Here is a 141,352-nt window from a genome sequence, read left to right as displayed (position 1 = left end):
GCAAGAGTTTGGCACCATTTCTGAGAAAATTACAGAATATCAGATTTTTGATGAAAATGTGACTGCGCGGCTTAGTGATTTTTTCAAAAAAAGTTTTTCCGCAAGTTCAGTTATCGAGTGGTAACTCTTTTCCCCATGATAAAAACCCTTCTGTTTCTACCGAAAAACCTCTCAGGGGAGCATTTGCAAGAGTTTTGCACCATTTCTGAGTAAATTGCAGAAGGTCAGCTTTTTGCTAAAATTGTGACCGCGCGGTTTAGGGATTTTTTCAAAAAAAGGTTTTTCCACAAGTTCAGTCGTCGAGGGCTAATTCTTTTTCCGATGATAAAAAGCCTTCTGTTTCCACCGAAAAACCTCTCAGGGGAGCATTTGCAACAGTTTGGCACCATTTCTGATAGAATTGCAGAATGTTAGATTTTTGCTGAAATTGTGACCGCGCGGCTTAGGGATTTTTTCAAAAAAAGGTTTTTCCGAATGTTCAGTCTTCGGGGGCTAATTCTTTTTCCGATGATAAAAAGCCTTCTGTTTCCACCGAAAAACCTCTCAGAGGAGAATTTGCAACAGTTTGGAACCATTTCTGAGAGAATTGCAGAATGTCAGATTTTTGCTGAAATTGTGACCGCGCGGCTTAGGGTTTCTTTTTAAAAAAAGATTTTTCCGCAAATTCAGTCGTCAAGAGCTAACTCTATTTCAGATGATAAAAACCCTTCTGTTTCCACCGAAAAACCTCTCAGGGGAGCATTTGCAAGAGTTTGGCACCATTTCTGAGAAAATTACAGAATATCAGATTTTTGATGAAAATGTGACTGCGCGGCTTAGTGATTTTTTCAAAAAAAGTTTTTCCGCAAGTTCAGTTATCGAGTGGTAACTCTTTTCCCCATGATAAAAACCCTTCTGTTTCTACCGAAAAACCTCTCAGGGGAGCATTTGCAAGAGTTTTGCACCATTTCTGAGTAAATTGCAGAAGGTCAGCTTTTTGCTAAAATTGTGACCGCGCGGTTTAGGGATTTTTTCAAAAAAAGGTTTTTCCACAAGTTCAGTCGTCGAGGGCTAATTCTTTTTCCGATGATAAAAAGCCTTCTGTTCCCACTGAAAAACCTCTCAGGGGAGCATTTGCAACAGTTTGGCACCATTTCTGAGAGAATTGCAGAACGTCAGATTTTTGCTGAAATTGTGACCGCGCGGCTTAGGGATTTTTTCAAAAAAAGGTTTTTCCGCAAGTTCAGTCGTCGAGGGCTAATTCTTTTTCCGATGATAAAAAGCCTTCTGTTTCCACCGAAAAACCTCTCAGGAGAGCATTTGCAACAGTTTGGCACCATTTCTGAGAGAATTGCAGAATGTCAGATTTTTGCTAAAATTGTGACCGCGTGGCTTAGGGATTTTTTTTAAAAAAAGATTTTTCCGTAAGTTCAGTCGTCGAGGGCTAATTCTTTTTACGATGATAAAAACCCTTCTGTTTCCACCGAAAAACCTCTCAGGGGAGCATTTGCAACAGTTTGGCACCATTTCTGATAGAATTGCAGAATGTTAGATTTTTGCTGAAATTGTGACCCCGCGGCTTAGGGATTTTTTTCAAAAAAAGGTTTTTCCGCAAGTTCAGTTGTCGAGGGCTAATTCTTTTTCCGATGATAAAAAGCCTTCTGTTTCCACCGAAAAACCTCTCAGGGGAGCATTTGCAAGAGTTTGGCACCATTTCTGCGAAGCGAAAATTACAGAATGTCAGATTTTTGCTGAAAATGTGACTGCGCGGCTTAGTGATTTTTTCAAAAAAAGTTTTTCCGCAAGTTCAGTTGTCGAGTGCTAACTCTTTTCCCCATGATAAATACTCTTCTGTTTCCACCGAAAAACCTCTCAGGGGAGCATTTGCAACAGTTTGTCACCATTTCTGAGAGAATTGCAGAATGTCAGATTTTTGCTGAAATTGTGACCGCGTGGCTTAGGATTTTTTTTAAAAAAAGATTTTTCGGCACGTTCAGTCGTCGAGGGCTAATTCTTTTTACGATGATAAAAGCCTTCTGTTTCCACCGAAAAACCTCTCAGAGGAGAATTTGCAACAGTTTGGAACCATTCTGAGAGAATTGCAGAATGTCAGATTTTTGCTGAAATTGTGACCGCGCGGCTTAGGGATTTTTTTTTAAAAAAGATTTTTCCGCAAGTTCAGTCGTCAAGAGCTAACTCTTTTTCAGATGATAAAAACCCTTCTGTTTCCACCGAAAAACCTCTCAGGGGAGCATTTGCAAGAGTTTGGCACCATTTCTGAGAAAATTACAGAATGTCAGATTTTTGCTGAAAATGTGACTGCGCGGCTTAGTGATTTTTTCAAAAAAGTTTTTCCGCAAGTTCAGTTGTCGAGTGCTAACTCTTTTCCCCATGATAAAAACCCTTCTGTTTCTACCGAAAAAACCTCTCAGGGGAGCATTGCAAGAGTTTTGCACCATTCTGAGTAAATTGCAGAAGGTCAGATTTTTGCTGAAATTGTGACCGCGCGGCTTAGGGATTTTTTTCAAAAAAAGGTTTTTCCCCAAGTTCAGTTGTCGAGGGCTAATTCTTTTTCCGATGATAAAAAGCCTTCTGTTTCCACCGAAAAACCTCTCAGGGGAGCATTTGCAATAGTTTGGCACCATTTCTGAGAGAATTGCAGAATGTCAGATTTTTGCTGAAATCGTGACCGCGCGGCTTAGGGATTTTTTCAAAAAAGGTTTTTCCCCAAGTTCAGTTGTCGAGGGCTAATTCTTTTTCCGATGATAAAAAGCCTTCTGTTTCCACCGAAAAACCTCTCAGGGGAGCATTTGCAATAGTTTGGCACCATTTCTGAGAGAATTGCAGGATGTCAGATTTTTGCTGAAATCGTGACCGCGCGGCTTAGGGATTTTTTCAAAAAAAGGTTTTTCCGCATGTTCAGTCTTCGGGGGCTAATTCTTTTTCCGATGATAAAAACCCTTCTGTTTCCACCGAAAAACCTCTCAGAGGAGCATTTGCAACAGTTTGGCACCATTTCTGATAGAATTGCAGAATGTTAGATTTTTGCTGAAATTGTGACCGCGCGGCTTAGGGATTTTTTCAAAAAAAGGTTTTTCCGCATGTTCAGTCTTCGGGGGCTAATTCTTTTTCCGATGATAAAAACCCTTCTGTTTCCACCGAAAAACCTCTCAGAGGAGAATTTGCAACAGTTTGGAACCATTTCTGAGAGAATTACAGAATGTCAGATTTTTGCTGAAATTGTGACCGCGCGGCTTAGGGTTTCTTTTTAAAAAAAGATTTTTCCGCAAATTCAGTCGTCAAGAGCTAACTCTATTTCAGATGATAAAAACCCTTCTGTTTCCACCGAAAAACCTCTCAGGGGAGCATTTGCAAGAGTTTGGCACCATTTCTGAGAAAATTACAGAATATCAGATTTTTGCTGAAAATGTGACTGCGCGGCTTAGTGATTTTTTCAAAAAAAGTTTTTCCGCAAGTTCAGTTATCGAGTGGTAACTCTTTTCCCCATGATAAAAACCCTTCTGTTTCTACCGAAAAACCTCTCAGGGGAGCATTTGCAAGAGTTTTGCACCATTTCTGAGTAAATTGCAGAAGGTCAGCTTTTTGCTAAAATTGTGACCGCGCGGTTTAGGGATTTTTTCAAAAAAAGGTTTTTCCGCAAGTTCAGTCGTCGAGGGCTAATTCTTTTTCCGATGATAAAAAGCCTTCTGTTTCCACCGAAAAACCTCTCAGGGGAGCATTTGCAACAGTTTGGCACCATTTCTGAGAGAATTGCAGAACGTCAGATTTTTGCTGAAATTGTGACCGCCGCGGCTTAGGGATTTTTTCAAAAAAAGGTTTTTCCGCAAGTTCAGTCGTCGAGGGCTAATTCTTTTTCCGATGATAAAAAGCCTTCTGTTTCCACCGAAAAACCTCTCAGGAGAGCATTTGCAACAGTTTGGCACCATTTCTGAGAGAATTGCAGAATGTCAGATTTTTGCTAAAATTGTGACCGCGTGGCTTAGGGATTTTTTTTAAAAAAAGATTTTTCGTAAGTTCAGTCGTCGAGGGCTAATTCTTTTTACGACGATAAAAACCCTTCTGTTTCCACCGAAAAACCTCTCAGGGGAGCATTTGCAACAGTTTGGCACCATTTCTGATAGAATTGCAGAATGTTAGATTTTTGCTGAAATTGTGACCCCGCGGCTTAGGGATTTTTTCAAAAAAAGGTTTTTCCGCAAGTTCAGTTGTCGAGGGCTAATTCTTTTTCCGATGATAAAAAGCCTTCTGTTTCCACCGAAAAACCTCTCAGGGGAGCATTTGCAAGAGTTTGGCACCATTTCTGAGAAAATTACAGAATGTCAGATTTTTCCTGAAAATGTGACTGCGCGGCTTAGTGATTTTTTCAAAAAAAGTTTTTCCGCAAGTTCAGTTGTCGAGTGCTAACTCTTTTCCCCATGACAAAAACTCTTCTGTTTCCACCGAAAAACCTCTCAGGGGAGCATTTGCAACAGTTTGTCACCATTTCTGAGAGAATTGCAGAATGTCAGATTTTTGCTGAAATTGTGACCGCGCGGTTTAGGGATTTTTTCAAAAAAAGGTTTTTCCGCAAGTTCAGTCGTCGAGGGCTAATTCTTTTTCCGATGATAAAAAGCCTTCAGTTTCCACCGAAAAACCTCTCGGGAGCATTTGCAACAGTTTGGCACCATTTCTGAGAGAATTGCAGAATGTCAGATTTTTGCTGAAAATGTGACCGCGCGGCTTAGGGATTTTTTCAAAAAAAGGTTTTTCCCCAAGTTCAGTTGTCGAGGGCTAATTCTTTTTCCGATGATAAAAAGCCTTCTGTTTCCACCGAAAAACCTCTCAGGGGAGCATTTGCAATAGTTTGGCACCATTTCTGAGAGAATTGCAGAATGTCAGATTTTTGCTGAAATCGTGACCGCGCGGCTTAGGGATTTTTTCAAAAAAAGGTTTTTCCGCATGTTCAGTCTTCGGGGGCTAATTCTTTTTCCGATGATAAAAACCCTTCTGTTTCCACCGAAAAACCTCTCAGAGGAGCATTTGCAACAGTTTGGCACCATTTCTGATAGAATTGCAGAACGTCAGATTTTTGCTGAAATTGTGACCGCCGCGGCTTAGGGATTTTTTCAAAAAAGGTTTTTCCGCAAGTTCAGTCGTCGAGGGCTAATTCTTTTTCCGATGATAAAAAGCCTTCTGTTTCCACCGAAAAACCTCTCAGGAGAGCATTTGCAACAGTTTGGCACCATTTCTGAGAGAATTGCAGAATGTCAGATTTTTGCTAAAATTGTGACCGCGTGGCTTAGGGATTTTTTTTAAAAAAAGATTTTTCCGTAAGTTCAGTCGTCGAGGGCTAATTCTTTTTACGACGATAAAAACCCTTCTGTTTCCACCGAAAAACCTCTCAGGGGAGCATTTGCAACAGTTTGGCACCATTTCTGATAGAATTGCAGAATGTTAGATTTTTGCTGAAATTGTGACCCCGCGGCTTAGGGATTTTTTCAAAAAAAGGTTTTTCCGCAAGTTCAGTTGTCGAGGGCTAATTCTTTTTCCGATGATAAAAAGCCTTCTGTTTCCACCGAAAAACCTCTCAGGGGAGCATTTGCAAGAGTTTGGCACCATTTCTGAGAAAATTACAGAATGTCAGATTTTTCCTGAAAATGTGACTGCGCGGCTTAGTGATTTTTTCAAAAAAAGTTTTTCCGCAAGTTCAGTTGTCGAGTGCTAACTCTTTTCCCCATGACAAAAACTCTTCTGTTTCCACCGAAAAACCTCTCAGGGGAGCATTTGCAACAGTTTGTCACCATTTCTGAGAGAATTGCAGAATGTCAGATTTTTGCTGAAATTGTGACCGCGCGGTTTAGGGATTTTTTCAAAAAAAGGTTTTTCCGCAAGTTCAGTCGTCGAGGGCTAATTCTTTTTCCGATGATAAAAAGCCTTCAGTTTCCACCGAAAAACCTCTCGGGAGCATTTGCAACAGTTTGGCACCATTTCTGAGAGAATTGCAGAATGTCAGATTTTTGCTGAAAATGTGACCGCGCGGCTTAGGGATTTTTTCAAAAAAAGGTTTTTCCCCAAGTTCAGTTGTCGAGGGCTAATTCTTTTTCCGATGATAAAAAGCCTTCTGTTTCCACCGAAAAACCTCTCAGGGGAGCATTTGCAATAGTTTGGCACCATTTCTGAGAGAATTGCAGAATGTCAGATTTTTGCTGAAATCGTGACCGCGCGGCTTAGGGATTTTTTCAAAAAAAGGTTTTTCCGCATGTTCAGTCTTCGGGGGCTAATTCTTTTTCCGATGATAAAAACCCTTCTGTTTCCACCGAAAAACCTCTCAGAGGAGCATTTGCAACAGTTTGGCACCATTTCTGATAGAATTGCAGAATGTTAGATTTTTGCTGAAATTGTGACCGCGCGGCTTAGGGATTTTTTCAAAAAAAGGTTTTTCCGCAAGTTCAGTTGTCGAGGGCTAATTCTTTTTCCGATGATAAAAAGCCTTCTGTTTCCACCGAAAAACCTCTCAGGAGAGCATTTGCAACAGTTTGGCACCATTTCTGAGAGAATTGCAGAATGTCAGATTTTTGCTAAAATTGTGACCGCGTGGCTTAGGGATTTTTTTAAAAAAAAGATTTTTCGGCAAGTTCAGTCGTCGAGGGCTAATTCTTTTTACGATGATAAAAACCCTTCTGTTTCCACCGAAAAACCTCTCAGGGGAGCATTTGCAAGAGTTTGGCACCATTCCTGAGAAAATTACAGAATGTCAGATTTTTGCTGAAAATGTGACCGCGCGGCTTAGGGATTTTTTCAAAAAAAGGTTTTTCCCCAAGTTCAGTTGTCGAGGGCTAATTCTTTTTCCGATGATAAAAAGCCTTCTGTTTCCACCGAAAAACCTCTCAGAGGAGAATTTGCAACAGTTTGGAACCATTTCTGAGAGAATTGCAGAATGTCAGATTTTTGCTGAAATTGTGACCGCGCGGCTTAGGGATTTTTTTAAAAAAAAGATTTTTCCGCAAGTTCAGTCGTCAAGAGCTAACTCTTTTTCAGATGATAAAAACCCTTCTGTTTCCACCGAAAAACCTCTCAGGGGAGCATTTGCAAGAGTTTGGCACCATTTCTGAGAAAATTACAGAATGTCAGATTTTTGCTGAAATTGTGACCGCGCGGCTTAGGGATTTTTTCAAAAAAAGGTTTTTCCCCAAGTTCAATTGTCGAGGGCTAATTCTTTTTCCGATGATAAAAAGCCTTCTGTTTCCACCGAAAAACCTCTCAGGGGAGCATTTGCAATAGTTTGGCACCATTTCTGAGAGAATTGCAGAATGTCAGATTTTTGCTGAAATTGTGACCGCGCGGCTTAGGGATTTTTTCAAAAAAATGTTTTTCAGCATGTTCAGTCTCCGGGGGCTAATTTTTTCCCGATGATAAAAACCCTTCTGCTTCCACCGAAAAACCTCTCAGAGGAGAATTTGCAATAGTTTGGAACCATTTCTGAGAGAATTGCAGAATGTCAGATTTTTGCTGAAATTGTGACCGCGCGGCTTAGGGATTTTTTCAAAAAAAGGTTTTTCCAGCATGTTCAGTCTTCGGGGGCTAATTCTTTTTCCGATGATAAAAAGCCTTCTGTTTCCACCGAAAAACCTCTCAGGGGAGCATTTGCAACAGTTTGGCACCATTTCTGAGAGAATTGCAGAACGTCAGATTTTTGCTGAAATTGTGACCGCCGCGGCTTAGGGATTTTTTCAAAAAAAGGTTTTTCCGCAAGTTCAGTCGTCGAGGGCTAATTCTTTTTCCGATGATAAAAAGCCTTCTGTTTCCACCGAAAAACCTCTCAGGAGAGCATTTGCAACAGTTTGGCACCATTTCTGAGAGAATTGCAGAATGTCAGATTTTTGCTAAAATTGTGACCGCGTGGCTTAGGGATTTTTTTTAAAAAAAGATTTTTCCGTAAGTTCAGTCGTCGAGGGCTAATTCTTTTTACGATGATAAAAACCCTTCTGTTTCCACCGAAAAACCTCTCAGGGGAGCATTTGCAACAGTTTGGCACCATTTCTGATAGAATTGCAGAATGTTAGATTTTTGCTGAAATTGTGACCCCGCGGCTTAGGATTTTTTCAAAAAAAGGTTTTTCCGCAAGTTCAGTTGTCGAGGGCTAATTCTTTTTCCGATGATAAAAAGCCTTCTGTTTCCACCGAAAAACCTCTCAGGGAGCATTTGCAAGAGTTTGGCACCATTTCTGAGAAAATTACAGAATGTCAGATTTTTCCTGAAAATGTGACTGCGCGGCTTAGTGATTTTTCAAAAAAAGTTTTTCCGCAAGTTCAGTTGTCGAGTGCTATAAAAACTCTTCTGTTTCCACCGAAAAACCTCTCAGGGGAGCATTTGCAACAGTTTGTCACCATTTCTGAGAGAATTGCAGAATGTCAGATTTTTGCTGAAATTGTGACCGCGCGGTTTAGGGATTTTTTCAAAAAAGGTTTTTCCGCAAGTTCAGTCGTCGAGGGCTAATTCTTTTCCGATGATAAAAAGCCTTCAGTTTCCACCGAAAAACCTCTCGGGAGCATTTGCAACAGTTTGGCACCATTTCTGAGAGAATTGCAGAATGTCAGATTTTTGCTGAAATTGTGACCGCGCGGCTTAGGGATTTTTTCAAAAAAGGTTTTTCCCCAAGTTCAGTTGTCGAGGGCTAATTCTTTTTCCGATGATAAAAAGCCTTCTGTTTCCACCGAAAACCTCTCAGGGGAGCATTTGCAATAGTTTGGCACCATTTCTGAGAGAATTGCAGAATGTCAGATTTTTGCTGAAATCGTGACCGCGCGGCTTAGGGATTTTTTCAAAAAAAGGTTTTTCCGCATGTTCAGTCTTCGGGGGCTAATTCTTTTTCCGATGATAAAAACCCTTCTGTTTCCACCGAAAAACCTCTCAGAGGAGCATTTGCAACAGTTTGGCACCATTTCTGATAGAATTGCAGAATGTTAGATTTTTGCTGAAAATGTGACCGCGCGGCTTAGGGATTTTTTCAAAAAAAGGTTTTTCCGCAAGTTCAGTTGTCGAGGGCTAATTCTTTTTCCGATGATAAAAGCCTTCTGTTTCCACCGAAAAACCTCTCAGGAGAGCATTTGCAACAGTTTGGCACCATTTCTGAGAGAATTGCAGAATGTCAGATTTTTGCTAAAATTGTGACCGCGTGGCTTAGGGATTTTTTTTAAAAAAGATTTTTCGGCAAGTTCAGTCGTCGAGGGCTAATTCTTTTTACGATGATAAAAACCCTTCTGTTTCCACCGAAAAACCTCTCAGGGGAGCATTTGCAAGAGTTTGGCACCATTCCTGAGAAAATTACAGAATGTCAGATTTTTGCTGAAAATGTGACCGCGCGGCTTAGGGATTTTTTCAAAAAAAGGTTTTTCCCCAAGTTCAGTTGTCGAGGGCTAATTCTTTTTCCGATGATAAAAAGCCTTCTGTTCCACCGAAAAACCTCTCAGAGGAGAATTTGCAACAGTTTGGAACCATTTCTGAGAGAATTGCAGAATGTCAGATTTTTGCTGAAATTGTGACCGCGCGGCTTAGGGATTTTTTTTAAAAAAGATTTTTCCGCAAGTTCAGTCGTCAAGAGCTAACTCTTTTTCAGATGATAAAAAACCCTTCTGTTTCCACCGAAAAACCTCTCAGGGGAGCATTTGCAAGAGTTTGGCACCATTTCTGAGAAAATTACAGAATGTCAGATTTTTGCTGAAATTGTGACCGCGCGGCTTAGGGATTTTTTCAAAAAAAGGTTTTTCCCAAGTTCAATTGTCGAGGGCTAATTCTTTTTCCGATGATAAAAAGCCTTCTGTTTCCACCGAAAAACCTCTCAGGGGAGCATTTGCAATAGTTTGGCACCATTTCTGAGAGAATTGCAGAATGTCAGATTTTTGCTGAAATTGTGACCGCGCGGCTTAGGGATTTTTTCAAAAAAATGTTTTTCAGCATGTTCAGTCTCCGGGGGCTAATTTTTTACCCGATGATAAAAACCCTTCTGCTTCCACCGAAAAACCTCTCAGAGGAGAATTTGCAACAGTTTGGAACCATTTCTGAGAGAATTGCAGAATGTCAGATTTTTGCTGAAATTGTGACCGCGCGGCTTAGGGATTTTTTCAAAAAAAGGTTTTTCAGCATGTTCAGTCTTCGGGGGCTAATTCTTTTTCCGATGATAAAAACCCTTCTGTTTCCACCGAAAAACCTCTCAGAGGGAGAATTTGCAACAGTTTGGAACCATTTCTGAGAAAATTACAGAATGTCAGATTTTTGCTGAAAATGTGACTGCGCGGCTTAGTGATTTTTTCAAAAAAGTTTTTCCGCAAGTTCAGTTGTCGAGTGCTAACTCTTTTCCCCATGATAAAAACCCTTCTGTTTCTACCGAAAAACCTCTCAGGGGAGCATTTGCAAGAGTTTTGCACCATTTCTGAGTAAATTGCAGAAGGTCAGTTTTTTGCTAAAATTGTGACCGCGCGGCTTAGGAATTTTTTCAAAAAAAAGTTTTTCCGCAAGTTCAGTCGTCGAGGGCTAATTATTTTTCTGATTATAAAAACTCTTCTGTTTCCACCGAAAAACCTCTCAGGGGAGCATTTGCATCAGTTTGTCACCATTTCTGAGAGAATTGCAGAATGTCAGATTTTTGCTGAAATTGTGACCGCGCGGTTTAGGGATTTTTTCAAAAAAAGGTTTTTCCGCAAGTTCAGTCGTCGAGGGCTAATTCTTTTTCCGATGATAAAAAGCCTTCTGTTTCCACCGAAAAACCTCTCAGGGGAGCATTTGCAACAGTTTGGCACCATTTCTGAGAGAATTGCAGAACGTCAGATTTTTCCTGAAATTGTGACCGCGCGGCTTAGGGATTTTTACAAAAAAAGGTTTTTCCGCAAGTTCAGTTGTCGAGGGCTAATTCTTTTTCCGATGATAAAAAGCCTTCTGTTTCCACCGAAAAACCTCTCAGAGGAGCATTTGCAACAGTTTGGCAACATTTCTGAGAGAATTGCAGAATGTCAGATTTTTGCTGAAATTGTGACCGCGCGGCTTAGGGATTTTTTGAAAAAAAAGTTTTCCCGCAAGTTCAGTCGTGGATGCCTAATTCTTTTCCCGATGATAAAAAGCCTTCTGTTTCCACCGAAAAACCTCTCAGGAGAGCATTTGCAACAGTTTGGCACCATTTCTGAGAGAATTGCAGAATGTCAGATTTTTGCTGAAATTGTGACCGCGCGGCTTAGGGATTTTTTCAAAAAAAGGTTTTTCCGCAAGTTCAGTCGTCGAGGGCTAATTCTTTTTCCGATGATAAAAAGCCTTCTGTTTCCACCGAAACACCTCTCAGGAGAGCATTTGCAACAGTTTGGCACCATTTCTGAGAGAATTGCAGAATGTCAGATTTTTGCTGAAATTGTGACCGCACGGCTTAGGGATTTTTTCAAAAAAAGGTTTTCCGCAAGTTCAGTCGTCGAGGGCTAATTCTTTTTCCGATGATAAAAACCCTTCAGTTTCCACCGAAAAACCTCTCAGGGGAGCATTTGCAACAGTTTGGCACCATTTCTGAGAGAATTGAGGAATGTCAGGTTTTTGCTGAAATTGTGACTGCGCGGCTTAGGTATTTTTTCAAAAAAAGGTTTTTCCGCAAGTTCAGTTGTCGAGGGCTAATTCTTTTTCCGATGTTAAAAGCCTTCTGTTTCCACCGAAAAACCTCTCAGGAGAGCATTTGCAACAGTTTGGCACCATTTCTGAGAGAATTGCAGAACGTCAGATTTTTGCTGAAATTGTGACCGCGCGGCTTAGGGATTTTTTCAAAAAAAGGTTTTTCCGCAAGTTCAGTCATTGAGGGCTAATTCTTTTTCCGATGATAAAAAGCCTTCTGTTTCCACCGAAAAACCTCTCAGGGGAGCATTTGTAACAGTTTGGCACCATTTCTGAGAGAATTGCAGAACGTCAGATTTTTGCTGAAATTGTGACCGCGCGGCTTAGGGATTTTTTCAAAAAGAGGTTTTTCCGCAAGTTCAGTCGTCGAGGGCTAATTCTTTTTCCGATGATAAAAAGCCTTCTGTTTCCACCGAAAAACCTCTCAGGAGAGCATTTGCAACAGTTTGGCAACATTTCTGAGAGAATTGCAGAATGTCAGATTTTTGCTGAAATTGTGACCGCGCGGCTTAGGGATTTTTTGAAAAAAAAGTTTTTCCGCAAGTTCAGTCGTGGATGCCTAATTCTTTTCCCGATGATAAAAAGCCTTCTGTTTCCACCGAAAAACCTCTCAGGAGAGCATTTGCAACAGTTTGGCACCATTTCTGAGAGAATTGCAGAATGTCAGATTTTTGCTGAAATTGTGACCGCGCGGCTTAGGGATTTTTTCAAAAAAAGGTTTTTCCGCAAGTTCAGTCGTCGAGGGCTAATTCTTTTTCCGATGATAAAAAGCCTTCTGTTTCCACCGAAAAACCTCTCAGGAGAGCATTTGCAACAGTTTGGCACCATTTCTGAGAGAATTGCAGAATGTCAGATTTTTGCTGAAATTGTGACCGCGCGGCTTAGGGATTTTTTCAAAAAAGGTTTTTCTGCAAGTTCAGTCGTCGAGGGCTAATTCTTTTTCCGATGATAAAAACCCTTCAGTTTTCACCGAAAAACCTCTCAGGGGAGCATTTGCAACAGTTTGGCACCATTTCTGAGAGAATTGCAGAATGTCAGATTTTTGCTGAAATTGTGACCGCACGGTTTAGGGATTTTTTCAAAAAAAGGTTTTTCCCCAAGTTCAGTCGTCGAGGGCTAATTCTTTTTCCGATGATAAAAACCCTTCAGTTTCCACCGAAAAACCTCTCAGGGGAGCATTTGCAACAGTTTGGCACCATTTCTGAGAGAATTGCAGAATGTCAGATTTTTGCTGAAATTGTGACCGCACGGCTTAGGGATTTTTTTAAAAAAAGGTTTTTCCGCAAGTTCAGTCATCGAGGGCTAATTCTTTTTCCGATGATAAAAAGCCTTCTGTTTCCACCGAAAAACCAATCAGGGGAGCATTTGCAACAGTTTGGAACCATTTCTGAGAGAATTGCAGAATGTCAGATTTTTGCTGAAATTGTGACCGCGCGGCTTAGGGATTTTTTCAAAAAAAGGTTTTTCCGCAAGTTCAGTCGTCGAGGGCTAATTCTTTTTCCGATGATAAAAACCCTTCAGTTTCCACCGAAAAACCTCTCAGGGGAGCATTTGCAACAGTTTGGCACCATTTCTGAGAGAATTGAGGAATGTCAGGTTTTTGCTGAAATTGTGACTGCGCGGCTTAGGGATTTTTTCAAAAAAAGGTTTTTCCGCAAGTTCAGTTGTCGAGGGCTAATTCTTTTTCCGATGATAAAAGCCTTCTGTTTCCACCGAAAAACCTCTCAGGAGAGCATTTGCAACAGTTTGGCACCATTTCTGAGAGAATTGCAGAATGTCAGATTTTGGCTGAAATTGTGACCGCGCGGCTTAGGGATTTTTTCAAAAAAAGGTTTTTCCGCAAGTTCAGTTGTTGAGGGCTAATTCTTTTTCCGATGATAAAAACCCTTCAGTTTCCACCGAAAAACCTCTCAGGGGAGCATTTGCAACAGTTTGGCACCATTTCTGAGAGAATTGCAGAATGTCAGATTTTTGCTGAAATTGTGACCGCGCGGCTTAGGGATTTTTTCAAAAAAAGGTTTTCCTCCAAGTTCAGTTGTCGAGGGCTAATTCTTTTTCCGATGATAAAAAGCCTTCTGTTTCCACCGAAAAACCTCTCAGGGGAGCATTTGCAATAGTTTGGCACCATTTCTGAGAGAAGTGCAGAATGTCAGATTTTTGCTGAAATTGTGACCGCGCGGCTTAGGGATTTTTTCAAAAAAAGGCTTTTCCGCATGTTCAGTCTTCGGGGGCTAATTCTTTTTCCGATGATAAAAACCCTTCTGTTTCCACCGAAAAACCTCTCAGAGGAGCATTTGCAACAGTTTGGCACCATTTCTGATAGAATTGCAGAATGTTAGATTTTTGCTGAAATTGTGACCGCGCGGCTTAGGGATTTTTTCAAAAAAAGGTTTTTCCGCAAGTTCAGTTGTTGAGGGCTAATTCTTTTTCCGATGATAAAAAGCCTTCTGTTTCCACCGAAAAACCTCTCAGGAGAGCATTTGCAACAGTTTGGCACCATTTCTGAGAGAATTGCAGAATGTCAGATTTTTGCTGAAATTGTGACCGCGCGGCTTAGGGATTTTTTCAAAAAAAGGTTTTTCCGCAAGTTCAGTCGTTGAGGGCTAATTCTTTTTCCGATGATAAAAAGCCTTCTGTTTCCACCGAAAAACCTCTCAGGGGAGCATTTGCAACAGTTTGGCACCATTTCTGAGAGAATTGCAGAACGTCAGATTTTTGCTGAAATTGTGACCGCGCGTGTCAGGGATTTAGGAGCAGAGGCAAGGCCAAGGGAGGAAACAGAGAGCGAAGGGGAGGAGGCAGAAGAAAAGATGAGTGATGACGACGACCCGAGATCTCCTAGTCTTTCCAGTGAATCAGAGGATTCACAGAAAGGAGCACCAGTGGCCAGGGCAAGGGGGGAGTCTAGGGGGGCACCCCAGGAAGATAGAGCCAGAGGGGACTCAGGGGAGAGCAGTTGGAAATCGGGACCAGCGTCACCGCCAGGGAGCAGGGAAGAAGAAGGGAGCCAGGGGGCAAGCGCTGGCAGCTCACCACAGGAGGGAGGGCATGAGTCAGGAGTGGCCACACCTCCATCGGGGAGCGAAGAAACGGTTAAGAGGAAAGTGGAAGGTTGGGCGCGCGCGCCAAGTTCAAATGCAGAGGAAGGCGGCGCAGTAAGCAGCCCGGAAAGGGAACCAGGTCCTAAAGCCCGGCGCAAGGAGGCAGGAGGGTCCGGGTCAGCGTCAGAAGAATCCAGGAAGGAAGAAACCCCGGGGGGTAGAGGGACCCAGAGGAGGACAGTCAGGCGGAAAAGGTGGAGCAGGGCTAGGATATTAAGTTGGTGCACAAGGGGCGGAGACTCAGACGGAGCTTCGCCGATCTAGCTACTAGACGTAGAGTTGCGCGCAGCAGCGTGAGAAGGGAAACTGCAATTCAATAAAGACTTTTACTTAATGATCGCTGGCTAGCGTGATCCTCTGTGAGCTAGGATCTTCAAGCAGCTCTGACAGTAAGCTCCGTCTCTCTCAATTGTGGGCATCTACAACCTCGAGGAGGGGAGAGAAGCAGGTGCCCACTAGCGAGCTCACGAACGGCAGACGACATGACGGCTGAGCAGCAGATAGAGGAACTCAGAAAAGCAGTGGCACAACTGAATGCCGAGGCTCTCGCATCCAGGAAGAGAGAGGAGGAGGCAGCTGCCGCCTGCAGGGATCTCCAGGTCAGGTTAGATGTGCTGACAAAGCAGACACCCCGGCAGGAGGGAATTGGGTTGGCCAGACGCACAGGCGGGCTGGTCTCTCACTTCGATGGGAACCTGCAACAGTATCCCAACTTTAGAGCAGACGTACTGTGCGCACTGCAACTGCTGCATAAAGACTTTAGAGATGAGCAAGAGAGAGTGGGATTCATCATGTCTCATTTGCATGGGGATGCTAAAGCATGGCTACGCAATTTATGGAGAGATAAGGATCCGGCGCTCCAGAATGCAGATGCCTTTATTAAAGCGATGGATGGGTGTTTTTTATCAAGCATTGACGTGGATCTTGCCCGGAAGGAGGTGCATGGGCTAAGACAAGGGAGGGCCAGCGTCAGGCAGTACCATGCCCGCTTTTTCGCCTTGGTCAGTGCCCTGGAATGGGACAGAGATTCGGCCCCTGTAAGAGACCTCTTTTGGGAGGGGTTGCACAGCTCGATTAAAGATGAGATCGCGAGGGGGGAGAGACCCCGAACCACCCAGGAGGTCGTTCAGAGGGCACTGGCAGTGGGGGTGAGGCTGGAAGAACGCCCGTGGAGCAGGGACGAAGGGCGTGGAGGGCGCGAACCAGCCAGGGGCCCCTCCTTCCTTCCCAGAGAAGCAGCGCGGGCGCAATCCACGCCTCCGCCAGGAGGAGGAGCCGAACCTATGGAGGTTGGAGGTGCAAGGGCTCAGTCAGCAACCAGAGCCCTAGCACCGGCAGCAGTGAAAGCGAAGCCTCCTAGAGGGAACAGGAAGTGTTACGTCTGTGAGGAGCCAGGGCATATGGCGAAAGAGTGTCCCCAGAGGCTCCACAAGCTCACTGCAGCCTCGGCAATGGTGACTGCAGCAACGCAGCAAGGAGGAACACAGCAGGGAAACGAAGCAGTCTGGCTGGAGGAAGAGGCCCTGGGGCCCAGCCAGACGTGTTAGTGCCGCAGTCCCCAGAGATTTTACAGCCCGTGAACCCCCTCCCGCCCAAACCAGTGGTGAGGCTCACCGCATCTCTCCAGCTGCCCAATGGAATCACCATGGACGTGCCCATCACAGTGGACTCGGGCAGCAACGCGGACTTTATAGGGCAGGACTTTGTCGACAAGCACGCTATACAGTTGCTGCCGGCCACACTGCCCCTGCAGGTTGTCACGGTGGATGGCAGGGAGTTGCTAGGGGGGCAAGTGGTGAAGCAGACGCCGCCAATGGCGATGCGACTTGGGAATCACAAAGAAATCATCAGCTTCAATGTCACTCAACTATCGGATACGCCCATTGTATTGGGAATGAGTTGGCTGGACAAGCACAGCCCAACGCTGGCTTGGTACCAGAGGCAGCTGGTCTTCGGCTCTTCCTTTTGTGCTGAACACTGCATCGTGCACCGGCAGGAAGGAGAGGAAGAGGAGTCACAGCTGCTGCTAGGCACGCTGCAAGCGATTCCCCACAAGTACGCAGAATTTTTGGAAGTTTTCTGCGAGAAGGAGGCGGACAGGCTACCCCCTCACAGACCATATGACTGCAAAATTGACCTGCTGCCGGGGGCGGCGCTGCCTAAAGGGAAACTGTATTCCATGTCGGAGGACGAGCTGCAGGAACTCAAAGAGTTCATCGATCATAATTTGGAGCGCGGTTTCATCCGAGAGTCCAAGGCAGCGGGGGGCAGTCCTGTATTCTTTGTTAAAAAGCGAGACACGCCCCAAAAAAGACTGGTCGTGGACTATCGCATTTTAAACAGTGTGACCAAGCCGTCGGACTTCCCCATGCCCCGAATCGACGACCTCCTGGCGAAGGTGCGGAAGGGAAAAGTGTTCACCAAATTAGACCTGCGAGGGGCGTACAACCTCATTCGCATGCGGGAGGGGGATGAGTGGAAGACGGCCATGTTCACGCCACTGGGTACCTACGAATACAGAGTTATGCCTTTTGGACTGCAAAATGGCTCCCACGTTTTTCAAGCTTTCATGCATCACGTGTTGGCGGGACTTCTCTACAAGACGTGCGTCTGTTTCTTAGATGACATCCTGATCTTTTCGGAATCGCAGCAGGAGCATGACAGGCACGTCAAGGAAGTGCTGACCAGACTAAAGCAACATAGGCTCTACGCCAAGCTGGAGAAGTGCCAATTCGACGTGACGGAGGTGGATTTTCTGGGCTACAAGTTGTCTGACAAGGGGCTCGCCATGGACAGCGCCAAGGTTCGAGCGGTATTGGACTGGAAGAGCCCACGCAACCGGAAAGAGGTCCAAAGGTTTGTCGGCTTTGCGAACTTCTATCACAAGTTTATCAAGGGCTTCGCTATGCAGACAGCGGCCATCACAGACACGCTTAGCTCCAAGAAAAAGAAGTTCGTTTGGACGGAGGAGGCGGAGCAGTCCTTTCAGGCACTCAAGCGTCTCTTCGCGTCGGAAGAGCAGCTGCTTCACGTCAACCCCAGCAGGCCGATGAGGGTGGAGACAGACGCATCGGACAGAGCCGTGGGGGCGGTCCTGCTGCAAAAGGACCAGCAGGGGGTGTGGCGACCGGGAGCGTTTTACTCCAGGAAGCTCAGCAAGTCCGAGCAGAACTACACCATCTGGGACAGGGAGTTGCTGGCCATTCATGCAGCGTTCAAAGCGTGGCGGCACTTCCTGATCGGCGCCAAGCACACGGTGCAGGTTTGCACGGACCACAAGAATCTGGAGCACTGGCGCACGGCACAGTTCCTAAACCAGAGGCAGATACGCTGGGCTGAGTTTTTTGCGAACTTCGACTTCCGCATAGAGTATGTCCCGGGGGACACTAACATCATGGCGGACGCCCTCTCCCGTAAGCCACAGTATCTGGAGGACGCAACGCCAGCGGCAGCCATGCACATCTTCGCACCAACAGTATGGGCGTGCGCCGCGGCCACCGTGGACCTGGAGGCGGTGCGACGAGCGTTGCAGGATGACTCCTTCGCGCAAGCAAAGATGGCAGAGGTGCAAAGGGGCAAGGCTGTGGCCGACGGTTTCCAGCTACGAGATGGATTGCTCATCCGTAAAGGGGCCATCTACGTGCCGGGAGACGACCTTCGCGCCAAGGTGCTGCAGCAGCTGCACGACGCGCCCACGGCCGGGCACTTTGGCAAGGAGAAGACGGTGGAATTAGTAGCCAGGGATTTCTGGTGGCCTGGAATGAGAGGGGAGGTCGCAGACTACGTGGCGAGGTGTGACACCTGCCAGAGGGCCAAACCAGTGCACAGACCGCCGGCCGGACTGTTGGAACCGCTGCAAACTCCGGTCGAACCTTGGGAAAGGGTGGCTCTGGACTTTGTCACAGATCTGCCCAGCTCGAGGGGCAAGACGGCAGTGCTGGTGGTGGTGGACCTGTTTTCCAAGATGGCCCATTTCATTCCGTGTGCTAAGGTGGCCACGGCGGAGCAAACCGCCAAACTGTTCATGGACCACGTGTTCAAGGTTCACGGTCTGCCACGGTCTATTCTGTCCGACCGCGGGCGGCAGTTCATCTCGAATTTCTGGCAGAAGCTGATGGGCTTCCTGAACGTCAAGATCAACCTGGCGTCGGCGAGACATCCGCAGACCAACGGGCAAGCGGAGCGGGTCAATGCCATCATGCAGCAGTACCTGAGATGCTATGCGAATCAACAGCCTGCGACGTGGGTGGATTACCTGCCGCTTGCCGAGTTCGCCTACAACAACACGAAGCACGTGTCCACGGGGGTCACGCCGTTCTTCGCCAACAACGGGAGGCACCCCAGAACCTTCCCGGGACTGGAAAGAATGGGGGAGGGGGAGCCGCAGACGGCAGATGCGTTCGCGTCGGAGCTGCAGGAAGTCCACGATCAGCTGAGGCGCCACCTGGAGCTGGCCAAACACGCATACAAGGTACAAGCGGACAGACACAGAAGGGTTGGCGAAGGGCTCCACGTGGGAGACTGGGTCTGGTTAGCAGCCCACGCAGTGCCGGCCAGGTCGTTGGCCAAGAAGAAACTAGGGCATAAACAACTGGGGCCCTACCAAGTCGAAGAGCAGGTCAACCCGGTAGCTTTCAGACTGGCACTTCCGGAGGGTTCCAGAATGCATCCGGTGTTCCACAGATCGGTGCTCACTCCCTACAAGGCACCGCACAGGTTCCAGGAACCCGGAACGGCGCCGAGTCCGGTCAGAGACAGAACAGGGCACGCGGGAGTGGCACAGAAGGAGCGCATCAACGAAGTCACGGAGATTTTGGACTCCAGATGGGGGGAAGAGGGGGTAGAATACTTTCTCGCCAAGGAGGGCACCCCGGCCAGTGCGAACAGCTGGGTGCCGGGCTACGCCTTGGACGAACCTCTACTCAAAGACGAGTTTCATGCCCTCTTCCCACATAGACCTATGCCAGCAGACTTTTTCGACGACTGGCTTTTCACGCCCACGCTTTCGGCCAGCACTTTCCGGGGGTTCGACTCGGAAGAGGACCCGACACAAGACGTCCGTTCCCCGGAGGGGTCACCCTCGGGATCTGCATCAGAACCCTCGTATTGGTGGGACGATAGACCAGAGGAGCAGTTCCGCAGAAGGTGGCTGGAAGGCCCAGGACGAGCAACGCCGCCAGGAGGAAGTGAGGGAGAAACGGACATGGACGTTTTCGGGGACGACCCTGGTTTCGAGCACGGCGGCACAGAGATGGAAGCGGAGGTGACCGTCGTCGACGAGAGCAGGGAGGGAGACCCGCGAGACTTCAGATGGAGGCCCGCCACGGGAAGCGAACGATATCCGACGTTCGTCCCTTTGCAACAGCAGCACCCAGCTCCAGCACCGGAAGGAGGGGAGGGGGGAATGGGGGGCTTCGAGGGGGGGATGGATGTCAGGGATTTAGGAGCAGAGGCAAGGCCAAGGGAGGAAACAGAGAGCGAAGGGGAGGAGGCAGAAGAAAAGATGAGTGATGACGACGACCCGAGATCTCCTAGTCTTTCCAGTGAATCAGAGGATTCACAGAAAGGAGCACCAGTGGCCAGGGCAAGGGGGGAGTCTAGGGGGGCACCCCAGGAAGATAGAGCCAGAGGGGACTCAGGGGAGAGCAGTTGGAAATCGGGACCAGCGTCACCGCCAGGGAGCAGGGAAGAAGAAGGGAGCCAGGGGGCAAGCGCTGGCAGCTCACCACAGGAGGGAGGGCATGAGTCAGGAGTGGCCACACCTCCATCGGGGAGCGAAGAAACGGTTAAGAGGAAAGTGGAAGGTTGGGCGCGCGCGCCAAGTTCAAATGCAGAGGAAGGCGGCGCAGTAAGCAGCCCGGAAAGGGAACCAGGTCCTAAAGCCCGGCGCAAGGAGGCAGGAGGGTCCGGGTCAGCGTCAGAAGAATCCAGGAAGGAAGAAACCCCGGGGGGGAAGAGGGACCCAGAGGAGGACAGTCAGGCGAAAAAGGTGGAGCAGGGCTAGGATATTAAGTTGGTGCACAAGGGGCGGAGACTCAGACGGAGCTTCGCCGATCTAGCTACCAGACGTAGAGTTGCGCGCAGCAGCGTGAGAAGGGAAACTGCAATTCAATAAAGACTTTTACTTAATGATCGCTGGCTAGCGTGATCCTCTGTGAGCTAGGATCTTCAAGCAGCTCTGACAGCGCGGCTTAGGGATTTTTTCAAAAAAAGGTTTTTCCGCAAGTTCAGTCATTGAGGGCTAATTCTTTTTCCGATGATAAAAAGCCTTCTGTTTCCACCGAAAAACCTCTCAGGGGAGCATTTGTAACAGTTTGGCACCATTTCTGAGAGAATTGCAGAACGTCAGATTTTTGCTGAAATTGTGACCGCGCGGCTTAGGGATTTTTTCAAAAAGAGGTTTTTCCGCAAGTTCAGTCGTCGAGGGCTAATTCTTTTTCCGATGATAAAAAGCCTTCTGTTTCCACCGAAAAACCTCTCAGGAGAGCATTTGCAACAGTTTGGCAACATTTCTGAGAGAATTGCAGAATGTCAGATTTTTGCTGAAATTGTGACCGCGCGGCTTAGGGATTTTTTGAAAAAAAAGTTTTTCCGCAAGTTCAGTCGTGGATGCCTAATTCTTTTCCCGATGATAAAAAGCCTTCTGTTTCCACCGAAAAACCTCTCAGGAGAGCAGTTGCAACAGTTTGGCACCATTTCTGAGAGAATTGCAGAATGTCAGATTTTTGCTGAAATTGTGACCGCGCGGCTTAGGGATTTTTTCAAAAAAAGGTTTTTCCGCAAGTTCAGTCGTCGAGGGCTAATTCTTTTTCCGATGATAAAAAGCCTTCTGTTTCCACCGAAAAACCTCTCAGGAGAGCATTTGCAACAGTTTGGCACCATTTCTGAGAGAATTGCAGAATGTCAGATTTTTGCTGAAATTGTGACCGCGCGGCTTAGGGATTTTTTCAAAAAAAGGTTTTTCTGCAAGTTCAGTCGTCGAGGGCTAATTCTTTTTCCGATGATAAAAACCCTTCAGTTTTCACCGAAAAACCTCTCAGGGGAGCATTTGCAACAGTTTGGCACCATTTCTGAGAGAATTGCAGAATGTCAGATTTTTGCTGAAATTGTGACCGCACGGTTTAGGGATTTTTTCAAAAAAAGGTTTTTCCCCAAGTTCAGTCGTCGAGGGCTAATTCTTTTTCCGATGATAAAAACCCTTCAGTTTCCACCGAAAAACCTCTCAGGGGAGCATTTGCAACAGTTTGGCACCATTTCTGAGAGAATTGCAGAATGTCAGATTTTTGCTGAAATTGTGACCGCACGGCTTAGGGATTTTTTTAAAAAAAGGTTTTTCCGCAAGTTCAGTCATCGAGGGCTAATTCTTTTTCCGATGATAAAAAGCCTTCTGTTTCCACCGAAAAACCAATCAGGGGAGCATTTGCAACAGTTTGGAACCATTTCTGAGAGAATTGCAGAATGTCAGATTTTTGCTGAAATTGTGACCGCGCGGCTTAGGGATTTTTTCAAAAAAAGGTTTTTCCGCAAGTTCAGTCGTCGAGGGCTAATTCTTTTTCCGATGATAAAAAGCCTTCTGTTTCCACCGAAAAACCTCTCAGGAGAGCATTTGCAACAGTTTGGCAACATTTCTGAGAGAATTGCAGAATGTCAGATTTTTGCTGAAATTGTGACCGCGCGGCTTAGGGATTTTTTGAAAAAAAAGTTTTTCCGCAAGTTCAGTCGTGGATGCCTAATTCTTTTCCCGATGATAAAAAGCCTTCTGTTTCCACCGAAAAACCTCTCAGGAGAGCAGTTGCAACAGTTTGGCACCATTTCTGAGAGAATTGCAGAATGTCAGATTTTTGCTGAAATTGTGACCGCGCGGCTTAGGGATTTTTTCAAAAAAAGGTTTTTCCGCAAGTTCAGTCGTCGAGGGCTAATTCTTTTTCCGATGATAAAAAGCCTTCTGTTTCCACCGAAAAACCTCTCAGGAGAGCATTTGCAACAGTTTGGCACCATTTCTGAGAGAATTGCAGAATGTCAGATTTTTGGCTGAAATTGTGACCGCGCGGCTTAGGGATTTTTTCAAAAAAAGGTTTTTCTGCAAGTTCAGTCGTCGAGGGCTAATTCTTTTTCCGATGATAAAAACCCTTCAGTTTTCACCGAAAAACCTCTCAGGGGAGCATTTGCAACAGTTTGGCACCATTTCTGAGAGAATTGCAGAATGTCAGATTTTTGCTGAAATTGTGACCGCACGGTTTAGGGATTTTTTCAAAAAAAGGTTTTTCCCCAAGTTCAGTCGTCGAGGGCTAATTCTTTTTCCGATGATAAAAACCCTTCAGTTTCCACCGAAAAACCTCTCAGGGGAGCATTTGCAACAGTTTGGCACCATTTCTGAGAGAATTGCAGAATGTCAGATTTTTGCTGAAATTGTGACCGCACGGCTTAGGGATTTTTTTAAAAAAAGGTTTTTCCGCAAGTTCAGTCATCGAGGGCTAATTCTTTTTCCCGATGATAAAAAGCCTTCTGTTTCCACCGAAAAACCAATCAGGGGAGCATTTGCAACAGTTTGGAACCATTTCTGAGAGATTGCAGAATGTCAGATTTTTGCTGAAATTGTGACCGCGCGGCTTAGGGGATTTTTTCAAAAAAAGGTTTTTCCGCAAGTTCAGTTGTTGAGGGCTAATTCTTTTTCCGATGATAAAAACCCTTCAGTTTCCACCGAAAACCTCTCAGGGAGCATTTGCAACAGTTTGGCACCATTTCTGAGAGAATTGCAGAATGTCAGATTTTTGCTGAAATTGTGACCGCGCGGCTTAGGGATTTTTTCAAAAAAAGGTTTTTCCGCAAGTTCAGTTGTTGAGGGCTAATTCTTTTTCGATGATAAAAACCCTTCAGTTTCCACCGAAAAACCTCTCAGGGGAGCATTTGCAACAGTTTGGCACCATTTCTGAGAGAATTGCAGAATGTCAGATTTTTGCTGAAATTGTGACCGCGCGGCTTAGGGATTTTTTCAAAAAAGGTTTTCCCCCAAGTTCAGTTGTCGAGGGCTAATTCTTTTTCCGATGATAAAAAGCCTTCTGTTTCCACCGAAAAACCTCTCAGGGGAGCATTTGCAATAGTTTGGCACCATTTCTGAGAGAAGTGCAGAATGTCAGATTTTTGCTGAAATTGTGACCGCGCGGCTTAGGGATTTTTTCAAAAAAAGGCTTTTCCGCATGTTCAGTCTTCGGGGGCTAATTCTTTTTCCGATGATAAAAACCCTTCTGTTTCCACCGAAAAACCTCTCAGAGGAGCATTTGCAACAGTTTGGCACCATTTCTGATAGAATTGCAGAATGTTAGATTTTTGCTGAAATTGTGACCGCGCGGCTTAGGGATTTTTTCAAAAAAAGGTTTTTCCGCAAGTTCAGTTGTTGAGGGCTAATTCTTTTTCCGATGATAAAAAGCCTTCTGTTTCCACCGAAAAACCTCTCAGGAGAGCATTTGCAACAGTTTGGCACCATTTCTGAGAGAATTGCAGAATGTCAGATTTTTGCTGAAATTGTGACCGCGCGGCTTAGGGATTTTTTCAAAAAAAGGTTTTTCCGCAAGTTCAGTTGTTGAGGGCTAATTCTTTTTCCGATGATAAAAAGCCTTCTGTTTCCACCGAAAAGCCTCTCAGGGGAGCATTTGCAACAGTTTGGCACCATTTCTGAGAGAATTGCAGAATGTCAGATTTTTGCTGAAATTGTGACCGCGCGGCTTAGGGATTTTTTCAAAAAAAGGTTTTTCCGCAAGTTCAGTCGTTGAGGGCTAATTCTTTTTCCGATGATAAAAAGCCTTCTGTTTCCACCGAAAAACCTCTCAGGGGAGCATTTGCAACAGTTTGGCACCATTTCTGAGAGAATTGCAGAACGTCAGATTTTTGCTGAAATTGTGACCGCGCGGCTTAGGGATTTTTTCAAAAAAGGTTTTTCCGCAAGTTCAGTCATCGAGGGCTAATTCTTTTTCCGATGATAAAAAGCCTTCTGTTTCCACCGAAAAACCTCTCAGGGGAGCATTTGCAACAGTTTGGCACCATTTCTGAGAGAATTGCAGAATGTCAGATTTTTGCTGAAATTGTGACCGCACGGTTTAGGGATTTTTTCAAAAAAAGGTTTTTCCCAAGTTCAGTCGTCGAGGGCTAATTCTTTTTCCGATGATAAAAACCCTTCAGTTTCCACCGAAAAACCTCTCAGGGGAGCATTTGCAACAGTTTGGCACCATTTCTGAGAGAATTGCAGAATGTCAGATTTTTGCTGAAATTGTGACCGCACGGCTTAGGGATTTTTTTAAAAAAAGGTTTTTCCGCAAGTTCAGTCATCGAGGGCTAATTCTTTTTCCGATGATAAAAAGCCTTCTGTTTCCACCGAAAAACCAATCAGGGGAGCATTTGCAACAGTTTGGAACCATTTCTGAGAGAATTGCAGAATGTCAGATTTTTGCTGAAATTGTGACCGCGCGGCTTAGGGATTTTTTCAAAAAAAGGTTTTTCCGCAAGTTCAGTTGTTGAGGGCTAATTCTTTTTCCGATGATAAAAACCCTTCAGTTTCCACCGAAAAACCTCTCAGGGGAGCATTTGCAACAGTTTGGCACCATTTCTGAGAGAATTGCAGAATGTCAGATTTTTGCTGAAATTGTGACCGCGCGGCTTAGGGATTTTTTCAAAAAAAGGTTTTTCCGCAAGTTCAGTTGTTGAGGGCTAATTCTTTTTCCGATGATAAAAACCCTTCAGTTTCCACCGAAAAACCTCTCAGGGGAGCATTTGCAACAGTTTGGCACCATTTCTGAGAGAATTGCAGAATGTCAGATTTTTGCTGAAATTGTGACCGCGCGGCTTAGGGATTTTTTCAAAAAAAGGTTTTCCCCCAAGTTCAGTTGTCGAGGGCTAATTCTTTTTCCGATGATAAAAAGCCTTCTGTTTCCACCGAAAAACCTCTCAGGGGAGCATTTGCAATAGTTTGGCACCATTTCTGAGAGAAGTGCAGAATGTCAGATTTTTGCTGAAATTGTGACCGCGCGGCTTAGGGATTTTTTCAAAAAAAGGCTTTTCCGCATGTTCAGTCTTCGGGGGCTAATTCTTTTTCCGATGATAAAAACCCTTCTGTTTCCACCGAAAAACCTCTCAGAGGAGCATTTGCAACAGTTTGGCACCATTTCTGATAGAATTGCAGAATGTTAGATTTTTGCTGAAATTGTGACCGCGCGGCTTAGGGATTTTTTCAAAAAAAGGTTTTTCCGCAAGTTCAGTTGTTGAGGGCTAATTCTTTTTCCGATGATAAAAAGCCTTCTGTTTCCACCGAAAAACCTCTCAGGAGAGCATTTGCAACAGTTTGGCACCATTTCTGAGAGAATTGCAGAATGTCAGATTTTTGCTGAAATTGTGACCGCGCGGCTTAGGGATTTTTTCAAAAAAAGGTTTTTCCGCAAGTTCAGTTGTTGAGGGCTAATTCTTTTTCCGATGATAAAAAGCCTTCTGTTTCCACCGAAAAGCCTCTCAGGGGAGCATTTGCAACAGTTTGGCACCATTTCTGAGAGAATTGCAGAATGTCAGATTTTTGCTGAAATTGTGACCGCGCGGCTTAGGGATTTTTTCAAAAAAAGGTTTTTCCGCAAGTTCAGTCGTTGAGGGCTAATTCTTTTTCCGATGATAAAAAGCCTTCTGTTTCCACCGAAAAACCTCTCAGGGGAGCATTTGCAACAGTTTGGCACCATTTCTGAGAGAATTGCAGAACGTCAGATTTTTGCTGAAATTGTGACCGCGCGGCTTAGGGATTTTTTCAAAAAAAGGTTTTTCCGCAAGTTCAGTCATTGAGGGCTAATTCTTTTTCCGATGATAAAAAGCCTTCTGTTTCCACCGAAAAACCTCTCAGGGGAGCATTTGTAACAGTTTGGCACCATTTCTGAGAGAATTGCAGAACGTCAGATTTTTGCTGAAATTGTGACCGCGCGGCTTAGGGATTTTTTCAAAAAGAGGTTTTTCCGCAAGTTCAGTCGTCGAGGGCTAATTCTTTTTCCGATGATAAAAAGCCTTCTGTTTCCACCGAAAAACCTCTCAGGAGAGCATTTGCAACAGTTTGGCAACATTTCTGAGAGAATTGCAGAATGTCAGATTTTTGCTGAAATTGTGACCGCGCGGCTTAGGGATTTTTTCAAAAAAAGGTTTTTCTGCAAGTTCAGTCGTCGAGGGCTAATTCTTTTTCCGATGATAAAAACCCTTCAGTTTTCACCGAAAAACCTCTCAGGGGAGCATTTGCAACAGTTTGGCACCATTTCTGAGAGAATTGCAGAATGTCAGATTTTTGCTGAAATTGTGACCGCACGGTTTAGGGATTTTTTCAAAAAAAGGTTTTTCCCCAAGTTCAGTCGTCGAGGGCTAATTCTTTTTCCGATGATAAAAACCCTTCAGTTTCCACCGAAAAACCTCTCAGGGGAGCATTTGCAACAGTTTGGCACCATTTCTGAGAGAATTGCAGAATGTCAGATTTTTGCTGAAATTGTGACCGCACGGCTTAGGGATTTTTTTAAAAAAAGGTTTTTCCGCAAGTTCAGTCATCGAGGGCTAATTCTTTTTCCGATGATAAAAAGCCTTCTGTTTCCACCGAAAAACCAATCAGGGGAGCATTTGCAACAGTTTGGAACCATTTCTGAGAGAATTGCAGAATGTCAGATTTTTGCTGAAATTGTGACCGCGCGGCTTAGGGATTTTTTCAAAAAAAGGTTTTTCCGCAAGTTCAGTCGTCGAGGGCTAATTCTTTTTCCGATGATAAAAACCCTTCAGTTTTCACCGAAAAACCTCTCAGGGGAGCATTTGCAACAGTTTGGCACCATTTCTGAGAGAATTGCAGAATGTCAGATTTTTGCTGAAATTGTGACCGCACGGTTTAGGGATTTTTTCAAAAAAAGGTTTTTCCCCAAGTTCAGTCGTCGAGGGCTAATTCTTTTTCCGATGATAAAAACCCTTCAGTTTCCACCGAAAAACCTCTCAGGGGAGCATTTGCAACAGTTTGGCACCATTTCTGAGAGAATTGCAGAATGTCAGATTTTTGCTGAAATTGTGACCGCACGGCTTAGGGATTTTTTTAAAAAAAGGTTTTTCCGCAAGTTCAGTCATCGAGGGCTAATTCTTTTTCCGATGATAAAAAGCCTTCTGTTTCCACCGAAAAACCAATCAGGGGAGCATTTGCAACAGTTTGGAACCATTTCTGAGAGAATTGCAGAATGTCAGATTTTTGCTGAAATTGTGACCGCGCGGCTTAGGGATTTTTTCAAAAAAAGGTTTTTCCGCAAGTTCAGTCGTCGAGGGCTAATTCTTTTTCCGATGATAAAAACCCTTCAGTTTCCACCGAAAAACCTCTCAGGGGAGCATTTGCAACAGTTTGGCACCATTTCTGAGAGAATTGAGGAATGTCAGGTTTTTGCTGAAATTGTGACCGCGCGGCTTAGGGATTTTTTCAAAAAAAGGTTATTCCCCAAGTTCAGTCGTCGAGGGCTAATTCTTTTTCCGATGATAAAAAGCCTTCTGTTTCCACCGAAAAACCTCTCAGAGGAGCATTTGCAACAGTTTGGCACCATTTCTGAGAGAATTGCAGAATGTCAGATTTTTGCTGAAATTGTGACCGCACGGTTTAGGGATTTTTTCAAAAAAAGGTTTTTCCCCAAGTTCAGTCGTCGAGGGCTAATTCTTTTTCCGATGATAAAAACCCTTCAGTTTCCACCGAAAAACCTCTCAGGGGAGCATTTGCAACAGTTTGGCACCATTTCTGAGAGAATTGCAGAATGTCAGATTTTTGCTGAAATTGTGACCGCACGGCTTAGGGATTTTTTTAAAAAAAGGTTTTTCCGCAAGTTCAGTCATCGAGGGCTAATTCTTTTTCCGATGATAAAAAGCCTTCTGTTTCCACCGAAAAACCAATCAGGGGAGCATTTGCAACAGTTTGGAACCATTTCTGAGAGAATTGCAGAATGTCAGATTTTTGCTGAAATTGTGACCGCGCGGCTTAGGGATTTTTTCAAAAAAAGGTTTTTCCGCAAGTTCAGTCGTCGAGGGCTAATTCTTTTTCCGATGATAAAAAGCCTTCTGTTTCCACCGAAAAACCTCTCAGGAGAGCATTTGCAACAGTTTGGCAACATTTCTGAGAGAATTGCAGAATGTCAGATTTTTGCTGAAATTGTGACCGCGCGGCTTAGGGATTTTTTGAAAAAAAAGTTTTTCCGCAAGTTCAGTCGTGGATGCCTAATTCTTTTCCCGATGATAAAAAGCCTTCTGTTTCCACCGAAAAACCTCTCAGGAGAGCAGTTGCAACAGTTTGGCACCATTTCTGAGAGAATTGCAGAATGTCAGATTTTTGCTGAAATTGTGACCGCGCGGCTTAGGGATTTTTTCAAAAAAAGGTTTTTCCGCAAGTTCAGTCGTCGAGGGCTAATTCTTTTTCCGATGATAAAAAGCCTTCTGTTTCCACCGAAAAACCTCTCAGGAGAGCATTTGCAACAGTTTGGCACCATTTCTGAGAGAATTGCAGAATGTCAGATTTTTGCTGAAATTGTGACCGCGCGGCTTAGGGATTTTTTCAAAAAAAGGTTTTTCTGCAAGTTCAGTCGTCGAGGGCTAATTCTTTTTCCGATGATAAAAACCCTTCAGTTTTCACCGAAAAACCTCTCAGGGGAGCATTTGCAACAGTTTGGCACCATTTCTGAGAGAATTGCAGAATGTCAGATTTTTGCTGAAATTGTGACCGCACGGTTTAGGGATTTTTTCAAAAAAAGGTTTTTCCCCAAGTTCAGTCGTCGAGGGCTAATTCTTTTTCCGATGATAAAAACCCTTCAGTTTCCACCGAAAAACCTCTCAGGGGAGCATTTGCAACAGTTTGGCACCATTTCTGAGAGAATTGCAGAATGTCAGATTTTTGCTGAAATTGTGACCGCACGGCTTAGGGATTTTTTTAAAAAAAGGTTTTTCCGCAAGTTCAGTCATCGAGGGCTAATTCTTTTTCCGATGATAAAAAGCCTTCTGTTTCCACCGAAAAACCAATCAGGGGAGCATTTGCAACAGTTTGGAACCATTTCTGAGAGAATTGCAGAATGTCAGATTTTTGCTGAAATTGTGACCGCGCGGCTTAGGGATTTTTTCAAAAAAAGGTTTTTCCGCAAGTTCAGTTGTTGAGGGCTAATTCTTTTTCCGATGATAAAAACCCTTCAGTTTCCACCGAAAAACCTCTCAGGGGAGCATTTGCAACAGTTTGGCACCATTTCTGAGAGAATTGCAGAATGTCAGATTTTTGCTGAAATTGTGACCGCGCGGCTTAGGGATTTTTTCAAAAAAAGGTTTTTCCGCAAGTTCAGTTGTTGAGGGCTAATTCTTTTTCCGATGATAAAAACCCTTCAGTTTCCACCGAAAAACCTCTCAGGGGAGCATTTGCAACAGTTTGGCACCATTTCTGAGAGAATTGCAGAATGTCAGATTTTTGCTGAAATTGTGACCGCGCGGCTTAGGGATTTTTTCAAAAAAAGGTTTTCCCCCAAGTTCAGTTGTCGAGGGCTAATTCTTTTTCCGATGATAAAAAGCCTTCTGTTTCCACCGAAAAACCTCTCAGGGGAGCATTTGCAATAGTTTGGCACCATTTCTGAGAGAAGTGCAGAATGTCAGATTTTTGCTGAAATTGTGACCGCGCGGCTTAGGGATTTTTTCAAAAAAAGGCTTTTCCGCATGTTCAGTCTTCGGGGGCTAATTCTTTTTCCGATGATAAAAACCCTTCTGTTTCCACCGAAAAACCTCTCAGAGGAGCATTTGCAACAGTTTGGCACCATTTCTGATAGAATTGCAGAATGTTAGATTTTTGCTGAAATTGTGACCGCGCGGCTTAGGGATTTTTTCAAAAAAAGGTTTTTCCGCAAGTTCAGTTGTTGAGGGCTAATTCTTTTTCCGATGATAAAAAGCCTTCTGTTTCCACCGAAAAACCTCTCAGGAGAGCATTTGCAACAGTTTGGCACCATTTCTGAGAGAATTGCAGAATGTCAGATTTTTGCTGAAATTGTGACCGCGCGGCTTAGGGATTTTTTCAAAAAAAGGTTTTTCCGCAAGTTCAGTTGTTGAGGGCTAATTCTTTTTCCGATGATAAAAAGCCTTCTGTTTCCACCGAAAAGCCTCTCAGGGGAGCATTTGCAACAGTTTGGCACCATTTCTGAGAGAATTGCAGAATGTCAGATTTTTGCTGAAATTGTGACCGCGCGGCTTAGGGATTTTTTCAAAAAAAGGTTTTTCCGCAAGTTCAGTCATTGAGGGCTAATTCTTTTTCCGATGATAAAAAGCCTTCTGTTTCCACCGAAAAACCTCTCAGGGGAGCATTTGCAACAGTTTGGCACCATTTCTGAGAGAATTGCAGAACGTCAGATTTTTGCTGAAATTGTGACCGCGCGGCTTAGGGATTTTTTCAAAAAGAGGTTTTTCCGCAAGTTCAGTCGTCGAGGGCTAATTCTTTTTCCGATGATAAAAAGCCTTCTGTTTCCACCGAAAAACCTCTCAGGAGAGCATTTGCAACAGTTTGGCAACATTTCTGAGAGAATTGCAGAATGTCAGATTTTTGCTGAAATTGTGACCGCGCGGCTTAGGGATTTTTTGAAAAAAAAGTTTTTCCGCAAGTTCAGTCGTGGATGCCTAATTCTTTTCCCGATGATAAAAAGCCTTCTGTTTCCACCGAAAAACCTCTCAGGAGAGCATTTGCAACAGTTTGGCACCATTTCTGAGAGAATTGCAGAATGTCAGATTTTTGCTGAAATTGTGACCGCGCGGCTTAGGGATTTTTTCAAAAAAAGGTTTTTCCGCAAGTTCAGTCGTCGAGGGCTAATTCTTTTTCCGATGATAAAAAGCCTTCTGTTTCCACCGAAAAACCTCTCAGGAGAGCATTTGCAACAGTTTGGCACCATTTCTGAGAGAATTGCAGAATGTCAGATTTTTGCTGAAATTGTGACCGCGCGGCTTAGGGATTTTTTCAAAAAAAGGTTTTTCTGCAAGTTCAGTCGTCGAGGGCTAATTCTTTTTCCGATGATAAAAACCCTTCAGTTTTCACCGAAAAACCTCTCAGGGGAGCATTTGCAACAGTTTGGCACCATTTCTGAGAGAATTGCAGAATGTCAGATTTTTGCTGAAATTGTGACCGCACGGTTTAGGGATTTTTTCAAAAAAAGGTTTTTCCCCAAGTTCAGTCGTCGAGGGCTAATTCTTTTTCCGATGATAAAAACCCTTCAGTTTCCACCGAAAAACCTCTCAGGGGAGCATTTGCAACAGTTTGGCACCATTTCTGAGAGAATTGCAGAATGTCAGATTTTTGCTGAAATTGTGACCGCACGGCTTAGGGATTTTTTTAAAAAAAGGTTTTTCCGCAAGTTCAGTCATCGAGGGCTAATTCTTTTTCCGATGATAAAAAGCCTTCTGTTTCCACCGAAAAACCAATCAGGGGAGCATTTGCAACAGTTTGGAACCATTTCTGAGAGAATTGCAGAATGTCAGATTTTTGCTGAAATTGTGACCGCGCGGCTTAGGGATTTTTTCAAAAAAAGGTTTTTCCGCAAGTTCAGTCGTCGAGGGCTAATTCTTTTTCCGATGATAAAAACCCTTCAGTTTCCACCGAAAAACCTCTCAGGGGAGCATTTGCAACAGTTTGGCACCATTTCTGAGAGAATTGAGGAATGTCAGGTTTTTGCTGAAATTGTGACCGCGCGGCTTAGGGATTTTTTCAAAAAAAGGTTATTCCCCAAGTTCAGTCGTCGAGGGCTAATTCTTTTTCCGATGATAAAAAGCCTTCTGTTTCCACCGAAAAACCTCTCAGAGGAGCATTTGCAACAGTTTGGCACCATTTCTGAGAGAATTGCAGAATGTCAGATTTTTGCTGAAATTGTGACCGCGCGGCTTAGGGATTTTTTCAAAAAAAGGTTTTTCTGCAAGTACAGTCATCGAGGGCTAATTCTTTTTCCGATGATAAAAAGCCTTCTGTTTCCACCGAAAAACCTCTCAGGGGAGCATTTGCAACAGTTTGGAACCATTTCTGATAGAATTGCAGAATGTCAGATTTTTGCTGAAATTGTGACCGCGCGGCTTAGGGATTTTTTCAAAATAAGGTTTTTCCGCAAGTTCAGTCGTCGAGGGCTAATTCTTTTTCCGATGATAAAAAGCCTTCAGTTTCCACTGAAAAACCTCTCAGAAGAGCATTTGCAACAGTTTGGCACCATTTCTGAGAGAATTGCAGAATGTCAGATTTTTGCTGAAATTGTGACCGCGCGGCTTAGGGATTTTTTTTTAAAAAAGGTTTTTCCCCAAGTTCAGTCGTCGAGGGCTAATTCTTTTTCCGATGATAAAAAGCCTTCTGTTTCCACCGAAAAACCTCTCAGAGGAGCATTTGCAACAGTTTGGCACCATTTCTGATAGAATTGCAGAATGTTAGATTTTTGCTGAAATTGTGACCGCGCGGCTTAGGGATTTTTTCAAAAAAAGGTTTTTCCCCAAGTTCAGTTGCCGAGGGCTAATTCTTTTTCCGATGATAAAAAGCCTTCTGTTTCCACCGAAAAACCTCTCAGGGGAGCATTTGCAACAGTTTGGCACCATTTCTGAGAGAATTGCAGAATGTCAGATTTTTGCTGAGATTGTGACCGCGCGGCTTAGGGATTTTTTCAAAAAAAGGTTTTTCCGCAAGTTCAGTCGTCGAGGGCTAATTCTTTTTCCGATGATAAAAACCCTTCAGTTTCCACCGAAAAACCTCTCAGGGGAGCATTTGCAACAGTTTGGCACCATTTCTGAGAGAATTGCAGAATGTCAGATTTTTTCTGAAATTGTGACCGCGCGGCTTAGAGATTTATTTTTTAAAAAGTTTTTCCGCAGGTTCAGTCTAAAGGCAGTGATGGCCACAAAACTGGATGGCTTTATAAGAGGTCTAGACAAATTCATGGACGACAAGGCTATCAGTGCCTACTAGCCAAGATGGTTGTACTGTCCTTCCATAGTTGGAGGCTGTGATGCCACAGAAGGGTGCTCTTGCGCCCGGGTCCTACTTTCCGGTTTCTCAAAGGAATTTTGGGGAACAGGATGCTGAACTAGAGGGGCCACTGGCCTGATCTAGCAAGTTGCTGTTAGCAAGGTAAAAAGGTAAAGGACCCCGGGACGGTTAATCCCAGTCAAAGGCGACTATGGGGTTGCGGCGCTCATCTCACTTTCAGGGCAAGGGAGCGGGCCTTTGTCCACAGACAGCTCTCCGGGTCATGTGGCCAGCATGACTAAACCGCTTCTGGCGCAACATAACACCGTGACGGAAACCAGAGCACATGGAAACGCCGTTTACCATCCCACCACAGCGATGCCTATTTATCTACTTGCACTGGTGTGCTTTCGAACTGCTAGGTTGGCAGGAGCTGGGACAGAGCAACAGGAGCTCACTCTGTTGCGGGGATTCGAACTGCCAACCTTCTGAACGGCAAGCTCACTGACAACCCACCGGAACCTTCCCCAGAATCCAGCTCCTGAGCCTTTTGGTCCCTGGTCACTTCCGCAAGCTCCAACATTCCCTGACGCCCCAATTCCGCCTCCCTCACCTCACACAGGCCTTCTCCTGGGGACCATCCCCCAGCCTAACCTACTTCACAGGGTTGTCGTGAGGGCAAAATAGAGGAGAGAACCATGGATGCTGCCTTCAGCTCCTTGGAGAAACAGGCAGGATTGTAATTTTGTGGTTGTTAGAGCCTGGATAGCTCACTTGGTTAGAGCGTGGTGCTGATAATGCTGAGGCTGCAGGTTCAATACCCGTATGGGACAGCTGCATAGTCCTGCTTTGCAGGGGCTTGGACGAGATAATCCTCAGGGTCCCTTCCAACTCTACAATTCTATGATTCTATGAAAAGAAACACACAGACTTCCTGGAAACAGGGATATACATCACACGTGGATTTATTATTATTATACTTCAGTTTATACAGCATGTGTATATCAACAAAAATGTAATAATGATAATGAAGGCTGAGCAATAAGCACCAATAGAAAAACAGCCTGTTAGACAGTTTTTTCTTTTGAAAAAAGATATTGAGGAAGCCAAGTTCATTAGTTTCAACGGGTCTACTCTGAGTAGGATGGCCATTGGGCATAACTCTAGATCTGTTAGAGGAGGGATGGGGAACTCGTGATGTTGTGGGAGGGATGGGGGACTCCTGATGTGGGAGTCCAACCCCCATAAGCCCCAGCCACCATGGCCAGTAGTGATGGGAGTCACAGTTCAGCAACATCTGGAGACATCTGGTCCTCCATATGTGGATTATAGGTGCCTGAGAGCTGGACGCATCATCCAGAAATGAAGTTCCCTGCTGTGTCTCTGCATGAGTGGCTGATCCAGCTTTTATTAAGGCTGATTAAAGCACGGATGGGTAGCCTATGACCCTTCAGGTAGGTACATAAGCCAATAGTGAGAGGTGGTGGCAGTCGGAGTCCAGTGTAGGAAAAAGAAGGAATAAAGTCCAGGCTGTTCAGTCAGACCAGAAGGAAAACTGCTGTGATCACCAATGGGCCAACCGAACAGAATATCTCCAAATCGCTGCATGGACTGTCTCCCAAGTTTCTAGTCCTCTGAGATTTGCATGAGCAGGAGGGTCCTGGTCATTCGGATTGCCTCGGTCCTCCTGATATCCAGGAAGTTCTGGCCGCTGGTTTCCGGGATCTGCTTGAAGGCATAAATTAAGATGGCTACGCAGAGAGGCCAAAAGAGGAGAAAGCTGTAAGGCTCAATGTGTATCTGGAGAGAGAAAAGGATAGAGAGAAAGAGCACGAAATGGAATGTGTGTAAGAGAATGTCATCAAGCTACAGATAGTAGCAGCCACACCAACTCCAGCATAATGGCAGGCAAGCGAGCAAGCAAGCAGGCAGCCCATGCAAGCTGTTTAACGGGGCAGAGATCGGAGGCCCTTCTCAGAGCGGTTTGGCAAACCGCTCTCTGAAGCACCCTTTGTTATGTACTGAAGTTCTCACCCTGGGCCAGCAGGGGGATACTGTAGATAGTTTTCACTCAGGTCCACATATGCAAATAAGGGATTGAAAGTGACGTTCAGTGATTGGATAGTTACAGAAAATGGTTACTGTTGAATTCTAGTGGAGCTCTATATAAACAGGCTGGCTGAACCCTTCAGCCCAGTTCTGTTCTGGCCTGTGAATAAACAAGAGCTGTTTAAAGAATCGCTGTGTCGTCTGATATGGCTCATCCACAACTTAACACCCTTGTTCAACACAGCTAAAGCAAGGTTAAATGGAGGGGGCAGGTGCTTCAGAAAACCAGTCTCTGAAGGAGGAATGGCTTCTGAAAGTAACAGACTATGCAGAAATGGCAAAGCTGACAGCTAAACCAAGAGATCGAAATGACAAACTTTTTAATAGATGAGTGAAGGCCTTTTTGGGACTATTTGAAAAAGCATTATAGCCAAATGAAATTGCAGGCAGGATTTGAGATATGAGCAGTGGACGAAAAACAATAAAATAATTGTACTAGAAGGATTATTTTTTTTGTAATAGAGAAGAGTTTGTTATATAACGCAGCAGAAAAGGGTTTGAATAAAAACATAGGGAGGGGTGGGTGGGTAGGTGGGAGGGAGGGAAGCCAATCTATGAAACATAGTCGTTATGTAATTATCTAATTTGAGAAATTTTGGAAATCTTTATCTTAATTGCAAAGGAGGCCAGCTACAGAATGCACATTTAACGCAGCAAAGTCAACACACAAAAAACCATTATCTTAAACATTTCAAAAGAAAACATTGCTAAAGGAAGTCAAGTATCAAATGCACATTTAAAACAGCACAATTAGAAGGAGAATAAAATGTTATCATAAGCATAGAACATTGCTGCTGCTGCTGCCAATAGCGCCTCATGGCAGGTGGAGTCTGTGGAAGCTCAGGTTTGATGACCTGGGACTCCTCTAAGAGAACCTTGGATGTATTAGCCAAAGCCACTTACCTCCATCTGAAGGAACACGACTCCGATAACGAATTTGCAGAACCAGTGAACACAGCCCCCAGCCATGAAGGCAGTGGACCGGGATGACTGAAGGAACAGCTCTGCTACAATCACCACTGGAATCGGATCTGGGCCAGGAGAGAGAGAATGCCCCATTTTCATTTTCGCTAATAATAATATAATACTTTTTTATTTATACCCCGCCCATCTGGCTGGGTTTCCCCAGCCGCTCTGGTCGGCTTCTAACAAAATATTAAAAGTACCGGTACATTAAAACATCAGTCATTAAAAAACTTCCCTAAACAGGGAAGTTTATCTATGCTACTCATCTCTTGTGCTTCCTCAAGGAGCCCTGAACATCCTGGCCATATATTTAAAATGCTACGATGCCACTTTGAACGGTCGTGGCTTCCTCCAGAGAATTATGGGAGCTGCCATTTGTTAGAGGTGCAGAGAGTGGCTAGGAGGCCCCTATTCCGTCCCCCTCCCCAAGAACTTAAATTCTTAGACTGGTTTAACAACCAACTCTTCTTCTCAGAGAACTCTGTGAGGGGAGTAGAGCAGGCATAGGCAAACTCGCCCCTCCAGATGTTTTGGGACTACACTTCCCATCATCCCTGACCACTGGTCCTGTTAGCTAGGGATCATGGGAGTTGTAGTCCCAAAACATATGGAGGGCCGAGTTTGCCTATGCCTGGAGTAGAGGATTCTCCCAATAACTCTCAGCACCCATAACAAATTACAGCTCCCAGAATTCCTTGGGGGAAGCCATGACTGCTTGACGTGCCATGATGCTGCTTTAAATGTATGGTTGGGAATGTGGCCCAGGTAAAGACTTAGGGTTGTAGCCAGTGAAATTCTACTCAGAAAAGACCTACTGAAATTAGCGAACTGAAGTTAGCCACGTTCGCTAGCTTCAATGGATCTACTCTGAGCAGCACGAATGTTGGATTCCCCTTCAGACTTATGATGATGTTTGGCAGCACACTTACACAGCTGTTTGGGGTGTGTCTGTGTGGCATTGCATATATTTTTACGGACTGAGTGTTTCTTTGTCCAACTATGTCAATACAGTGGTACCTTGATTTAAGAACAGCTTAGTTTATGAACAATTTGGATTAAGAATGCTGCAAACCCGGAAGTAGGTGTTTTGGTTTGTGAACTTTGCCTTGGAAGCAGAACATGTTCCGCTTCCTGTTGAGTGTAAATTGTGTCCCCTGGTGCTATGGGAAAGCACGCCTTGGTTTAAGAAACTTTGGTTTAAGAATGGACTTCCGGAACAGATTAAGTTCGTAAACCAAGGTACTGAGGCATCAGGCATAAGCCTGCATTTTTATTAATGTTTGATCAGGGCTTGTATATTAAAGAGAGAGCTTAAAGATTTTCAAAAGTTTCATGCCAGGCAGAAGACAGCTGCTTAGAGAACCTTGGCAATGTTTTCCTCCTAGACAAGGGGCCCCTTGATTTATAGCAGAAAACAATTCTCAAAGTCGTAAAAGCTGGAATTACAGACTGAGAGTGAGGACACTGACCCTACATGTTACAGAAGATAAAAAAGGCAGAGATAAACATAATTAGGAATGAGTAAATAGTAAAATAATACCAATGTGCCTCCCAGTAAAATGAGCCAGATCTTCTTTCTAAGGTTAAAAGGCCAAGACCAAATGGAGAAGCATCTAGCTGGCAGAAAGAGAGCATTTTTGGGAGAGCATTTTTGGGAAGTCTTTTTAAAGCTGTTTCTTTCTTAAACTGAGAGAGTTAGAGGGCAATAAATGTTGGGAAGAGCTAATGGGAAAAGCAGCTGGCTGAAGGGGGGGGTGTAAACTGAAGAGGCTTCTTTTGAAGCGGTTTTTTACTGAGTTCCTTTTTTACTTTACAAAGGCCTTATTCCTTTTAAAAGGCTACCTATGTTATGTATTAAATATATTTGCTTAAATGTAATTATGCAAAGGATTTAAGAAATGCTAGATTCTTATTTCATATAGTTGTAAGAGTTGTATTTATCCTGAAATTAAGTCAGCCACCAGCCTAGCCCCCCTGCCAGACAGGAAGACGCCATCCAAGCAGTCCTGATATATAGCTGTCAGGCATTTGTTTAGAAACCTTCAAATGAAGGAGATCTTTCAATGTTGATGTGAAACTCAAGATCCTTGACATATGTTTAAAATAAAAATTTAAGATTAACCATTTGTTTTAGAAGGCAATAGGGCAAGGAGGGCAAGAGGTGAGCTGGTAATTAAGATTCCTTGTTGAGACACATGTAAGATATATTACTACTTATTTGTCATTTATAGATGTAACAATATATAGCTCTTTGTGTTCCATATAAGGACAGGAGGATATGGGTGTATCTTTTAGGATTGGTTATAGCAATCAGCCAATAGGAAATCCAACCAGGCTGATTGGACAGAGGCAGCCAAAGGAGGAGCAAAGGGGGCTGGATTAAGGGAATATAAGTGCTGGCCATAATGGCAGGAGGCCAGGCCAGAGCTTGGTAACCATATACCACTGTGCCTCTCATTTATTTGTCTGACAAATAAATTATTATTTTAATTTCTCTATTGCTGCGTTGAATATTTCATTCCAGCTAAGCGTTAACCACAAGCAGGGTGCTACAGTACCACTGTACTGGAGAGCTCAGTGTAACAAGAGATGGACAAGTCTCATAAATCATCTTCATCAGAGAGCTTACCTGGCCCGATGGACTGTCCAATGAGGAAGAGGGTAACGAAAGATGAGCTGACATATGACATCCACCAGATGGTCTTCTGTTGGAGAAAGGGACTCACAGTTCAGGCAGAGACAGTGCTGTGGTTGCAAATGACATAGATACTCCACTACTGCAATCATTATCACCAGAAAACCCTATTTAATAGGACCGTGACTGTGTTCCTATGCTGGGGCATAAGCTCCATTGAACTCAGTGGTGCTTTCTTCTCCCTAGTATCAACCATCTCAGACCCTACGATCAGCAGGTGATCAGCACCCTGTTGGTGGTGGTGCCACTGGGGACTGCCCAGCTGGCGTTGACACATAACAGGGCCTTTTCAGTGGTGGCTCCTTCCCTGTGGAATGTCCTCCCTGGTGTGGTGCATCTCTCACCCTCTCCCTTCATTACTTACTTTCAGGAATTTAATAACACTCTTGTTTAACCTAGGCATTTAATGGCTGAAAGACACTGCTCCTGGCAACCCTATGATCACCAGCTAAGAGTGTTTTTAACTGTTTTTTTATACATAAAAAGGTTTTAAACTAGTTTTAGAGTGTTTTAAAATTGCTTTGAGTTGTGTGTTTTTTTTAAAAAAAATTATCATTGCTGCATGTGCTACCCTGGGCTCCTTTGGGAGGAAGGAAATCCAAACAACAATAAAACAACAACATGGTTTAATTAACAGCCTATCTGCTCTGTCCTGCAAAATTTCTCAGTTTATACCAGTTCAATTGTCATCACCTCCTGCAAGCAATTCTTGGAACTGCAGTTTGGTGCCAGAAATTCCTGAGCTTCCCCCATAGAGCTACCATTTTGTCAATGTGTAAATGTTCATGTTCCGTGACTGTAGAAATAAATGAACAAATAAATAAAATTATAGGGTTTTATCCAATGCCAGTCCAACTCAAAGCAGACTCGCTGAAGTTAATGGACTTTAGCTCATCTCGGCTGGTATGCAGCACTGAAGTTAATGGATTTCTTCATTTATTATTTAATTATCTATTGCATTTCTATCCCCCCTTTTCCTCTGAGGATGCCCAGGTGGCACACACATGATTCTCCCTCTCCCACAATAACCCTGTGAGGTAGGTTAGGCGGAGAGGCTGGCCTCAAGGTCACACCCAGTGAGCTTTGTGACCCAAGTGGGGATTCGAACCCAGTTCTCCTCACACCCCAATCCAACAATCTAATCCATGGGTAGGCAAACTAAGGCCCAGGGGCCAGATCCGGCCCAATCACCTTCTAAATCCAGCCCGCGGATGGTCCAGGAATCAGCGTGTTTTTACATGAGTAGAATGTGTCCTTTTATTTTAAATGCATCTCTGGGTTATTTGTGGGGCCTGCCTGGTGTTTTTACATGAGTAGAATGTGTGCTTTTATTTAAAATGCATCTCTGGGTTATTTGTGGGGCATGGGAATTTGTTCATTTCCCCCCCAAAAAATATAGTCCGGTCCCCCACAAGGTCTGAGGAACAGTGGACCAGCCCCCTGCTGAAAAAGTTTGCTGACCCCTGATCTAATCACTGCACCACACCAGCTGACCACCACACCCCATAATTATAATAGGTTCCCTCTGAGTAGGATTCAGTTGACTGCAACCCATAATTTCCATTAAAGCAGCATCCACTACACAAAATCAGCATCATTCATCATTTGATGCTCTTCTCCATGTGCCATCTCTATAGAGTGGCAACAGGAGAACGGTCTTTTCAGTGGTGGCACCTGCTTATGAAATGCTCTCTTCCCAGGGAGGTTCACCATCACTAACTACTTGGGGGCACAAGGCAAAAATGTTTCTTTTCAGCCAGGCTCGGGGAGTTTGGGATATTGTGGCCTTTGTTTCATGCATAAGAATGCTTTTAGCTTTTATTTTATTTCAGTTTTGGTTTTCATTCTTGTCTTACATTGCAGGTCCCTTGGGGACTTTACTTTCTGCAAACAAAAAACACTAAGAAATGCAACAGATAAATTATTATTACCATTATCCCAAGAACTGAGGGCACCGCGCTGGTGGGTGCTTAGCGTCAGACATCAAGAGTTTGCGGACTTGCAATACAGACCTGTAATTCAATCGCCATGGCTAAGAGGACGCAGGTGATGCTACAGATCCCCAAGCCACTGAGTAGGAGATTTCTGTGCCCCGAAGAATCAGCAAAACGGATCTAACAGATACAAAAAACAGGGAAGTTAGAAGGAGAGAGGAAGGCTGCTTCAAGATGGCCTGCCTATTGAGCATACATTCTGATTTATTTGCAGGGAGATGTCAGCTATTTAATGGGTGGTCATATTCATTACCTTACAGGGAGATTAGATAATTCCAGTGCATTTCCTTGTTGCTTCCCGCATTTTTGGGAAGAGGGTTTGTTGCGCTAAACCTCCCAATCAGCTCTCGCCGCTCATTGGCTAGTATGTGATTAGGAACCTAAGAAGCTCCCTTGTGCCAAGTCAGACCATTGCATCCCTCTAGCTCAGCAATGTCTACACTGACTGGCAGTAGTTCTGCAGGGTTTCAGCCAGGGTGTCTTCCCTAGCCTTGAGATACTGGGGATTGAACCTAGGACCTTCTGCCTGCAAAGCAGATGCTCTACCATTGAACTATAGCCCTACAGACGTAGGAATATAAAAAACTATCTTATATTGAGTGAAGCCCATTAGCCAATCGAACTCAGTATTGACTACACTGGCTGGCAGCAGCTCTCCAGAGTTTCTGGCAGAGTACATTCCCATCCCTACCTGGAGATGCAACTGGGGATTGAGCCCATCTGAATCCCACCCGAAATTAGCAACAGCCTGGATGGGCCCAGAGGTGGAAGCTCTGTTTTTACTTAACCCTAAGCCAAACCAGGCACTCAGCTATACAGCTGCAAATAAAACGTTTAAACTGGGTTGTAAAGTGCATTATACAAATGTGACACTAGATGGCGATGGTGAGCTATGGCAAATCCAATGATTTTTTCAAAACTTTGTTCAAAAGCATTTCCACCGCGTTTTTTATGTGTCTAGATTCCACCCAGATCTCTGGAGAGGCGATGGCAGCCATTTTGCCCCTCCTCTGTGAGCTAAGCCATGGTTTGTCTTTGCATGCCATCTGAACCTGGACTTGTAGTTTGTCTGTAGGAAACTGGAACAACTCAGCCAGCTTAACACAGACACACACTATAAAAGTGCTGGCCTTTGGAGTAGGCCGAGGGTAGAAGCATTACAAGGAGGAGCTAAACATTCATATCAGGGGAGACGAACGTGATGCCTTCTAGACATTTTTGGACTACAATTCCCATCAGCCCCAGCCTGTGTGACCAATGATTAGGGATTATGGAGTTGTAGGCCACAACATCTGGAGCTCGTCACATCGGCGTTGATGTAGAAATGAGAGAGAATCTTACCACCAGGAGAGTTATGAACATAAGCAAAATGTATATCGTTATGCTGATATACCCGACAATTTTCTTTTCTAACCCCATAGCCATGTAGAGTATCTCCATATAATAGCTGGCCTGAAAGGAAAAACAGACATTCTTAGCTGAATGATGACCCCCTATCAGGATACAGACAAATCTGTCCATTTCAGTTTCTATCATTTTTTCAGTCTTAATTTCGGTTCTCCACAGAGAGCCAGTGAGGAGGGGGATTTTTCACTGCTCAATATCCCACCCACTCACTATAGGAGGCCACAATATCTACAGTTCTCCAAGCTAAAGGCCAAACGCCTGGCTGAAAACATTTTTGCCTGGCACCTCAAATCTGCCAGCGCGGGCACCAGGCAGGCTTCCCTGCGGAAAGCATCCCACACGCAGGAGCCACCACCGAAAAGGCCCGTTCTCCTCGGGGAGATTGCCCTACCGCGTTAATGCCAGTGAGCTGCTGCCCGCCCATCAAGACGACGGCAGAGACGAGGTGGTTCCATATGTCATCGAAGTGATACATCGTAAAGATGTCCATATCCTTTTCCAATTCCTCAGAGAGGTCCTCCTCGTGGAGCTCTTCGATTTCATCCTCCACGTTGTCGCAGCCCCTTAGCTTCACCAAGGCTGTGTGGAAGGAGATGACTGGCTTACTAGTGCCACAGACCACCCATGTCGGCTCAGCAGCATTTGGAAGGTCCTTAGCGCCCCCCCACCCCCAGTCTGTACACACTGCCTCATCCAGCAGTGGAGGCTGGTGCCCGCCGGAACTGATATGGCAGAGGTCAGGGAGGCCAACAGTAGGGGGCGCCAGAGCGAACGGCTGGAGGCACTAGAGCCAATGGTGAGTAAAACCAATGAGTTCTAGCTTTGTCCCCATCTTCCTCCTCCCCCCTGCTGAGTTCAACAATGAGCCTAAAGAGAACATAGCCAGTTTATGCAGAGATTAGACTACAGCATACAATCAGTCTATATTTAACATTCTTTCAGATATCTTTACGGGGTGGTTATATGATAAGGGGGACGTGGGTGGCGCTGTGGGTTAAACCACAGAGCCTAGGACTTGCCGATCAGAAGGTTGGCAGTTCGAATCCCCTCAACGGGCTGAGCTCCCGTTGCTCGGTCCCTGCTCCTGCCAACCTAGCAGTTCAAAAGCACACCAAACTGCAAGTAGATAAATAGGTACCACTCCGGCAGGAAGGTAAACGGCGTTTCCATGCGCTGCTCTGGTTTACCAGAAGCGGCTTAGTCATGCTGGCCACATGACCCAGAAGCTGTACACCGGCTCCCTCGGCCAATAAAGCGAGATGAGCGCTGCAACCCCAGAGTCGGTCACGACTGGAAGTAATGGTCAGGGGTCCCTTTACTTTTGTTATATGACAAGGAGCATTCTCTGGTTTGCTTTTGGGTTGTTTTTACAATTTCCCTTTAACCATTCATTCTTTCCATGCTTTCCTCCATCACTTTCCAAACTACCAAAAGTCGATATATTTTTTTAAAAAAAAAAGGAGGAGGAGATTTGTTGTCCTAGGGCAAAAGAGCATTTTAAAATCACTTTCAATGTGCAAAACTGTTCAAGGATGCACAGGAATCCCTCTTGCAAAGTAGCAGGAGTCCGAAAGGCACCCTGCAAATTCCCTTGTGCTACAACTACGTGTGGCATGGAGAAAGTGGATGGAGAGAAGCTTCTCCCCCCCCCCCCCTAGAATTCACCGACATCCTAGGAAGCTTAATGTTGAAAGATTCAGAACAGACAAAAGAAACGACTTCAGTGCACTACCAAAGTCTCTCCTGCAGGAGGCAGCGACGGCCACCAACTTGGATGGCTTTAAAAGAGAATTGGGCAAATTGATGGAGAGGAAGGCTATAGTATCAACTGCTACTAGTTTTGATGGTTGTGTTCTGCCTCCACGGTTGGAGGCAGGAATGCTTCTGAATCTCAGTTGCGGGAAACCACAGGAGGGTAAGGGGCTCATGCTCAGGTCCGGAATTGAAACTGAAATTGATATGGTTTTGCAAGTATCCTTTAAACACCTTCCAGTGCCTTTCTATCTTCTCCTTTGAGACCATATTGAAAAATCAGAACTCCTATTAGAATAAACAAGTTCTGTTTTAAATACTGAAATACTAAATAAGATGGATAATAGAAAAAGGAGCATGAAATTAGGTTAAAGGTGTGTGAAAGAAAGTAATAGAAGTGGAAAGAAATTGCAATTGAGTAGATTGGAAGTCTAACACAAAGGTGGGATGAGGGGTGGTGGATGGTGATGGGAAAAGGAATTGTCTCTGGGATTCAGTGTAGGTACGTTTGAACATTTTTAAGGATTGTATGAAATGTATGTTTGTATGCTTGTATATTCGCAATATGTGTGTATTAATGTTGAATTATTTTAAAAATATTTTTTTAAAAAAAAAGAAATTGAAATACTTTATCGTCACTTGTACAACTTGTATACAGTGAGATTACACGAGCACCCCCCACTCAGCTCTCTTAGTCTTAATTTCCCTCGTTTACTGACGCACACCCACCAAACCCGAAAGTCAGTTGCCCTGTTGTTATCTTTTCATTCAGCAGCCTAACAGCCCATGGATAGAAGCTGTTCTTTACCCTGTTGGCACGACTAATCATGCTTCTATATCTTCTGCTTGTTCCTTCTCATTGGCCACTGTGAGAACAGGATGGTGAACTAGATGGGTCATGGGCCTGATCCAGCAGGCTCTTATTAGGCCACCTCGCACAGAAAGTGAAAACAGCAGCGCTTTTGGTGCTCACTCACTTCGGTGGGTCTACTCTAATTAGTGGCGTACAACCCTGGGCTTAAAGGTTTGGGGCATGAAGACTGATGATAATAACCACATCCACATTTCCCCATTCAGTTCTACCTTCTCTGGCTGCTTTTTCGTCATGCCTCTGGATCAGGAGGTAGCGAGGACTTTCGGGGAAGAAGGGCAGGAAGATGAGTTGAAATAATGCCGGAACCCCAGTGAGGCTCAGCAGGAACGGCCAACCTGCACACAGATGGGAAGAGACATGAAATGGGATAGCACAACTAGGTGGCTAATCCATAGAGCAGAATAAAAAAAATTCTTCCAGTAGCACCTTAAAGACCAACTAAGTTAGTTCTTGGTATGAGCTTTCGTGTGCATGCACACTTCTTCAGATTCTTCAGATATGTGTATCTGAAGAAGTGTGCATGCACACGAAAGCTCATACCAAGAACTAACTTAGTTGGTCTTTAAGGTGCTACTGGAAGAATTTTTTTTATTTTGACTATGGCAGACCAACACGGCTACCTATCTACCCATAGAGCAGAGACAGTATCTGGCCCCCGCCAAGGTGTGTGTTGTCGCGCGTGTTGTCACCCCCACCCCGTTCTGCCACCTCAATGTGAATTTCTTTTTTAAAAAAATATTTTTGTGTGTGTTTTAGTTACAAACAATAACAAAGAAAAAGCAAACAATGACTAGATAGGAATAACCAAACAATATAAACCAAGCATTATAGGAGCAAGGCATAAACCTGAAGACCATTGTTATAAGAATTTTAAGGTCTCAAATACAGTGGTACCTCGGGTTAAGTACTTCATTCGTTCTGGAGGTCCGTTCTTAACCTGAAACTGTTCTTAACCTGAAGCACCACTTTAGCTAATGGGGCCTCCTGCTGCTGCCGCGCCGTCGGAGCACGATTTCTGTTCTGATCCTGAAGCAAAGTTCTTAACCCGAGGTAATATTTCTGAGTTAGCGGAGTCTGTAACCTGAAGCGTATGTAACCTGAAGCGTATGTAACTCAAGGTACCACTGTATAGAATAAATATTCATAAATACACAGATATCTAAATATATGGACCATGTGTCTGAAATAGTATGGGAGAGCAATCCTGAAGCCATTTTGACTCTCCCAATGACCTTAAATATTCCTCTGCAGTCAGGGAGGCAAATGGGGAAAGCCTTCCCATTGTCTTTTGCTTACCAATCCTGTCTTAAGGACATACTGTATTTGTGTATGAATAGGGTGAGCCTGTGACCTGGATTGAGGAACTAAGGTATTAACCACCACAAAAGAATTCCCAGGCTGCCGAGGTAATGCAATCAGTGACCATTATCAGGTATCCTGGCAGACAGGATTCCTGCTGTAGACCGGCTCCTTCTGTGATGTATGTATGATGTTTTAGGGGGGTGGTCTTGGGCTACAGGGTGGGCAATTTCAAAAGTCTACAGAAGGGCTTGCGCACCATTGTTCAGGGTTCTCCTCCCTCCTGCGTGTGGTGAGTGGGGACCTTGTTGCAACAGTTCCTTGAATAAAGATCAGGCTTACTAGGCCCTTTGCTTCTCAATATACTCTGGTTGGCTTCTGTTACTTTCTCCTACCAATAGGGAACCCACTTAAGGACTCTATATGGGAATGCCACATAAGGAAAAAGGAGCAGTTTTTTCATATAACACCATGTTGCACACAGGATCCAAATTCACACCATACATTTAAAGTGCTATCTATGATTCCACTTTAAACCCTCATGGCTTCTCCCCCAAAGACTTCTGGGAGCTGTAGTTTGCAAAAGGGGCTGAGAGTTGCCCCTATTCCCCCTCACAGAGCTACTTTTCCCAGAGTTCCCTATGGAGACGGATTGGTTGTTAAACCACATGTCAATAACTACATGTCTGGACAGGATGCCAAGTGTGCGTGAGTGGGTGGGTTTAAAAATTAAATGGGCTGGCCACGCTCACATTCAAACTTTGTGGGCGTGGCCAGAGTGTAGAAGTGGGTGTGGCTAGAGGGTTGACCCTTGAAGCAATGTGAGCCACCTCTGTGTCAAGAGGCCAAAGGGGGCATCTCTCAGACTCACCTTCTTGGGTCCCTAGGAGTTTGTCAAGCCCAAATATGCGAGCCATCAGGCTACCAAAGATGATAAAGAAATGGCCAGTGATGGCTATGGCTCCTCGCAGGTTTTCGGGGGCAATCTCTGTGAGGTACATGGGAACCACGCTGAAGGAGATCCCTGTTGACAAGGTCAACAAAAAAAGACAATTGAATGTGCATAGGTTACGCGCAGAAGCATCTGAACATATTTCTGGGCTGGCAGACTGTTATGTACTGAGTTGAATAGGATCCAAAAGGCAGCAGTCTGATTGGTCCTAGAACAACAGGATCCAAAAGGCAGCAGTCTGATTGGTCCTAGAACAATAGGATTCAGAATGCAGCAGTCTGATTGGTCCTAGAACAATGCAGCAGTATGATTGGTCCGCAGGAGCCACCCAATCCAGCTCCAGGTGGCCCACGGGAGAATCCCAGAATTAGCCAATCACGTGCGACCCATTGTGTAAATAATGTATATAAAGCAGATATTTTGGGGGAACATTCATTCCTCACTACTATGAGCTGAATAAAGAGCATGAAATCCACACTCGACTCCGAGTATATTTCACAGACAATGCAAAGTCGTACTCAGAGCAGATTGTTTAAAAAGCTGGGTGCCTGCCCCTCCCTCTGCCAAGCGGTGGCAAGAGCCCATGGGGTCCCAGGCACACATGCAGGGTCTGTATCCTATGGAGAATAGAAGACACGGCGGAGACTGTCTGTTTCAAGAAATATGGTTCATTCACCTATTTACACCTTCTGTCTGCATGGAGGAAGTCCAGATCTTGCAACATGGCCCACAGGGAACTTTTCACCTCCCTCTCCAAGATAGATCTCAGCTTTTTTTTGCCCCTTCTTCCTCCCAGAAAGGGACGCGGGTGGCGCTGTGGGTTAAACCACAGAGCCTAGGGCTTGCCGATCAGAAGGTCGGCGGTTCGAATCCCCGTGATGGGGTGAGCTCCTGTTGCTCGGTCCCTGCTCCTGCCAACCTAGCAGTTTGAAAGCACGTCAAAGTGCAAGTAGATAAATAGGTACCGCTCCGGCAGGAAGGTAAATGGTGTTTCCGTGCGCTACTCTGGTTCGCCAGAAGCAGCTTAGTCATGCTGGCCACATGACTCGGAAGATGTACACAGGCTCCCTCGGCCAATAAAGCGAGATGAGTGCCGCAACCCCAGAGTCGGTCACGACTGGACCTAATGGTCAGGGGTCCCTTTACCTTTACCTCCCAGAAAACCCCTTGCCCTCCCCCAAAGCATCAATTCTTCGGCGATCAGCCTTCTTTATGGTCCAGCTCTCACTTCCATTAAAAAACATTAATTCATAACAAGACAAAAAGAGGACTGATCAGCAATAAATGATGATAATGATAATATTGCTCACCCTTCACCAGTAGGTCCCAGGGCAGGCTACAACAATTTAAAATTAGATTTTTATCATTAGATTTGTGGACATCCAGTGATGATGAATGTTGGAAGATGGGCAGGGTATAAACAATAAATTATTATTATTATTATTATTATTATTATTATTATTAAGGGACAGATAAAAAAGGGACTTCTTCATGCAGCACATAGTTAAACTCCTGCAGTGATGGCCACCAACTTGGATGACTTTAATCTTCAAATTCATGGTGCAGAAGGCTATCGATGGCTAACAGCCACCATGTCTGTGCTCTGTAATGTCATGTTTCTGAGCACCAGTTGCTGGAAGCTGTAGGAGGGCAGAGTTTTCTTGTGCGTGAATTTCCCACAAGCATCTGCTTCCCCCCAGTGAGAACAGGATGCGGGACTTAAATCGACCATTGGACTGATCCACTCCCCACCCCACCCCACCCCGTTTCTCTCCTACTATAGACAGTGTTTGCCAAAAGCAATGGATAACTGGACTTTTCATTCTGAAATCCAGGCTTAATTATGTGGGTTGTGAACTGGATTATACGCTTGATTAAGGTTTGCCAGCTTAGACGGCTTTTGAAAACAATCCATGGAGAATAAGTCTTATCAGTGTGTATGTGTTCGGATATTTCCGTTCCACCTTAAAAGGGAGCAGGATGTTTGTGTCACAGCCTGCGTATTTCCTGTTCACAGGATGTTTATGTTTGCTATTGCTTTCGTTTTTCTCTCTCTGTCGGAGACACTGACGCAGGCAGTCATGTCTTTCTCTGTTCTGATCAACGCTGAATAAAGCTTGTAAATAATGCTCTCCTGAGTGCGACTTCTGCTGTCAATTATCTGCTGATAAGAGTGTGCATGAGCTCTGGAATGTGGCAAGATATTTTCTAGAAACTCGTGTCGCTAATCGATGATACTGCGTGCCTACGGGAGGTCGATGGATCGTCCGGCACATGGCTTGGGCCATGATGGACTTTATCTCCCTGTCAGTATCCGAACAGTATGAGCCATATAGAAAGACAAAATAACCCAATAGCACTAAAGGCTGTTGGCGACAGAGAGGGGGAAAAGTTAGTCACCATGCTGTGTTTGTGGGGGTTCGGAGGCTGTCTACTACCGGAGAGAGACTGTGAAATGAGATGGCTGGGTGAATTTCCCCAATGTATAAATGCCTTTTCATATGCTACCTTCTACAATAGGTACATTTTAATGCACACTTTATATGCATTTTTGCACAATGCACAACTGCATTGCGGAAATCGCCAATATCAAAGGATGGCTGTGCTCCGTTTGTGAATTGTTTCTGAAAGTTGGGCATTTTGTCTTTAAATGTGAACGGAATCAAATTTCTCCCCTTCGTCCCTAGCCTTGGGACAAGTTATTCTGTTCTTATTTGACTCCTGCATTGTGGTTCGCACTTTGCAAACCACTTCAACGAGCAACGCTTTAACGTGACCTTTTTTTGGATAATGTTTGCCGAGACACTTTGAAAGACGGGCGCTCAGGGTAATAACAAACAGGCCCCACGCTTAACTGTGAACCTACAAAGAAGTTGCTGCTCAGAGGCCACAGCTCACGGGTAGAGCTCATAGTTCTCATGGGGACAATCTGTGGGTGGAAGAGGAATCTGCAGAACTCAGCTTCCTGAGCAGTCTCATGGGATCTACCGTATTTTTTGCTCTATAAGACTTACTTTTTCCCTCCTAAAAAGTAAGGGGAAACATGTGTGCGTCTTATGGAGAGAATGCAGGCTGTGCAGCTATCCCAGAAGCCAGAACAGCAAGAGGGATTGCTGCTTTCACTGTGCAGCGAACCCTCTTGCTGTTCTGGCTTCTGAGATTCAGAATATTTTTCTTCTTGTTTTCCTCCTCCAAAAACTAGGTGCGTCTTGTGGTCTGGTGCGTCTTATAGAGTGAAAAATACGGTAATCTGGAGCCACTTCAAGGCACTCAAGTGAATGTTTAAAGCCCTAAATGACTTTGGCCTCAAATATCTGAAAGACCACCTCCATCCTCTTAGTGGTTTCTCTGCCCTCAGATGCTCACGTACAGGGCCGTCTTTACCAGGGGGTGCAAGGGGTGCAGGGCACCCGGGCGCCAATTTCTGGGGGGCGCCAGGTGCCCGCTGCTGAAGCTGCCTAAGTTCTTAACCATCTACCTGTTATGAAATAATAAATAATTTTGATCAAGTAAGAAAAACAAAATACATACAGTGGTACCTCAGGTTAAGTACTTAATTCGTTCCAGAGGTCCGTACTTAACCTGAAACTGTTCTTAACCTGAAGCACCACTTTAGCTAATGGGGCCTCCCGCTGCTGCCACGCTGCCGGAGCCCAATTTCTGTTCTCTCGATTTCTGCCATGCACATGAAATTAACTCTTACATCAAAATATTATGTTACGTATTGTATTGAGCTGCTATGCGGCAGTGGGGTCAGCAGCACTTTGACACGACTGATGTTTCTCCTAAGTACGTGCCTAAACAATACTTATAAGTTTAAGTGTGGTGGTATTGTATACTGAAGTATAAGCGTATTGTAAATAAATGAGCACATAAAAAAGTTTGTTTCTTTTTCCTCCTTTCTAATCAAAGTTAATTTGGGGGCTAAACTAGATTTGGGGGCTCTGGCCAGATCTTTGCACCCTGGCGGCGCATATGCTAAAGACTTGGCTGCTCATGTAAGGTAGGGCGACAGCCTTCTTTGTGTCCAGTGGCGTACCATGGGTTGATGGTGCCCAGGTGTGTGTAGGCAGGCCGAGGTGCGTAGGAGCATGAGGGGGGCATGCCAGGGTGAGGCACGGAGGCTAGGGTGGTTCATAAAAAACTTTTTTTAAAAAAATGCCTGCTTCAAAGGTCTTTCCTTACTACACTAGGGATTATATAGCTATATGTGAAATTTCATGCATGTCAGTTAATATCTTGACCCTGCTCCCCTGAATTGAAATTTCAGCCTTCATGACATAGGAAAACGGCCAAGTAAACAGCTGTTTTCATGGAGGAGGGTCAAGATATTAACTGATATGCATGAAATTTCGGATATAGCTATATACCGCATTTTTCGCTCCATAAGACGCACCTGACCATTAGATGCACCTAGTTTTTAGAAGGGGAATGCAAGAAAAAAAATATTTTAAAAGGGAGCGCTGAGCAGAGCCTGTATCCCATCCCACTGACGGGCTGCCCTTCTCCCTCCTCAGGGGGAAAAGCCCCCAAGAGCCGCACACACGCTCCTAAAAAAGCCAGCAGCTCCTAAAAAAACCCCACCTCCTAAAAAAGCCAGCAGAAGCCGGCACACCCTTTAAAGAGCGCGCGGCTCCTGTGGGCTTTTCTACGAGGAGGGAGAAGGGACTGACGCGGCTCTTGGGGGCTTTTCTCCCTGCCTCCCGCTTGCACACACATTTCTTACTTTTCAGGAGGGAAAGAGTGTGTCTTATGGAGCAAAAAAATACGGTAATCCCTAGTGTAGTAAGATAAGACCTTTGGAGCAGGCATTTAAAAAAATAAAATTAATGAACCGCCCTAATGGAGGCTGAACAGAGCCTGCTGTACCATCCCAGCCCTCACCGCCAACGCCACTGGAGCGACCGAGCCGCAATGGTCTGACTGGAGAACATGACTGCTCCTCTTTCCCCGCCTGCCTCTCCACCTCCCCATCCAGGTGGAGCCTCTCACCTCTTTTCAGTGGGCGGCAGCAGCAGCAGGGCCCACACTCCCTTCCTCTCAGCCAGCCCAGGGGTCTCAGGAGGTACGCGGGCGTTCCTTCGCTGGTCACAAGAAGAAAGAGGCGCCGCTACCACCCCCGGGCGCACCTTGCCTTGTCCCCCAATGGCTCAGGTCTTGATGAAGGAGCCTGTTGTGGACGCACCTGGCTGCCCCACCTCACGTCCCCCCAGAAATCTGTGCCCGGAGCCATGGCCTCCCACCCACCCCACACTACCCCCCTTTTTTGTGTCATTCGCTAAGATGTCGAATTCCCTCCCCACAGCGATGTGCCTGGCATTATGCAGTTTCTATCAAATGTGGAAGACGCACCTCTCTACTTGGGCTTTTGACCCTTGAGGTGTGTTATTTCTCGGACCCCACCTAAGTTTGGAGCCCACACTTTAGGGTGGAGGGTGGGCAATGAATTAACCGAGGCAAAACCTCAATACTGGCGTGTCAACGGTGCTGAGACAGCTGATGGACAACCGTAGAGATTCCCTTGGGATCATGGCTCAACTATAAATGTTTATAATCAAATTCTACACGGGGTTTTGCCCCTCCCCCAACGCCCGCCTGGTGTTTCTCCTTGGCATTCGCTCCATCTTGTTGATCTGCCTTTGGGCCACGTAGATGGGCAGTTGCTTCCTGATTTCCAGAAAAGTCTGGTGCGTGGTTTCTGGGATCATCTTTAAGATGAAAAAGAAGGTGGCAGCACATATCGGACAGCAGATGAGGAAGCTGAAGAATCCGATGTATTTCTGGAAAGGAACAGGAGCAGCAACACACACAGAGAGAGAAACAGGGCTCAGCAACATGAGTCAAAAAACTGAGTTTTAAATGTATTATAAACATGCAACACCAGATGGCGCTGTAGAGCAGGAAACTTTTCTATGTGATTTTACATAGAGGTTTTTTTTTCTTTTGTTATAAAGATTTAATTTTTATGACTTATCTATAGTGGGGGTTTTCCCCCCTGTGTGTAGATCCACCCACAGAAAGGCATAAGCTTATTAATTTAGCACATTATATTTCCCCAGTGCTTTTTTCCTTCAAGGAACTCAAGGCCGGGTTATCTCATAGAATCATAGAATTGAAGGTTTGGAAGGGACCCCCTGGCAAGGGTATTCTGGTCCCACCCCCTGCTACAATGCAGAATTTACAGCCAGAGAATCCTCTGACATAGTTGGTTCCACTGTCGACAGTTCTGCCTGATGTTTACCTGGGATATTCTTTCTTGCCATTTGAATACATTAGTTTGGGCCCTGGCCTCTGGAGCAATGGGGGGGGGGGGGGAGAGCTTGCTCTGTATTCTATGTGGCAGCCCTTCAGATATTTGAAGATAGCTACCAGATGACACTTGAGTCCAACTCTACAATTCTCTATCAGTGCTCTGTCTTCTCTTATCCAGGCTAAACATACCCAACTCCTTCAACTGTTCCTCATAAGGCTTGGTTTCCATCTCTCTCTCTAGTAACACCCCAGAAGGGAAGTTTTGGGACCAGGTGAGGGTAGGCGTGGAATGTGCTTTCTCCATCCTACCTAAGGTGGGAAAGGTCTATGGCCATAGGCATAGCCAGGATTTAGGGGGCAGGGAGAACACCTACCTGTCATCATCCTCTGTCTGGCTCTGTCTAGCAGATTTAGAATGAAATGTCTCAGCAGCAGTTGTTTTAAATTCCTTTCTTTTGACCCCAAGTGCTCGGGGAAAAAAATCTGCCAATATCTTTCTACAATTTATACTTTTACTTAAGTATTTTTATTTAATTACTTGATTTTGAGGGGAGGGGAGGAGAGCTCCCCCCCCCGGCTATGCCCATGGCTGGGGCAAATTCAATCCCTGGCAAGTCCAGGGGAAACTGGGAGCGGCCCCTTCTCTGAAACCTTGGAGAGCCACTGCCAGTCCGTGTAGACACTACTGGCTTGATATAAGGCAGCTTCTTATGTTTGTATTCAACCCTTTACCTAGAATTAGGAGGACTAGAATCTTATGTTTTGTTTTGTTTTTTTACAGGAAATACCATAGCTCAGTGTCAGAGCATCTGCCTTGCATGTAGAAGGTGCTCAGTTCAACCCCCGACGACTCCAAGTAGGACTGAGAAAGACTCCCTGTCTGAAACCCTAGAGAGCCTCTGGTAGTCAGTGTAGACAGTGCTTAGCTAGATGGACTAGTGAGGGACAAGGCAGCTTCCTAGGTCCTCAACATCCTTCTGCATGCCAAGCAGATGCTCTACTGCTGAGCTACAGCCCTTCGCTGTAGAAGGTTCAGAACACCCACGGACCACCAGAATCACTCACCTGGATATTGAGGAAGGTCACAATGCTGAAGAAGTTTAGGAACCAATGCACAAAACCCCCGACCACATAGGCTGAGGACCGCGAGGACTGAAGGAAAATCTCTGCTATTATCAGGTTGGGAAGAGCACCTGTGTAGAGAAAAGAGTTCACTGCTCGTTGGGAGGAGATTTTTTTATTTTTATTTTTTAAAAAGAGAACTATTTTTAAAGTGGTTTAATCTTGCCTCTGTTTAGTAACTGCTTAACTGTTTATATATTTTATTTTCTCGTTGTTGTCGTTATTTATTGGCTTTATATACTGCCCTTCATGACAAGACCTCAGGGCGTTCACAGGATAAAATACAAGGTGAAAACGCAAGGAAAGAGTTAAAACAAAAACAACAAAATCACACACACACACACACATCTCATGCATTGAGGTATTTTGTTGGGGCCATTTGTTGTTATATATATTTTTAACCACAAAGAAGATTTTTAAAAAGTTTTAAAGTTGGGCCATAAAGGTAAAGGGACCCCTGACCATTAGGTCCAGTCGTGACCGACTCTGGGGTTGCAGCGCTCATCTCGCTTTATTGGCCGAGGGAGCCGATGTTTATCCACAGACAGTTTTTCTGGGTCATGTGGCCAACATGACTAAGCCGCTTCTGGTGAACCAGAGCAGCGCACGGAAACACCATTTACCTTCCCGTCGGAGCGGTATCTATTTATCTACTTGCACTTTGAGGTGCTTTCGAACTGCTAGGTTGGCAGGAGCAGGGACTGAGCAACGGGAGCTCACCCCATTGCGGGGATTTGAACCGCCAACCTTCTGATTGGCAAGTCCTAGGCTCTGTGGTTTAACGCACAGCGCCACCCGCGTCCCTTGTAAAGTTGGGCCATACTTTGGTGCTTATTTTCTACACCACTTTGTGAAGTCTCCCCCCTTGAAAAGCAGATTAGAAACCTTTCAAACAGTCTTTAATACTATAAAACCATTGGCCTCAAAATGGCATTCCATTTTTTAAATGGTTTTTTCATGTAAAGTGCTACAAACTACTTTTATTCGGAGATTTTCTGAACATACCATTAACAAACATCAACAGAAAACAGGATCGTGGGACTTCTGCGGTTCACTACGAAGCCCAGTAGATCAGTGTTCTTCAGTCTTAGAAACCCACCTACTATTATTTTCATTATTCTTTTGTACCCTGCTCTTTCCACAGAACCTGGGACTCAAGGGATCTTACAAAACTGTAATCTCATATTTAATCCCATTACGTTAAACCATGGGTAGGCAAACTAAGGCTCGGGGGCTGGATCCGGCCCAATCGCCTTCTAAATCTGGCCCGCGGACGGTCCGGGAATCAGCATGTTTTTACATGAGTAGAATGTGTGCTTTTATTTAAAATGCATCTCTGGGTTATTTGTGGGGCATAGGAATTAGTGCATACATATTTTTCAAAATATAGTCCGGCCCCCCACTAGGTCTGAGGGAGAGTGGATCGGCCCCCTGCTGAAAAAGTTTGCTGACTTCTGCATTAAACTGTAACGGGATTAAAACAATGAAAAAACAAACAAGCCCCAAATCTGTTAAAATGCAGATAATAAAAACACTATAAACACTACGACCCTTTCCTTAAAAACAACAAAACAGTCAGTTCCCAAAGGCCTGCCAGAATAAAACAGTCTTCACCTGCCAGTGGAAGGACAAGGAGAGAGTCGGCCTAACCTCACTGGAAAGGGAAGAGTTGCTGGGATCATTAGGGCTGCGCTGTTTTGTCAGAGTTTTTGCTGGCACTGTGTTTTTTCTATTGCTGATCTACACCTGACTCTGGCTCCTGACACCCTGTAGTGGAAGGGGCTGAGGATCAATAAAGGCCTGACCACCCTCGATCCTTGGGAACCTTTTGCTCTTCACATCCTGCGCCTCCTCCAAGGAACTCTGCGTATCACCTGAGCACTTACTAGGTCCGACGGCATGTCCCATGAGGAAAATATTGATGAGGAGCGCATTGACGTAAGACATCCACAAGGCATCTCCCTGTTGGAGAGAGTTGTGAGAGCGTGTCAAGCTTGCTAGGTTTGGGCAAAGCGCTTTGGATGTAATCGCTGATGTTATTGGTCAATCAGACGCTGTTTACTCATGAGAGATCGCTTCCCATTGGGAAGAATCCAGAGGACAGCGGCACTGAGTTGTGCCCAAAATGAGTTGCGCCCACCACATGTGCATGATGTCACACGCACGACACCCCTCCCAACCTGGCCAGGTTGACTTGGCCTGCGAACATGCTTCACCCTGCCACATCCCTGGCGATTCTCAAAAGGACGCGGTACAGCCAAGCATCTTCGTCCTGGTGCGTCCTCTTGAGGATTGCCGCAGGGTTTGGGGGAGGCCTGGCCCCCTTCTTGAAAATGTGCCAGTGCCAGAGGAGCATCTCTGATGGGATAGCAAGGGAAAGATCTGGTCCTTTTTTAAGCACCTTGTGCTGCACAGAAGGGTTGTTAGAATCTTCGGTCCTGTATACCTGATGGTCCTGTATACCTGAAGGAGCGTCTCCACCCCATTGTTCAGCCCGGACACTGAGATCCAGCGCTGAGGGCCTTCTGGCAGTTCCCTCATTGCGAAAAGTGAGGTTACAGGGAACCAGACAGAGGGCCTTCTTGGTAGTGGCGCCCACCCTATGGAACACCCTCCCTTCAGAGGTGAAGGAAAGAAGCAGCTATCCTATCTTTAAAAGACATCTGAAGGCAGCCCTGTTCAGGGAAGTTTTTAATATTTAATGCTGTACTGTTTTTAACACTTGATTGGGAGCCGCCCAGAGTGGCTGGGGAAACTCAGCCAGATGGGTGGGGTATAAATAAATTATTATTATTATTATTATTATTATTATTATTATTATTATTATTATTATTATTATTATTATCCAAACCAAATATGACATTTTGATAAAGGTATGGTCCCCACGTATCAACTGTGTAAATAGGAGCGATGTTAATGCGAGGCCTCGATCACTCACACTCATTTATAGAGAGCTGCTACCTATTCCCAAGGCCATATCAGCCTTGCTCCACACACCCTCCTTCAGTGTGTTTTTGCCCAGCTGGAAATGTGCTCTTTGAACTTTGATCATGCCTCTTGCATGCCTGGACGGAGGCGAGAGAGGAGTTGGGGAAGGTGTGTGCAGAAACCAGCCTATTCTGCAAAGGCAAATGATGTGAGTTCATTGCTCAGCCTACTTTTGCTTCTAGCCCCACCCACCACTGGCATGCAGTTTTTGGTCTGCAAAAGGTCCCAGACTTAGCTCAACAGTTTAGGTGACATGTAGAATGCCAGCACATGTTTTAATTTTTTTAATAAAGGTTTCAAGATACGGTTGTACCTTGGAAGTCGAAAACCAAATTGCAGCTTCTGATTTGCTGCAGGAATCTCCTGCAGTCAATCAGAAGCCGTGGAAGCCCCATCAGACGTTCAGGTTCCAAAAGAATGTTCGCAAACCGGAACACTCACTTCCAGGTTTGTGGCATTCAGGAGCCAAAACGTTCAAGTTCCAGGATTCAAGGTACGACTGTAGTGGTTATAAACTGTTGAAATAATTTCATTGTTTTATTCCTATTGTGAAACTCTGAGGGCTTTTTTAATTTAATGAACAAGTGGTATATAAATTTTGTGAAAGAAATATGCAGTTGACAGCTTCATCTGTCTGGGGGCAGGTGGATTGCAGAGGTGGGGAAACCCAACATGCAATATGCACCAGGTGCCTCCTCTCTGGTGTGCACAGCAATGTGAAAACACAACTTGAAACGCAGCAGAAGAGAAGCGACGTTGCTGCATTTCAAAGTATTAATGCGTACACAGCGAAAGAGCCATCAAAAGGAGTGATGCTCTTTCAGTTGCTAGTGTGCACATAGCCAAGGAGCAATCGACGGAGTAACGCTTGGCTTTCGAGGACATCGGTGCTTGAAGAGTTCGGAAAAAACCAACCAACCTGAAGTTCAAGGTTCATGGTTAATACGATGCAGAGGATGGTGCACATGCCAAAACCAAGGAGCAGCAGGAACTTTCGCCCCATTGAGTCAATGTAAAGTATCTAGAGAATGTAACAGCAAGGGAAAGAAAGCATGTGAAAAAGGAAGGACGCAGCACTCAGTCTCAGCTTAACCAACCTTGCAGGGTTCTTAGTAAGTTTAAAATGGGGGTGAGAGAGAGGGCTCAGAAACAAACGGGTGGGTCTTTTACCACCTCACCTTGATAGAGAACAGGGAGCCAAGTGGGGCTGTGTGTAGTGAGAGTATGTATGAACTTTGGCTGGTGCTGGAAGCTGGACATACAGAAGAACATACTGCTCTATACTAGCCTTGGTGATCTCCCCGGGAACCTCACGAGGAGGCAAGATCTCTTGGAGTGTCAATGCTGTGAGCCCCTCCCTCCAAGGCTCAGGCCAGGTAGGCCAGGAAAGGCTGAAAGCCTGGAGAGCTGCTGCCAGTCAGTGTGGACAATACAGAGTTAGATGCACAAAGTACCGGTATCTGACTTGGTATAAGGTGCCTTCCTGTGCAGTGGTACCTCGGGTTAAGTACTTAATTCGTTCCTGAAGCACCACTTTAGCTAATGGAGCCTCCTGCTGCTGCTGTGCCACCGGAGCACAATTTCTGTTCTCATCCTGAAGCAAAGTAATAATAATAATAATAATAATAATTTATTATTTATACCCCGCCCATCTGGCTGGGCCTCCCCAGCCACTCTGGGCGGCTTCCATAAAAACCAAAAATACAGTAAAATGTCACACGTTAAAAACTTCCCTGAACAGGGCTGCCTTAAGATGTCTCCTGAATGTTCATCGCTTTGACATCTGCTGGAAGGGCGTTCCACAGGGCGGGCGCCACTACCGAGAAGGCCCTCTGCCTGGTTCCCTGTAGCTTTGCTTCTCGCAGTGAGGGAACCGCCAGAAGGCCCTCGGCGCTGGACCTCAGCGTCCGGGCAGACTGATGGGGGTGGAGACGCTCCTTCAGGTATACTGGACCGAGGCCGTTTAGGGCTTTAAAGGTCAGCACCAACACTTTGAATTGTGCTCGGAAACGTACTGGGAGCCAATGCAGGTCTTTCAAGACCGGTGTTATATGGTCTCGGCGGCCGCTCCCAGTCACCAGTCTAGCTGCCGCATTCTGGATTAGTTGTAGTTTCCGCGTCACCTTCAAAGGTAGCCCCACGTAGAGCGCATTGCAGTAGTCCAAGCGGGAGATAACCAGAGCATGCACCACTCTGGCGAGACAGTCTGCAGGCAGATAGGGTCTCAGCCTACGTACCAGATGGAGCTGGTAAACAGCTGCCCTGGACACAGATTTGACCTGTGCCTCCATGGACAGCTGTGAGTCCAAAATGACTCCCAGGCTACGCACCTGGTCCTTCAGGGGCACAGTTACCCCATTCAGGACCAGGGAATCCTCCACACCTGCCCGCCTCCTGTCCCCCAAAAACAGTACTTCTGTCTTGTCAGGATTCAACCTCAATCTGTTAGCCGCCATCCATCCTCCAACCGCCTCCAGACACTCACACAGGACCTTCACCGCCTTCACTGGTTCTGATTTAAAAGAGAGGTAGAGCTGGGTGTCATCCGCATACTGATGCTCCACATCCGCACCCAGATGCTCCACACCCAGCCCAAACCTCCTGATGATCTCTCCCAGCGGCTTCATATAGATGTTAAAAAGCATGGGGGAGAGGACAGAACCCTGAGGCACCCCACAAGTGAGAGCCCAGGGGTCTGAACACTCATCCCCCACCACCACTTTCTGAACACGGCCCAGGAGGAAGGAGCGGAACCACTGTATGACAGTGCCCCCAGCTCCCAGCCCCTCAAGACGGTCCAGAAGGATGCTATGGTCGATGGTATCAAACGCCGCTGAGAGATCCAGCAGAACTAGGAAACAGCTCTCACCTTTGTCCCTAGCCCGCCGGAGATCATCAACCAGTGCGACCAAGGCAGTTTCAGTCCCATGATGAGGCCTGAATCCCGACTGGAAGGGATCCAAATGGTCCGCTTCTTCCAGGCGTGCCTGGAGTTGTTCAGCAACCACTCGCTCAATCACCTTGCCCAGGAATGGAAGATTTGAGACTGGGCGATAGTTGGCCATCGTGGCCGCATCTAAAGATGGTTTTTTAAGAAGCGGTTTAATAACCGCCTCTTTCAGCGGGTCTGGGAAGGCTCCCTCACGGAGGGAAGCATTCACCACCCCACGAAGCCCATCGCCCAGTCCTTCCCGGCTAGCTTTTATAAGCCAGGATGGGCAAGGATCCAGGAGACAGGTGGTTGGTTTCACTCGTCCAAGCAGCCTGTCCACATCCTCGGAGGTAACAGATTGAAATTGATCCCACTCAACTTGACTAGACAGAACTCTAGCACTCTCCCGCCCCGGCCCTGCTCCCACGGTGGAGTCTACTTCTTCCCGAATCTGGGCGATTTTATCTGCAAAAAACTTTGCAAAATCATTGCAGGAGAACATGTGGCCCGTACTGGGCCCGAGTTCTTAACCTGAAGCACTATTTCTGGGTTAGCGGAGTCTGTAACCTGAAGCGTATGTACACTGTATTCCTAAGTGCTGGCACAAAACTGCTGCTAAAGTTTGCAGCGCAGGAACATCCTTTGGAGCAGACTGAGCTTTGAGACTTTAAGGGGCAGAAAAAAAGGCGAAAGTAAGGCAGGCTTACCCCGACAAAGACTGAAATGATGATGGCAACGCTTGATGCTAAACGGATGTATGGGATATTATTTAGGTCAGTTCCTGTAGACAGGTAGATTCTCTCTGTATAAAAGTATACCTGAAATGAGACCAAAACAACTGAGACTTTTAGCTTACTGGGCGATGGTCCTGTGGCTGACTCAGGGTTTGAGGCACTGTCTACAAAATGAAGCCTAAGATCCTTTCTCTCCAACTCCAAACTAGGGATGGGAAAATTTGTTTCTTTTCCAGCCTTAAATCCAGCTCTTCACATTTCTTCTGCACAGACAAGAACTGTTTGCAGTTGCCAACAAACATAGGCAGGCAATCCTCTGAATCTCTGGCTATATGGGAATCAAAGGTCACTGCAGTCGTGCCCGCAAGGGGTGGGTGTACCTACCAGTACCCCTTGTGGTGCCTGTGAACGCTCTTGGTAAATATCTTCTCAGAAATCTACAATCTGCTTGAGATTGTTTGCTCTTTGTGCTCATAAAAACACCCCTGTTCCCACAGTGGCCACCCAGATGCCTACAGGAAACCCACAAGCCAAGCACAAGCATCAAAGAGCTTCTGTCTCAGAGAGAGTTGCTGATGTAGGTGCCTTCCTCCCCACCTCCGTTGGTGGGGCAGCTGTTGTAACAGCATCCGCACACCATCTGGGGGTGATGCCCCCTTTTCTGCTCTTTTGGATGTGGCAGCCATTTTGTTTCATGTCTCCTCCCTGCCCAGCAGCCATTTTGTGACTGGTGCCCACGGCACTCCCCTCAACATTCCAAACATGGCCACTGGGCCCCAGTGGCGTAGCGTGGGGGGTGCAGGGGGGGCCGGCTGCACCGGGCGCAACATCTGGGGGTTAGGGTTAGGGGGCGCAAATCCACGGGTTAGGGGGCGCAAATCCACGGGTTAGGGGGCGCAAATTACTTGCCTTGCCCCGGGTGCTGACAACCCACACTACGCCACTGCTGGGCCCCCAAAAGGCTGACGGAGCTTGGATGCAATACAAGCTCCGCCCATACTGCTTGTGACCCTAAATGTGGTGCTGCCTGTGCCACGAATTTGCCCAATCCTCCTTTAAAGCCGCCCGAGCTGGTGGCCATCGCGGCCTCCTGTGTGGGGCCATAGTTCCATAGTTTAACTATGAAGAAGTCCTTCCTTTCCTCCGTCCTGAATCTTCCAACACTCAGCTTCCTTGGAAGTGCCCTGGAATGCCAACTCTCAACACCCGCAGCCATTGGCCGTCCTTGCTGGGGTTGATGGGAGCTGTAGTCCAGCCACACCTGGATGACCCAAGGTCCCACTTCCCCTCCCTTGTTCTAACCGCTTGTGGATATTGCCTTCCTTACTGCGTTGACTCCAGAGAGCTGTTGGCCACACATCAAGATAATGACTGAGATGACTTGCCACCGCAGGCTTGGGAAGCACAGCAGCATAAGTGAGTTCATGCTCTTCTCCGTCTTCTCAGCCATCTTCTCCTGCTGCAGTTCTTCTATCTCCTCCTGCACGTCCTCATTGTGCCTCAGCTTCTGCAAGGCTGGAAAGAAGCAGCAAGGGAAAAGCCTTTGAAAAGCAGGGGACGGAGGCTGGTGGGGAGAGTTTCTTGCAGTACCAAACACAAGAGGTGTAGTGGAGGGAGGAAAAGACCAGTTCCAATTTTTGCAGTGGGTTTCCGGTCTCCAGCATCCCAGAGACACCCAGCCAGCTTTTTGGCCATTGAGAAGATGTTCCGCCTCACCCGTTGTGATGCTTGGAGCCAATCTAAGTGAAGACAGGTGAGTCGGCCACTGAGGACTGGCTCCTAGGGTCACTCTGGAGAAAGACACCAAGGAGGAGCTGTTCTGCATGCGCCAAAGCTCAGTGTTTGGGAGCACTGCAAACATAAGCTGCTTCCGTTTCAAGAGAATGGTGTTCTAGTTCTGTTACCTGTCAATCAATCAATCAATCAATCAATCAATTGATGGGTGTTCTGCTACATTCAATGGAGCTTCACATAAAACACTGTAGGAATGTTAAAGATAGTAGGAAAGGATATATTGAGTAAGTATTATCCTTCCTTCACTCAGGCTAGTGAAGTGGTTTGGAGAGCAAATTCCCCTCAATATAGCTGAAAGCTAGTTTGCAGATTCTTTTGAATCTCTTAGTTAAGTTTATTCCCGCTTAAAAGAATAAAGACACAAGAGTCTTTCTGAGTAAAGTAACAAAAAGTTTACTCACATTTCAGTTCACAATTTGATCCCAGAAAGGCGGTTACCCAACAAACTGTGAGTTCATCTCATATGAAGACTGAACTCATGTGCTGCTGGCTGAGAGCTTACTTTTGAGTGATAGCTGATCCATGGCCATTTGATGTACCTTTGGGGATTATTAATTTGCTGGTGAAGATCCATCATTGAAACAGTTCATTATCCTCAAAGAACTGTTGTCTGCTGCACCCTATTGTGACATTTGGCGCACCCATCACCTCACGTTTGTAGTGTTGTGCCCGTAGCACCACCATGCTCCAACTCACTTCCAACTATATTTTGGATAGGATATTGACTGTGGAAAGGCATTCTGTCTCTATTTCAGTGATCCTTGACAGTGACTTACCAATCCTACCATTCCTGGTTATGGAAAATTTATCCGATTCTTATTAGTTTGTGACTCCATGCACATATTATATGTCTTCTGTTTATAGTGTTATTAAAAATATTGTCAGTATATTATTAGCCAACATGTTGCTTCTTGTTGTTCAGAGCTGGCTGAGTGACAGTAGAGAGCAAAAATTACCATATTTTTCCGTGTATAAGACTAGGTTTCTTCCCTAAAAAATAATGTCCAAAATTTGGGGGCGTCTTATACACGGATAGATCTTTCCCATATTCTTAAATCAGAGTCCCCCAAAATAGGGGGCGTCTTATACATGGGGGCGTCTTCTAGACGGAAAAATACGGTGCATTAATAAGAGAACAAAATGGCTGCAGGAGAGCAGCAAGCAAGAGAGCAAGTGAAGCAAGTAATTAAGACTGAGAAAAGAGCTGCATGACTCGGCTCTTTGATGGAGTCAGCCAGAGCCACGCCCATCTCCCAGGTCACATGGAGGGGGAGGATGCTCCAGACCAGGGGAACAGGAAGTTACCCTGGATGTCTCCTGCCTGTGCCCACTCTAGGGAAACAAGGAATGTTGCATTTGACTGCACCAATGGATTACATCCCACAAACACAACTGAGGTCGCCTCGAAAGAAGAAACTGGAGCCCTCCACAAGAGGGGAGCCACCACTGAAAAGGCTCGCCGGGAAGGGTTAGGTGAGATCCCTGCCTGAAACCCCAGAGAGCTGCTGCCAGTCCGTGTAAGCAATACTGAGCTAGATGGACCAATGGTATGATTCAGTATAATGATTTCAGCTGTTCTCTCTCTGAGAACCAAGAATGACAGATTTGGGGTGTTGCCTCAGAGGCCATCCAGACTCACCCCACCAAACATACAACACCATGTTTCATCCAGAAAAAGCACTAGGCGCTATCAGTTGTATTCTCAGATTGTCTCCTCAGGTAAACACTAATAAGACTTTGAATGTTATTATCCCTCACCCTCCAATATGTAAGTGGTTCATGTAGGTGGTTACCTAGCATGGCCTTTTCTTCATCATTTTTCTGAATCAGTAGATACCTGGGGCTTTCGGGGAAGGAAGGAACGACAATGGTCTGAAATAATGCCAGTATTCCAGGGACACTTGTCAGTATTGGCCAATCTGCGCAAGAAGGAGCAATTAATTTTATTTATTACATTTACACCCCACCTTTCCTCGAAGGAGTTCAAGGTGGCGAACGTGGTTCTCTTCCTCCCCATCTTATCCTCACAACAACCCTGTGAGGGAGGTTAGGCTGAGAGACTGGGAATGGCCCAATGTCTGAGCCAGGATTTGAACCCTGGCCTCCCAGGTCCTAGCCCGGCACTCGAACTACCATGCCACCCTGGCTCTTGAAAAGTATCAGCTCAGATGGCACAACAGAATTGCCCAACGCTAAGGGAGGGAATCAATGGCCTTCCTGGGTCAGTGGGCACCTTTGGGGAAGTGCCGTCGGTGCTAGCCATTGGCTGCCATGAGGGAAAGTGTGGCATGACACAAAATGGCTGCCATGGGGGTATAATACAAAATGGCTGCCGTGGGGATGTGGGGAAATGGCTGCTGTGGAAGCATGGCGTTATGGTGGCCACGTTTAAAAGGGGAAAAAAGCAAAGCAAAGAGACATAACCATGGGTGTGCCCCACATCAACAGGCAGGGGGAGGCACCTATATCAGCCATCGCTATGCTTGCTCACAGAGAGAAGGTCTCTGTACAGTGGTACCTTGGTTCTCAAACGCCTTGGTACTCAAAACAACTTAGAACCCAAACACTGCAAACCCGGAAGTAAGTGTTCCAGTTTGCGAACTTTTTTCGGAAGCCGAATGTCCTCTGTTTTAAGTGTTACACTGGTTTGAGTGCCACACTTCCGTTTTGAGTGGTACGCTGAGGTCTGTTTGTTTTTGCTATTTATTTTGCGTTTTTGTGGCTCTTTTTTTGTTTTTGTGACTGTGTGGAACCCAGTTCAGCTACTGATTGATTGTGTGCCTGCAGTACATTGTTTATTGCTTTCATTTTATGGATCAATGGTCTCGTTAGTAAAATTCATGTTGAATTGCTGTTTTAGGAGTTGTCTTTAAAAGTCTGGAACGGATCAATTCGTTTTGCATTACTTTCTATGGGAAAGCACGCCTTGGTTTTGGAATGCTTTGGTTTTGGAACGCACTTCCAGAATAGATTAAGTTTGAGAACCAAGCTACCACTGTACTTCTCCTCTGTTCAGAACTGATGGGTCGCTGGCTGTCCGATCCTGGGATCCAAGTGGGCACATGTAAGACTTTTTGTGGGCACCATAGGTGGCACTGGTGGGGGTTCACTGGTGCTTGTGAGCACTACATGGAACTGGAGGGGTCGTGGAACTGTCTCCCTCAGAAGGTGCCGAGCTGTTCTTCATTGGGAGTTGAGTCATCTGTTGGGGACTCTTTCCAGCATTGCAGCATGTTGGACTAAATGACCCCTGGCAATACATTCCATCTCTACAATTCTACCATGACCTTTGGGCTAAGAGGTGCTCCTCTCTGATTTACCTTCTTCGTTCCCCAGCATTTCAGGAAAAGAGAGTATCTGAGCCAGGAGGACACCTACAGCTAGAAAGAAATGCGGCAGCATGCCAATGGCTCCCCTCATGTTCGGTGGGGAGATCTCTATGAGGTACAATGGGACCACGATGTAGAAGATGCCTGGTTAGGGGATAAATCAAGGCATTATTCACAGTAGGCATGTGACAGCCATAGAAGCATACAAACATCTCCCACTTACCCAACTAGTCATTGTGTTCTGCAAGAGAGGGCATCCTGCAGATGCCATCCTACCAGGAGGTCCATTCCACATGATGGCCAGAATCAGGCCTTTAGTTTGGCGGCACGTAGCCTCTGGAACTCCCTCCCACTGCGTATCAGGCAGGCGCCTTCTCTATTGCCTTTTTGGCACCTGCTATTTCAGCAGCTGGTATCTGTCTTGGATCCAAATCTGGCCGATGTGTGTGCTGTTGCTCTTTCTAAACGGTCTTTTAAAAAATATTTATAATTGCTATCATTATTGTCAGCTACATCCCTGCTGGTGGGCCAGGTTTGGCCCATGGGCTGGAGGCTCCCCAAAGCAGTATATGGAGGTGGTGGTGGTGGGGAGGTTCTTCTTTTGATATGTCTTTGAATTGCAAGCACTGGTTCCTTCCCAACTCAGATTTCAGAACAGGGAATTTTCTCTTAACCCCACACCCTCACTAAATCCAGGAAGTAGCCCAACTCACCTATGGTTATTCCAACGATGAAGCGTGAAAGCATCGTAAACAGGAAGGCTTGCACCACAGTGGCGCAAACCATAAACATAGAGGACACCATGGAGCAGAAGCAATTGATCAGCAAGGCCCCTTTCCTGGAAAGAGTGGGGAAAGGAAGGGAATGACTGGGCCAATGAACATGTGGAATGATTGGAAGAGTTCCCCGCATCCTTTGGGGGAAGCAAGATCTGCCAGGAGGAGCAGTTTGGGAGGTCATGCGTCTCAGCGGGCTGATTTCTGGCTTTGCCAGCGTTAAATCTCTAATCCCGGCTCAGTCAAAGATACACCTGCGTCACTTGTTCATCCCAGAAGAATCCTCCAAGGACATGGTGGGTGCAGGACCAGAGAGGGAAGGGGAATGACCGTAGTTGGGATCATAAAGCCGTATAACCTGGCAACCCGGCTACTTATTTTCAAGACTTATTTAATTCTGGTCATATGTTTAGCTTAATTTTATACCAAAAGGGATCCCAGGGAGGCTTAGTAAAACCAAAGCAAGGCAGCCAGTCCCTATCTGCAGGCTTACAATCTAAAAAGACCCCTCCCACAACAACAACAAAAGTCACGGAAGGAAAAGGGATATGGAGGGAATAGGAAAATCAAAATAAAAACTTGGGCACTTTCTAAACAGTGGTTCCTGTAATCCAAAGAATCCTGGGAATGGGAGCTTGTTAAGGGTGCCAGGAAGTGTAGCACTGTGAAAGGTACACTGCAGTCTTTGGGTTTCTTTGGGGAAAGCCTTGTGCTTCGAATACATGGTATGTACGCAGCCCTATGAGCATGGAGAAAGTCCACAGAACAAGGGAAACCATTAAGCAGAGGCTGGATACTTCTTTCCTTTTTTTTTTTTTTATAAAATTTTTATTGGTTTTACGAAATTTTTAGAAAACAAACAAACACTTAAGAAAACAAACATACACGTATAATTTCATAACATATTTTCATAAACCTCTTTTCTAAGACTTCCCCATACCCCCCCTTTCTGCATCCCAATGTCCATAATTTTATAGCAACTCCCAATTGTTACTTTCCAACCTTAATCATCTTAGTCATCTCTATATTCTAACCTTATGTCACTGTATCCCTTTGTTCCTAAGAACCAAAACACTCTAACATTCATTAAGTTTATAATAGTCCTTAAGATATCTTTTGAATTTTCTCCATTCTTCTTCCGCTGTCTCTTTTCCTTGATCACGGATTCTGCCTGTCATCTCTGCCAATGTCATATAGTCCATCACTTTCATCTGCCATTCTTCCAGAGTGGGTAGATCTTGTGTCTTCCAATACTTTGCGATGAGTATTCTTGCTGCTGTTGTAGCGTACATGAAAAAAGCTCTGTCCTTCTTTAGCACCAATTGGCCGACAATGCCCAAGAGAAAGGCCTCTGGTTTTTTAGGAAAAGTACATTTAAGTACCTTTTTCATTTCATTATAGATCATTTCCCAGAAAGCCTTAATCTTCGGGCATGTCCACCAAAGGTGGTAGAAGGTACCTTCAGTCTCTTTGCATTTCCAACATTTGTTATCGGGCAAATGATAAATTTTTGCCAGCTTGACTGGGGTCATGTACCACCTGTATACCATTTTCATAATGTTTTCCTTTAAGGCATTACATGCCGTAAATTTGATACCGGTGTTCCATAACCATTCCCAGTCATCTGACATAATGTTATGACCAACATCCTGTGCCCACTTAATCATGGCTGATTTGACTGTTTCCTCCTCTGTATTCCACTTCAGCAACAAGTTATACATTCTAGATAAATTCTTAGTGGTAGGTTCTAACAATTCGGTTTCTAATTTTGATTTTTCCACCTGGAAGCCGACTTTCCTGTCCTGTTTAAAAAATTCCATTATTTGACGGTATTGAAACCAATTTTCCACTTTATGTTTCAATTTCTCCTGGCTTTGTAATTTAAACTTATCTCCATCCTGTTCTAAGATTTCCCAATACTTCGGCCATCCGACCTCCATATTGAGTTTTTTCACAGCATTAGCCTCCACTGGTGACACCCATCTAGGGGTTTTATTTTCCAATAGATCTTTATATCTTATCCAAACATTAAACAATGCTTTTCTAACAATGTGATTTTTGAAGGCACTGTTAACTTTATCATACCAAAGATATGCATGCCAACCAAAAGCGTTATTGAAACCTTCCAGATCCAAGATGTCTGTATTCTCGAGGAGCATCCATTCTTTGAGCCAGCAAAAAGCTGCTGCCTCATAATACAATTTTAGGTCCGGCAGGGCAAAACCCCCTCTTTCTTTAGCATCTGTCAGTATTTTAAATTTAATTCGGGGCTTTTTGCCCTGCCAGACAAATTTCGAAATATCTTTATGCCACCTCTTAAAACATTCCATCTTGTCAATAATCTGCAAGGTCTGAAACAAAAATAGCATTCTAGGCAATACATTCATTTTAATTACTGCAATTCGGCCTAACATTGACAGTTTCAAATTTGACCATATTTCTAAGTCTTTTTTAATTTCTGACCAACATTTCTCATAGTTGTCCTTATACAAATTCTGATTCTTGGATGTTAGATAAACCCCTAGATATTTGACCTTTTTGACCACAGTCAAACCTGTTTCCTCTTGAAATTTCTCCTTTTCCATATCTGTTAGGTTTTTCCCTAAAACTTTGGTTTTTAGCTTGTTCAACTTAAATCCAGCTACCTGGCCAAACTGTTGTATTATTTCTAATACCTTTTTCGTACTAGTGTTTGGCTCTTGCAAAGTCAATACTAAGTCATCTGCGAACGCTCTTAACTTGTAATGTTTAGCTCCGACCTGCACACCTTTAACCTGCTGGTCATTTCTTATCATATTCAGCAAGACCTCCAGAACTGTAATAAAGAGTAATGGGGAAATCGGGCACCCCTGTCGTGTTCCTTTTTCTATCTTAAGCTCCTCAGTCACCACATTATTTACAATCAGTTTGGCCTTTTGTTCAGAGTATATTGCAGCCATACCATTCTCAAAACCCTGACCTACCCCCATCCTATGCAGATTCTTCTTCATAAAACTCCAAGAAATATTGTCAAAGGCTTTCTCCGCGTCCACAAATATCAATACTGCTTTAGTGTTTATATTCACCTCTAGCTTTTCCAGAATGTCTATAACATTCCTTACATTGTCCGCCAGGTGTCTTTTAGGGAGAAAGCCTGCTTGGTCCTTATGAATCATCTCCATCAAAACTCTTTTGAGTCTTTTTGCCAAAATGTCTGCAAAAATTTTGTAATCCACGTTGAGCAATGATATTGGGCGGTAGTTCTTGAGTTGGGTCTTTTCAGTCTCTGACTTTGGTATGAGTGAAATGTATGCCTCTTTCCACGATTCAGGTGCCCTTTTTCCTTCAAGGATCTCATTACAAACTTCTCTTAATGGTTGAATCAACCATTCCTTCAGCGATTTGTAGTATCTAGAAGTCAATCCATCTGGTCCCGGAGATTTGCCCAGTTGCATATTCTGAATGGCAGCCTCTATCTCTTGTTCTGAGATTCTCTGGTTCAAGTCCATCTTACTTTGCTGAGAGATGTTTTGTAATCCATATCTTCCAAGGAATTTGTCTATATCTTCTTCATTTTGCGGGCCTTGAGTATAGAGTTTTTTGAAATAACTTAAAAAGCAATTTCTAATTTCATTGGGTTTAGATATGTTCTTTCCATCCACCTCTAGACTTGTAACTGTATTTAGTTTCTGCCTTTTCTTCAATTGCCATGCCAAAAGTTTACCACATTTATTTGCTGATTCAAAAGTTTTTTGCTTCATTTGCTTTATCTTCCATTCAATCTCTTGGTTCATCAATTCCATATATTGGGTTTGATATAACTTGATCTCTCTTAAAATGTCCTGAGACTTTGGTTTTGTTCTTAATTTCCTCTCTCCTTCCTTTATCATTTCCAAGATCTTCTCTTTTTTCTCATTTTGTTTTTTCCTCTTTATTGAGTTTTGTTGAATCAAAAATCCTCTCATAACCGCTTTACTTGCATCCCAGATCACTCTTTTCTCGACGTCGGTCCTCAAATTTATTTCAAAGTAGTCTTTTAGGGTCTTTTGGGCCTTCGTGAGAATCTCCTTATCTCGAAAGAGGGTGTCATTCATTCTCCATCTAAATTGACCAGTTATTGTGGGTTTCATCTCCATCTTCACGGCGTTATGGTCGGAGCAAGTTTTTGGGCAGATTTCCACTTTCTTAATCTTTGGAGCCAGTCCACTAGTAACCCAGATTTGGTCAATTCTGGTCCAGGTCATCATTGCTTGGGAGAAAAAGGTTCCCTCTCTCTCCAGAGGGTTCCTTGTTCTCCAAATGTCTATCAAGTCCATATTTTCTGTCATTTCGAAAAAAGTCTTAGGGAGTCTCCCTTCTTTAGTGACTGTTAGTCTTTGTGCCTTGTCCATATTAGTGGAGACCACGCCATTCATGTCTCCCATAATTATCATATTGTAATCCAAATAGTCCGTCAAGGTTTCATGAAGTCTCTTAAAGAAGTCAGATTTGCCTTCATTTGGTGCATAAATTCCAACAACTAAGAATTTTTCTCCATGTACTTGTATCTCCACAGCCAGATATCTCCCTTGTTCATCTTTGAATATCATTTTTGGAGCCCATTTCTCCTTCACATATATTACAACTCCTCTCTTCTTAACTTTATCTGATGAAATAAATTCTTGTCCTAGCCTTTTATTTGAAAGTAATCTCCTATGGGCTCTGGTTATGTGAGTTTCTTGTAAGCATATCAAGTCCAATTGTTCTTTATTCAATATATGAAATACTTGTCTTCTCTTCAAAGGCCCATTGAGCCCATTACAATTCCAACTAAGGAATTGCAGAGCCATCTTGTTATTTTCTTAAGACTCCTCCAACAGCTCCAAGTTGTTGCTCTTCTTCTGATGGTAATGATTTTTGTCCAGGCAAGAGATTCAAGATGTCCAATGCTCTCCTCTGTTCTGCAAGTACGTCCACAGTCCCCTTCTGTAAATCCTCCTGGTATCTTGCCAAAAATTTGTCTTTGTCTTGAATTGTCTTTATTTTCACTTTCTTTGCCTTGTAGTCAAATGACAGTCCTTGTGGGAACTCCCACCTAAAGCGAATAGTGTTCTTCTTTAGCAAGAGAACCAAGTCCTTGTAAAAGTTTCTTAAGTCCAAAATGTATTTTGGGATGTCTTTAAAGATCTGTACAGCTGAATTTCCAATTTGCAGGGCCTTTTCGAAGTGTAATCCTAATATTTTGTCTCTTTCCTCCTTGGATCTGAGTGTAATCAAACAGTCTCTCGGTGTCTTTCTATCTTGCTTTTTACCCAATCTGAAGGCAGTCGTGATTTTAAATTCGTCTTCCTCAAGGTCCCAACAATCCACAAACTCCCGTGTCAAGTATTCCACAAGGCTGTCTCTTTCGTTCTCCGGAATCAGTCTTAATTTTAAATTTCTCTCTTTCCTCTGTAACTCCCACAAGGCCAATGTTGCATCATGCTCATAGACCTTCTTGGCAAGGGGCTCTAGCTTCTCCTGTGTCTCTCCGGCAGTGGCTTTGGCCTCCTCGGCAATTTGGCGCGTGGTGGCGTTCTCCTCTACCAATCTATTTATAGATTCTGTATTCTGATTTAATCTTGCTGATATTTCTGTTAATTTTTGTGTGTTCTCTGAAGTCTGTTTTGTCAAAGACTCCAGGGTTTGGTTTATCTTGAGCAAGGCCTCTGTCACAGCTTCCATAGAGACGGCTGCTCCTTTGTCTTGACCTGTTGTTCCTGCTGATCCGGCTGTTGCGCCTGAAATTGAACCTCTTTTCTTTGCCTGTTGCAGCTGCAGCTGTTGTTGTTGCTGTTGTTGCTTGATCTTGGCTCTTGTGACTATCTCTTCTTGTGGGCCACTCATGTCAAGGTCAATTCCCACGGGATTTGTTCTCCCTTGGAAAATTCCACTGTCTTAAGCCGTGCCGAACTTTACTTTATCCTCTAGAGGGAGCAAATCAAAATGGCCATAGAACAAAATTTCCAAGTATCAAAACAAGGAGACAGTCCAAAAAGTAAGAAAAAGGGAAATTAACACAGTCCAAGCCAATGTTACTAAATACTTATAACTTCAAATTGCCACAGTTGCCCAATTTATACTGTTTCTTCTTGTGATATACAATAGTCAGGCAGTGTAGAAACTTTGTATCAAAGTATCACTTCACAGGGAAAAGTCAGTTCAGTGTACTAAGAAGGCAGACCGTTTCGTACAATCAAACAGATGAGACAGCAGATGTTTTTTTTCCTCCAAATAAGTCATGCAGTTAATGGTCAGATTCGCCTCCCCTCTGCCCTGCTTGCTAGAGGGGAGATCAAAGGTTTAAATGTCCGGTTTAGCTGATCAAAGGACAGATTTAAACGGATGCAGGTTTAAAGTTCCGTTGCTTTCGCTTTCATGCAGTCGGGGGGAGGCAGACTTCCTTTGATTAAATCTCCCCCGTTTTTAGCCCAATTTTTAAAAATAAAAGAGTCCCGGTTATTTTTCAGTTCTTACTCACGGGGAATCAGTCCGAATTTCTTTTCAGGAAGGAATCGGCGCTCTCCGCTTATGGCGACGCGGCTTCACTTCGCAGGCTGGGTAGCGACTCTCAGCACCGCGCTCACTCCCGATGTCGATCCGTAGCCTTTAAAAAGGCTCTTTCACGGTACCGGGGGGCGCAAAGGTGCCCACCGAGTCTCCTTGTTCTCAGGCTTCAGCGCCTGGGATTTTAGGGGTCCCCCGCTTGCCGTAGCGGGTAAGACCCGAACTTGCGAAGCAGTCCTTCTCCGGAGCTCGGAGCTAGGACCGCCATTAAGCGCTGGCACCGACCGGAAGTCTGGATACTTCTTTCCTTTCCTTTGATGCGGTGTCTGATCCACACCAGCCATCTCAATGGCAATATGTCTTTTGCAAGATTCCTTGCATTTCTGATTAAAATCTAAGGGCAGTCATTGGCTGAGTTTTGCTCAGAGATGACCCAGTGAAATCAGGGGGGGCTCGCTCAGGCTGGCTCATTCATTTGAATGGGTCTGCTTTGTCGAATGCCACCCAAACGATAGCATTACTTCGGCTGGCTGAATATCTTTTGTTAAAATGTGGGATGCCTTTTTACAGGGTGAACCTCCTCAGCCAGAAGTTAAATCAAGCCTCAGCTGGGGAGACAGGGCTCAGCAGAAGCCCCACTCCCCTGCCCACCTGCCCCACGTCCAAAGTTAGGACTGGAAGTTCACTAATCACCAGGTCATCTATATATACCTTCCATATTCATCCACCATGACTCCTGCGATGAGTGCTCCAGTAAGGCCTCCAATAGGGAACAAACTGATGGCAAGGCCTAGCATGAAGTGCAGATAATGCTGCTCTCCTGGATTCTTCGCAGCATGACCCATGTCTTCCATGAGCTAAGAGAGGAAATCATATCATGGGCAAGGTTAGTGTATCCACAACACATCCTAATCAGAAGGAACTGGCACCCCTGCAGGTGCCACATAATACTCATATGTAGAACTTCTCTCTATTAGAGTGGCAGCATTTGCACTTTGGAACTCCCTGCCTCTTGATATCAAGCAGGCGCCTTCACTGTATTCTTTTCGGCGACTGCTAAAAACGTTTTCTTTTGAGAAAGCCTATACAGACACATAGAGCGTTGGTGTCTGTTTGAATCCGGTTTTCGGCTTACCGTTGATTTTAATTTTTTAAAAAGGTTTTAAATAGTTGATTTCAACTTTGCAAAATAAAACCCTAAGCATTTCATTGTTTTCTTCTTTCTGTAAACGGTTCTTCCTCCAGCCTTTTCCACCAACGGCATCTACTAATGGTTGCTCAGAAGGGAATGTGAGCCTTGGCTGAAGAAAGATCTTCCACACCTGTTTTAAAGTCCCACTAGACTCTTTTGAGTTTTGGCTGCAAGAGACCAAGGCTCCATCGTCACCAAATGATTTATTTGTTAAGGATGCTGAGAGTTGTTAGGAGACCCCTATGGCTCTACGCTGAGTAAAACTTGGTGAGAAGCCTATCTTATTTTAACTAATACATATGCATTTATCTGCACTAATATACACATTTTATTTTTTGTACACAGTGGTACCTCAGGTTAAGAACTTAATTCGTTCTGGAGGTCCGTTCTTAACCTGAAACTGTTCTTAACCTGAAGCACCACTTTAGCTAATGGGGCCTCCTCCTGCTGCTGCTGTGCCACCACCGCACGATTTCTGTTCTCATCCTGAAGCAAAGTTCTTAACCCGAGGTACTACTGTATTTATGGGTTAGCAGAGCCTGTAACCTGAAGCGTATGTAACCCGAGGTACCACTGTACACTAGCTGAAGCATTGCACCACAAAATTCTGAGAAGAATTTTGACAGGTGTTCCAGTTGGCAACTTGTTTTGGAATGTGTGTTCTATGTAGATGTGCCCTTAAAACACAAACTATTTCAGATTTCTCTCCACCCCTAGATACAACCTGAAAATATCTCTGATGACTTTAGCTGTGATTCCTGGATTGCAGGGGGCTCAACTAGATGACTGTTGGGGGTCTCTTCCTACTCTACTGTTCCATGACTCGCTGACTCCCAGAAGCTTAGTCAGAAGCCCCTGTTGTAAGAAACCGCCTGTACTGCAGGGTCATCTTACCAGCACTGGGGAATAGACCATCCAGAGGTTGTAACCATATTGGATAGATCCCAAGCTGGTGACCAGCACTGTTCGGAGAAGCGAATTTGTCACCTCCTGCAGGAAATCAAAGCAGCAGATAAGAGCATCTGTCAGGCAAAGCGTTCATCAATGCATAAGGTAAAAGGACCCCTGACCGTTAGGTCCAGTTGTGACCGACTCTGGGGTTGCGGCGCTCATCTCGCTTTATTGGCCGAGGGAGCCGGCGTACAGCTTCCGGGTCATGTGGCCAGCATGACTAAGCCGCTTCTGGCGAACCAGAGCAGCGCATGGAAACACAGTTTACCTTCCCGCCAGAGTGGTACCTATTTATCTACTTGCACTTTGATGTGCTTTCGAACTGCTAGGTTGGCAGGAGCAGGGACCGAGCAACGGGAGCTCACCCCGTCACGGGGATTCGAACCGCCAACCTTCTGATCGGCAAGCCCTAGGCTCTGTGGTTTAACCCACAGCGCCACCCGTGTCCCCATCAATGCATAGGACATAGTTAATGAAAGACAAATGGCTTGGATCTTAAGGCAGTGTGGGCAGAGTTCTGCTCATAGGAGGAGTGTTTATGGTGCAAGGTGATATAACCTGTGGCCCTCCAGGTATTGCTGGACTCCATTTCCCATCAGCCCCAAGCCAGCATGGTCAGTAGTCAGGGCTAGTGGGAGCTGCAGTCCAGCAGTATCTAGAAGGCCCACAGATCCCCCTATTGCTGGACTAAAGGCTTCTGGGAGCTGGCAGCACCATTTATAAAAGAACGTAGCAGGACCTGAGTGCAAAAGCAGAACGCTCCTCAGTATTCTGGTTGTGTGATGTCACTTGTTTGATGTGGGAGGGTTGAATTTTTTAAATGGCCTCTTAGGTCAAATTGGACGGTTAGAGCATGGTGGGGATAATGCCAAGGTTGCAAGTTCAATCCCCATGTGGGACAGCTGCATATTCCTGCATTGCAGGGGGTTGGCCATGTCCAAACTCACCCATTTGCGGACTATGGGCTTTGGTTCTGGCACTGCCTTGCTATCAGTGCTTCTTCCGGTAGTTTCCATAATTGAGTCTCAGCTGTGGGGGGAAGAAGAGGGACATTTTGTCAGGCGGTTATTATCTCTTGCAACTTCTTTAAGAACATAAGAATAGCTAAACCTGGCATAGGCAAACTCCGGCCCTCCAGATGTTTTGAGACTACAGTTCCCATCATCCCTGACCACTGGTCCTGTTAGCTAGGGATGATGGGAATTGTAGTTCCAAAACATCTGGAGGGCCGGAGTTTGCCCATGCCTGACTAAATGGTCCATGGACAGCTCCTCCTGACAGCCTGTTTATTGGGCATCCCTCCTGATTTGTTTTTGCAGAGGTTTGATTATGGCTATGTACACACCACACATTTAAACCCTATGGCTTACGCCAAAGGATAATGGGAACTATAGTTTGCCCCTTATGGACCTACAGTCCCCTTTAAATGTATCACCAGTCTTTGCTGAGAGTTCACTTTGATTTATCGATTTTTTAAATTGCATTTATATACCACCTTTCTCCTATATATATTTGTGTGTGCGCGCGCGTGTATCATTTTGCAGTTTCCATCAAACAAAAAAGATATAGTTTTACATCAAATTTCAAAACCCAATTTCTGCCTCCCTCCTCCCTTTCTGCGATTTCTTATATTTATAGTATCTTTATTGCAACTCCCAGTTTAAGCCTAATTATTAGTTTACCCATATATTCGAAATTAGTTTTATCACGCTGCACGTCTTTACGTTAAACCTGCTAATGAGTGTATCTGTTTGCAATAGTTTATAAAATATTCAATAAACGTTTTCCACTCTAAATCAAAGACACTGTCGTATTGATTTCTTATTCTTCCGGTGAGTTTCGCCATTTCTACATATTCCAATACTGTAGTTTTTTGCTGCCATTCTTCTTTGGTTGGGACGTTGTCTTCTTTCCATCTTTGGACAAATATCATACGAGCAGCTGTGGTCACATATATAAACAAGTTTTTATATTGTTTAGGTATCTCTAATCTCTAAAAGAAAAGCCTCTGGTTTCTTATAAAAAGTTACCTTGAACATTTTTTTCAGCTCATTGTATATCATTTCCCACTACATATGGAAAAAGGTACCTTCTTTTTCTTTGCACTTCCAGCAAATATTCGATTCAGATTTATACATTTTCGCTATCCATTGCCCAGTGTATCATAGAAGATTTCACTTGCTCATCTTTTGTTTGCATATCTTATACGTTTCTGAAATTACCTTAATATTACTAATATCTAGCAGGTCTCTCTCCAACTGGAATGATTGGTTCCCAAAACCTAACTTTTTATCTGTTTTAAACAATTCATTTAGATGATAATATTGCAACCAGTTTATTAACATACTTGACAGTTCTTCAAACTTTTTAAACTTAATTCCACCACCCTCCTCACTTATTATTTTTTAAATAAGTTATCCAGTCTACATCCCACCTTTATCTCCAAGAAGCTCAAAGTGACATATATGTGTCTCCACCTCCCCATGACAGCCCTGGGAGGCAGGTTAGGCTGAGAGGACAGTGACCAGCCCAAGGTCACCTAGTGAGCTTCACAGCCGAGTAGGCATTTGAATCCTGGCCATCTGGGTCTTAGTCCGACACTCTAACCACTATACCACATTGTTCGCAGGGTGATGGTGATATGATGGTGAGCTCAGCACTCAGCCTGATTTGCTTGTCAGGCATTCCTTCCTTCTATACATTTCTAGGCATTTCCACGTCATTTTCCAAACTGCAAAAAGTATTTTCTTTTCAAAAATGTGTTTATTGCTCCGGGGTGATATTGCCTTTTAATCCACTTCAATTGCACAAACCTAAATTTCTGCTATGTGCTGGAAACCCTCCTGCAAAATGTATTTACTTACTTACTTAATAGTGGTGTTTATATCTCACTTTTCACTGAATATTTTTAGTCCCAGGGAAACAAAAAAGGTCTAAAAAGCTAGGGGCTATATCTTGTGGTAGTGAATGCTCATGGCAGGGACATACTGAAAGCCTGTGACTTGTCTCCTGAATGTTTAAAGAAATCACGAACACAGAGAGGCAGACTCCTGGGAGCACCACCCAGACAAGGAGGCTTCCTGCTCAGTCTCTGCATGAGTGCCTGTTCTGGCTTTTTATTACAACTGATTAAGGCAGGGATAGGGAGCCTATGGGCTCCATCTGTTCTTGGACTTCAACTCCCATCAGGCCCAGCCAGCATGGCCAACAGGAAGCAGGGGTAGGAGTCGTGGTCCAACCACACCTGGGGGGGGGGGGCGCAAGAAGTTTCCTACTCCCAGATTTAAACCAAGTCAGAAACGATGGAGGGAAAACTGAAGCAGTTGTCTTCCAAGGTAATCCATTGGGTCAACAGTCCCAGAAGTGGGTAGCGGTGAAGTCTGTCTGTAGGGAGCCAACCCACCCCCTCAAGGCACCATAGCTGTCAACTTTCAATTTTGAAAAGGGATCAGCAGCCTCACTTATCCCGGGGACAGTCTATGGGATATCTAACAATCCAAGATAGCAGCAGGAAGCAGCGGGAAACGGCGCTGGAATAAGGGAATTTCCCGCCCCAAAAGGGAAGGCTGACAGCTATGCAAGGCACAGAAACTTACCGCAGCTTTCTGTTCTTGGAAGTAGAGGGGTGAAATCAGCCCCGCCCTGTTTTCTCTTGAAAGACATCAACGGGCAGGCAGTATTGCAAGAGCCAATCAGAGGAAGGATGCTGAAAGATTCCATTTGGGGGAGCTGTTGGCAGTTGGAAGGCTAGGTGATTGAACGTACAAGCGGATTTTGTGGTCTGTTTGAGATTCCAGACGATATGCATTTATTATTATTATTATTATTTTGGAGTTCAGGTGTGTCTGGCTCTCGCTTTCTACATTGTATACCGATGTCTGGGCTCGTTGTGAGCTCACAAATATATATATATAAATATAAATAAATAAATATATATATATGTATAGCAGAATAAAAGTTTAATTTACTTCAAAAAAAAAAAAAAAAAAAGAATTAGGTATACCAGGATCCCATCGTGGCTGAGCAGCTGAGCAGTGAGCATGCCAGGCGGCCTTAACTCAGCCACATGCAATATTGTTATTATTGGGTTGTCGCTAGCCGAGCCCTACTCAGAGTAGACCCACTGAAAGAGCCAGCATGGCGTAGTGGTTGGGAAGTTGGACTAGGACAGGGGTCTGCAACCTTTAAGACAAAAAGAGCCACTTGGACCCATTTCTGAAGAAAAAAAAAACTGGGAGCTGCAAGACTCGTCATTATAAAAATAACTTTTTTGTCCCTTTTTTATTATTTCTTTGTTTGACCCCTCAGAATTGCTCCTCCTCATAGAAATAAACGTTAAATTAACAAGTTACCTTTTTGTGTGTGTGTGTTCTTCACTCCCCTTCAAAACAGTGACCAGCATACATGCCCCCTTTCAATGCAGTGACCAGCGTACATGCCCCTTACAATGTAGCGGGCGAACGAGCGGGTGGGAAGGTGACGTCGGTACGGTGCATGACTAGCACACGCACCGTCCCCATGCGACGCCACAGCCAGCACAGCGCCCGCCACAGTGGGGAGTGTCGGGGCGCACAATGCGCCTCCTCCCCTCGCTAGTATCCGCCCCGGAGCCGCAGCAAAGGTGTAAAAGAGCCACATGCGGCTCCGGAGCCGCGGGTTGCAGACCCCTGGACTAGGACATAGGTGACCTGGGTTCGGATCCCCTGCTCTTGACCTTGGACCAGCCTAACCTACCTCACAGGGTTGTTGTGGGGATTAAACCGGTTTCTGATTTTTAAAGTCCTCACAAAGATTCATCAGGGGTTTGGGGCAAATTTCCCCCGACAGACACGTTTTTTTTAGGCAGTTCTCCCGGATGCAGTCACAGGAAATCTCAAAACATTGCAAACAAGAAGCTAAGAGCCCCTAATACAGAAATGCTCAGTTGTGTGCTGATTGGGGCAAGATACTGATGATGCAAGGCCCAATTCTGGAAAAACAAAAATCTTCCAACTACAGTAGATTGGGTGGGTGGGAACTGGGAAATTGTGTAAATGACAAAGCTTACTGTTGTGGGCCCCTCAGTCCTGTAAGGATTTGGCAAGGCCGGCCCAACCATGAGGCAAGTTGAGGCAACCGCCTTAGGAGGCAGCATTCATAGGGACAGCAGATTCGGCCTCCAGCGAATGCATTGGCTGCTGCCCCTGCCATGGTGAGAGCAACAGCCCCAGCATGCTCCTTGGAAGCCAGCAACCCCCCAATGCCACCTCTCTTTACGGGACCACCTCTCCTGGTATGGCCCACAGAGGACCTAAGGTCCATGAATAACCATAGTTTAGAGGTCCCGGGCCCTAAGGAAGTCAGGCTATCCTCCACCAGGGCCAGGGCCTTTTCAGTGATGGCTCCGACCTGGTGGAATGCTCTGTCCCATGAGACTAGGGCCCTTCAGGATTTAACCTCCTTCCATTGGGCCTGTAAGACAGAGCTATTCCGCCTGGCCTTTAATTTGAATTCAGCCTGATCTTTTATTTCCCTTCTCTTCCCTCCCCCTCCCCTTTTATGAAGATCAGCCGCTCTGAGACCCCACAGCTAATTCTCCCCTGGCCTCCTCGCTGGCCCAAGTAGGACCAATTCAGCCAGCTAGACTTGGGGATTATCTAATGCTTATTTCCCCTAAATTGATTTCTGAATTTTGAATTTTATTGTTATTCATGTTTTTATGCTGTATTTTATGCTGCTTTTACAATTAAGTGTTTTAAATTTGTTGTTAGCTGCCCTGAGCCCAGTTTTTGAACCGGGAAGGGCGGGGTATAAATAAATTATTATTATTATTACTATTACAGAGGCATCCTGGCAAATAGGAGGCACTGCTCGTCTCTTCCCACCCTTGCTTTTGATACAGATTGTCATTTCTTCCTTGTTCCTGATATTAGATCTTCCCTCACCCCTTTTGCCCTTTGGGAGGTGCCCCCCACCATTTTGTGGTTTGCCTCAGGTGTCAAAATATCCTTGGCAGGCCCTGGAATCTGGCCTGGCTTGGCAGCCCAAGATGGGAGGAAGGAGGAGCAGGTGACGGGCTGTAAGATTGGCACCTAGGGACGGCAGAGGAAGGTCCCTGTGTCAGGTACAAGGGGGGGGGGCAGAACTGCTGACTCTCTCCCCTGCCCCTCTTGACCAGCAAGGGGAAGGGGCTGAACAGGTAGGGGTGGAGGCAGAGTTGGAGACTGATGACCAGAGAGCCAGGGTGGTGTAATGGTTAGAGTGCTGGACTAGAACTTGGGAGATGTGGGTTCAAACCCCCAACTGACCATGAAGCTTGCTAGCTGACCTTGGGTCAGTCACCATCTCTCAGCCTGACCTACCTCATGGGGTTGTTGTGAAGAGAGGTAGAATTGTGTGCACCACCTTGGGCTCATTGGAGGAAAGGTGGGCTATAAAGGTAATAATAGGTAAAGGGTAAAGGGACCCCTGACCATTAGGTCCAGTCGTGACCGACTCTGGGGTTGTGCGCTCATCTCGCTCTATAGGCCAAGGGAGCCGGCGTTTGTCCGCAGACAGCTTCCGGGTCATGTGGCCAGCATGACTAAGCTGCTTCTGGAGAGCCAGAGCAGCGCACGGAAACGCCCTTTACCCTCCCACCAGAGTGGTACTTATTTATCTACTTGCACTTTGACGTGCTTTCGAACTGCTAGGTTGGCAGTAGTAGGGACCAAGCAACGGGAGCTCACCCCGCCGCAGGGATTTGAACCACCGACCTTCTGATCGGCAAATCCTAGGCTCTGTGGTTTAACCCACAGCGCCACCCGTGTCCCACAGGTAATAATAATGATTGTCTAATCTTCAAGAGCCTGGGGACACCTTTGTAGGTGGGATCAGACTCACCCGCCCGGAGCATTGGGCAAGAGCGTCTTGTGCATGAGCTCACTCTGCGTTGTCTTGAAGAGCTTGGCAGGAAGAGCACATCAACTGTAGGGACATCTTTGTAGTGTCTGTGTGGTTATGAACCTCTTGCCATGCCCACTCACCTTGGGATCTTGACTACCTCAGAATCCTGACTTCCAGACCCAGTGCTTGGCTGCTGAGTCAATACTGCTGTTATCCTATATAAAGATCTCCCCTTTACTCTCAAGTAAGAGACGTCGTGTTTTGGGATGGGAACCTGACACTGACTTAGAACAAAAAGGCAATGAGCAATACTCGGTGTGCGATAATATACCTTATAATTGTTCTTTAATACCTTTTAATCCTTGAATGAGATAGAACAATAGAACTGTAGGAGAAGTAGATATGGAAAAGAGTAACTGCTCATTTTGCATGTGAGTTCAATCCTGGGAGGCTGAAATTGCACAAGTCAAGTCCCAAGCAGGGTGAAGAGTTTAAAAGCTCTGTTTGTGCCAGGTTGGTTGGGGGCCACCCGGTGTGAAAAGTGCTTTTAAGCTTGCTGGTCAAGACCCACTGGGCACACCGACTCTGGAAAGCTCTGGGATGTTCTCATGAGATCTTGAGGAGCAATGCAAGTTCCCCGCGTGGTCTCATGCGAGCATTCGTAGCCTTCCAGAGCCAGCGTACTGAGAGGGCCTTACCCCGCAAGGAAGTCAGAGAGCTTAAAAGCTCATTTTGTGCCAGGTAATCCTGAGTGGACCTGGTGCAAAATGACCTTTTAAGCTCTCTGCCTTGCTGGAGGAGTGGCGCAGCTCCAAGGATTTGCTTTGATTTTCATGTGTACGTGAAACCCTTGGAACCAAACTGTAGTAAAGTTATAACTGTTAGAAAAATCATTCCTTGGTCAAATAAAAGAATGTGGCCTTGTGGGTATTTTATCAGCCGCAAGGACCCTGGGAAAGGGAGCTGTGTATCTTTAAACCCCAGACTTTTCGGCTCCTGGCTGTGAGAGGTTTATGGGAGGAAAGGAGTCTTTGATTTAATGAAAGGTTTGACACCTGGGTTGGGGGTGTGAACCTCTTCCCCCTCCCGGAGGTTGTTTGTTTTCAAACTGCTGAGAATTGGGGATCTGGTTAATTTCCACAGGTGGGAGGAAGATTCTTTGATTAGGGTTCAAACCTAAAATTGACCCAGCTGCATATAGTGAGGGACTGCTGTATAAAGTATTGCACTGTGGTGTTTGAGAATGATTGTCTTTTCTTTGTTACCTGTTTCTAATATGATTTTATATATAGATATATAATTGACTCTCCAATTAGGTGTGTATTTGGTAGTATAATAATAGCAGTAATTCATGGTAGGAGAGTAGAAAAGTCTGAACAGAAAAAGAGTAGGCTTTGGATAGGAAGAGAAGCAACCGTCATTCGTATACCAGCGAAGGGCAGGTAGCATTAAGAAACGACGGACGGTCTTTGTTTTCTTTTGAGGCTTTCTTTGTGTTTCATGCTATCCCGTTTGGCGCTGCTATCCCGTTTGGCGCTGCTACCCCGTTTGGAGCCACTATCCCGTTTGGCGCTGCTATCCCGTCTGCCGCTTTCCCGTCTGCCGCTATCGGGTCTGATGCTATCCTCCCTCCTGACGCTGTCGCTTCTGACGCTGTGGCGTGTTGACCGCCTTCTGTCCTTGTCCTGTAGTAGTAGTAATAATAATAATAATAATAATAATAATAATAATTTATACCTCATCCATCTGGCTGGGTTTCCTCAACCACTCTGAAGCTTGGAGAGCGAGAGGGGTCAGTGCGCACCGACCCCTCTCGCTCTCCAGGCTTCAGGAACACATCCACAGCCTAGGCAGCCCTGAAAGTAGAGCGCCCGGCGCTTCGGGAACACATCCGCAGCGTGGTGAGCCCTGCAGGAGTTCCCCACAGGGCTCCCCACGCTGCGGACAGCAGCCTGCCGCCCGGCGGGCGGGCAGGGCATCCTGAAGCAGAGCACCCCTCGCGCCGGGCAGACATCGGCCAGCCCCACAAGCTCGGGGGACAGCAGGGAGGTGCAGCACCGCCATCCCGCTGTTCCTCGACCTGGTTTGGTTTCCCCGACCTGCTTTTGGGGGGTAAATAAAGGGGAAAAAATTCCCTTTATTTCCCCCCCCCCAAAAAAAACTAGGTGCGTCCTATGGGACGGAGCGTCCTATGGGACGAAAAATACGGTACCTGTGACGTCCGCCGGACCTGCACCTGGACCTTCACCTTCTTGGCCATTGATGACATGAACTTCTTGTTTTCCAGAAAGGTCTTGCCGTTGGTTTCTGGGATCACCTTGAAGATGTAAATGAAGCTGAACATGCAGAGAGGCCAGAAGAGGAGGAAGGTGTAGGAACCAATCCGTGTCTAGAAAGGAATGTTGAAGTAAGAAAATGAGAGGGGTGGGGGTGGGAAGGGAGATGGGCATAGCCACAATATATAACAGGCATCTGGTTGGCCACTGTGAGATGAGGGTGCGAGACTAGATGGGCCATTGGCCTGATCCAACAGAGGTCTTCTTATAATCTTATGTTTACGTGGTGATGATGATGATGATGATGATGATAATCAGGGGAACCAACTTGGGCTCCTGATTATGGGTGCCCAGCGTGCATGAAGTCATGATGTCTTTTTTTTATATATAAAATTTTTTATTAGTTTTACAGTTTTTTATAAACAATACAAACAAATAAAAAGACAAACAAACATGTATAATTTCATATCCTTTTTTTCATAAACCTCACTTCTCGGACTTCCCCAAACCTCCCCTTTCTGCATCCCAAATTTAAAATTATTTCAGCAAATCCTAAATTTAATCTTATAAAATATATTCCTTCATTATTCTTTTCTTTAACTTAATCTTTTATCGCTGTAATCTCCTTATCTTTCTAAAAAACCTCAACATTTTAGCATTCATCAATTTTGTAATATTTCTTAAGATAGATTTTATATTTCCTCCAATCTTCTTCCGCCGTCTCTTTCCCCTGATCACGGATTCTGCCTGTCATTTCAGCCAATGTCATATAGTCCATCACCTTCATCTGCCATTCTTCCAGAGTGGGTAAATCTTGTGTCTTCCAATACTTTGTGATGAGTATTCTTGCTGCTGTTGTAGCATACATAAAGAATGTTCTATCTTTCTTTGGCACCAATTGGCCGGCAATGCCCAAGAGAAAGGCCTCTGGTTTCTTAGGGAAAGTACATTTAAGTACCTTTTTCATTTCATTATATATCATTTCCCAGAAAGCCTTAATCTTCGGGCACGTCCACCAAAGGTGATAAAAGGTACCTTCAGTTTCTTTACATTTCCAACACTTATTGTCAGGCAAATGGTAAATTTTTGCTAGCTTGACTGGGGTCATGTACCACCTATAGATCATTTTCATAATATTTTCCTTTAAGGCATTACATGCCGTAAATTTTATACCGGTGTTCCACAACCATTCCCAGTCAGCAAACATAATGTTGTGACCAATGTCCTGTGCCCACTTAATCATAGCTGATTTAACTGTTTCATCTTGTGTATTCCATTTCAGCAGCAAGTTATACATTCTTGACAAATTCTTAGTATTGGGTTCTAACAGTTCAGTTTCTAATTTTGATTTCTCCACCTGGAAGCCAATTTTCCTGTCTTGTTTATAAACCTCCATTATTTGATAATAATGGAGCCAGTCTCGTACTTTGGATTTCAATTTCTCATGACTCTGTAACTTCAATTCATTTCCATCTTGTTCCAAAATTTCCCAATACTTTGGCCATTCGGCTTCCATATTAAGTTTTTTCAACGCTTTAGCCTCCAAAGGTGACAACCATCTAGGGGTTTTGTTTTCCAACAGATCTTTATATCTTATCCAAACATTATATAATGCTTTTCTAACAATATGATTTTTAAAGGCCCTATGCACCTTAACTTTGTCATACCATAGATATGCATGCCAACCAAATGCATTATTAAAACCTTCTAAATCCAAGATATCTGTATTCTCGAGGAGCATCCACTCTTTCAACCAGCAAAACGCTGCTGATTCATAGTACAATTTTAAGTCCGGCAGGGCAAATCCCCCTCTTTCCTTTGCATCCGTTAGTATTTTAAATTTTATTCTGGGCTTTTTGCCCTGCCAGACAAATTTCGAAATGTCCTTCTGCCACCTCTTGAAACAGTCCATCTTGTCAAGAATTTGCAATGTTTGGAACAAAAATAACATTCTAGGCAATACATTCATCTTAATAACTGCAATTCGACCTAACATTGACAGTTTCAAATTTGACCATATTTCTAGATCTTTTTTAACTTCTAACCAACATTTCTCATAGTTGTCTTTATACAAGTTCAAATGAACCCCTAGGTATTTCACCTTCTTAACCACTGTCAAACCTGTTTCATTCTGGAACTTCTCCCTCTCCGTGACTGTTAATTTCCCCCCCAAAACCTTAGTCTTTTGTTTATTCAGTTTAAATCCGGCCACTTGACCAAATTCTTGAATTAATTCCAACACCCTTTTTGTACTAGTGTCTGGCTCTTGTAAAGTAAGTACTAAGTCATCTGCAAAGGCCCTTAACTTATAATGTTTAGCTCCGACCTGTACCCCTTTAACCTGCTGGTCATCTCTAATCATGTTTAGCAACACCTCCAGAACAGAAATAAAGAGTAATGGGGAAATTGGGCACCCCTGTCGTGTTCCCTTTTCTATTTTGAATTCTTCAGTTATCACATTATTTACAATCAACTTAGCTTTTTGTTCAGAATATATAGCACCCATACCATTCTCAAATCCTTGGCCTACCCCCATCCCATGAAGATTCTTTTTCATAAAACTCCAAGAAATATTGTCAAAGTCATGATGTCAGGTCGTAACGTGACCTCATGACGTCATGCAGCCTCGCTCCCCGGCCTCGGAAACTGATTTGCGGTGGTAATCAGGTTCCGAGACCTTGGAAAGCCCCCTGAGTCCAACTTCCGGTGAGGAGCGGATAGGACTCATCAACCTGGGAAGGCAACCCATCTAGGAGAAGGAAAACTGTTATCCTAAACCAGGGGTAGGCAACCTAAGGCCCGGGGGCCAGATCCAGCCCAATCGCCTTCTCAATCCGGCCCACGGGCGGTTCAGGAATCAGCACGTTTTTACATGAGTAGAATGTGTCCTTTTATTTAAAATGCATCTCTGGTTTATATGTGGGGCCCGCCTGGTGTTTTTACATGAGTAGAATGTGTCCTTTTATTTAAAATGCATCTCTGGTTTATATGTGCGGCCCGCCTGGTGTTTTTACATGAGTAGAATGTGTGCTTTTATTTAAAATGCATCTCTGGGTTATTTGTGGGGCATAGGAATTCGTTCATCCCCCCCCCCAAAAAAAATATAGTCCGGCCCCTCACAAGGTCTGAGGGATGGTGGACCAACCCACAGCTGAAAAAGGTTGCTGACCCCTGTCCTAAACCTCTGCAGCCTTGTGGGATATCTTCAGGAGAAGAAAAGGCTAAGGAGAAAACCCTACACAAATCTAGAGTGGAGTCCCTAAGATGGTTGGGTGGTGCCTTGTATGCCTTCTTATGGCAACTCCTGCAGCCAAGCTGGTGCCCGGCGTATTACTTTGCTTTCCTTTGGACTACATCATCGAGGCTGATGATGTCAAGTGTCTTGACTTCTTGGCAGCTCAGGAGCTCCATACACTCTACCCAGGCTTACACCCCAGAGAGGTCACTTTGGTGCTACTAATGCAGCGGTTTGACTTCACCCCCACTCCATTTGTCTCCCGAGATGCCAGCAACAAAAAAATATACAGATAGTCCTACTCAAAGTAGACCCATTGAGGTGAATGGACATGGCTAACTACTAAAGTCCATTAATTTCGGCAGCTCTCCCTGGAGTAGGACTTATTTCAGCAACATCTTGCGGGCCAGTATTTCCCCACCCCTGATACACAGCCAGTGGGGTGGAGTGGTTATAGTGTCGAACCAGGAGCTGGGAGAGACCAGGGTTTAAATCTCCACTGCTCCATGGGGCTCACTGGGCGACTTTAGGCCAGTCATGAACCCTCAGCCTAAGTATCTTGCAGGGTTTTTGTGAGGATGAAATGGAAAGGTGCAGGGGAGACCCAGGCAAGCCGCCTGGAGCTTCTGGGAGGATAGGTGGGATATAAATGCAATATATAGGTAAGAAATATTATGTCCACCTCCAGGTAGTTTCATTAAAAAAATTCGACATCATTTGTAGTTTCTGGAAGATGTGCAGACTCTGGTTTGACGAGCCTACAAGGGAAGAGCTTCAGCAACACCTGGAAGGCCAAAAGCTCCTCACCTGGGTGAGTTAGATGGACCAATGGTCTGACTCAGTGGAAGGCGTCTTCCTGTGCTCCCGAACCAGTTCAGACCACCCCCTCTTCTCTTCCAAACAACTCACCTCTATCTGAATGAATATCATCCCCATAATGAAGTGCAGGAACCAGTGCACAAAGCCCCCGAGCATGAAGGCTATGGAGCGGGATGGCTGGAGGAACAGCTCCAGTATGATCACGTTGGGTATGGGACCTGGGCGGGGAAGAAAGGATTCGAGGCTGTTTTTCATGGACTTGCTCATTCATCCATAGCGATTCGAACGGAACTGGTGCAGTTAAAGAGCTCTTGCGTGCCTAGTTCAAAACTTGGCTGGATCTACACTGACCTTTTAAGCATTATTAGAACGATATATAGTTCTAAAACGTCACAGGGCATACTGGTAATATATAAAATTATTATTATTATTATTATTATTATTATTATTATTATTATTAGTTTTGTTTTCTACATGGGTACCATTTTTTCTTCTTTTTATGACTAATCTTACTCTGTGCACTTGTAATTATGTACTCTTTGTTTTTCAATAAATATTTTTTTTTAAAAAAAACACTTAAACAGAAATAAAACAAGCGGCCCACCCTTTTTGCCTCTTTGAAGGAACTCTCTAGGTCACCTGAGTCCTTACCTGGCCCAAGGATGTGCCCAAAGATCAAGATGAGGAAAAAGACTGAAGTGACGTATGTCATCCATGGCATGGTTTCCTGTGGGAGAAAGTTGAGCGTTCTTCAGACATGTATGAATGAGAGTACCTGGCACACCTTAAATTAAAGCAGGAGGGAGGAGCACTTCTCAGACTGAGGGCCTTCCGTACCACAATTCAGTGGCGGGTGGGACAGAGGCAAAAGTGGGTGGACAAGGGCTTCTAGAGTTGGACGGGTCCTCCCCAGGTCATCTAGTTCAACCCCTTGCAATGCAGGAATCACAATTAAAGAAGCCTTGACTGGTGGCCATCCAACATTTAAAAGCCTCCCCAAAAGGAGAGCCCACCAACTTCCGAGAGAAAATCTGTTCTCCTGTCGAGCAGCTCTTAGTGTCAGAAAGTACCGGTACTTCCAAATGTTTCATTGGAATATCCCTTTCCCGGTAAGCTGGTTTCGCTCACATTCACACGTCTCTCTAAACTCCATCGAGACAAGCAAGAGGCACGATCAGGGTTCAAGGATACGTTCCGGACAGGCAAAAACCCCTCCTGGTTAAAGCACAGCCAGAGAGTGGTGTGGCCTGGTGAGAGCGGGTGTGGCCTAGCGAGTGTTCTGAGGGCCAGGCAAAGAGACCCAGAGGGCCACATTTGCGCCCCTTCCCCAGCCTGAGTGACCCCACCCCTGGATTAAGATACAGGCAACTCGGCATTTATGTGGGGGTTACGTTCCAAGGCACTTGCAGCAGAGCATCGAGGGCTGGGAATGCAAGAGGCAGATACATTTTTGCAGGAAAGACCCGCCAACATCATTCCTTCCCGCTCTTCCACCTGACACCAAATCTGAGTGGATTTTCAGCTGCCTTATCCTGAAGGAGACCAATGCTCCATCTGGCTCAGTTTGGTCCACACCAGGTTTTTGCCAAACTTGGGTTGGGTCTCCAGCTCTTTTTGGACTACAACTCCCATCACCCCTAGCTAGCAGGACCAGTGGTCAAGGGATGATGGGAACTGTAGACCAAAAACAGCTGGAGATCCAAGTTTGGGAAACCCTGGTCTACACTGGAGTGGGATATCCCGCTTTATCACTACCCTAAGGAGTCTCAAAGCGGCTAACATTCTCCTTTCCCTTCCTCCCCCACAACAAACACTCTGTGAGGTGAGTGAGGCTGAGAGACTTCAGAGAAGTGTGACTGGCCCAAGGTCACCCAGCAGCTGCATGTGGAGGAGCGGGGAATCGAACCCGATTCACCAGATTACGAGTCTACCGCTCTTAACCACTGCATCACACTGGCTATCACGGTTCTTCAGGGTTTCAGAGGCTGCGGTGGACTGAACCTGGGACCTTCTGCATGCCAAGCAGGTGCTCTGCGATGGAGCTACAGCCCTTCGCTTGCTGGGTGACACTCTCTAAATCACACCAGGTTTTGAGCAGCAAACCTGAAGTTCGAGGGTCATGGTTAACAGAATGCAGAGGATGCTGCATATCGCTAATCCAGTGAGGAGGAGTATCCTTCGCCCCACAAAGTCTACTGTATAAACCTAGAGGGTATAAGAACAGAGAAGAAAGAGAGAGTTTGTGTGCAGAAATGAGAAAGAGAATAAAAGGAGGCCACCAGGAATCAACAGAGGTAACTTCCATACACAGGGCTGCCTTTAGATGGCGCAGGGGTCCCATAATTCCATATACCCTCCAACGCGGGTGGCACTGTGGTCTAAACCACTGAGCCTCTTGGGCTTGTTGATCAGAAGATTGGCGGTTCGAATCCGCACGACGGGGTGAGCTCCTGTTGCTGTGTCCCAGCTCTTGTCAACCTAGCAACTTGAAAGCACTCCAGTGCAAGTAGATAAATAGGTAGTGCTGCGACGGGAAGGTAAAGGGCGTTTCTGTGCACTCTGGTTTGCGTCACGGTGTCCCGTTGCGCCAGAAGCGGTTTAGTCATGCTGACCACATGACCCGGGGACAAACGCTGGCTCCCTGGGCCTGAAAAGCGAGATGAGCTCCGCACCCCATAGTTACCTTTGATGGGGCTTAACTGTCCAGAGGTTCGTTAACTTTACTTTACCCTCCAATATTTCTCTGATGAAAATAGGGACGTCCTAAGGAAAACCAGGACAGCTTCTGTAAATCTAGGACTGTCCCTGGAAAATAGGGACACTTGGAGCATCTTCACATGTCCTATGTGGCCATGTGCAGAAGGTTCCCCCAGGGATTCTTTCAAGTGACAACAGCGCAATTTTAACACCCTTTGAAACAGATTGGAACTTTGAGGAAGGGAGAGAGAGAGAGAGAGAGAGGCTTACCACGATCATCAGCGAGATTGCGATGAAAATACTTGACAACACAGTGATATACCGGGCTTCCTGCTTCTTGAACCTCAAAGTTGCATAGATTCTCTCTGAGTAATAGAATACCTGGAAGCAAACCACAACTATGGAATGCCCTCCAACCGGAGGCACTGATGGCAGAAGATTGGACAAAATCAGGGCTTTCAATGGCTGCTTGCCATGAGGGCTACCAGGTCCTGCAGACTACAAGAAAACCATAAGAAAAGAGAGGGCTCTTGGGCATGGGATCTGCTTGTGGGTTTCCCAGAGGGATCTGCTTGGCCGCTGTGAGAACAGGATGCTAGACTGGATGGGTCATTGGCCAGATCCAGTAGGCTCTTCTCATCTTCTGATGCTCTTAACTCCCAGACTGCCAGCATTTTGTGGGAGCGAGTGAAATGCATCCTGGGATATATATACGGTGTTTCTATTCTGCAACATGTCATTAACCCATGTGTGTAGGAGGAGGCCTGCTCTGAAAACTCCAGAGCAGTTGTGGAACCTGTGGCCCTCCAGATATTGCTAGACTACTGCTCCCATCAGCCCCAGACAGCATGGCCCAAGAAGCAGGGAGGATTGTGGCAGCTGGAGTCAAAATCCCACCAGCGCTTGTGGTTAGGGATGGCTGAATCTGTCCATTTTGATTTCTCCCGGTTTCTCATTTTTCCAAGTTGAAGTTCCAGTTCTACACATTTATTCTTCACCAGCATGCTTTTTTAATTTTCTGCTAAGTCCTCCTAAAAATTCATCAGCCTTTTAGTGCATTTTTCTCCCAGTTAAACATATTTTTGGATTCAGTTCTCCCTAATATGCACATATAATACATATAATATAATACATATTTTTCTGTTATTTTCTCCAGTAGATGCACCTTAATGCACACTTTAATCTAATCCTACCGTATGCACTTTTGGACTTGTTAGTTAATACGACAGAGAACTGCATTGCAAAATTCAAAGGAGTGCCGATTTTGATGGAGGGCTGTCTTTTGGTTCTGATACTGCTTCAGAAAGTATGAATCAGGCAAGTCCGCACTGAAATGAAGGCCAAATCAAATTTCTCCTCCATCTGTAGATGAGAGGTGGACAAAAACTTCTCTCTACTTTTTGCACACCTTGCATAATTTTAGGCAACTCTATTGAGCCACCTATGGCTCGCCTTTTCTCTCAGCCAAAGCAGCCACTCATACAGTGACACAGCTGGGAACCTCTTTTTTCCTGGGTGATGTTCTCAGCTTCCAGGAGCCTTTAGTCCAGGGATGGGGAAATGTCGGCCCTCAGGATGTTGCACAACTACAACTCCCATCAGCCCCCGCAATCCTGTCCAATAGCTAGAGATTATGGGAGCTGTAGTTCAGCAGCCACTGGGAGTCCACAGGTGCCTTAGACCTGGACTAGAGTCTTCTGGGAGCTGGGATCACCATGCAGAAAAGGAGGCTCCCTGCTGCATCTCTGCATGAGTGCTTGTTCGGATGAAAATTAACACTCGCTCAGCCTTCTAACCCAACTGGGAAGCTGCCTCTCTTACCGCATTGACACCTGTGAGCTGTTGGGCACTCATGAGGATGACCACGGAGATGAATTGCCAACGCATGGCTTGGTTGCACAGCAGCTTCATCCCATTCATCTCCTTCTCCACCCTTACTGAGACGTTCTCCTGGTGGAGCTCCTCAAGCTCACTCTCCACGTCCTCCTGGCATCTCAGCCTCTGCAAGACTGGAGGGGAGCGGGGAAAGGATCTATGCTGAGATGAAGAAACAACATTGCGGAAGAAGAGTGGGAGAGCTTTGTATGTCCCAGGTTCAATCCCTGGCATCTCCAGGTAGGGATTGGTGGGGGGGACGGGACCCCTGCCTTATACCTTGGAGAGTGTGGACAATGCCTCTTCTTACTGAGCCAGATGGGCCAATGGTCAGACTCAGGATAAGGCCGCTTCCTAGGTTCCTATGGGTTGCCACCCTGCCCTGCTGCCCCTGCCTGCTCTGCCACCTCCATGTACCCTGCCACCTCCGCCACCGACAGAGAAGCGCCACCGCCACCAACGCTGATTTCAAGCAAGATTGCACTGACGGGGGGGGGGGCGGAGAGCTCTCGCCCCAAATCGTGTGAGATCTTGCGCACTCCACAAGATCTTGTGTGATTTCAGGCGAGCTCTTGCCCCAAGTGGACACGATCTTGCCTGAAATCAGTGCCAACAGCAAAGATGGAAGGGCAGGCAGGGTGCCCATAGGGGTGCTACCTGGTAGGGCTTCTGTTCCCTGAGGCAATGGCCTCACCCTGCCCAATGGCTGGGCCAGCTCTGGCCACAGCTTTGCGTGCAAAAGGTTAAAGTTTCAGTCCCCGGCATCTCTTGGTGGGACTGGGAGAAGCTTCCTATCTTCCTCGCCCCCTTGTGTCTCCTGGGAAGGTCTGAGGGTGCTCCCAGTGCTGCATATGGGAGAGCGGGAGCTGCCAGCTTTGCCCGGAAACTCCCACAGGCTTCTATGTAGGGTCCCCATGCCGTAATGTTCCTGTGCACTCAAGGCGATTGTACCTTGCCTGGCTTTCACCTCATCGTTCCTCTGAATCAGGAGAAACCTTGGGCTTTCGGGGAAGCTGGGCAAGACGATGACTTGAAACACCGCCAGGATTCCAGTGAAGCACAGCAATAGCGGCCAACCTGTACAAGAAGATGCAGTTACGACTGGGGGTGAGAGAAGGCATCCCTTTCCTTTCCGCCCTCTTTCCAACTCAAGCGGCACTGTTTCCTTTCCTCTGCAGTTTGCCTTCTGCCAAAAACAGTATTTTCCCTCTCACTGTCCAGTGTGTGGGAATTATGTAACCCACGGCATTTGTCCAATTAATGACGGAAATTATGTTGCCAGTACGCTGCTACATTTTGTTCGTAGTAGCATAACTCGATGCAAATTGCGGAATGGACTGGGCAGAGAAGGAATGGTGGAGACCGCCTCCCCAGCCTGACCCTTCCAGAGAATATATTTTGTTGGGAGCCGCCCAGAGCGGCTGGGGTAACCCAGTCAAATGGGTGGTATATAAATAATAGAATTATCATCATCAGGGGCGCCACGTATGGGGGGGCTCTGGATGCCTGAGTACCCACAAAAAAATTGTTGTGGGTGCTCAGCACCCACACAGTAGGGCCTCCCCCCACAACCTCTGAGGTCTTGCAAGGCCTCAGATAGCATCTCCAAGGCCTCAGAGATGCTTTCTGAGAACTTCTGAGACCTTGGAACCCAACTTCCAGGGGCAACAGAAATTGGGGGGCTTTCCGAGGTGTTGCGAGGTCTTAGAACCTGACTTCTGGTACCACCACAAATCACGTTCTGAGGCCAGGGGGCGGGCGTGACATCATGACATCACATTACAACCTGACATCATGGCTTCACGCACACTGGGCACCCATAATCTGGGACCCAAGTTGGCTCCCCTGATCCTCATCCTCACCACATAAACATAAGATTATAAGAAGACCTCTGCTGGATCAGGCCAATGGCCCATCTAGTCTAGCATCCTCATCTCACAGTGGCCAGCCAGATTCCTTTGGGAAACCCACAAGCAGGATTAGACCCCTATTCCCTCCTGTGGCTTCCAGCAACAGGTATTTGGAACTGTGGAGGCCGAGCATCGCCATCCTGGCCAGCAGCACCCGCAAGTCCTGCTTCCTTTTCTGTTTCTGCTGAAACTCTCCAACATCCCTTGTGATGATCTGCCAAGGTTACCTTTCTCAGTCCCGAGAAGCTCTTGAAGACTAAGGATCTGTGAGACCATGACGCCAATGGTGACAAAGATCATGGGGACCGTCATAATGGACCCCCTCATGTTTCTAGGGGATATCTCTCCAAGGTATAGTGGGACGATGCAGGAGAACATGCCTGGTTAGATGGTAGACAAAGGGACGATTAACAGCATGGATGGGACACAGCAACATTTTCAAGGAACATAGGAGGTTCTCCCGCTGGGTGGAGGTGGCCAATTGATGTTCACCCCAGCATTGGGTGGAATTCTGAAGAGTGGCATTCTGTGCCCCTGCATGTTGGGTAGTGGAGATTGGTGCATGATGTAACTGGCATTTAAATTGCTAGTTTGGGGGGCGGGGGAAATAGACATTGCAATAATCAATAAATATTTGATGGTGGGGGCAAGGAATCTTTGGGCTGGGGACCAAATGCAGCACCCCAAGCCTCTCTATCTGGCCTTGAGGACTCTCCCCAAGATGCACGCCTCCCCCTTCACCATCCTAGCTTTAAACCCTCCTCCAGTGCTTCCTGCCTGGCTGGAACTGAACCCTGATAATGCCCCTTGCATTATTTAAGTGGCTTTACTAAAAGCACTAAGCCCAGGGCCCTCTCTCACCTGAGCACATTCCAGTGACCAAGCGTGAAAATATGGTGTATTCATAGGCATGTATCACAGCAGAACATCCCATGAAGCCAGCAGAGAATATGGACATAATGTTATTTATTACCAAGGCCCCTTTCCTGAAAAGACAGGGAAAAGGGGTAGGAGAGGTAGAGGGAGCCAATACATGTACAGTAGCATCAAACAAGCAGGAGAGGAGCTGTTGAATTGCAGTAAGGTCTTTTGGTGGGCAATTTGGTCTATTTTTAATAGTTATGGGAAGGATAAGGAGCTATGCAAGGCAGGAGAGCTCCTGGAAACCCCCAACTACTGTAAACCCCATTCAACCCCCACCTTTGACGTCTGAGACTTCAGCTGCCAACTTCACATGGACTAGCAACTTGCTTTTGCATCTCCCCCCCCCAATTTTTTTATTGATTTTCCAAATTTATAAACAAACAAACAAACAAACAAACATAAATCCTAACTGTAATAATTCCACTTTTGTTAACATTGTTAAGTGACTTCCTCGAGTCTCCCTGGCTGAGTTTCAATGTGTATCCTTGTAACGGTTTTCCAAAACTAATTTCTCATAAAATTTACTTAGTCAAGTAACATCTTTTTTTCTTTTCATATTAACTTTAAGCATATTATTCTATAACATCACATATTTAAAACCTAAGCCAATCTGATACTTGCAAGTATTTCTATTTAAGTTGCTTTTGCATCTTGGCTAGGGATGGGCAAATCTGTTTATTTCCATTTCCTACTTTTTCAGCTCTCCACATTTTCACATCTGTTTGCATCCACCCCCCCCCCCCAAATGTCCCCTAATAAACACCTCCTACCCCACTACACAGGGGCGGGGAATCTCCAGCCCACAAGCCAGAGTTGGCCTATGAGACTATTTCCATCAAACCACACCCACTTGTCCTTGCTTGACCTCATATGTAACGTCAGGTGTGGGGCAAATAGAGGCATAGCTGCCAACGCACGGGGAGGAGCCTTAAAGTGGCATTGGCAAGGGAAATCAGACATAGGTTCTACCACCCGTCAGCTTGGTTAAAACGGAAGCCTTGGGCACTTCAGAGCACGACCATGGGCTCCTGTGTGATGCTTTGAAGTCCTGACATTGGGACTTCAAAGCACCCAATCACCTAATGCCATTGTGACATTTGACGACTGACAGGCAAGCAGCTCCAAGGCTAGAACCAGAGAAGCATCTGGCCTGCAAAGCCTAAAAGGACCCACCCCTGTGCCATAGCCCCATAAACATATTCCCTCTTTAGCTGCCGTATCTGTCCACCATGAAGCTGTCCAGAAGGGACCCAATCAGGCCTCCAAGGGAATAGATTGCAATGGTGAAAGTGTAGAGGAAATCAATATAGTCTTCTTCGCCTACGTTGGCCTTCTTCCTCTGTTGATACGTGCCATTGTAAAAGTTTGATATGAGCTAGGAAAGGGAGGAACAGATAAGAATGGTTGCACTGGGGGAGCAGAGCCCTTTAATGGATTTGATTTGCCCACAAATAAAGTTCTGGTATGCAATCAACTCCTTTGTGCAATAGTGTCAGGGGCCGCGCTGAGGAGGAATGGTGGGAGCCTGAAACATCCCAGCAGGAGGACAGTATAGATTTGGAACAGGTTGTGCAGCTTCCCGCCGAAGAATTGATGCTTTTGAATTATGGTGCTGGAGGAGACTCTTGAGAGTCCCATGGACTGCAAGAAGATCAAACCTATCCATTCTTAAGGAAGTCAGCCCTGAGTGCTCACTGGAAGGACAGATCCTGAAGCTGAGGCTCCAATACTTTGGCCACCTCATGAGAAGAGAAGACTCCCTGGAAAAGACCCTGATGTTGGGAAAGATTGAGGGCACAAGGAGAAGGGGATGACAGAGGACAAGATGGTTGGACAGTGTTCTCAAAGCTACCAGCGTGAGTTTGACCAAGCTGCGGGAGGCAGTGGAGGACAGGAGTGCCTGGCGTGCTCTGGGCCATGGGGTCACGAAGAGTCGGACACGACTAAACGACTAAACAACATAGAGCAGCTTCCCAAACCACCTCCCCTGCTTCCTCCTGCTGTGAAGCATAATCTCATGGGACATGGGACACATGGTGTGGGCATTTTGGGTGCTGCCCATTCGCCTGGAGGATTTTCGTTGGCTGGGTTTTAAATTTGAGGGCAAATTGGCACTGTCGCGGAAATGCGGAAGATAGAATTGCTACCGACGAGGTGTAGGTGGCCTTGCACAATTGACCCCCTAAGCAGCAGCGTTTCAGATGCTGACTCCCGCTGACTTGATTGCGGAGAGAAGTCTGGAATCAGAGGCAGAAGCTGAAATCGGCAAGTGGGAGGGGAGAGGCCAAGAGCCAGGTTGGTGAAGAGTCGTGTGTGTCTCTCCCTCCTGCTACGACAAGCTCCCCTCCCTGCTTGTCTCCCAGAACCAGAAGAGGGCTGAAACGGGTGGAGCAGTGGCAGGTTGCGTGCAGGAGTAGTCTCTGATTGCTTGGGGAAAGCCCTGGAGACGATGGTACTTGGAGAGGCAGGGATTTGATGGGATAAGGCCTAACAGAGATGAGCTGCTGTGCTCACTAGGCCTGACACTCAGCCAATGCTGTGCAAATTGTGTTTTTGCTAATAAAGAGTTTGCTGCTGGCTCGTTTTTTGACGGGTGGCTAAAAAGCTCCTGTTTCATGCTGTTTCAGATGACACGGGGTCCCTGCTGCAGAAATAGTAACAGATCTTTGACCCTCTGCAATCCCAGACCACTACATGTCTGATCTTACCGTAGATGGGTGGCTGGCCACCCAGAGGTTGTAACCATATTGTAGAGATGAGCCAGAGGAAGTAAGCAGGGTAACCAGCAGAAGCTGCCTTGTCAGCGCCTATGGGAAGGAGCAGAAGCAGATACTGAGGCCTTTGAGTGTAGAGGGCGAAGCATCCTTTTAAATTGATGGTTGATTCAATACATGTAGAACTTCAGAAAAAGAAACTTAAACACATAGTAAAAGAGAGGTCTGATGCTGTCCTGGTTTGGTCTAGCAGAGAAATCCAAAGAGCAAGGATCCGGGCCAGACATTTCAGCAGCGCAAACATCTGTAAGTGGCAAAGGCCAGACTTTTAGAAGACATCTGAAGGCAGCCCTGTTTAGGGAAGCTTTTAATGTTTGATGTATTACAGTATTTTAATATTTTTTTGGAAGCCGCCTAGAGTGGCTGGGGAGGTATAAATAATCTATTATTATTATTATTATTATTATTATTATTATTATTATTATTATTATTATTATTACTACTACTACTATTATTAGGGTTCTTCCTGCAAGGAAACATTTCCATAAACTAAGGAATTCACATACAAATGAAGGAATGAAAAGTCGACATCATTGTTTCCCTTGCTTCCCAACTGCTAGTACCCCAACAGAAATTTAAAGACAAAGAATATATGTCAACATAAACATGCTTTCACAAAATCCACAACTTGGGATAAACAGGAAGCATCATACAGTCATGGGTGTCTTCATTTGTAAATAAAATAAAGGCGTGCTATATTGCAAAAACCCTGGTTTCCTGCAGTATGTTTTCCTGTTCTTTTCTTTTGTTTGCATGCCAAAAAAAAATAAATCCCTTTCTAGTTCTAATTTACAGACATTAATAAGTACTTTAAGCAAACTAATAATTAGAATTAATTAAAGAATATAGGACTAGATGTGTCATCGGCTTGATTCAGGACGTTCTTATGTTCTTACATTTTTACCATTAATTTCTGGTGTTTCTGATGGATTAGAGGATCCATGGGCAGTTTGCACCCAGTGGTACCTTTAAGTCTTTAAACCACCAATTACCAGTGCTTTCCCCCTAGAAAAATAGGTGCCGGTACTTGCCATGAAGTTGTTAAAAAGTGTGGCACTTACTGTAACAACAACAACAAAAAGAGGTGCCTTGAGTATCCGCTGAAAAAAAGGCACTGCCTATTATAATATTCCAGAAAGCATTATTAAATGCTGACATTGCAAGCTTTTATGAACACTCTACTTGAAGTTTGTACGAGGACTTCTTACAAATAAATGTCACCAGGTTCCAACACGGGTGCCCTATGATATTTACACGTGGTGTAGAGAAAGCGTACAGGGAAAAGAATACGGGGGGGGGGGCTCCTCATTTGTGCAGCTCTGGAAAATAATTAAGTAATTTAATTCATACCAGGAAATGGAGTGAGAGAGCTGGAGAGTTGCAAGGAGACCCTTCCCAGAGCCTGAAGGGGACTTCAGTGAGGGGGGAGAAAAGACTGGAGATGTAGCAGGGCTTTGTTTAGGCTGCTCAGCCTCCCCGCCCAACAGCTGATACATGTGGCAGCCCAGCAGCAGCTGCTTCTCCACACATCCTCCAGCATCCAGCCAGCCCCAGAGCCATAGCTCTCAACTTACAGATTTGAAAATAAGGGACCAGCAGCCTCGAAAATAAGGGATCAGCAGCCAAAATAAGGGATTTTCCAAGGGGCACAGGTATGTTCGACTACTGAGCCCCTCCAAGTCAAAGGCAGAAAGCCCAGCCAGCAGCCAAACGAAGCCTCAAGTGGTGGTTCCCACAGCGCAGCAACCCGGCAAAGGGGATGTAGCAAGGAAAACCACCGTCACCTCTCCGCTGGGAAGTGCTGAGCAAAGGCGAGTCCCCAGGCAACGCAGCCGATTTGATCGGCACAAGGCATGCAAGCTCCACCCCCTGTCGTTCTGAGACTCCTTATTGGGTGAGCAACGCAGCCAAGCAACACAGTTGGAGCCTCCCTCCTCCCTGGCTGGCAGGGAGGGAGAGGAGCTGCTTCCTTTGAAACCCTGGAAATTTAAGGGACATCATCAATAAGGGACAGCAGCGGGAAACGGTGCTGGGATAAGGGAGTTTCCCGCCAAATAAGGGACGGTTGACAGCTATGCCCAGAGCTCCAATTCCAATTGTGGATATATTGTGGTACAGTATTTTTTTAAAATTTGGATTGGATAGAGAGTGTCCGAGAGGGCATTTAAAGGGTGCTTGGAGGGTGCTCCCCACTTATGCGATTTTCAGTTATGTGAATGGGGCACCGGAATGCAACCGCTGCAAAAGTCGGGAGTCACTTATATATGCATCTGATCTGAGATGCATGTACAGTCGCACCTTGGAAGTCGAACGGAATCCGTTCCCGGAAGTCCGGTCGACTTCCAAAATGTTCGGAAACCAAAGTGCGGCTTCTGATTGGCTGCATGAAGCTCCTGCAGCCAATCAGAAGTCGCGGAAGCCCCATCGGACATTTGGCTTCCAAAAGAATGTTCGGAAACTGGAACACTCACTTCCAGGTTTCAATCGTTTGGGAGCCAGAACATTCAACTCCCAAGGCGTTCGGGAACCGAGGTATGACTGTATTTGAAAAATGTCCTGCTGGTCTCAGTGAAAGAGACCCGGAAGCATTTTGTCCTCTTACACCCTGCTCTGCTACTTGATTTCCTCAATTATTCTCCTTTGTTTTAGCAATAATATTGTATGAGGCAAGCACCCTCGCTATATCATTTTAGACAGCAGCCTGACCCAGACAAAAGGATTTAGTTATGCATATTTGGTTTGAAACATTTTGCTCATTTTAACTGCATTTTACTATGTAACCCATTTAGCCTTAAAAGAGTTTTCGCATTAACACATTCCCGCCCCGCCCCCAATAAATAAAATAAATACATTTGATGGGATTTCCTGCCAGACCTGTTTGCATTCTGGAAACAGACAGACATCAGTTTGTTTAACAAAACCTCGCTGGGTGAACAAACCCTCTGAACTTACCCCTTTGCGGGATCCTACGGACTTTCTTCTCCTTGTTGAAATGCTTGACGTGGATCTTTGATGCTGAGTATCAGATGACTGGCTTACCTGGGGAAAAGGGAAAAGTTATCGACTGCTGCAAATTACTTTAGAACACAGCATTAGCCTTCTGTTGCTGTTGTTGCCTTCTTGATAGTTGTGCCCGACCTGTGGAACGCCCTCCTGTCAGATGTCAAGGAAATAAACAACTACCAAACTTCTAGAAGACATCTGAAGGCAGCCCTGTTCAGGGAAGTTTTTAATGTATGAAGTCATACTGTGTTTTAAGTTGTTGGAAGCCACCCAGGGTGGTGGTTGGTTGGCATATAAACAAACAAACAAACAAACAAACATTGTTGTTACCATTATTTAATATATTATAAGGTAAAATATTATAAGGTATAAATATATTATACCCTGCCTTTCTCCCAAGTAGGGATTCAAAGCAGCTTACAACATTTTAAAAGTTCAGTTATAAGATACAGAGTAAGAAATACACACTGGTTAAAATAAATTAAAGGAATCCGATCCCTATCCCGGAGGCAGCCAAAAAGCAGATAAACAAGAAGAGTTCTTACCACGTAATTTATTCAGTATTCAGAGAGAGAGAGAGAGAGAGAGAGAGAGGAAGGAATGCAGTCTCTATTAAATAATGGCGTCGCTCAGAGTAAAGTCCAACCCCCTCCGTCATCCCTGCGATGGCTGAACTGAGCTTTCTGCCTCTGAGTTTTCTGTTCTACTACTCTCAATGCCCGCCTAGTCCTGGAAGAGGGGGGCTCAGGAAGGCTTTCCAAAGACACTGAGTCTGTCAGCTGTTTCTCCCCCAGCGCTTCTTCTTCCTGCTGTTCTTCTCCCAATATTTCCCTTCTGTAGCCTCTGAACTATGGCCTTCTGCAAACCACTGTTCTAAATCTATACTGTCCTCCTGTTCTTGGGAAGGTTCGGGAGAAGGGAGGTCGGCCCCTACCATTCCTCCTCAGTCCAGTCCCTGACAATACCTGGACACCATCAAGGCCAAAAAACCACTGATAGCCTTATCCCCCATCAATTTGCCACCGGAGTGTAAAGCATCCAAGTTGGTGGCCATTGTACAGCTTGTGACATTGAATTCTGGAGTTTAACAATGGCTACTAACCACAATGGCTATGTTCTATCTCCTCTGTTGGAGGCAGTATGCCTGGGAGTGCCTGGGAACCACAAGTAGGGTGAGTTGCTGCTGCACTCAGGTCCTGCTTGTGGGCTTCCCATTGGGGCAACTGGTTGGCTATGGCAAGAACAGGACGCTGGACTAGAGGAGCCTTGGACCCGATCCAGCGGACTCTTCTGATGGGATGTCACTTACAGTACATCCTTCCCTGTCCTCCCTGTTGAATTTGTGTGCAGAGATAACCTTGCCCCACTGAATATCTCATTGGTGTACATCTCCCATCATACCTTATCCTCGGTCAGGCTGGCAGTCGAGGGTTCGAGTCCAGCATTTGGAACGTCCTACTGGTTCTCCAGTTCTAGGTTGTTGGCAGCCATCCTTCCTTCTTAGGCTGGGTAGGGGACGGAGAGGCAAAGGACATGCAGACTAGCCCAAGCTTTCGGAACTGGTGAATGGCGGAACAGGCAGCCAGGCTCTATTTCCCATTGAAACAAGTCATTCGGAAGGTTCACGGCGTTGCAAGAGCCAATCAGGGGATGGTGGCTGAAACATTCCAGGGGAAGCTGGAAGGCCAAATAAAGGACGCCCATGTCGGAGCGTATCAGATCAAAATGGAGGAGAGAACCATGGATGCTGCCTTCAGCTCCTTGGAGAAACAGGCAGGATTGTAATTTTGTGGTTGTTAGAGCCTGGATAGCTCACTTGGTTAGAGCGTGGTGCTGATAATGCTGAGGCTGCAGGTTCAATACCCGTATGGGACAGCTGCATAGTCCTGCTTTGCAGGGGCTTGGACGAGATAATCCTCAGGGTCCCTTCCAACTCTACAATTCTATGATTCTATGAAAAGAAACACACAGACTTCCTGGAAACAGGGATATACATCACACGTGGATTTATTATTATTATACTTCAGTTTATACAGCATGTGTTATTATCAACAAAAATGTAATAATGATAATGAAGGCTGAGCAATAAGCACCAATAGAAAAACAGCATGTTAGACAGTTTTTTCTTTTGAAAAAAGATATTGAGGAAGCCAAGTTCATTAGTTTCAACGGGCCTACTCTGAGTAGGATGGCCATTGGGCATAACTCTAGATCTGTTAGAGGAGGGATGGGGAACTCGTGATGTTGTGGGAGGGATGGGGGACTCCTGATGTGGGAGTCCAACCCCCATAAGCCCCAGCCACCATGGCCAGTAGTGATGGGAGTCACAGTTCAGCAACGTCTGGAGACATCTGGTCCCCCATATGTGGATTATAGGTGCAAAACATGAGGCGCCATTAGCGAAAGCGTGCCTCTCACTGCATGCACGCCTCTGGCACGCAATTCCCGCTCGCATCCCGGGGCAAAGTTTGCAACCAGGAGGAACTACTTCCAGGTTAGCGCAGCTCGTAACCCGACGCAGGCGCAACCAGAAGCGTTCGTATCCAGAGGTATCACTGTATGCACACACGTATGCATTGCAGGGGATTGGTCTAGATGACCGCCAAGGTACCTTTCCAACTCTACAATTCTGATTCTATGAACCGCAGCATCAAATGAGGACTTGCACGCATGGGTACCTCTGGATGCGAACGGGATCTGTTCCGCAGCCCCGTTCACATCCTGAGTAGAGCGTAACCCGCAACTGCCCGTGCGCGGGTCACGATTTGCCGCTTCCGCACATGTGTGTGATGTCGTTTTGACCATCTGCGCATGCGCGAGCGGCGAAACCCGGAAGCAACGTGCTCTGTTACTTCCGGGTCACCGCAGAGCGCAAACCAAAAATACTTATCCTGAAGCGTATTTATCCTGGGGTATGACTGTACTTCCAGATTAGCACAGCTCATAACCTGACGCGGGCGCAACCAGAAGCGTTCGTATCAAGAGGTATCACTGTATGCACACACGCATGCATTGCAGGGGGTTGGTCTAGATGACCGCCAAGGTCCCTTTGCATTTCTACAATTCTGATTCTATGAACCGCAGCATCAAATACACGCATGGGTGTATTGTATTAACATATTGGCAGGCAGAGACACCTGCTGCCTCGCAGCGACAGCACACCCTCCAAGGAACTTTTATATCCCATTCAGACGTTCACACAGCAAGATGACACGAGCCCAGTCTCAACCTGCAGGTTCCCCATTCCCAAAATAAAAATAACTATTATTCATGAAATAACTTCCATTGGGTGGGGGGGGGGGCGAGGACGACACAACCGGAGCAACTGTCCCCGGGGAAACAATGCAAAACACCACAAGTAAGAACGGATCGATCCCAAAACCGCTACAACGGAGCGCTGTCAAGAGACTAGTCCTCAAGGACCCGGTTTCGGATTGTAAAGTGATTTAGAATAGATTGTGTCCTCCTGAGGAAAAGGCTATGCTTCAGGTAGAGCAAGCCAGCCCTTCATCCTCCTGCAGAGAGAAGCGGGATTTCTCCCTCCTCCTCGCCCGCTTTCCCAGGGAGAGGGAAGGGAGCAGCTTCCCCGCCATTCGCTCCGGATTCGGGGCTTGAGCGAGAAGCGCGAAAAGGCTGAGGCAAAGCGAGAGGCGGGCGAGAGGCCCTCAGGGCGGGCTTCGCAGGCCCGTCCGTCTCCCTCACCGGGCGGGAGGAGGCCTCCATGGCGCGCCGGGCGGGCGGGCGGGCGGGCGGGCGGGCGGCGTCTGCACAGCGACAGGCCCTGAGGGCCGCGCCCGGTCGCCTAGGCGCTGGGCCGGAGACGCCGAGGGAAGAGGCGGGATGGCGGAGGAGGAGGAGGAGGGAGCCGTTTCCGGGCGGAGAAGAGGGAGGCAAGAGGGAGCTCCGCCCGCCGCGGCCCCAAACGGCCCCCCGAGGGGATGTGGCTCTGCTTTTTTCGCCTCGCCGAAGCAGCCTTCGCCTTTGCCTGCCTCTCCAGGCGTCGTGTCAGAGGAAACAGATATATACATACCCTCCAAATTTTATCCCATGGAAAAGAAGGACGTCCTATTCCATCCTCATCCTATCCATTCCAAAGCGCCCGCCTTTCCCTACCTCGCCAGGCAGAGGGAAATTTTTATAAACATCCCCTAACATTTCTCCCATGGAAAGAGGGACGTCCTATTCCATCATCGTCATCATCATCATTACTGATAGGTAGCCGTGTTGGTCTGCCATAGTCAAAATAAAAAATTCCTTCCAGTAGCACCTTAAAGACCAACTAAGTTAGTTCTTGGTATGAGCTTTCGTGTGCATGCACACTTCTTCAGATACTTATGTGATAACTACCTCTACTTCACACTTATCTGAAGAAGTGTGCATGCACACGAAAGCTCATACCAAGAACTAACTTAGTTGGTCTTTAAGGTGCTACTGGAAGGAATTTTGTAATTTATCATCATTACTGTATTATTATCCCACCCATCCCAAAGCACCCGCCTTTCCCTGCCTCTCCAGACGTCCTATCAGAGGGGAAATTATATACATACCCGCCAACATTTCTCCCATGGAAAGAGGGACATCCTATTCCATTATTATTATTATTATTATTATTATTATTATTATTATTATTATACCCCACCCATCTAACTAGGTTGCCCCAGACACTGGGCAGCTTCCCACATATATAAAAACATCATAAAACATTTTTTTAAAAAACCAAAAAAACTTCCCTATACAGGGCTGCCTCTAGATGTCTACTGCAGGTTGTATAGTTACTGGTACTTATCTACCACGGTATTGGCTCTAGGGTCACAAAACTCCATAGCCTCCAACGTTTCTCCCATGAAAATAGGGAGATCCTAAGGAAAAGCAGGATCAAATCAGAAATCGGGACAGCTTCTGTAAATCTGGGACTGTCCCTGGAAAATAGGGACACTTGGAGGTCTTTCAAGTCCCCCCTTTGGTGGGACTTGAAAGTTGCAGTGCTGTAGCATTTAGTTCAACCCTGAATTCCCATCTCTCATAACCATTGGGGCCTGCAGACTGTGATGATGGGAACCAGTGGTGTGCAGTCAATGGACTAGACTAGTCCCCTAAATGTTCCTGGTAAATTAGAGTATTAAAAGTGTTAAAGCCTGGAGCCCAAAGTCTAGGATGCATCTGCCCAGGTTTGGGAGGCACTATGCTCTCGCACACGACATTCCCCCACCCCCATCGCATTCCCACGGAATGTAGTTGTCTAACCTGAAGGTTACAAAAGCTAGTCATAAAAAACACACAACCATATCATACTGAGTGGGACATTTTCATGTGCCCCTGTGTTGGCGGCCCAAAGGGCCATAATGAATGTGATAACTACCTCTACCTCTCTTTTAAAGCAGAACCAGTGAAGGCGGTGAATAATAATAATAATAATAATAATAATAATAATAACAACAACAACAACAACAACAACAATAATAATTTATTATTTGTACCCCGCCCATCTGGCTGGGTTTCCCCAGCCACTCTGGGCGGCTTCCAACAAAGATGAAAGATACACTAAAATGTCACATATTAAAAACTTCCCTGAACAGGGCTGCCTTCAGATGTCTTCTGAATGTCAGGTAGATGTTTATCGCTTTGACATCTGATGGGAGGGCGTTCCACAGGGCGGGCGCCACTACCGAGAAGGCCCTCTGCCTGGTTCCCTGTAACTTGGCTTCTCGCAGTGAGGGAACCGCCAGAAGGCCCTCGGAGCTGGACCTCAGTGTCCGGGCAGAACGATGGGGGAGGAGATGCTCCTTCAGATATACTGGACCGAGGCCGTTTAGGGCTTTAAAGGTCAGCACCAACACTTTGAATTGTGCTCGGAAGCGTACTGGGAGCCAATGTAGGTCTTTCAAGACCAGTGTTATATGGTCTTGGCGACCGCTCCCAGTCACCAGTCTAGCTGCCGTGTGAAGGTCCTGTGTGAGTGTCTGGAGGCGGTTGGAGGATGGATGGTGGCTAACAGATTGAGGTTGAATCCTGACAAGACAGAAGTACTGTTTTGGGGGGACAGGGGCCGGGCCGGTGTGGGCGATTCCCTGGTCCTGAATGGGGTAACTGTGCCCCTGAAGGACCAGGTGCGCAGCCTGGGAGTCATTTTGGACTCACAGCTGTCCATGGAGGCGCAGGTTAATTCTGTGTCCAGGCTGTCTGTCTTCCAGCTCCACCTGGTATGCAGGCTGAGACCCTACCTGCCCGCAGACTGTCTTGCCAGAGTGGTGCATGCTCTAGTTATCTCCCACTTGGACTACCTCAATGCGCTCTATGTGGGGCTACCTTTGAAGGTGACCCAGAAACTGCAATTAATCCAGAAATTGGCGGCTAGACTGGTGACTGGGAGTGGCCACCGGGACCACATAACACCGGTCTTGAGAGATCTGCTTTGGCTCCCAATACATTTCCAAGCACACTTCAAAGTGTTGGTGCTGACCTGTATAACTGAAGAAGCGTCTCCACCCCCATCGTTCAGCCTGGACACTGAGATCCAGTGCCGAGGGCCTTCTGGCGGTTCCCTCATTGCGAGAAGTGAGGTTACAGGGAACCAGGCAGAGGGCCTTCTCGGTAGTGGCGCCTGCCCTGTGGAACGCCCTCCCTTCAGATGTGAAGGAAATAAGCAGCTATCCTATCTTTAGAAGACATCTGAAGGCAGCCTTGTTTAAGGAAGTTTTTAATATTTAATGCTGTATTGTTTTTAACACTCGATTGGGAGCCGCCCAGAGTGGCTGGGGAAACTCAGCCAGATGGGCAGGGTATAAATAAATTTATTATTATTATTATTATTATTATTATTATTATTATTATTATTATTAAATGTGAACCACTATAAATCCTTGAGCATGCTTCTAATAGAGAAGTTATGGTAACCTGTTGTTTTATGAAACTGATGATTTTGAAAGTTACCCCACCCCCGGTGGTAGAAGTACAGCTAATATGTGAATTACAAAGATACAGCTCATAAGTTAGAACGTAAGTTGATACATGGTGCAAATGGCTACACGTAACACAGGTTCCCAACATGCATACTGTACTAACAAAATGTATCAGAAGTCAGAACTTTAACAAAGCGGTGAGAATCCGAATTGAATCGGCAGAAATTGCTAACGCTTTTTGCGCATGCGTACTAAACATGAAATGAGGTAGTGAATTGACTGGTGAAAATGGAAATGCTTTGTTTGAAATGTTATAAATATCACTGCCCGACCCTTGGGCGTGGTTGCAGTTTTGCAAAAAGATTCGACTGTAACCTATTGCTTTGCAATAAACAATGGACTCCTAACTCCTCTTGTCTCTGAGTTTTATTGACATAAACTCAGAAGATAAGCCATTTTTTGCTTACAACACCCCTACCATTAACAGTTTTGTCTTTTCCTGTATGCAATGGTGTGTAACCTCTGGACAAATAAATCAGAATGATGCTCAATAAATATATGATATCATCCAACTTCCCCACAAGCGTTGTACAAATAATAAAACAGGTTACTTAGAAGCGACTTGAGAGTTGCCACCCCTCTGCCTATGCAGGGAAAGTCAACAGAATCAGCCAAACTGCCAGGAAGAATGGTGAGGTTAAAAAATGGCGGACAAAGAGGAGAAGACTTTTGGGGTACCACAAATTTCTGCACCCTTCACTGCTCTCCTGGCATCTGTGGACCCTAGTTGCGACTGGAAATGGCACCTTGGCCCAGCCAGCTCAAATGATGTACCGTATTTTTCGCTCTATAGGACGCACTTTTTAGCCTCCAAAAATTAAGGGGAAATGTGTTTGCGTCCTATGGAGCGAATGCAGGCTCCTTGGCTACAGTGATAGCAACGTGAAGCCTCCGAAGCGCAGAGGGAGCGCTCCCTCCGTGCTCTGGAGGCTACGCGTTGCTTTTGCTGAAGCCTGGATTTAAAAGCTTAGGGATTTATTTATTTTTAAGTTTTCCCGCAAGGTCAGTTGTCGAGGGCTAATTTTTTTCCGATGATAAAAACCATTCTGTGTCCACCGAAAAACCTCTCAGGGGAGCATTTGCAAGAGTTTGGCACTATTTTTGAGAGAACTGCAGAATGTCAGATTTTTGCTGAAATTGTGACTGCCCGGCTTAGGGATTTTTTCAAAAAAAGGTTTTTCCGCAAGTTCAGTCGTCGAGGGCTAATTCTTTTTCCAATGATAAAAACCCTTCTGTTTCCACCCAAAAACCTCTCAGGGGAGCATTTGCAAGAGTTTGGCACCATATTTGAGTGAATTGCAGAATGTCATATTTTTGCTGAAATTGTGACCCCGGGGCTTAGAATTTTTTTTCCCCACAGGTTATGTCATTGAGATCTGATTTCATGTCCTATGATAAAAAGCATTCTGTTTCCACCGCCAAACATTTCAGCGGAGAATTTGCAACAGTTTGGCACCATTTTTGAGTGAATTGGAGAATTTCGGATTTTTGCTGAAATTCTGACCCCGGGGCTTAGAATTTTTTTCCCCCACAGGTTATGTCTTCGAGGGCTGATTTCAGGTCCTATGATAAAAAGCCTTCTATTTCCACCGCCAAACCATTCAAGGGAGAATTTGCAACAGTTTGGCACGATTTTTAAGTGAATTGGAAAATTTCAGATTTTTGCTGAAATTCTGACCCCGGGGCTTAGAAATTTTTCCCCCCACATGTTATGTCTTCGAGGGCTGATTTCTTGGCCTATGATAAAAAGCCTTCTGTTTCCACCGCCAAACCTTTCAGGGGAGAATTTTAAACAGTTTGGCACTCTTTTTGAGTGAATTGGAGAATTTCAGATTTTTGCTGAAATTGTGACGCCGCGGGCTTAGAAATTTTTTTTTCCACTGGTTAATTCTTTTAGAGGTGATTTCATGTCCTATGATAAAAAGCCTTCTGTTTCCACCGCCAAACCTTTCAGGAGAGAATTTGCAACAGTTTGGCACTATTTTTGAGAGAATTGGAGAATTTAAGATTTTTGAAAATCTTATGAAAATTGTGACGCCGGGGCTTAGATTCCCCCCCCCCCCCACAGGTTATGTCTTTCAGGGCTGATTTCATGTCCTATGATAAAAAGCCGTCTGTTTCCACCGCCAGACCTTTCAGGGGAGAATTTTCAACAGTTTGGCACTATTTTTGAGTGAATTGGAGATTTTTGAGCTTGCAAAAATCTATCATTTGCCCGATAATAAATGTTGGAAATGTAAAGAAACTGAAGGTACATTCTTTCACCTTTGGTGGACATGACCAAGGATTAAGGCTTTCTGGGAGATGATATATAATGAAATGAAAAAGGTATTTAAGTATACCTTCCTGAAGAAACCAGAGGTCTTTCTCCTGGGCATGGTCGGCCAATTGGTGCCAAAGAAGGATAGAAATTTCTTTATGTATGCCACAACAGCAGCAAGAATACTTATCACAAAGTATTGGAAGACACAAGATCTACCCACCCTGGAAGAATGGCAGATGAAGGTGATGGACTATATGGAATTGGCGGAAATGACCAGCAGAATCCGAGACCAGGGAGAAGAGTTCGGTGGAAGAAGATTGGAAGAAATTTAAAGATTATTTACAGAAATATTGTAAAATTAATGAATGTTAGAACGATGTTGGATTGAAGCTAAGTGGTTTTCAGCAGTAATGTTATAAAGATGTGTAAAAATGGACTGTTAATAGGGGATAATTTAAAGTTATAATATATTAAGTTTAAAGATTAGGATAAAAATAAAGAGGGAAAGGATTTGCTGAACCAACCAATTGAACTGGATACAAAAAAGGGAGGTGTGAGGAGGTCTGGGGAACAAGCCAATGAAAGATAAGACATGAAAAGATTGAATTGTTTTTAACTGTTTTTATTTTGTATTTTTTCTTTTTGTAATACTTTGAAAACTTTAATAAAAATCTTTAAGAAAAAAAAGCCGTCTGTTTCCACCGCCAAAGCTTTCAGGGTGGAATTTGCAACAGTTTGGCACCATTTTTGAATGAATTGGAGAATTTCAGATTTTTGCTGAAAGTGTTACCCCGGGGCTTAGAAATTTTTTTCCCCACAGGTTATGTCTTTGTAGGCTGATTTCATGTCTGTAATGGTTCTAGGGGTTGCTCGTGCGTAAGCCGGTGCCAACACCTGGCTGGGTTGCCTGAGTGAACCTTTCCTGTCCGGACAGCCACTCACCCGTGGCTGTCTCAGTCGCTGGCAGAATCCGTCAGTGGGCGTTTCTTAAACTTGTTCCAACATAGAAGTTCTTTCACACCCAGTCTCCGCCTACTCTCCCTGCGCGGAAGCCTTCTGCGCAAGGAGGGCGTAGGCAGCGGAGGACCCTTCCTCCCCCCGCTGGTTCCCGGCAAGGAGTCATGTGACTCCCTCTCAGATTCCCCCATCTGCCCCCTCCTCCACTGGAGCTGAGCTGATTCCCTTCCCCAGAAGATGGGCTGCCTCTCCCAATCCCGGGACGCTCTCTGGGATCCCTCTGGAGCTCTCTCTCTCCCTCCGGCACTGATGGCAGTTCCCTGACATCCACCTCCTCCCCAGGACCCCTCCCACCCTGGCGCGATTTTCCGACACAACCTCCTCTCTCTCCTCGGCCGATGATGCGGTGAATCCCCTAAAGGAGCCGTCATCCTCTTTTGAGGATTCAAAACCAGCCTCCCATCCACTCGGATCTCTACCTTCTGGTCGAACTTCCCAGTTTGATTCTTCTCCCTCGGACACCTCCTCTCCTTCCTCTTCGGAGGCAGGAAAACCCACAAAGTCCCCTTCGTCGTCTGTGCGTCCAAATTCTTCCTCCCAAAATCTAGCTAATGGTTTGGGCTTATCCGAGAACAAACAGTGGAATTCTTCCACCAGATACTCGTCAGTGATTGATTCACCAGGGACCCACGTGTTTTCCGACCTGGGTTCCCCCTCCCAGGCTACCAAGTACTCTACCTGGTGACCTCGCCACCTTGAATCGAGTATTTCCGTGGCTTCGTTACCGTGTTCCCTCTCCTCGACTCGGGGGTGGGTGGTAACCCCTCCCTCCCATCCCGGGAATTCCCGCCCCTCCCTGTACGGTGAAAGTAGGGACTTGTGGAACACCGGATGTATCTTCATGCTGTCAGGCAACTTGAGTTTAAATGCCACTTGGTTCACCTGCTGCATGACCTCAAAAGGCCCTAGCCGCCTAGGCTGCAACTTCTTGCACCCTCCCTTTAGGGGCAACCCTGGGATGACAACCACACCCGGTCTCCCACCCGTATGGCCTCCCCCTCCCGACGGTGCCTGTCCGCCTGCCTCTTGTAAACTTCCTTGGCCCGCTCTAAGTTCAGCCTGAGTTGCTGGTGTAAAGCCTCCATTTCCTCCACAAATTGCTCAGCCGCTGGTACGCTCCATCCTTCCTCCCCCCGCCCCGGGAATGCCCTGGGGTGACACCCGTAATTGGCCATGAAAGGGCTCATTCCCGTGGACACGTGTTCAGCGTTATTGTACGCAAATTCAGCCAAAGCTAATTTCTCTGCCCAATCGTTCTGTCTCTCGCCGACATAGCAGCGAGAGACAGAACGATTGGTTTCCGGGTGCCTCGCCGCCGAGAAGCTCACCTCGACATGTAGCAAGCTCATGAGTTTCCGCCAGAACCGGGGAAGTAAATTGTTTCCCACGATCTGAGATTACCCTCAAGGGTGCTCCATGCAGTCTGAAAATGTGATCCACAAACAGTTTGGCTGTCTCCTCTGCTGTAGCTGCATGTGAGCACGCTACGAAATGGCACATTTTGGTCAGTAGATCGACTACTACCATGACCGCTGTCTTTCCCCTTGACTTGGGCAGATCTGTCATAAAATCGATGGACACCACCTCCCAGGGCCTTTCCGGTGTGGGTAAGGGTTCCAGTAACCCCGCAGGGGCCGCCCTTTCCCCCTTAGCCCTCTGGCATTGGTTGCACCCTCGTACATATTCTTTTACGTCTTCCCTTACCCTTGGCCACCAGAACTGCCTGGTGACAAGTAGCATGGTCTTGTGCTGCCCAAAGTGCCCAGCTGTTGGGTTGTCGTGGAGTTGTTTAAGTACCTTCCCCCTCAAAGTCTCCCCCGGTACATACAGTGCCCCCTTATAGTACAATAGCCCTTCCTTTTCCTCGAACCCTCCATTGACTTCCTTTCTGGCCCTGAGTTCCCTGATTTTGGTCTGAGCAAACTCATCGTCTCTGGTGAGCCCTGCCAGTTCCCGTTTCCCAACCAACGCTCCCCCACACACCCACCAGTCCTCGGGGAACATGTGCCTGGTCTCTGGTGGTCCCTCTCCTTCCATGTACTCCGGTTTCTGGGAGAGAGCATCTGCCCTTACGTTTTCCTCTCCCGGCACGTACCGGATCTTGAAGGAAAACTTGGCGAACTCCTGGGACCATCTGATCTGTCTCTGGTTGAGCACCCGCGCGGTCCACCAGTATTCCAAGTTCTTGTGGTCAGTTCGGACCTGGATCTTGTGCCGCGCCCCTATCAACAGATGTCTCCATTGCTGAAAAGCCGCATAGATGGCAAGCAGTTCGCGGTCATACACTGTGTAGTTTTGTTCTGACTTGCTCAGCTTCCTCGAGAAAAAGGCACACGGCATCCAGTTCTGCGTGACCCCGGGCTGGAGTCCACACGCTTCCTCTGTGCGCTCCTCACAGGACTCACATCAGCTACTTGTAGCAGAGCGTACGCAGTGTAGAAACTGTTGCTGTGTGTGTGATAACTTAGGCTGCACACAAGCGTCCTTGCTTATCTCTTTCCGTCTTTATTCGTGTAGAAAAACAAATCATAAATCTCCCGGTGAGACAGCGCTCATCTTGCGAGTCTCTCCGCTTCGAAACAGAACAACACACAGACACAGAAACACTCCCCTCTGTGTACTAAGCCACGCCTCAGAATGTGAGACGTCACTCAGAACTTCTTAACCCTGTAAGTTCTGATTCTCTCCACACCCCCTCTCGTATTGCATTCTGAGGGAAGTTTGTGAACACATATTTACAGACCTCTGAGAGTTCAATACCTTTCCTATTGCCTTTCGCCCCTTCCTGGCATCTTTGTCAGGCAACTGTTGAACCTCCTCACAAACCTCAGGTTCGCACTGTGCGAAACCAACCCACGCATTGGTGACCTGAAACCTTTCAGATGGAATCCCCTTTGTTGCCCGAGAAGACCGCCTGGGCACAAACTCTGATGCTCCCTCTGACCCACTGGGGCCAGCAGGTATGTCTTCTCCATCAGACGACTCCCCCTCTGACTTGCTCCTTCTGTGAGCTTTCCGCATTATGCTAACAGGAGATGAAGGCTCACTCTTGGACTCTCCTTTAACAACCTTTGGAGACGCCCAATCCTCTTCTGGACCCTGGTCATGGACCTGGTCCTCATCAACAGGTTCAGCCTCTGGCTCTCCCTCCTCCTCAGAATCAGACAGCCAATCTGAGAGAACGTCAGGGCTCGCTTTGCGCCTTGACCAACCATCCTGCTCACAGAACTCAGCATGTTTACTGACTATCAGCTTGGACTGATCACCTTCTGGATATGCAAACTTCCACCCCTTTGTCGCAGGTTCATACCCACAGAAGATCATTTCCTGGTACCTTGGGCCACCCTCCTTCTGTTGAGCTCTCGGTACAGGCACCAAGGCTTTCGTCCCAAACACACGGAGGAAATGCACTGGCGGTTTCTCTCCATGCAGTACAAAATACGGGGTTTCACCTACTACTGAATTGTAGGACCTATTTTTCGTGAAATTGACAGCTTTAATCGATTCAGCCCAAAAACCTTGAGGCAAACCAGAGTCACTCAGTAGAACCTCTGTTGCTTGAACCAGAGCTTTACTCCTAAGCTCTGCCACTCCCTTCTCCTGAGGAGAAGTCACCTTGTGACGTATCCCTTTCTGGTGAAAGAAACTCTTTAGAGCAGACCCAGTGACCTGTGAACCTCGGTCACTCTTGAACCCCTGCACCTTGGTGGAGAACCGTAGTTCCACCTCCGCAATCCAATCTTTGATCAGTTGCGTTGCTTCTTCCTTAGTTCTGGCCTTCTGCTGAGCTTTCACACAAACCCCTCAGCTTCTCCCAGGCATCCTGAGCTGATTCAATGCCCTCCAAATGAGGCAACAGCTTAGCGTGTATACCCATGAGTTCTGGGTAAAATCATCTGACAGTGTCAGCACAAACCTGGCCCCGCCCAGACTTGGCTTTGGCATGGGCCCAAAAAGGTCTGCGTGCACAAGCTCAAAAGGTTTTGTGGTTACCCTCTCCACCCTGGGATAACTGCACCCTTTTGCCTTTGCTTTTCTGCATGCCCTACACTTTAGGGGTCTGCCACACTCTTTTATTTTACATCCTTTAGTGCACTCCGGTAACATCTGAATATCTTCACAAGAACCATGTGACATTTTCTTGTGTCACACGAAAGCACATGAAACATGAGTGTGAACGGTTGCACACTGTGCCTGTGCTTTCTCAGCATTCCCCTCACCCTCCAGAGGTGTTTCCAGAACAAAGAGGTTGTTCTGCCCTTTTGCAACACTGACCAGTTGCTTTTCCCCTCTGGAAATTGTACAGACATTCTTCTCAAAGCAAACCTTATACCCCTCCTGTAAGAGACAAGGTACAGATAACAGACAATGTTTTATCCCTGGCGCCACGAAGACTTCCAGCTGCGCCTGCAAAACAGAAACAGAAACATTTCCAACATTAGACAAAGGCTTTTGTGACTCATCTGCAAAACAAACAGTTTTCCCAGCTGAAACAGGTTTGCAGTTCCACATCTCAACACCAGATGTTGCTGTTATGAGATGCCTGTCGGCTCCACTGTCCACAATCCAGCGCATCACTTTGTCCTCACTGAAGCTGTCCTTTAAAATCGCCATAGCAACAAACTTCTCGCTGCCCCCGTCCTTGGGGCCTCCGCAGATGTCTTTCCCACACTCTGTGTCACGTCCTCCCTGTGCCTTCCCACGCTTGCCTCCACTCCTGGACTGGCTGCCATGGAAACCTGGCTGACTGCCATGGGAAGCAACCTTGGAAGCTTCCTGCCCAGCCTCCCTGGCTCTCTGCTGGCAGGAACGACGCAGATGGTCAGGAGAATTGCAAACAAAGCAGCGACGAGTGGAAAGATACTGGGGTAAGCTTCCAGCTGGCTTAGCTTCCGGGCTCTCGATGCCAGCCCCGCCCCCTCTGAAATGGCGTTCCTTCTCGTCACACACAGTGGAAAACTTTCCAAACTTGCTTTTGGGCTGTTCTGCCCCCCCCGACACTTCCAACAGCACTATGTGAGGCTGTAAAATCAGGGCTTTCCACCTTCTCCCATCTGCGTCGTTCCTGCCAGCAGAGAGCCAGGGAGGCAAACGCCCTCTTCAGTTTTTCAAAGGATTGCTGTGCTCCCTCTGTCCATGCAAACTTATTTTTGCTACTAAGACAATCCGTAATGGGTGCTGTCAAGTGAGCGAAGTTCTTTATGAACTTCCTATAGAAGTTGCTGAAGCCTAGGAACCTTTGCACATCCTTTCTGTTTTGGGGGGCTTTCCATTCCAGCACTGCCTTCACCTTGCCCGGATCCATGGCTAGTCCCTTGTCTGACAGCCTGTACCCCAGGAACTCAACCTCCCTGGCGTGGAATTGGCATTTTTCCAGCTTGACCCACAATCGATGCTTCTTCAATCTCTGTAGCACCTCCCTGACGTCTCTGACGTGTTGCCTTTCATCGTCTGAATAGATTAAGACGTCATCCAAAAAGGCTACGCAATTCTTGTACAGCAGGGGCCCCAACACATGGTGCATGAACGCTTGAAAGCAGGCCGAGCCCGATTGTAATCCAAAAGGCATAACTAAGTACTCAAAAGCCCCCAGGGGGGTGAACATGGTCGTTTTCCATTCGTCCTCCTCCCTTATCCTAATCAGATTGTACGCTCCCCTGAGGTCTAGCTTGGTAAAAATCTTCCCCTGCCTCACACGTGTCAAAATATCGTCAATCCTGGGCATTGGGAAAGTCACGGGTTCTGATACCAGGTTCAGGGCCCTATAATCCACGACTAGTCTGGGCTGATTAGTGTCCTTTTTGTCCACAAAGAACACTGGACTGCCCCCCACCACCTTAGATTCCCTTATGAAACCTCTCTTCAGATTCTTGTCAATGAACTGCTTCAGCTCCTGCATCTCCCGGTCGGACATGGCATACAGCTTACCCACTGGTAACTGAGCCCCTGGAAGCAGGTTGATTTGGCAGTCAAAGGGCCTGTGGGGGGGTAGTCTGTCTGCCTCCCTTTCACTGAAGACCTCCTTCAAATCAGCATATTGTGGTGGCACCTGCCCTTTTTGCTCCAGGGACAACCCCGCCACCCTGGCTGCAGTCAATCTTGGCTCCTCCCCCCCCAGACAGTGTCCTGAGCAGTAAGCTGACCCAAAGGTGACCGACCGCTGATGCCATGACACCACCGGGTCATGCATTGCCAGCCAGCTCATTCCTAGTATTATTGGGGGTCCTGCCAGCGTGGCCACGTGAAAGGCAATGGTTTCTGTGTGCCTGCCGACCCTCATTCGCATTGGCGGTGTCTGGTGTCTCACTTCTCCTCCCAGGAGTTCCCTGCCATCTATGGTGTTCACCTGCAAGGGAAAATCTAGTGGCAACAAGTGGAGTTGGTGCTCCAGAGCGAAGTCTCTGCTGAAGAAATTACACGAGCTGCCAGAATCTAGCAGTCCCTCCACCTTGACGGGGTGCCCGTTTGGGAGTTCTAGCACCACCTCAACGGCTAGTGCTGCCTTGGGGGGGTCAGGCTGGGGCACTTCTATTGGTTGCTGGCCTGGCTGCTGGCCCCACTGGTTGGCAGCCAGGCGTTGGCTTTTCCCTGCGCCTGTCCCTCCTCCCCCTTCTCATCGTGGCCTGCAGCCCCCATCATGCCTTGCCAGGCCTTCCGTTGAGGGCAGACCTTTGCAAAATGTCCCGGTCGCTGACAGAGGAAACACTTCTTGGTAGTTTTCCAGTCCTTCCCCTCCCTCTTCCGACCTTCGCCAGCATTTGAAACTTCGCACGTGCGCGCTGCATCAATTTCCATTGGCTCCACCACCTGGGAAGGCTCCCTCGGCATTTCAGGAATGCAGTTGTCATGGAAATGTCCCGCTCTTATCTCCCGCTTCTCCTGAGCCCGCGCTTCCTGGCGTACACCGATCGCAAGCACAGTCTTTGTGAGTTCATCCATCGACCGCGAGCGGGGCGCTCGGGACAGTTCGTCTTTCACTTCAGGGGACAAACCCTCCTCAAACAACATTTGCATTGGTTCAGAGCTCAGATCCCACCCAGGCTTGTGGACTAACATCGCGAACCGCGACCAGTAGTTTCTGACGGACTGGCTCCCCTGCTTGCACCCCATCAGCTCCCACGCTTTGCTCAACCTCGCTGGAGTACATCGCGTCCATCGCGTGGTAGAATTTCTTGAGATCTTTCAATGCATCATTCTGCGTCGCCATTAGGGGCCTGACACACTCACGCGCCCCATCCTGCAGATGTCCCACAATGTAAGCCACCCTCTCCCCGTCATCAGCAAAGTCATCTTTCTGCAGTTCTAAAGCGTACTGGATTTCCGTTCGGAATGCATTGTAGTCTTGGGGCTTTCCACCAAATATGTGTACCAGCCCCTGAACCTTCCTCCCTATTGGGGTGGCTCTGACCTGTGCATCCTGAGCCTGTCTCTCCTCCAGTCGCGCCGTCAGGGTAGCTAAATGCGCCTCCAGGTCTCGGTTTCTCTCGACCAGACCTCGCATCAAGGCTTCTTGCTCCGTTCCTCCGGCCGACTCTGTTTGGCTCATCGTGCTGCCTCTCCGGGGCTGCGCACAAGCAACGTCAGGGTCTGACGGATTGCTGTAATGGTTCTAGGGGTTGCTCGTGCGTAAGCCGGTGCCAACACCTGGCTGGGTTGCCTGAGTGAACCTTTCCTGTCCGGACAGCCACTCACCCGTGGCTGTCTCAATCGCTGGCAGAATCTGTCAGTGGGCGTTTCTTAAACTTCTTCCAACATAGAAGTTCTTTCACACCCAGTCTCCGCCTACTCTCCCTGCGCAGAAGCCTTCTGCGCAAGGAGGGCGTAGGCAGCGAAGGACCCTTCCTCCCCCCGCTGGTTCCCGGCAAGGAGTCATGTGACTCCCTCACAGATTCCCCCATCTGCCCCCCCGTCTCCACTGGAGCTGAGCTGATTCCCTTCCCCAGAAGATGGGCTGCCTCTCCCAATCCCGGAACGCTCTCTGTGATCCCTCTGGAACTCTCTCTCTCCCTCCGGCACTGATGGCAGTTCCCTGACAATGTCCTATGATAAAAAGCCTTCTGTTTCCACCGCCAAACCTTTCAGGGGAGAATGTGCAACAGTTTGGCACCATTTTTGAGTGAATTGGAGAATTTCGGGTTTTTGCTGAAATTGTGACCCCGGGGCTTAGAATTCCCCCCCCCCCACAGGTTATGTCTTCGAGGGCTGATTTCATGTCCTATGCTAAAAAGCCTTCTGTTTCCACTGCAAACCTTTCAGGGGAGAATTTGCAACAGTTTGGAACCATTCTTGAATGAATTGGAGAATTTTGGATTTTTGCTGAAACTGTGACACCGGGGCTTAGAAAATCCCGCCCCCCACACACAAGTTATGTCTTTGAAGGCTGATTATTTGGCCTATGACAAAAAGCCTTCTGTTTTCACTGCCAAACCTTTCAGGGGAGAATTTGCAACAGTTTGGCACCATTTTTGAGTGAATTGGAGAATTTCAGATTTTTGCTGAAATTGTGATGCCGGGGCTTAGAATTCCCCCCCCCCCAAAGGTTATGTCTTCCAGGGCTGATTTCATGTCCTATGATAAAAAGCCGTCTGTTTCCACCGCCAAACCTTTAAGGGGAGAATTTTCAACAGTTTGGCACTATTTTTGAGTGAAGTGGAGATTTTTGAGCTTGCAAAAATCTATCATTTGCCCGATAATAAATGTTGGAAATGTAAAGAAACTGAAGGTACATTCTTTCACCTTTGGTGGACGTGCCCAAGGATTAAGGCTTTCTGGGAGATGATATATAATGAAATGAAAAAGGTATTTAAGTATACCTTCCTGAAGAAACCAGAGGTCTTTCTCCTGGGCATGGTCAGCCAATTGGTGCCAAAGAAGGATAGAAATTTCTTTATGTATGCCACAACAGCAGCAAGAATACTTTGAAAACTTTAATAAAAATCTTTAAGGAAAAAAAAAGCCGTCTGTTTCCACCACCAAACCATTCAAGGGAGAATTTGCAACAGTTTGGCACGATTTTTAAGTGAATTGGATAATTTCATATTTTTGCTGAAATTGTGACCCCGGGGCTTAGAATTCCCCCCCCCCCCACATGTTATGTCTTCAAGGGCTGATTTCATTTCCTATGATAAAAAGGCTTCTGTTTCCACCGCTTAACCTTTCGGGGGAGAATTTGCATCAGTTTGACACTATTTTTGAGTGAATTGGAGAATTTCAGATTTTTGCTGAAATGGTGACCCCGGGGGTTAGAATATTTTTTTTCCACAGGTTTTGTCTTCGAGGGCTGATTTCTTGGCCTATGTTAAAAGGGCTTCTGTTTCCACCGCTAAACCTTTCAGGGGAGAATTTGCAACAGTTTGTCACCATTTTTGAGCGAATTGGAGAATTTCACATTCTTGCTGAAATTGTGACCCCGGGGCCTAGAAAATGTTTTTTCACAGGTTTTGTCTTCGAGGGGTGATTTCACTTCCTTTGATAAAAAGGCTTCTGTTTCCATCGCCAAACCTTTTAGTGCAGAATTTGCAACAGTTTGGCACCATTTTTGAGAGAATTGGAGAATTTCGCATTCTTGCTGAAATTGTGACCCCGGGGTTAGAATTCCCCCCCCCCCCACAGGTTTTGTCTTTGAGGGCTGATTTCATTTCCTATGATAAAAAGCCTTCTGTTTCCACCGCCAAACATTTCAGGGGAGAATTTGCAACAGTTTGGCACCATTTTTGAGTGAATTGGAGAATTTCAGATTTTTCCTGAAATTGTGATCCCGGAGCTTAGAAATTTTTTCCCCCACAGGTTTTGTCTTTGAGTGCTGATTTCATTTCCTATGATAAAAAACCTTCTGTTTCCACCGCCAAACCTTTCAGGGGAGAATTTGCAACAGTTTGGCACCATTTTTGAGAGAATTGGAGAATTTTAGATTTTTGCTTAAATTGTGACCCCGGGGCCTAGAAAATGTTTTTTCCACAGGTTTTGTCTTCGAGGGCTGATTTCATTTCCTATGATAAAAATCCTTTTGCTTCCACCGCTTAACCTTTCGGGGGATCAGTTTGGCACTATTTTTCAGTGAATTGGAGAATTTTTGCTGAAATTGTGACCTCGCAGCTTAGAAATTTTTTTCACCACAGGTTTTGTCTTCGAGGGCTGATTTCATTACCTATGATAGAAAGACTTCTGTTTCCACCGCCAAACCTTTCAGGGGAGAATTTGCAACAGTTTGGCACCATTTTTGAGTCAACTGGAGAATTTCAGATTTTTGCTGAAATTGTGACCCCGGGGCTTAGAATTTTTTTTCCCACAGGTAAAGTTGTCGAGGGCTGATTTCATTTCCTATGATAAAAAGCCTTCTGTTTCCACCGCCAAACCTTTCAGGGGAGAATTTGCAACAGTTTGGCACCATTTTTGAGTGAACTGGAAAATTTCAGATTTTTGCTGAAATTGTGACCTCGGGGCTTAGAAATTTTTTTTTTCACAGGTAAAGTTGTCGAGGGCTGATTTCATTTCCTATGATAAAAAGCCTTCTGTTTCGACCTCCAAACCATCCAGGGGAGAATTTGCAACAGTTTGGCACCATTTTTGAGTGAATTGGAGAATTTCAGATTTTTGCTGAAATTGTGACCCCGGGGCTTAGAAAATTTCCCCCCCCACAGGTTTCGTCTAAGAGGGCTGATTTCATTTCCTTTGACAAAAAGACTTCTGTTTCCACCGCCAAACCTTTCAGGGGAGAATTTGCAACAGTCTGGCACCATTTTTGAGAGAATTGGAGAATTTCAAATTTTTGCTGAAATTGTGACCCCGGGGCTTAGAAATTTTTTTTTCACAGGTTTTGTCTTCGAGGGCTGATTTCATTTCCTATGATAAAAAGCCTTCTGTTTCCACCGTCAAACCTTTCAGGGGAGAATTTGCAACAGTCTGGCACCATTTTTGAGAGAATTGGAGAATTTCAAATTTTTGCTGAAATTGTGACCCCGAGCCTTAGAATATTTTTTTTCACAGGTTTTGTCTTTGAGGGCTGAGATCATTTCCTATGATAACAAGCCTTCTTTTTCCACCGCCAAACCTTTCAGGGGAGCATTTGCAACAGTTTGGCACCATTTTTGAGTCAACTGGAGAATTTCAGATTTTTGCTGAAATTGTGACCCCGCGGCTTAGAATTTTTTTCCCCCACAGGTTTTGTCTTTGAGGGCTGATTTCATTTCCTATGATAAAAAGCCTTCTGTTTCCACCGCCAAACTTTTCAGGGGAGAATTTGCAACAATTTGGCACCATTTTTGAGTGAATTGAAGAATTTCAGTTTTTTGCTGAAATTGTGACCCCGGGGCTTAGAATTTTTTTTTTCCACAGGTTTTGTCTTCGAGGGCTGATTTCATTTCCTATGATATAAAGCCTTCTGTTTCCACCGCCAAACTTTTCAGGGGAGAATTTGCAACAGTTTGGCACCATTTTTGAGTGAACTGGAAAATTTCAGATTTTTGCTGAAATTGTGACCCCGGGGCTTAGAAATTTTTCCCCCCACAGGTTTTGTCTTTGAGGGCTGATTTCATTTCCTATGATAAAAAGCCTTCTGTTTCCACCGCCAAACTTTTCAGGGGAGAATTTGCAACAGTTTGGCACCATTTTTGAGTGAATTGAAGAATTTCAGTTTTTTGCTGAAATTGTGACCCCGGGGCTTAGAAATTTTTTTTTTCACAGGTTTTGTCTTCGAGGGCTGATTTCATTTCCTATGATATAAAGCCTTCTGTTTCCACCGCCAAACTTTTCAGGGAAGAATTTGCAACAGTTTGGCACCATTTTTGAGTGAATTGGAGAATTTCAGATTTTTCCTGAAATTGTGACCCCGGGGCTTAGAAAATTCCCCCCCCCACAGGTTTCGTCTAAGAGGGCTGATTTCATTTCCTTTGACAAAAAGACTTCTGTTTCCACCGCCAAACCTTTCAGGGGAGAATTTGCAACAGTCTGGCACCATTTTTGAGAGAATTGGAGAATTTCAAATTTTTGCTGAAATTGTGACCCCGGGACTTAGAAATTTTTTTTTCACAGGTTTTGTCTTCGAGGGCTGATTTCATTTCCTATGATAAAAAGCCTTCTGTTTCCACCGCCAAACTTTTCAGGGGAGAATTTGCAACAGTTTGGCACCATTTTTGAGTGAACTGGAGAATTTCAGATTTTTGCTGAAATTGTGACCCCGGGGCTTAGAAATTTTTTTTTTCACAGGTAAAGTTGTCGAGGGCTGATTTCATTTCCTATGATAAAAAGCCTTCTGTTTCCAATGCCAAACCTTTCAGGGGAGAATTTGCAACAGTTTGGCACCATTTTTGAGAGTATTGGAGAATTTCAGATTTTTGCTGAAATTGTGACCCCGGGGTTAGAATTTTTTTTTCCACAGGTAAAGTTGTTGAGGGCTGATTTCATTTTTTATGATAAAAAGCCTTCTGTTTCCACCGCCAAACCTTTCAGGGGAGAATTTGCAACAGTCTGGCACCATTTTTAAGAGAATTGGAGAATTTCAAATTTTTGCTGAAATTGTGACCCCGGGGCTTAGAAATTTTTTTTCCACAGGTTTTGTCTTCGAGGGCTGATTTCATTTCCTATGATAAAAAGCCTTCTGTTTCCACCGCCAAACTTTTCAGGGGAGAATTTGCAACAGTTTGGCACCATTTTTGAGTGAACTGGAAAATTTCAGATTTTTGCTGAAATTGTGACCCCGGGGCTTAGAAATTTTTCCCCCCACAGGTTTTGTCTTTGAGGGCTGATTTCATTTCCTATGATAAAAAGCCTTCTGTTTCCACCGCCAAACTTTTCAGGGGAGAATTTGCAACAGTTTGGCACCATTTTTGAGTGAATTGAAGAATTTCAGTTTTTTGCTGAAATTGTGACCCCGGGGCTTAGAAATTTTTTTTTTCACAGGTTTTGTCTTCGAGGGCTGATTTCATTTCCTATGATATAAAGCCTTCTGTTTCCACCGCCAAACTTTTCAGGGAAGAATTTGCAACAGTTTGGCACCATTTTTGAGTGAATTGGAGAATTTCAGATTTTTCCTGAAATTGTGACCCCGGGGCTTAGAAAATTCCCCCCCCCCCACAGGTTTCGTCTAAGAGGGCTGATTTCATTTCCTTTGACAAAAAGACTTCTGTTTCCACCGCCAAACCTTTCAGGGGAGAATTTGCAACAGTCTGGCACCATTTTTGAGAGAATTGGAGAATTTCAAATTTTTGCTGAAATTGTGACCCCCCCGGGGCTTAGAAATTTTTTTTTCACAGGTTTTGTCTTCGAGGGCTGATTTCATTTCCTATGATAAAAAGCCTTCTGTTTCCACCGCCAAACTTTTCAGGGGAGAATTTGCAACAGTTTGGCACCATTTTTGAGTGAACTGGAGAATTTCAGATTTTTGCTGAAATTGTGACCCCGGGGCTTAGAAATTTTTTTTTTCACAGGTAAAGTTGTCGAGGGCTGATTTCATTTCCTATGATAAAAAGCCTTCTGTTTCCAATGCCAAACCTTTCAGGGGAGAATTTGCAACAGTTTGGCACCATTTTTGAGAGTATTGGAGAATTTCAGATTTTTGCTGAAATTGTGACCCCGGGGTTAGAATTTTTTTTTCCACAGGTAAAGTTGTTGAGGGCTGATTTCATTTTTTATGATAAAAAGCCTTCTGTTTCCACTGCCAAACCTTTCAGGGGAGAATTTGCAACAGTCTGGCACCATTTTTAAGAGAATTGGAGAATTTCAAATTTTTGCTGAAATTGTGACCCCGGGGCTTAGAAATTTTTTTTCCACAGGTTTTGTCTTCGAGGGCTGATTTCATTTCCTATGATAAAAAGCCTTCTGTTTCCACCGCCAAACTTTTCAGGGGAGAATTTGCAACAGTTTGGCACCATTTTTGAGTGAACTGGAGAATTTCAGATTTTTGCTGAAATTGTGACCCCGGGGCTTAGAAATTTTTTTTTTCACAGGTAAAGTTGTCGAGGGCTGATTTCATTTCCTATGATAAAAAGCCTTCTGTTTCCAATGCCAAACCTTTCAGGGGAGAATTTGCAACAGTTTGGCACCATTTTTGAGAGTATTGGAGAATTTCAGATTTTTGCTGAAATTGTGACCCCGGGGTTAGAATTTTTTTTTCCACAGGTAAAGTTGTCGAGGGCTGATTTCATTTTTTATGATAAAAAGCCTTCTGTTTCCACCGCCAAACCTTTCAGGGGAGAATTTGCAACAGTCTGGCACCATTTTTGAGTGAACTGGAGAATTTCAGATTTTTGCTGGAATTGTGACCCCGGAGCTTAGAAATTTTTTTTTTCACAGGTAAAGTTGTCGAGGGCTGATTTCATTTCCTATGATAAAAAGCCTTCTGTTTCCACCGCCAAACCTTTCAGGGGAGAATTTGCAACAGTTTGGCACCATTTTTGAGAGAATTGGAGAATTTCAGATTTTTGCTGAAATTGTGACCCCGGGGTTAGAATTTTTTTTTTCACAGGTAAAGTTGTGGAGGGCTGATTTCATTTCCTATGATTAAAAGCCTTCTGTTTCCACCGCCAAACCATCCAGGGGAGAATTTGCAACAGTTTGGCACCATTTTTGAGTGAATTGGAGAATTTCAGATTTTTGCTGAAATTGTGACCCCGGGGCTTAGAAAATTTTTCCCCCCACAGGTTTTGTCTTCGAGGGCTGATTTCATTTGCTATGATAAAAAGCCTTCTGTTTCCACCGCCAAACTTCTCAGGGGAGAATTTGCAACAGTTTGGCACCATTTTTGAGTGAACTGGAGAATTTCAGATTTTTGCTGAAATTGTGACCCCGGGGCTTAGAAAATTTTTTCCCCCACAGGTTTTGTCTTCGAGGGCTGATTTCATTTGCTATGATAAAAAGCCTTCTGTTTCCACCGCCAAACTTCTCAGGGGAGAATTTGCAACAGTTTGGCACCATTTTTGAGTGAACTGGAGAATTTCAGATTTTTGCTGAAATTGTGACCCCGGGGCTTAGAATTTTTTTTCCCCACAGGTAAAGTTGTCGAGGGCTGATTTCATTTTCTATGATAAAAAGCCTTCTGTTTCCACCGCCAAACCTTTCAGGGGATAATTTGCAACAATTTGGCACCATTTTTGAGAGAATTGGAGAATTTCAGATTTTTGCTGAAATTGTGACCCCGGGGTTAGATTTTTTTTTCCACAGGTAAAGTTGTTGAGGGCTGATTTCATTTCCTATGACAAAAAGCCTTCTGTTTCCACCGCCAAACCTTTCAGGGGAGAATTTGCAACAGTCTGGCACCATTTTTGAGATAATTGGAGAATTTCAAATTTTTGCTGAAATTGTGACCCCGGGGCTTAGAAATTTTTTTTTCACAGGTTTTGTCTTCGAGGGCTGATTTCATTTCCTATCATATAAAGCCTTCTGTTTCCACCGCCAAACCTTTCAGGGGAGAATTTGCAACAGTCTGGCACCATTTTTGAGAGAATTGGAGAATTTCAGATTTTTGCTGAAATTGTGACCCCGAGCCTTAGAATATTTTTTTTTCACAGGTTTTGTCTTTGAGGGCTGATATCATTTCCTATGATAAAAAGCCTTCTTTTTCCACCGCCAAACCTTTCAGGGGAGAATTTGCCACAGTTTGGCACCATTTTTGAGTCAACTGGAGAATTTCAGATTTTTGCTGAAATTGTGACCCCGGGGCTTAGAAATTTTTCCCCCCACAGGTTTTGTCTTTGAGGGCTGATTTCATTTCCTATGATAAAAAGCCTTCTGTTTCCACCGCCAAACTTTTCAGGGGAGAATTTGCAACAGTTTGGCACCATTTTTGAGAGAATTGGAGAATTTCAGATTTTTGCTGAAATTGTGACCCCGGGGCTTAGAAATTTTTTTTTCACAGGTTTTGTCTTCGAGGGCTGATTTCATTTGCTATGATAAAAAGCCTTCTGTTTCCACCGCCAAACTTCTCAGGGGAGAATTTGCAACAGTTTGGCACCATTTTTGAGTGAACTGGAGAATTTCAGATTTTTGCTGAAATTGTGACCCCGGGGCTTAGAATTTTTTTCCCCCACAGGTAAAGTTGTCGAGGGCTGATTTCATTTTCTATGATAAAAAGCCTTCTGTTTCCACCGCCAAACCTTTCAGGGGATAATTTGCAACAATTTGGCACCATTTTTGAGAGAATTGGAGAATTTCAGATTTTTGCTGAAATTGTGACCCCGGGGTTAGATTTTTTTTTCCACAGGTAAAGTTGTTGAGGGCTGATTTCATTTCCTATGACAAAAAGCCTTCTGTTTCCACCGCCAAACCTTTCAGGGGAGAATTTGCAACAGTCTGGCACCATTTTTGAGATAATTGGAGAATTTCAAATTTTTGCTGAAATTGTGACCCCGGGGCTTAGAAATTTTTTTTTTCACAGGTTTTGTCTTCGAGGGCTGATTTCATTTCCTATCATATAAAGCCTTCTGTTTCCACCGCCAAACCTTTCAGGGGAGAATTTGCAACAGTCTGGCACCATTTTTGAGAGAATTGGAGAATTTCAGATTTTTGCTGAAATTGTGACCCCGAGCCTTAGAATATTTTTTTTTCACAGGTTTTGTCTTTGAGGGCTGATATCATTTCCTATGATAAAAAGCCTTCTTTTTCCACCGCCAAACCTTTCAGGGGAGAATTTGCCACAGTTTGGCACCATTTTTGAGTCAACTGGAGAATTTCAGATTTTTGCTGAAATTGTGACCCCGGGGCTTAGAAATTTTTCCCCCCACAGGTTTTGTCTTTGAGGGCTGATTTCATTTCCTATGATAAAAAGCCTTCTGTTTCCACCGCCAAACTTTTCAGGGGAGAATTTGCAACAGTTTGGCACCATTTTTGAGAGAATTGGAGAATTTCAGATTTTTGCTGAAATTGTGACCCCGGGGCTTAGAAATTTTTTTTTCACAGGTTTTGTCTTCGAGGGCTGATTTCATTTCCTATGATATAAAGCCTTCTGTTTCCACCGCCAAACCTTTCACGGGAGAATTTGCAACAGTCTGGCACCATTTTTGAGAGAATTGGAGAATTTCAGATTTTTGCTGAAATTGTGACCCCGAGCCTTAGAATATTTTTTTTTCACAGGTTTTGTCTTTGAGGGCTGATATCATTTCCTATGATAAAAAGCCGTCTGTTTCCACCGCCAAACCTTTCAGGGGAGAATTTGCAACAGTCTGGCACCATTTTTGAGAGAATTGGAGAATTTCAGATTTTTGCTGAAATTGTGACCCCGGGGCTTAGAAATTTTTTTTTTCACAGGTTTTGTCTTCGAGGGCTGATTTCATTTCCTATGATATAAAGCCTTCTGTTTCCACCGCCAAACCTTTCAGGGGAGAATTTGCAACAGTCTGGCACCATTTTTGAGAGAATTGGAGAATTTCAGATTTTTGCTGAAATTGTGACCCCGAGCCTTAGAATATTTTTTTTTCACAGGTTTTGTCTTCGAGGGCTGATTTCATTTCCTATGATATAAAGCCTTCTGTTTCCACCGCCAAACCTTTCAGGGGAGAATTTGCAACAGTCTGGCACCATTTTTGAGAGAATTGGAGAATTTCAGATTTTTGCTGAAATTGTGACCCCGAGCCTTAGAATATTTTTTTTTCACAGGTTTTGTCTTTGAGGGCTGATATCATTTCCTATGATAAAAAGCCTTCTGTTTCCACCGCCAAACCTTTCAGGGGAGAATTTGCAACAGTTTGGCACCATTTTTGAGTCAACTGGAGAATTTCAGATTTTTGCTGAAATTGTGACCCCGGGGCTTAGAATTTTTTTCCCCACAGGTTTTGTCTTCGAGGGCTGCTTTCTTTTCCTATGATAAAAAGACTTCTGTTTCCACCGCCAAACCTTTCAGGGGAGAATTTGCAACAGTTTGGCACGATTTTTGAGTGAATTGAAGAATTTCAGTTTTTTGCTGAAATTGTGACCCCGGGGCTTAGATTTTTTTTTTTTACATGTTAAGTTGTCGAGGGCTGATTTCTTTTCCTTTGACAAAAAGACTTCTGTTTCCACCGCCAAACCTTTCAGGGGAGAATTTGCAACAGTTTGGCACGATTTTTGAGTGAATTGAAGAATTTCAGTTTTTTGCTGAAATTGTGACCCCGGGGCTTAGATTTTTTTTTTTTACATGTTAAGTTGTCGAGGGCTGATTTCTTTTCCTTTGACAAAAAGACTTCTGTTTCCACCGCCAAACCTTTCAGGGGAGAATTTGCAACAGTCTGGCACCATTTTTGAGAGAATTGGAGAATTTCAAATTTTTGCTGAAATTGTGACCCCGGGGCTTAGAATTTTTTTTTTTTCACAGGTTTTGTCTTCGAGGGCTGATTTCATTTCCTATGATATAAAGCCTTCTGTTTCCACCGCCAAACTTCTCAGGGGAGAATTTGCAACAGTTTGGCACCATTTTTGAGTCAACTGGAGAATTTCAGATTTTTGCTGAAATTGTGACCCCGGGGCTTGGAAATTTCCCCCCCCACAGGTTTTGTCTTTGAGGGCTGATTTCATTTCGTATGATAAAAAGCCATCTGTTTCCACCGCCAAACTTTTCAGGGGAGAATTTGCAACAGTTTGGCACCATTTTTGAGTGAATTGAAGTATTTCAGTTTTTTGCTGAAATTGTGACCCCGGGGCTTAGAATTTTTTTTTTTCACAGGTTTTGTCTTCGAGGGCTGATTTCATTTCCTATGATAGAAAGCCTTCTGTTTCCACCGCCAAACTTTTCAGGGGAGAATTTGCAACAGTTTGGCACCATTTTTGAGTGAACTGGAGAATTTCAGATTTTTGCTGAAATTGTGACCCCGGGGCTTAGAAATTTTTCCCCCCACAGGTTTTGTCTTTGAGGGCTGATTTCATTTCCTATGATAAAAAGCCTTCTGTTTCCACCGCCAAACTTTTCAGGGGAGAATTTGCAACAGTCTGGCACCATTTTTAAGAGAATTGGAGAATTTCAGATTTTTGCTGAAATTGTGACCCCGGGGTTTAGAAATTTTTTTCCCCACAGGTTTTGTCTTAGAGGGCTGATTTCATTTCCTACAACAAAAAGCCTTCTGTTTCCACCGCCAAACCTTTCAGGGGAGAATTTGCAACAGTTTGGCACCATTTTTGAGTCAACTGGAGAATTTCATCTTTTTGCTGAAATTGTGACCCCGGGGCTTAGAATTTTTTTTTCGGAGGTAAAGTTGTTGAGGGCTGATTTCATTTCCTATGACAAAAAGCCTTCTGTTTCCACCGCCATAACTTTCAGGGGAGAATTTGCAACAGTCTGGCACCATTTTTGAGAGAATTTGAGAATTTTAGATTTTTGCTGAAATTGTGTCCCCAAGCCTTAGAATATTTTTTTTTCACAGGTTTTGTCTTAGAGGGCTGATATCATTTCCTATGACAAAAAGCCTTCTGTTTCCACCGCCAAACCTTTCAGGGGAGAATTTGCAACAGTTTGGCACCATTTTTGAGTCAACCGGAGAATTTCAGACTTTTGCTGAAATTGTGACCCCGGGGCTTAGAAATTTTCTCCCCCACAGGTTTTGTCTTTGAGGGCTGATTTCATTTCCTATGATAAAAAGCCTTCTGTTTCCACTACCAAACCTTTCAGGGGAGAATTTGCAACAGTTTGGCACCATTTTTGAGTGAACTGCAGAATTTCAGATTTTTGCTGAAATTGTTAACCCTGGGCTTAGATTTTTTTTTTCACATGTTAAGTTGTCGAGGGCTGATTTCTTTTCCTTTGACAAAAAGACTTCTGTTTCCACCGCCAAACCTTTCACGGGAGAATTTGCAACAGTTTGGCACCATTTTTGAGTGAACTGGAGAATTTCAGATTTTTGCTGAAATTGTGACCCCGGGGCTTAGAAATTTTTTTTATCACAGGTAAAGTTGTCAAGGGCTGATTTCATTTCCTATGACAAAAAGCCTTCTGTTTCCACCGCCAAAACTTTCAGGGGAGAATTTGCAACAGTCTGGCACCATTTTTGAGAGAATTGGAGAATTTTAGATTTTTGCTGAAATTGTGTCCCCAAGCCTTAGAATATTTTTTTTTCACAGGTTTTGTCTTTGAGGGCTGATATCATTTCCTATGATAAAAAGCCTTCTGTTTCCACCGCCAAACCTTTCAGGGGAGAATTTGCAACAGTCTGGCCCCATTTTTAAGAGAATTGGAGAATTTCAGATTTTTGCTGAAATTGTGACCCCGGGGCTTAGAATTTTTTTCCCCCACAGGTAAAGTTGTCGAGGGCTGATTTCATTTTCTATGATAAAAAGCCTTCTGTTTCCACCGCCAAACCTTTCAGGGGATAATTTGCAACAATTTGGCACCATTTTTGAGAGAATTGGAGAATTTCAGATTTTTGCTGAAATTGTGACCCCGGGGTTAGATTTTTTTTTCCACAGGTAAAGTTGTTGAGGGCTGATTTCATTTCCTATGACAAAAAGCCTTCTGTTTCCACCGCCAAACCTTTCAGGGGAGAATTTGCAACAGTCTGGCACCATTTTTGAGATAATTGGAGAATTTCAAATTTTTGCTGAAATTGTGACCCCGGGGCTTAGAAATTTTTTTTTTCACAGGTTTTGTCTTCGAGGGCTGATTTCATTTCCTATCATATAAAGCCTTCTGTTTCCACCGCCAAACCTTTCAGGGGAGAATTTGCAACAGTCTGGCACCATTTTTGAGAGAATTGGAGAATTTCAGATTTTTGCTGAAATTGTGACCCCGAGCCTTAGAATATTTTTTTTTCACAGGTTTTGTCTTTGAGGGCTGATATCATTTCCTATGATAAAAAGCCTTCTTTTTCCACCGCCAAACCTTTCAGGGGAGAATTTGCCACAGTTTGGCACCATTTTTGAGTCAACTGGAGAATTTCAGATTTTTGCTGAAATTGTGACCCCGGGGCTTAGAAATTTTTCCCCCCACAGGTTTTGTCTTTGAGGGCTGATTTCATTTCCTATGATAAAAAGCCTTCTGTTTCCACCGCCAAACTTTTCAGGGGAGAATTTGCAACAGTTTGGCACCATTTTTGAGAGAATTGGAGAATTTCAGATTTTTGCTGAAATTGTGACCCCGGGGCTTAGAAATTTTTTTTTCACAGGTTTTGTCTTCGAGGGCTGATTTCATTTCCTATGATATAAAGCCTTCTGTTTCCACCGCCAAACCTTTCACGGGAGAATTTGCAACAGTCTGGCACCATTTTTGAGAGAATTGGAGAATTTCAGATTTTTGCTGAAATTGTGACCCCGAGCCTTAGAATATTTTTTTTTCACAGGTTTTGTCTTTGAGGGCTGATATCATTTCCTATGATAAAAAGCCTTCTGTTTCCACCGCCAAACCTTTCAGGGGAGAATTTGCAACAGTCTGGCACCATTTTTGAGAGAATTGGAGAATTTCAGATTTTTGCTGAAATTGTGACCCCGGGGCTTAGAAATTTTTTTTTTCACAGGTTTTGTCTTCGAGGGCTGATTTCATTTCCTATGATATAAAGCCTTCTGTTTCCACCGCCAAACCTTTCAGGGGAGAATTTGCAACAGTCTGGCACCATTTTTGAGAGAATTGGAGAATTTCAGATTTTTGCTGAAATTGTGACCCCGAGCCTTAGAATATTTTTTTTTCACAGGTTTTGTCTTCGAGGGCTGATTTCATTTCCTATGATATAAAGCCTTCTGTTTCCACCGCCAAACCTTTCAGGGGAGAATTTGCAACAGTCTGGCACCATTTTTGAGAGAATTGGAGAATTTCAGATTTTTGCTGAAATTGTGACCCCGAGCCTTAGAATATTTTTTTTTCACAGGTTTTGTCTTTGAGGGCTGATATCATTTCCTATGATAAAAAGCCTTCTGTTTCCACCGCCAAACCTTTCAGGGGAGAATTTGCAACAGTTTGGCACCATTTTTGAGTCAACTGGAGAATTTCAGATTTTTGCTGAAATTGTGACCCCGGGGCTTAGAATTTTTTTCCCCACAGGTTTTGTCTTCGAGGGCTGCTTTCTTTTCCTATGATAAAAAGACTTCTGTTTCCACCGCCAAACCTTTCAGGGGAGAATTTGCAACAGTTTGGCACGATTTTTGAGTGAATTGAAGAATTTCAGTTTTTTGCTGAAATTGTGACCCCGGGGCTTAGATTTTTTTTTTTTACATGTTAAGTTGTCGAGGGCTGATTTCTTTTCCTTTGACAAAAAGACTTCTGTTTCCACCGCCAAACCTTTCAGGGGAGAATTTGCAACAGTTTGGCACGATTTTTGAGTGAATTGAAGAATTTCAGTTTTTTGCTGAAATTGTGACCCCGGGGCTTAGATTTTTTTTTTTTACATGTTAAGTTGTCGAGGGCTGATTTCTTTTCCTTTGACAAAAAGACTTCTGTTTCCACCGCCAAACCTTTCAGGGGAGAATTTGCAACAGTCTGGCACCATTTTTGAGAGAATTGGAGAATTTCAAATTTTTGCTGAAATTGTGACCCCGGGGCTTAGAATTTTTTTTTTCACAGGTTTTGTCTTCGAGGGCTGATTTCATTTCCTATGATATAAAGCCTTCTGTTTCCACCGCCAAACTTCTCAGGGGAGAATTTGCAACAGTTTGGCACCATTTTTGAGTCAACTGGAGAATTTCAGATTTTTGCTGAAATTGTGACCCCGGGGCTTGGAAATTTCCCCCCCCACAGGTTTTGTCTTTGAGGGCTGATTTCATTTCGTATGATAAAAAGCCATCTGTTTCCACCGCCAAACTTTTCAGGGGAGAATTTGCAACAGTTTGGCACCATTTTTGAGTGAATTGAAGTATTTCAGTTTTTTGCTGAAATTGTGACCCCGGGGCTTAGAATTTTTTTTTTTCACAGGTTTTGTCTTCGAGGGCTGATTTCATTTCCTATGATAGAAAGCCTTCTGTTTCCACCGCCAAACTTTTCAGGGGAGAATTTGCAACAGTTTGGCACCATTTTTGAGTGAACTGGAAAATTTCAGATTTTTGCTGAAATTGTGACCCCGGGGCTTAGAAATTTTTCCCCCCACAGGTTTTGTCTTTGAGGGCTGATTTCATTTCCTATGATAAAAAGCCTTCTGTTTCCACCGCCAAACTTTTCAGGGGAGAATTTGCAACAGTCTGGCACCATTTTTAAGAGAATTGGAGAATTTCAGATTTTTGCTGAAATTGTGACCCCGGGGTTTAGAAATTTTTTTCCCCACAGGTTTTGTCTTAGAGCGCTGATTTCATTTCCTACAACAAAAAGCCTTCTGTTTCCACCGCCAAACCTTTCAGGGGAGAATTTGCAACAGTTTGGCACCATTTTTGAGTCAACTGGAGAATTTCAGATTTTTGCTCAAATTGTGACCCCGGGGCTTAGAATTTTTTTTTCGGAGGTAAAGTTGTTGAGGGCTGATTTCATTTCCTATGACAAAAAGCCTTCTGTTTCCACCGCCATAACTTTCAGGGGAGAATTTGCAACAGTCTGGCACCATTTTTGAGAGAATTTGAGAATTTTAGATTTTTGCTGAAATTGTGTCCCCAAGCCTTAGAATATTTTTTTTTCACAGGTTTTGTCTTAGAGGGCTGATATCATTTCCTATGACAAAAAGCCTTCTGTTTCCACCGCCAAACCTTTCAGGGGAGAATTTGCAACAGTTTGGCACCATTTTTGAGTCAACCGGAGAATTTCAGACTTTTGCTGAAATTGTGACCCCGGGGCTTAGAAATTTTCTCCCCCACAGGTTTTGTCTTTGAGGGCTGATTTCATTTCCTATGATAAAAAGCCTTCTGTTTCCACTACCAAACCTTTCAGGGGAGAATTTGCAACAGTTTGGCACCATTTTTGAGTGAACTGCAGAATTTCAGATTTTTGCTGAAATTGTTAACCCTGGGCTTAGATTTTTTTTTTCACATGTTAAGTTGTCGAGGGCTGATTTCTTTTCCTTTGACAAAAAGACTTCTGTTTCCACCGCCAAACCTTTCACGGGAGAATTTGCAACAGTTTGGCACCATTTTTGAGTGAACTGGAGAATTTCAGATTTTTGCTGAAATTGTGACCCCGGGGCTTAGAAATTTTTTTTATCACAGGTAAAGTTGTCAAGGGCTGATTTCATTTCCTATGACAAAAAGCCTTCTGTTTCCACCGCCAAAACTTTCAGGGGAGAATTTGCAACAGTCTGGCACCATTTTTGAGAGAATTGGAGAATTTTAGATTTTTGCTGAAATTGTGTCCCCAAGCCTTAGAATATTTTTTTTTCACAGGTTTTGTCTTTGAGGGCTGATATCATTTCCTATGATAAAAAGCCTTCTGTTTCCACCGCCAAACCTTTCAGGGGAGAATTTGCAACAGTCTGGCCCCATTTTTAAGAGAATTGGAGAATTTCAGATTTTTGCTGAAATTGTGACCTTGGGGCTTAGAAATTTTTTTTTCACAGGTTTTGTCTTTGAGGGCTGATATCATTTCCTATGATAAAAAGCCTTCTGTTTCCACCGCCAAACCTTTCAGGGGAGAATTTGCAACAGTCTGGCCCCATTTTTGAGAGAATTGGAGAATTTCAGATTTTTGCTGAAATTCTGACCCCGGGTCTTAGATTTTTTTTTTTTACATGTTAAGTTGTCGAGGGCTGATTTCTTTTCCTTTGACAAAAAGACTTATCTTTCCACCGCCAAACCTTTCAGGGGAGAATTTGCAACAGTTTGGCACCATTTTTGAGTGAACTGGAGAATTTCAGATTTTTGCTGAAATTGTGACCCCGGGGCTTAGAATATTTTTTTTCACAGGTTTTGTCTTAGAGGGCTGATTTCATATCCTATGACAAACAGCCTTCTGTTTCCACCGCCACACCTTTCAGGGGAGAATTTGCAACAGTCTGGCACCATTTTTGAGAGAATTGGAGAATTTCAGATTTTTGCTGAAATTGTGACCCCGGGGCTTAGAAAATTTTTTTTCCACAGGTTTTGTCTTTGAGGGCTGATTTCATTTCCTATGACAAAAAGCCTTCTGTTTCCACCGCCAAACCTTTCAGGGGAGAATTTGCAACAGTTTGGCACCATTTTTGAGTCAACTGGAGAATTTCAGATTTTTGCTGAAATTGTGACCCCGGGGCTTAGAAATTTTTTCCCCCACAGGTTTTGTCTTTGAGGGCTGATTTCATTTCCTATGATAAAAAGCCTTCTGTTTCCACCACCAAACCTTTCAGTGGAGAATTTGCAACAGTTTGGCAACATTTTTGAGTGAACTGGAGAATTTCAGATTTTTGCTGAAATTGTGACCCCGGGGCTTAGAATTTTTTTTTTTCACAGGTAAAGTTGTCGAGGGCTGATTTCATATCCTATGATAAAAAGGCTTCTGTTTACACCGCCAAACTTTTCAGGGGAGAATTTGCGACAGTTTGGCACCATTTTTGAGAGAATTGGAGAATTTTAGATTTTTGCTGAAATTGTGACCCCGGGGCTTTGATTTTTTTTTTTTACATGTTAAGTTGTCGAGGGCTGATTTCATATCCTATGACAAAAAGCCTTCTGTTTCCACCGCCAAACCTTTCAGGGGAGAATTTGCAACAGTTTGGCACCATTTTTGAGTCAACTGGAGAATTTCAGATTTTTGCTGAAATTGTGACCCCCGGGGCTTAGAAATTTTTTCCCCCACTGGTTTTTTCTTTGAGGGCTGATTTCATTTCCTATGATAAAAAGCCTTCTGTTTCCACCACCAAACCTTTCAGTGGAGAATTTCCAACAGTTTGGCACCATTTTTGAGTGAACTGGAGAATTTCAGATTTTTGCTGAAATTGTGACCCCGGGGCTTAGAAATTTTTTTTTTCACAGGTAAAGTTGTCGAGGGCTGATTTCATATCCTATGATAAAAAGCCGTCTATTTCCACCGCCAAACTTTTCAGGGGAGAATTTGCAACAGTTTGGCACCATTTTTGAGTGAATTGAAGAATTTCAGTTTTTTGCTGAAATTGTGACCCCGGGGCTTAGAAATTTTTTTTTTCACAGGTTTTGTCTTCAAGGGCTGATTTCATTTCCTATGATATAAAGCCTTCTGTTTCCACCGCCAAACTTTTCAGGGGAGAATTTGCAACAGTTTGGCACTATTTTTGAGTGAACTGGAAAATTTCAGATTTTTGCTGAAATTGTGACCCCGGGGCTTAGAAATTTTTTTTCCCACAGGTAAAGTTGTCGAGGGCTGATTTAATTTCCTATGATAAAAAGGCTTCTGTTTCCACCGCCAAACCTTTCAGGGGAGAATTTGCAACAGTCTGCCACCATTTTTGAGAGAATTGGAGAATTTCAGATTTTTGCTGAAATTGTGACCCCGGGGCTTAGAAAATTTTCCCCCCACAGGTTTTGTCTTAGAGGGCTGATTTCATTTCCTACAACAAAAAGCCTTCTGTTTCCTACGCCAAACCTTTCAGGGGAGAATTTGCAACAGTTTGGCACCATTTTTGAGTCAACTGGGGAATTTCAGATTTTTGCTGAAATTGTGACCCCGGGGCTTAGAATTTTTTTTTCGGAGGTAAAGTTGTCGAGGGCTGATTTCTTTTCCTTTGACAAAAAGACTTATCTTTCCACCGCCAAACCTTTCAGGGGAGAATTTGCAACAGTTTGGCACCATTTTTGAGTGAACTGGAGAATTTCAGATTTTTGCTGAAATTGTGACCCCGGGGCTTAGAATATTTTTTTTTCACAGGTTTTGTCTTAGAGGGCTGATTTCATATCCTATGACAAACAGCCTTCTGTTTCCACCGCCAAACCTTTCAGGGGAGAATTTGCAACAGTCTGGCACCATTTTTGAGAGAATTGGAGAATTTCAGATTTTTGCTGAAATTGTGACCCCGGGGCTTAGAAAATTTTTTTTTCACAGGTTTTGTCTTTGAGGGCTGATTTCATATCCTATGACAAAAAGCCTTCTGTTTCCACCGCCAAACCTTTCAGGGGAGAATTTGCAACAGTTTGGCACCATTTTTGAGTCAACTGGAGAATTTCAGATTTTTGCTGAAATTGTGACCCCAGGGCTTAGAAATTTTTTCCCCCACAGGTTTTGTCTTTGAGGGCTGATTTCATTTCCTATGATAAAAAGCCTTCTGTTTCCACCACCAAACCTTTCAGTGGAGAATTTGCAACAGTTTGGCACCATTTTTGAGTGAACTGGAGAATTTCAGATTTTTGCTGAAATTGTGACCCCGGGGCTTAGAAATTTTTTTTTTCACAGGTAAAGTTGTCGAGGGCTGATTTCATATCCTATGATAAAAAGCCTTCTGTTTCCACCGCCAAAGCTTTCAAGGAAGAATTTGCAACAGTTTGGCACCATTTTTGAGTGAACTGGAGAATTTCAGATTTTTGCTGAAATTGTGACCCCGAGCCTTAGAATATTTTTTTTCCACAGGTTTTGTCTTAGAGGGCTGATTTCCTATCCTATGATAAAAAGCCTTCTGTTTCCACCGCCAAACCATCCAGGGGAGAATTTGCAACAGTTTGGCACCATTTTGAGAGAATTGGAGAATTTCAGATTTTTGCTGAAATTGTGACCCCGGGGCTTAGAATTTTTTTCCCCACAGTGTTTGTCTTAGAGGGCTGATTTCATTTCCTATGATAAAAAGCCTTCTGTTTCCACCACCAAACCTTTCAGGGAGAATTTGCAACAGTTTGGCACCATTTTTGAGTGAATTGGAGAATTTCAGATTTTTGCTGAAATTGTGACCCGGGGCTTAGAATTTTTTTTTTCACAGGTAAAGTTGTTGAGGGCTGATTTCATATCCTATGATAAAAAGGCTTCTGTTTCCACCGCCAAACTTTTCAGGGGAGAATTTGCAACAGTTTGGCACCATTTTTGAGAGAATTGGAGAATTTCAGATTTTTGCTGAAATTGTGACCCGGGGCTTAGAATTTTTTCCCCACAGGTTTTGTCTTCAAGGGCTGCTTTCTTTTCCTATGATAAAAAGACTTCTGTTTCCACCGCCAAACCTTTCAGGGGAGAATTTGCAACAGTTTGGCACGATTTTTGAGTGAATTGAAAAATTTCAGTTATTTGCTGAAATTGTGACCCCGGGGCTTAGATTTTTTTTTTACATGTTAAGTTGTCGAGGGCTGATTTCTTTCCTTTGACAAAAAGACTTCTGTTTCCACCGCCAAACCTTTCAGGGAGAATTTGCAACAGTTTGGCACCATTTTTGAGTGAACTGGAGAATTTCAGATTTTTGCTGAAATTGTGACCCCGGGGCTTAGAAATTTTTTTTTTCACAGGTAAAGTTGTCGAGGGCTGATTTCATATCCTATGATAAAAAGGCTTCTGTTTCCACCGCCAAACCTTTCAGGGAGAATTTGCAACAGTCTGGCACCATTTTGAGAGAATTGGAGAATTTTAGATTTTTGCTGAAATTGTGTCCCCGAGCCTTAGAATATTTTTTTTCCACTGGTTTTGTCTTAGAGGGCTGATTTCATATCCTATGACAAAAAGCCTTCTGTTTCCACCGCCAAACCTTTCAGGGGAGAATTTGCAACATCTC

The 141,352-nt window shown here is 45.3% G+C and overlaps 2 protein-coding genes, 1 long non-coding RNA gene and 1 pseudogene across 6 annotated transcripts; 1 reads left to right on the top strand and 3 right to left on the bottom strand.

The window, feature by feature from the left end:
- Positions 1-34,626: 34,626 nt before the first annotated feature.
- Positions 34,627-50,655, bottom strand: LOC308579543 (solute carrier family 2, facilitated glucose transporter member 5-like; the record flags this gene model as incomplete). Its single annotated transcript, XM_081214107.1, has 9 exons — positions 34,627-35,487; positions 36,700-36,827; positions 39,392-39,467; positions 41,470-41,571; positions 42,793-42,903; positions 43,250-43,437; positions 45,694-45,819; positions 47,655-47,807; positions 50,634-50,655. The coding sequence occupies 9 exons, from the start codon at positions 50,653-50,655 to the stop codon at positions 35,314-35,316; spliced, it is 1,080 nt and encodes a 359-aa protein (XP_081070233.1). The 3' UTR covers positions 34,627-35,313.
- A 2,626-nt stretch (positions 50,656-53,281) lies between these two features.
- Positions 53,282-79,969, bottom strand: LOC308579541 (solute carrier family 2, facilitated glucose transporter member 5-like). Its single transcript, XM_081214106.1, has 13 exons — positions 79,906-79,969; positions 77,257-77,338; positions 76,253-76,348; positions 74,878-75,023; positions 67,600-67,724; positions 66,878-67,030; positions 65,351-65,476; positions 63,091-63,278; positions 61,737-61,847; positions 59,017-59,118; positions 56,996-57,071; positions 55,053-55,180; positions 53,282-53,515 (listed from the first exon to the last, which is right to left on the bottom strand). Exons 2-13 carry the CDS (start codon positions 77,323-77,325, stop codon positions 53,297-53,299), a joined length of 1,539 nt encoding a protein of 512 aa, XP_081070232.1. The 5' UTR covers positions 77,326-77,338; positions 79,906-79,969; the 3' UTR covers positions 53,282-53,296.
- On the top strand, positions 64,880-85,548 carry LOC308579542. 3 transcript variants are annotated; one of them, XR_014004530.1, is made up of 3 exons: positions 64,880-65,074; positions 76,076-76,411; positions 85,461-85,548. It is a non-coding gene; the product is annotated as an uncharacterized lncRNA (long non-coding RNA). The 3 variants fall into 3 exon arrangements; XR_014004531.1 differs by lacking the exon at positions 64,880-65,074 and adding an exon at positions 65,179-65,276; XR_014004532.1 differs by lacking the exon at positions 64,880-65,074 and adding an exon at positions 75,536-75,625.
- Positions 84,486-104,359, bottom strand: LOC308579540 (solute carrier family 2, facilitated glucose transporter member 5-like; annotated as a pseudogene). Its single transcript, XR_014013410.1, has 14 exons — positions 104,088-104,359; positions 102,636-102,722; positions 99,618-99,716; positions 98,121-98,284; positions 96,847-96,971; positions 96,213-96,365; positions 95,027-95,152; positions 94,022-94,209; positions 92,471-92,581; positions 91,607-91,708; positions 90,155-90,230; positions 89,594-89,721; positions 85,386-85,562; positions 84,486-84,858 (listed from the first exon to the last, which is right to left on the bottom strand). The product of XR_014013410.1 is annotated as a solute carrier family 2, facilitated glucose transporter member 5-like (transcript).
- Positions 104,360-141,352: the final 36,993 nt, after the last annotated feature.

This window comes from Podarcis bocagei, assembly GCF_964188305.1.
Source record: "Podarcis bocagei genome assembly, contig: HAP1_SCAFFOLD_167, whole genome shotgun sequence".
Lineage (NCBI taxonomy): Eukaryota > Metazoa > Chordata > Lepidosauria > Squamata > Lacertidae > Podarcis > Podarcis bocagei.
This window is presented reverse-complemented; position numbering and strand designations above follow the sequence as displayed.

Coding starts and splice junctions, on each gene's coding strand:
- LOC308579541 (XM_081214106.1), bottom strand. CDS start 77,325: ATGGAAACTACCGGAAGAAGCACTGATAGCAAGGCAGTGCCAGAACCA. Junction 65,477..66,877: donor AATGCTGGGGAACGAAGAAG/GTAAATCAGAGA, acceptor CTTCTTGCGCAG/ATTGGCCAATACTGACAAGT. Junction 63,279..65,350: donor TGAAGAAAAGGCCATGCTAG/GTAACCACCTAC, acceptor GCTTCTTTCCAG/CCTTGCAGAAGCTGAGGCAC.